Consider the following 144,179-nt stretch of genomic DNA (forward strand, 5'->3'; position numbering starts at 1 on the left):
GTACTGCTGAGTAACTTTTGTAGTCATATTGTTTCATAACTTTCATTCATGGGTGAAAAATTTGTTCAATGATTTGATGTTAGCAGTCCTGTGAGCCCTTTTATTCCACGTGGAAGGGTTGTCATGACCAACAGCCTTTGTGCTGGCGAACCTACACCTAATGTCAGGAGGGAAAGTCCTTTGTGCATGGCGTTCGATAATACACGGTGTTGGATGTGGTCTGCTTTTTCGAGACCCACCTGTGGAGTACCATGTTGGAAACACATCTACCCCACATTGTGCGAATTGTGATAATCAAATATTGGATTGTCTAGCTGATATGTTTGGATGGCTGGGTGAACAAATTAGTGATGCTGTCGCTGCCAAAATAATTTAAAATGGAACAATGACTGCGAGCCGCGAGTCAGCGGAGGGGTAAATTCTGACAGTTTCGCCAAACAAGATGTTTCTCAAGTGACCGTACATGTCACTACCGACAGAGAACCTGTGATTTTCAGAGGTGACGGTAGAGATAAATTTCCGGTACACGAATGGATTGAGATGACCAGGACTCTTCTGTCAAAACAGAAGTGTGCTGTTGAAAATCAAGCAGATGAGATAATGTCGCGATTGATGGGTAAAGCGGGGGATATTGTGAGAATTAGTCTAAGAAGTGACTCGTCTCTTGATGTCAAGAATGACCCTGACATAATCTACTCTATTCTCGTGAAATATTTCAGTGTTGCACCATCGTGCCTTCCGTTGGCAGACTTTTATTCGACTCTGCCTGAGCCCAGTGAAACCGCAGTAGATTACTGGATTAGAATCAATAAGGCAGCAGATCTAGCAGATGAAGGCCTGCGTAGACAAGGGCGGGCCATGGATAATATCAGTGAAGAGGTGGCTCACATGTTTGTAAAATATTGCCCTGATCCTGTTCTGTCTGGTCTCTTTAAGCACAAGCCGATCAGTGAATGGAGAGCGAAAGAAGTTCAAGGGAGGTTGGATTAGTATCAGAGAGAGCAACGCTCTTCTCTGGGCTCTACCAGCTCTCTTGGAGTGAGAAATGTTGATGTTGCACATAGTGATAAGCGTTTGCCGATGTTTCACTTTCAGGAAACTGGTGCTGGCTTTGCAAATTATGTGAATCCTCCTCCTGTGCCCAGTGGTGTACAGGACCGTTTGCGCAGTGCTTGCTGTCCGGATCAAACTGTTCCTAAGTCTCAGGATATGGGAAAATGAGATGAAAATGTCCTGAATCGTATGATGGGTATGTTGGAGCAGGTGATGGACAAAGTACAGCAGGGTAACAATATCCATCCTGAGAGGAATGTGAATTTCAGGTACAGATGCAGAGCAAGAGGCTGTGGAGTTTGCGGTAATACTGCACATTCCACTAAGTCTCACTGCCTCAAAGACAGGTTGTGTTTTGTTTGTTTTTCTCCGGGGCATGCTCATTCAGCCTGTCCACAGCCTCAGTTGGGAAACTAACCGACCTATATATGGTGGGAGGCTGTACAGATTTGGATGGCAACTCCCAAAATGATGTCAATATTGCAAATGCTGAAAACATGTTCATGTCTGCTAAACAATCTTGTTGTGGTGAGAATGTTGTGTTTCAGAACGCGAATGTCGTCTGCAGAAATGACAGTCTGTTCTATGCTCCTGTCATGGTGGCTGATAAAGTGGTCCTCGATGGAATGCCCGACAGTGGATCCATGGCATGTACCATGAGTGAGAGTGCAGAACAAAAATTGTTAGATGCTGGAATAATCAGCAATCAATGTAGAGGCAGCCTAGATGTTACACTAATTGGCTGCGGGGGCAGCTGGGTAAAACCAAAATGTACTGTCACACTTGAGCTGGAGATTTATGGATGCAAAATGTTGGTATCTACCTTGATTGTCAGTGGGCAGCATGATGAATTCATTGTTGCTACAAATGTTATCAAAGAAATCATAAGATGTTCTAAGCAATGTGATTTGTTTTGGAAGACAGTTTCGACTCCTCATTTGTGTAATGATCCTATGAGGCCTTCCTGTCTATACTTGCAGGCTTGAATCGCTGGAGGGGTGATGGGGTGCCTGACAAAATTGGCATGGTGAGATGTAATTCTGCAATCTGTCTGGAGCCTGGTTGTGAGTACCTTATGTGGGGTAGGTTGCCTAAACACACGAAAGTGTCTCCTGGTAGTGCTGTGCTGACAGAGCCTACAAGTTCACGGTCAGCACCTAGAGGTGTTCTTGTGGCCCGGCTTGTCACACACCTATGGGGGGACAGGTGGATTCCATTGAAGTTAATTAATACTTGGGATTACTTACTTATGCTGAGACGTAATGCCAAGATAGCCGATTTGTTTCCAGGTATTGCTCTTGAAGACATGGATGATGGGAACCTGCTTTCTCAGACACAACAGACTCAGCCAGAGGATAGTAACTCCATTGATCTGAGGTCTGTTGCTGAGAAGCTAAGGTCAGTTGGTCTAGAAGGGCTTGATTTGGATTCCTGTGATGTGTCTGAGCATTGTAGACAGAAATTGGCCAATACAATCATGCAGTACAATCACGTCATTATTTGGATTGTGGTAATGCTACTGGATTTGTCCATAGGATCCATCTTTCAGACACAAAACTTTTCCGACTTCCGTACCGGCGTGTGGCGCCTAGTCAGTATCAGGTATTGCGTCGTGTTTTGAGTGAAATGGAGGAAAAGGAGATTATTCGCAAATCGACTAGCAAGTTTGCGTCTCCTTTAGTCCTTGTTTGGAAATAGAACAGTGTGTGTACGGATTTTCGGTGGTTAAACAAAAGAACATTGAAAGATGCGCATCCGTTACCTCACCAGGCTGACTGTTTGGCTGTGTTAGGCGGGAATTCACTATTCAGCACAATGTACTTGACGTCCGGCTTTTACAATATGCCTTTACATGAGGATGACCGAAAGTATTCAGCCTTTACAACACCTATGGGCTTATATGAGTACAATCGGCTTCCTCAAGGGCTTTGTAATAGTCCGGGGAGTTTTATGCGCATGATGACAAGTATTTTTGGGGACCAAAACTTCCTAAGTTTGTTGTGCTATTTAGATGATTTGACTGTTTTTGGACCCGACTAAACGACTGCATTGAGACGTCTTGAGATGGTATTCGGTCGGTTGAGAACGCACAATCTGAAACTTGCCCCCAAGAAATGTCATTTCCTTAGGAAATCTGTGCAATTTCTTGGACATGTGATTGATGAGTCTGGTGTATCCACAGATCCAAGTAAGGTTGAGAGTATATCCAAAATTACTAGCTTGGATCTGATGGAGGCTGATGGAGTTACGCCGTCTCAGAAGCGCATAAGATCCTTCCTTGGGATGTTAACTATTATCAGCATTTTGTACCCAACTATTCAACTGTGGCCAAACCCCTTTTTGATATATTGAAAGGTCAGATAAAAAGAGCAAAACGGGGTCGTGCAAATAAAATGAACAGTGCGTTAAGGAAATTGACTGTAGCTGATTGGACACCTGAGACGCAGCTGGCATTTGAGAATCTTAAGACAGCCATGGTAAAAGCAGTTGTCTTAGCCCATCCGGACTTTAGCCGCCCTTTTGTCCTTTCGACCGATGCTTCTTTAGACGGCATTGGAGCTTTGCTGTCTCAAGTTCAGGCAGGTGACACTAGAGCTAGACCTAAAGCGTTTGCCAGTAAGTCGCTTTCTCCATCTCAGCGAAATTACCCGGCACATCGCTTAGAGTTTTTAGCGTTAAAATGGGCAGTTTGTGAAAAGTTCAGCCATTGGCTGAAAGGTCACATATTTATGATATGGACCGATATCAACCCGCTCACCCACATTTTGTCCAAACCTAAGCTTGATTGTTGTGAGCAGCGGTGGGTGGCCAAACTTGCAGTGTACAATTTTGACATCAAGTATGTACCAGGTGCGCAGAATGTTGTGGCTGATGCTTTGAGTAGGATTCCATTTGTGAAAACTAGCATTGGCTCTACCCAGCAAACACAGAACGTTGGCGCAACGTACCCAACCTTCTAACAACGTTTTAACAACATGACCAAAAGGTTGCTATAACTACGTTGTGTGGTGAAGGTTGTTACAGCGTTGTCACAATGTTGACATTAAACCACCGTTCAGGGCCATTGCTTAAGGTTGTGCCTAGGGTGTCTGGACAACCACTGGACTACATAATGTACTCGTCACTGCCCTGAAGCGGGAAAATCAGCCTTTTAAATTCCAACCACCTGTTGTTGGGCTCATTGTGTTCTCATTCATCATCGAGCAAGGATACGTGAGTATTGCGTTTAGCCTACCTCAGCTATCAAACACAACCTACAACTTTAATTTCTAATGTGATTAATGTAGCATCGCTCGCACTGTTTAGTTTTTCGTTAGATTTTTCCGCTATTTAGTCTCATTCGTTTCTTTGCTCCTCTGGATTTGTGGATGTTTCCCCGGTGACACCTGCTTTCGGCTAGGCCTACTGTCTGCCATACAGACCCGGTTTTATTCATTAAATGTTCTGATCTGCCTTTACTTTTTATGTTTTATTTATTATACTTAAAATAAATTTGTATATTCGTTTATTTCTTTTTTCACAAATGTATGACTTTTGGAAGTGCAATTTGATTATATGTAGTTTTAATAAAGTTGAATTAACGAAACCTTCTGTCATTTTTACTCTTCAAAGTGTAGGCTACACTTGCAGGTGTTGATAGCCCCATTAAATAATAATATAGATAAACAATAAACGATAAAAAGTATATAATTATCTTACAAAATGCACCATATGAAAATATTGTCAGAACGTCGTCTCTCAGTTGCTGAATGTTGCGCAACAACGTTGCTACAGCCCTGTCACATCTTACAATTCTACGATTTCTAGCAGCGTTCCTTTGCACAGTAATTCGGTGAGTGTTGCACAAACTTCCTTGGAGAAGGAGGATGTAATGGCCTTCCTTGACTCACAACTGGCATGGGAAGACGGTGCAGGACTTCGTGCTTTGTCTGTTTTGAATCATCTTCCTCAGATGGTTTCTGAATCAGAGATGCAACTTACATATTCCGAAAGTGACCTGCGTGAAAATCAGCTCTCTGATAGTATGCTGTCGAGGGTTATTCATTATGTGGCGAGACATCGCAGACCAAACAGGCATGAAAGAGCTAAGGAATCTGTTGGGGTCCTTAGATACATTAAGCATTGGGAGAAATTTGCTGTGAGAAATGGGATTCTCTACCGGATCTCCAGCGATTATTTGTCTAAGGGTAAGCGTTTCCAGTACGTTGTTCCCGAGTCGCTTCAGTCGGAGGTGTTGAGGGGAATTCACGATCATGCGGGTCATCAGGGGCAGTCCAGAAGTTTGGGACTGGCGAGACGTCGTTTCTTTTGGCTGAGCATTGACAGAGATGTTAGGGAGTATGTACGATGCTGTCAGATGTGTGTTGTCAGTAAAACTGCTGAGCCTGAGGGTCGAGCACCCCTAGAGAATATTGTGACTAGTAGACCATTGCAGTTGGTATGCATTGATTTTTGGTCAAGTCAGTCGATGTCTTAGTGATCACTGATCACTTTACCAGGTTGGCGCAAGCGTTTCAATGCAAAGATCAGTCTGCTAATGCCTAGTTCACATTACACAACTTTAAATGTCGGCAGATCGCTGTGCTGTTTAGACTACATGACTTGCTCTGGAGTCTTGAATTCGTTGTGGTGTTCACACTATGTAACACTATGTAAATGTTCTGCAACAGGGGGTTACACACTACACGAGCTGACAACAACTCTGTCACCCAACGACTCTATCCGGTCCCAAAACCACATTTTGTCACGAAAACATGGCGCATTGTCTATTTGAAAATGGACGGCGGGACAAAATTGGCGGTAAAAAAAAAAATAGAAGAAGAATACAAAAATAATTATATATATATATATATATATATATATACACACACACACATATATATTGTTTGCGCAATGATCTGTTTAGAACCCTGAAAAAAAAAAAAAAAGAATATGGGTGAAAGGATGGATAAGCACACGCGGGCAGCAGGGATTATCTGTCAGAGAGAGTTGGAGGTGAGTAAAACATTATAATGAAAAAGCAGCTGCCTGTTGTGGTTTGGCAATGGCAACGATGGTTACAAATACCAAAAGGCTTTTGTAATGTCATAACAAGCTGATCATTGGCTGTTGCTCGTCGCGACACGTGAGACCACAGGCTATCGAGTCGGCCGACAGCTCCAGATATTTGGCATGCTAGATATTTGTCTGGCGTCGGCGATGTGTCAGCGAACGTTTTTGATGCGTCGTTAAGTATTTCACACTTAATTGGCAAGCGCGGATCACCCGCAGATTTGCACGCGATTACAGCCCGACCTGTCGGCGAGCTCGTTAACTTGCAAATCGGGCTTAAATCGGGCTTAAAATCCTGTAGTGTGAACTAGCCATAAACAGGTGGCACGTGTCTTGTGGGACAAATACTTTTGTGTGTTTGGGTTTCCTGAAGGGGGCGAGTTTCGAGGCTCAGCTGATTTGTGAGCTTCTTCGGGTGTCTGGAGTATCACACGACTCCCTACCATCCTATGGGGAATGGTAGTGTGGAGCGATTTAATAGGACCTTGGGGAACATGATCCGCTCATTGGCGCTCGATGCAAAGCATAATTGGCCAAGACAACTGCAATCTTTGACTTTCTTGTACAACTGTACTGTTCATGAGACGACAGGCCATGCTCCATTTTATCTCATGTTCGGTAGAGGTCCTCACCTTCCAGAAGACATAATTTTCCGCTCTGTTCTGTGTGATCACACTGTGACTTGCTACGACAAGTATGTGGCTTCTCTTTTGAAAGATTTGGAGGTGGTCTTGTCGATAGCTCAGGCGCATGCTTCAGAGGAACAGTCCAGGCATGCAGTGCTCTACAACAGGAGAGTCAAAGGTCAGGACATTAATGTTGGTGACCGTGTTCTTTTAGCAAATAAGGCTGGTAGGGATAAGCGGAAGTTAGCTGACAGGTGGATGTCTGCTGTCTTTGTTGTGGTGGATAGAAATGTCGACACTCACATTTTCAAGATAAGAGATGCATGCACTGGTCAGGAAAAGGTTGTGCATCGCAACCTTTTGCTACCTGTGAACTTTTTGCCATTACACAAAGCAGAGTTTGCAGTATCCGACACAGTTTCATCTTCGTCTGTGCCTGATTCATGTGACAAAAACAATGTTTCAGAGTCTTTGGCAGGTATGGGTGTTGACAGTTTGAAATCTGGGCAGAGTGTCAGAGATGGTGGGTTGGCAAAGACGCACGAGGATCCAGAGTCTGTTAGACCTGATGATGGTTTGTCTCTTGATGCTAATGTCTCATGTGCTACAACTGACAGTTGTGCCAAAACATCTGACTGGGTTTCTGGGTTGCCTGATAAATGTTCACAGCTGGGAGTGCACAAATCGAACAGTCTGATAGTTCAAGTGTTACTGGGAATTTGGATTCTGAGGTAGAATCTGTGAGTCTTGCACATTCTGTGATTTCAAATTCTTCAGCAGATCTCGTTTTGGACGTTTCCTCAAGCCTGTGAATAGACTGTTGTACACTATGTCTAGGCAAGATGTTGTGTCAATGCCTGGTTGCAGAATTCAGACTGTTTGAATTTTTGTTTTTGTTTTGTTTTAGTACTGAGTTGTTCAACATGTTTTTAAACAAATAAGATTTAAGATGAGAAGACACAAGATACAATTTTTATTTTGTTTTTATTCACTGTATTTTCTTTTCATGACATACCTTGATATAAGTGATATTTGCTTACTATATGCCCTGGTATAGAGTGTTGTGAGATGTATATGGGCATCTTACTGCCAGACATTGGTATGAGAGATTGGCGCTTCTCTCTTTCCACTTCATCTTTTGAGATAGCCTTGTGTTTGGCTTACCTGTTGTAGGCATCTCTATGTAAGTACTGGTATGCAAATACACTGAAGGGGTGTTTTGTTTTGGAGTACTAACCGCTGCCTTAATTCAGCAGAATTCAGTCGGGGTGAGTGTAACAGAGTTAGTATTTTTTTTCTGTTTTTATTGTTAATTCCTCCTGAATTCAGCAGCAGTTGTTAATTTCATATTGTTGTGGTGCCCTCATGTGGTTTGTTTGGGGACTGCAGGCAAAATGTTCGGTAAGACGGGAGATGACGCAACACAGCAGTTGCAATGTGTAGACTACTGCACGCTGTGCTGTGGGTGGGTATATTTATGCTCCGTCTCAGTTCAGTAATATTAATTTGATTATAATGTAAAATAAGCAGATTTTTCGAGTGTTTTATGTTTGTGATTTGTTTTGGCTAATATTTTGACCATTGAATTAGAGTATTAACATATTTTGTTACTTATATGGCCTTTTGTGAACTCTTGTTGTACCACACTCTCATTAGCAAGGCCATAAGGTTAATTTTATTTTACATTTTATTTAGGTCAGTTATGCCTGCAGCGAAATACCACTAAAAATGGTGTTTTATTTCATTCAACAGCTGCAGTAAACAGATTTACACCAGTCAGCATCTGTGTTCGTGCATTCATTGGGGGGTTCGTCCAGAGATTGAGCCCGTCATACCAATAGTGTCTATCGGATCTCGGGAATGTTTGTGTAAACATCACAGAGTGAAGGAGAAAGATCAGATCCGTCACATCTGCCCCACCTCCTGGGTATATAAGGAAGTATGCCGGCAAAATGCAGTTATGTTTTCCATAGACAGTAAAATAAATGTACACAGCGTACATTGGATTCAACGGAGAAAAGTGAAGTCAATTAGAAGCACTCACTTCCTGATGGCTGAGCGTACTGCGCAGACTCAAACTGAGCTTGACGACGTAGATGTGACATGAGCAACCTGTCTGTCTTCTAGTAGCTGTGCCAAGAGAAATCTGAATCATTCCCTTCCGAAACTTGCAGAGACGGAGAGTGTGAGTAGGAGGTGTCCATGAGCTAGGAGCAGGAGAAACTTTTGCTAAGTATTCTGATTAATTATTTTGTCATTTTGCCTCCACGTCCCCCCCGATTGCCTGCGAGCTTCTCCTGTCCATACGGTAATTTCTCTACTGTGCGACAGAGAGTCGCGTGGTTATGACGCAATCGTTAGCCTATTTTTACAAAAACTGCTTCTACGGGGCCATAACGTAAGATACAAGGTAATTGGAGCCTTTTATACATTTTCGTGTTTCTTTAGAAATAAATTATGGAAAAATTGAGTCTTTAAACGCCTCAATGGAAGTCAATGGAATGCTAACAGCAGGTGATGGTCTGCTAATCAATGGCAGCGCCCGGGGAAGGTTCAATTTTTTTCGAATGATTGCCCCCCTGATGTTTTCTCGCTGTGGAGACGAGACTGAACTCAGGCGTTTCCAGCGGTACAGTGGAAGTGGCAGGGAGACGTAACGTTACATACGTAACCGAGACGTTCCCTTTTGTTCATAACCTTTCACTTCTCAGGATACAGTTCTCCAGATATTTTTGAAATTCCAGTACCTGTAAATATGTTTCGCCTACTTGTCAATACTTTTTCTTCTGTTTAGCTAGGGAGTTAGCTTATCTTGCTGTACTTTTGTATACTTTTATTTTAGTTTTGGTAGTTTGGTTGAGGAGTTAGTTTGGTTATGTTGGTTGTTTTGCTTGATTTTGTAAAGAAAGACTATTTTCTATTGTGAAACATGATGTGGTTATTTGGGTTATTTTTATGAAACAATTCTGGTGCTTGAGTCAGGGTGGTTTCATGCTCTTGCACTCTCATTCACCACCATCTATTTTTGCTTTTGCGTTCCTCCTTCAGACCAATCAGGAAATTGTAACAATGTTAATTTCAACATTTAGGCTACTAATGTTTTATTCAAATCAAATGTTGCATCTGTTCATATTTAATGGACCTGAGCTAACATGAACAGTTGCAATTTAAAAAAAAAAAAAAAATTATGTTAACAAAGAATAACTACAGTACAAACAAATAATTGCTCATTGTTAATGTTAGTAAATAATGTTAATGTTAATTAATGTATCCCAAATATTGGATTCAATCTTTTTGTCAACTTGTTTTCTTTCAATTATTACAGGTTTTGTATTTCTTATTTTAAAATTGAACGATCATAGGCCACGCTGATCTGAGCATATGCACCTCAGTTTTTGAGTAAAAAAAAAGCATTTGTGGATAATTTTGTCAATATTCAACAAAATTGCACTGTTTATCACAATAGCATGCTTTTAATGTCTAACCTGGAAGTTTGTTTTGAAATGCTTTTATTTTGTACAAAATGGCACAAAATCACATGCGGTGTTCCTGGCCTACAAAAAAAAAAAATTAGAAGAAGCTTAGGCTATAAATCTCGTTAGGCTATATTATCACCAAAAATGGAATTCATTCATTTTGCCAACTTGTTTTTCTTGTTAATCTTTCAATTATTATTATTTAATTTTTAATCCGACTGATCGTAGGCCTCATTGATCTGATGATAATGTTAATCTCTGTGAAAAAGAAAGCCTGTAATACTCAAAATAGTTTGTTTGTATGCGTTAGCGTGAGTGTGCATGTATCCACACATGCACAGGTCCGAGGCCTTAATCTTTGCAAGCACACATATAAATATGTGAACATGAAGATGAATATGCCGCTGAACACTAAATGTTTATCTTATTTTCAATCATCTCCCCCATTCATTTTCAATGGATGTCATTTTTGACCAATATAAGCTCGGATCAATGAGGCCTATCAATCAGTTTCAAAAATAAATACAAAACCTGTAGCCTGACTACGTCAGACTTCGTACTTCCGCTCAATTTCATTTAGCTTTTGTACTCAGTCTGAGATAGCGCCCTATCTCTCAGTTTTCCTCTGGCCTCAAAGCAGCCGGGGCAATCAACGAACAGAGGGCGGGCTGAGAGCCGTGACGTAGACGCTGATTGTACCGTGGATGCGTAGATTTACTTCACATAATCTACAAAAGTCGTTCACAGCCATGTTCACTCCGGTATTTCGCTTGATGGTTTTGTTTTCGCATCATACATGTGTTTACAGTGGAAGTTAGATGCGGCTGAGCATGTGCATAACACACGCCATAACCAAACGTTATGTGATTGGCTTACGGGTAACCAATGATTTTAAACTTCAGACAAGCGCCCCCCGCGAGAAAGAAAACACTTTTCAATAGAGCATCACAGTCCCGCCCACAGCCGGTGCCGGAAGTAAAAATTCAATACAATTTCTCCATTGACAGTTGGGATATAAGCCATAAAAACGTAACCATACATGGTAGACTTAAAACCAGCTACGGCTGTACTAAGCGTTTGTAGGCTATATGCTCATATAACCGCCAAAAGTTCATGGGGCACTAACCTTGTTTTGGGATAAATGCCTTTTATTCGCGATGTCTTGGAGAAGTACTTCATTACCCACAATCCTGAACAATCCCACAATCCCACAGTGATGCATCTGATTGGTGGAGCTCGTGTAACTGTCTGGTTAAACCCCGCGAAACTCCGTGAAGACTGAAGATCATTAAAAAAAAAAATGGACATGTGTTGACCACTGAGCGGTGATTGCAGTCAGGTACAAAGCACTGCACCATGTTGCTAACGTTATCGTTAACCGCTTTTCACACACGCACACAATATAAAATACACGATAAAATACACGATGATAAATATAAAATTCAATACACAATACCTATAAAAAACACTATTATTTACACGATTACTACTGAAAGAACTGCTATAAACTGCACAAGAAAAAGTTCGCGTGGCTGTCGTCAGATTTGAAAGTCGCTCTAAAGGCTCTTTCGCGGTTGTGGCTTCAGTCGACTTCAGTGAGGCGCGGTGGTTTATGGGATGAGTAGCCTAGTTCCTTCGCTCGGAAATGAAAATATGTACACAGTCTTGTAGGCCCTACCTTTGACTTTTTTGGGATTTTCTCGTCGTTTTTTCATGTTGTATGCCTATGAGTTCAGCCGTAGCTGGTTATCCTCAGACATGCTCTAAAACTCTTTAGATACGGATTTTCCAAAACGTCAATGGGAGAAATGAATGGGAAATTTACTTCCGGCACCTAAGCGCTATCGGGCTGTGGGCGGGACTGTGATGCTCTATTACGCCCTTCCAGACTCTGTCTACGAAGCAAAGCGAAGTAGAAGAGTTTGGTATTACCAGGCTACAAAACCTGACCTAATTTAAAGAAATCAAATTGCTAAAAAGATTGAATACAATATTTGGTGATAATATAGCACAACAAGAGATGTATAAGCTATTTATGTAGTATTTTTACCCTATGTGAGCAAAGTCTGTAAGCTTTAATCTAATGAGAAACTAACATTTTCAGGAAAAAGAAAATCATCTCTGGGTCAGAACGACCCGAACACAACATAAGGATTAATCAGCATAAGACAAAAACTCATTTTGAAAAAAAGTTTTATGATGTATTGACTGTATTTGAACAAAAAAAAAAAAAAAGTTAAAGTGTACCTTAAATGCATCATAATGTAATTAAAAAGAAAACATTCAGGTAGTGCTGAATTCATTTATTTGACTTGAACAGCTTTTGACATTAGTATATCACTCCATGAAATTGCATTGATGAACACATGAAATAATTACAGCTACAGGGACTACAAACTCTCTGGTCCTTCAGTAAGAGACATTCCCCCCAAAAAACCTCAATCTGCCAACAAGTTGAAGGAGAAGCAAACATATGATATGAGATGTTGAACTGATCTGCATTACTACAGCAACTATTAATGTCTGTATAAGCTGTCTTTATACAAGCATGAGAGCAGGCTGATCATGACACTACACTGAGCGACTGTTGTCATGTGAATGTTTTTTTTTTTTTTTTTTTTTTTTTTTTTTACAAACCATTTAGAACTCAGAGCTGAGGAAAGACTGAAGCAGGGCTGTTGGATCAGTGTGACAAGATTTTTTAAGATGTGCAATTTAATGTTTTAAGAGAAATTCATTTGAAAATTAATATTATGGGTTTATACTTCACAAATTTAAATAAAGCAAATGAATAGAATATGAAACTTGACAGAGAAACAACGTTTACATTGACATGTCGTCCACTCAGAGGTAAGGCTTCATCTAAAATATGACAGTAAATAGAACCATGAACAAACACGTCAACATTCAATGATTTTTTACATTTTCATTTGTTTGTGTTCCAGTACAATTTGATAATTTTCCATTTGAAGTGATATGCATTTTTATTAAATTGCATTTGTAAATCTTCCACATTTTTATTTGTGTTCCATAAGAACTGAACAAATAACAATAATAAAAAAAAAGCTCAAAAAGGTCACACACACAATGGTCCCATGATCATAAAACTCCTGAATGATTCTGTGCACTGATGCTGAATGCTGAACTTGATACAATGCAAAAACAAAAACAAAAAAAGCAGTACAAAAAAATCTCACTGGAAAATAAAATAAAAATACTTGTTTACGGAAATGAGCTTTGCATTGTAATGTATGCACGCACGCACGCACGCACGCACACACGCACGCACGCACGCACGCACACACGCACACACACACACACACACAAGCTTTGCTTGATACAGGAAGGACTGTAACTACAGTAAGGCATGGCATGATAAAATCCCAGCGCACTACAGTGAAATGACATCAGATTCTCTTTTTAGGTCAAAAGCTGTGTGTTAATGGCCAATAACACACTGGAACTAGTGTGGAAGATTTCAAAGCTGAAACCCATGCAGTACAGAGCAGAAACAAAGTTATCAACATGCATCCTTTTCTGACCCCAAAACACTGAAATAATGTAATGTAATATAATAGTGTGTGTGTGTGTGGGTGGGTGATGGAAAGCAAAGCATGGCTGTACTAAAGTGTACTACACTTCAATTTCAGGAGTTACAGATCAAAACAAACAGCTTTTCAATAAAAGCTGCCTGACACATTCAAGATAATACTGATATCCTGTCAGACATGAACACAAAGGACAAAAAAAAAAAAAAAAAAAACATGTGTCCATAATATATATTAACTCATCCAACAGCACATGCCAGAAAAACAACAGCTGTTTCTAACTTTTAAAAACGCATAATACTGAAATAAATAACAGCAGGTTTTTGATAAACATCTTCATGTCTTGAGAGTCAGTAGTTTGGGGTTTCTTTAGTTCTGTAAACGATATCCAGTGTGTTTTTGGGCCTTTGTGAATCTCATGAAAAATATCATGACGTGTTCTTATTTGTCTTATTTCACACCCCCCCCCCCCCCCCCAAATTTTTTTTGAATATTACTGTATATATACACACATTTAAGCCTATTTAAGCTTATTTATCCAACACATTCTCATAAAATAACATAAATATTATTTATATTGTAAAGTACACAAGTGTAGATCATGATCATGTACTGAATTTATATTATTTTTTAATAAAATACACTTGTTGGTGAGATAGGATGATATTTTATTACATTGCTACAATGTATGCAAGTTTATATATATATATATATATATATATATATATATATATATATATATATATAAAATGAACTTGCATAAATTCTATACAGTATATATAGTGGGACTATTTGGGGGAAATATACTTTTCATTAAAAAAAAAAGCAATCATACTGTTCCTAAAATTGGCTCCTAAAATTATTTGTGCAAATCTGTTTGGTTATTTTTTATATTTGATATTTCATCGTGACATTTCTTCATGAGATTCACCCATGTATATAACGGTGGAGGGCCCAAACCATCTGAAACCTTATTAAACCTCATTCAGGAGTCTAGATCCCACCTGAACTAACTCTAGCTCTGATAAAAAAACCTGTAAAACAAAGACCTTAGGCTCTTGATATGTACGATGCTGACAGAGCAGGTCAGTATGATGCAAACCCAAACAATCCCATCATGCACTGGGTCTGGACTGTACCATCTCTTTGGAAATGATTCCTGAAGATCAGAGATGTAAACTTGAGGAAGCTCTTGAGTAAGAGATCAGCTCGAGGACTGTGTATGGATTCTAAGTTTTCTTTTCACCAGTTTTCACCAGACATGACTACCTATTAGCTAATCACCACACGCTACTAACCAATAATAATCTACGCTAATGAAGTCAGCTGAGCTCCAAGGTCTAGGTTATTTATCTGATATGGATGAGAGCAGAGGACTACAGTATGTTACACAACTGGATATCCAGATTAGCTAGCATCTGAGAAAAAAAAAAAAAAAAAAAAAAATTTGATAGGTTAAAGCAATAAATAAAATATCCTAGCATCATACACTTTCATAGATATTTATATATGTATAAGATTATACAGCCCCGGGAAACATATTCTGGTTGTGACAGTGGTCTGAAAAGGCATTAGTGTTAGAATGAGTTATTTTGACCTTCATTCTTACTTTCAATAAGCGAAACATCTCTGAAATATTCCAGGTGAATCTCACAAAAAAATATATATCCAGGTTCCACAATCAAAAGAATGAAGTAAATGAAGCCCACTTTTTAAAAACATTGTTTTGTATTAAATATAAACAATGTTAAAAAAACATTGTTTTTTGTCGTTGTATTGTGACTGTTGTCATGGATATTTCTGCCCATATTCTCAATGTAATGTTTGTGGACATTTCAGTTTTGAGCATTTCTGTTATTCACACTATCCTCAATGTTACTCATTAATTATATATATATATATATTTTTTTTTTACTGCATTCCAGTGAGTTCCAATTATTTAATTGATTCAGCATATGCCAGCAAATACTGTACAATGTGAATAATATTATTTGTTTTCACAATAATAAGAGATTTTTTTTGCAATAAAGCAATGAGAATTTGTGGAGGGAAAGTGCTTAATTATCATTAAAATAGCATCACAATGTCCAAAAACTTAATGGTATAAAGATGGGCTGAATTTTCTTTAAGTAAAACAGGTTTTTGCAAGATTCACCCTTTTAAGGAATAAACAAAAGTATAAAGAAGAGCAAAAAGAGGGATTGGTGACATGGTCTAAATTGCATTCTCTTTAATTATGTGGCTTATTTACCTATAACAATTAATTAATTATTTATTTATTTATATATATATTTTGGCTCCCTGTTCCTGCCGTGTGATTGGCTGAGGTGAGGTGAGTGACAGGTCTACACGCGAGTGAGGAAGGCCAGATTGAGGCTGCCGGGGATCTGAATGGTTTCCAGGGCCAGAGAGGAGGGGTTAAAAGGGAAAGTCACGGGGTAGATGACTTTGGTGTCCATCAGCAGCTGAGGCGACTCCTTTCGATCCCGTAAACGCGTCTGTCAGAGGAAACACACAAGTAGAAGCATTCAAAATCAATAGAATTATATAATGACTTAAAGAGCACAAGATCTAGTATGAGGTTGAATTTTTTTAACATACCTGTATTGTTCTTATGAACAATACTGACACACGCTCTTCAAATGCATTGACAGGCGTATACAAGTTCAGCACCTTCACGATCTGGATAGAAAATAAGAAATGATGAGGGTGTGTGTGTGTGTGTCAGGTTGTGGTAAGTAAAAAACACGAGAGAAAAAAAATTATGAGCAGTTGCATGACCAAACAAATCCAAAAGTAGGCTTCCAAAAAAGAACAAAAGATATTTTCAGTCAGTCAACCATGTACAACCAAAAAATGTTAAAACTACAGAACCCCTAAAGGGACATGGTGACGGAAAAAAATATGAGATAGGAAGAAATATTCAGTATAATATGTGTTATTCTGACACACGGTAAATCGGTAAAACATTACCACAGTAAAGAAGGCAAAAATAAATAAATACAAATTAGGCAATACAAGCATAAATATTACACTGCAAAAAATGCTTTTCTTACACAATATTTTTGTCTCGTTTCCAGTCGAAATATAAAAAAAATTCTTAAAAATCAAGAAGTATTACTAGATAAGTAAAAATGACAAATTATATCTTGTTTTCTGAAAAAAAATAAAAAAAATAATAATAATAAAGCAAAATGAAGTTTTTGCTTAAAACAAGCAAAATTATCTACCAGTGGGATAAGAAAAAAAAAAAAGAATTTTTTTTTTTATAATTTTGCTTGTTTTAAGCAAAACTCAATTAATTTTGATTATTTTAAATCAGAAAACAAGATAGAATTTCTTATGTCATTTTACTTATCTAGTAAATGCTTCTTGATTTAAGAATTTTTAGATATTTCGCCTGGAAACAAGACTAAGTAAGAAAAGCATTTTTTGCATTGTAGTCCATTTCATTTTGATTCATCACACTGAATTTAAATAATAAACAAACAAACAAAAACAAACAAACAAATAAATAAATACTGTTTTATCTATTTTTGAAAAAAATATATTGCCTCAAGGAATATTACAATGTTTTGCACATTGGGAACTGCTGCTATAAAAAGGTGATCCTTGAATTTATTGTAATGTGTATTCTTTTTAATGATTAGTGGGTCGTTTTGTTTTGTTTGCCTGAAAAATCTATGCTATAAATGGACTTTTTCAAATAACTAATATAGGCTTCATCAGGATGATATGAAATGTACTTGCGCACAAGAAATGGCATAAATCTCTAAAACGATCAGGGAAATGAATCATAATGTATAGAAAGAGACAGTCTGGAGTGTGTGTTACCTGTGCTGTAGAGAGGGCGTTACACATGGAGCAGATTGCCTCGGCATCCTCATCGGTTTTCTTCTTCACCTGCAGTAGTTGTGCGGCCTGAATCAGCGGCTCCAGCGTCTCTTTTGCGCCGCATGTCATGAGATTCTTATCTCTCAGCCACTCCTCCAGCTGACTCACGTTATACCTGAACACATACACACATTAACCCTTGTACCAGAGACTATATTACTGGAAATAAATTCAAACATGGCCAACAACTGAATTTCTGAGCTAATCTTGCCTACGCTACTTATATTTAAAATAACTTTTTTTATTATTTGAATATGTTTTAAAATGTATTCCTCTGTTGTCAGCAGCCATTACTCCAGGTTTCACTGTTAAAATCATTCCAATATGTTGATTTGGTGCTCTACACACATTTCTTCTTCTTCTTATTATCATCATCATCATCATCATCATCATCATCATCATCATCACTACTGAGAACAGCTGAGTTGCTTAATATTTTTGAGAAAACTATGTTGTTGTTTTTTCCAGGGTTCTTCGCTGAATAGAAAGTTTAAAAGAACAGCATTTTTTTTTTTTTTTTTTTTAAGTCTTTACTGTCACTTTTGATCTATACATCCTTGCTGAATAAAAGTATTAATTTCTTTAAAAAAAAATCGTACTGAATCCAAACTTATGAATGGTATTGTAAATCTCATGTGTATACTGATCGATAATAATATTGATATACTATAATATTTATACATATATATTATATTTATACATTTAAAATATTTATAAAAATATATTATAGAAGTCAATGGTGTCCATCAACTGTTTGGTTGCCAACATTCTTTAAAATAAGATAGAAATTCATACAGGTTTGGATCAACTTGAGGGCGAGTAAATGACAGAAATTTCATTTTTGGATGTACTATCCCTTTAACTTTTATTTTGTGATTTAAATTGAATGATTATTATAATATTTTTAAATAAAGCAGCATGTTTTAAGGCCTTATTTTTTACTATGGTTTCAAGAATTATGAAGAATTATTGGTATTGATTAATTACTAATAATTCCAACACTATTTGGCAGCCACTGTATGTTAATCTGGTCTGCATATATATATTTGCACTGTTCTGCAAACATCTAGAAGTTATTTGCCCGCACCTGATCTGCATGCCCTTGCTCCAGGAGCACATGTCTTTACGCAGCAGCAGGTTGTTGAGAGTAACGGCTCCGATGATGTAGAACTGCTGCTTGACCACCTGTTTGATGAGCTCCGGGTCGGTCCCGTGCTGACACATGATGGAGTGGAAGGAATTGAGCTGGCGGATGATGGAGTCCAACGTGTACGTGCCCTCGTCGGCGATACTCGATGTCCTCTTACGGAGGCCCGTGGGCTTCACCCCGGAAACGCCCTGGATGGTTTCATGTTCCAGCATGCCAGAGACTGGCGAGAGCAACAACAGACAGAGGGATAAATACAGAGGGAGAGGGAAAGAGAAAGAGCGATACAGATCGAAAGAAAGACACCCAGAGGTCACATGCTCACCGATCATGGGCTGCAGGATGTTCTCCATAGACTTGATGAGCTGTTGGTAGATCTGAATGGCCAGATCGCTCAAAACCTGCCGGTACTCGGCCAGGTCAAAGTTGGAGAGACAGTGATCGTTCTGTTTAGGGGAGTTATGCTTCATGAATTGCTGGAGAGAGAAGGAGAAGAAAGTGTTGATTCTGTTTAAGAAACTGTGTCCACAAATACACTGCAGAGACAATATACACTATTCACACACACCTTTAGAACAATGGATTTACATTATTTTTCCAAGACATGCCAAGCAGTTTGTGATTAAACACCATTATGATTTTTTTTTCTTCTCATTACCGTAATGCATACTGTTCATTCAGACTTTATGCAGGTAAATTTAAGATTTTTAAAGTCCTTTTTAAGACCAAGTAAAGAGAATTGATGTTCTTTAAATGTAAATGTCTAGGGAGAAACACAATGAGCTGTATTAGCAACTTCAGAGTTTGACAATACAACTTCCAACATATATATCCATTACTTTTTAATTCTTTGTACAAAAAAAGTAGCTTGAATCGCTCTGATTCTAATCACTAGATTACGAACATAACTTTTACTGTATCTTCTGAATCATTTTACTGTATCGCACTGCAAAAAAAAGTGATGTTCTTCCTCAGTATGTTTGGCTTGTTTTCCAGTGAAAATTTTATAAATGATTCTTAAATCAAGATGCAATTACTGGAGATACAAAATTACATAAAATATGAAGTCCTGTTTTCTGTAAAAAATTATCAAAATGAAGTGAGTTTATGATTAAAACAATAAGAAATATCAGCCAATGGGCTGAGAAAAAAACAACTTATTTCAAAGGGAAGTGTTGATAACTCACTGACAGATATTTGTTCTTGTTCTTCGCATAAAATCACTTAATTTTGTTTAATTTTTCAAGACTTAATTTTACAATTGCATCTAAAGTCAATGTATCTTTATTTTATAGATGTTTAAATAGTTGTATTGAAAAACAGCATAAAAAGACTGATGAAGATAGGCTTCAACATTTAATGCCATGACTTTATGAATTTAAGATTTTCTGCTTGGATTTAAGATTTTTTTTAGACTTTTTTAATACTTGCAGAAACCCTGTTATTATGTACTTATCTTTCATCATTATCATTAGTAGTGATTCTCATTAGATGCTTATGTAATACATGAATTGTTCCTTTATTATTAATATGTTTTAAATCAGAATATATATTAAAGGCAGTGCAACAAATACTACCACAATATATAATAGTTTATATTTGTTTACATTACGGAAATGAGAATGACATATTTTGCATTACATTTACAAGAATTTGGGAGGAGTGTCATGAAAATCTTCATGTTATTTTTGAAATGTAATTTCTTATTTATTTCGTTTGATTTTGGAGTGAAATGTGACATGAACATGTTCTTGATATGCAGAATTGTTCGAAAGTGAATTTGTCAAAAGCGTTGTAAATAACCACATCTTGCTTAAACAAACTGAGATTCAGGGTTCCCAGAAAAGGGCTTCAAGGGCAAAAACACATGAATAAATCCACATTTCTGTACATATATATATTTTTTAAAGCTCTAAATTTTAACAGCTGGATATGTCTTCAGTTACGTTAGTTTGGTAAAAAATAGCTAACAAGAGATGGGATAAATTCTTGGTGTTTCTTGTTTACAGACAGATTTGCTAAACTATTTATATGGTTCACTGTCAACCTTCTAGAGTTTGAGAGTGACAATAAGTATGATATCTATTTACTTGTGCAAATAACTCCAAAACATTTGCAGTGTGAGCAGGCCAGAGCGAGACCGGAAGTTCATGTGTGTCTGAGTGTGATCTCACCTCATCGCCACTGTACTGTTTCAAGCAGTGCAGGAAACGACACGTGTTGGACAACCAGAAGGAAACAGTCTCAAAGTCGTCACCTCTTTTCTGTAGAAAAAGCAAAACAGTTCTAGTTTGCAGTGATAAAGGAAAACAGAGTTATTCTGCCTTTTAATACTATTGTAAAAAGAAGTGTCCGTTTTAGCATTATAAATGTGAATGGTGTGTGTCGAGACCTTGAGGATCTTCTTGATGCTGTTGATGACAGAGGTGAGAAGAGATCGGACTTTCTGGTCATCATTAACGTAGTCGGCATGGCGCAGACACATGAAGAGGATGTATGCCGGCAGACCTGGTATCAGATTCACTGCCACACCACGAGGCTTCAGCTCTGACAAAAATCACACATGCACAGATCAGAGTTTAATGGAGCACTTTTATTTTATTATTATTTTTATTTCATTTCATTAAGGCTATTTTTTATTAAGGCCCTTTACCAGTTTTCTTAAAAAGAGTGTAGCGTGGAATGGAAATCATGTAAGCTGGAATCGAACTTGAACTTGAACTTTAAGTTTAGATATGAATACTAATAGAGGACAAAAACGAAAGAAAAAATAAAATAATAATAATATTATTATTAATAATAAAATAGATCAAATAAAATGTATTAATTAATCGAAAGATCTAATGGGGAAACTGTATTTTACTTTTCATTTAATTTGTTTATAAATGTATTTTATTAAAATAGTAATAAAAATAATTTAATGATAACTTTATTTTGATGGTCCACTATGGACATTCTACTAACTATAAGTAACTTTGCATGTTAACTAACTCTCAGGGCCCTATCTTGCACCCAGCGCAATTGACTTTGTACACCGACGCATGTTTCATTCCTATTTTGCACCCGCGCAAAGCGCGCTTTTCCCTCCACAGAAGCACGTCGCTAAACTAGGGAATGAACTTGCGCTCTCTGGGCGGTTCAGCGCAAAAAAGGAGGCGTGTTTTGGCGCAAACGTTCCCTGGTGCTATTTTACTGTTCCATAAAACAATTGCGCCACTGGCCAGAAAAAACCTAGTCTAAAGTCAGTGGCGCGTTGCGCGTTGTTCATTATGCTATTTTAAGGGCGCATGCTTGACCATAATGTATAGAGTGCACAAACGCTCATACACTGTGATTCTCTAATCTACACAGAAGCAGCAGTTTTCATTTTTGCAAATCATATTATTACAAACGATAGATAGATAGATAGATAGATAGATAGATAGATAGATAGATAGATAGATAGATAGATAGATAGATAATTTATTATAAATATAATAATTTATTATAAAAGCATACATCTAGCTTACACATTTACCCACATTATTATATGCCTGTTTAGCCGAAGCTAATTTGGGTGTGTTTCTCCCATCCCCAATGTCAATTCTCTCTCTTTTACGGCCGTGAAGAGAGCGTTGCTCTCCTCGGCTGTGAACCGCTCTTGACGCGCGCCTGGCAAATCCGCCGTTATAATAGCAATACGCCAAGGAAAAAGTGCGTCTGCTCTTAAAGGGAATGTGAGATGATGCTCTGATTGGTTTATTTCACGTTACGCCCAAACCACACCTATGAATAATGAAGCTACTTCAGACCAACCCCTTTTAGATTTGCGCCCGGCGCAAGAGTCATTTATCCCGCCGGGAAAATAGCAACAGCGCCAAGACCCGCCCACAAAGTTACTTGCGCTTTGCGCTTTGACACTTGCGTTTCAGATCGTTAAAATAGGGCCCTCAGAGTATTAGTAGACTCTGCTTGAATAAATGTATATGTGAAATAAATTTATTTGTGAATAAAAGCCTAAATTTAATGTTCATTCATATGGATTAGATTTACGATCTCTTTATGAACTTTTTGAAGCGTCAAAGTGGTAGTTGTGTACTGTAGCTGTCAATGGAGAGTTCAGATCAGGTGATGTCAGAATTTTAATTTTTGGGGGACTATCCCTTTAATATCTGCTAACGAGTTATTTTCATGGTCCCGCAACAGACATTCTACTGACTATAAGTAACTTTCCAACTACATTTCAACATTCTACAAACCTGAAACTTAATATCTAAAAGTCTACTACTACTGTAATGAGAGTTAATTGACATGTAGTTGCAAAGTTACTTAGTTAGTAGAATGTCTAAAGTGGACCATCGAAATAGAGCATTATATTTGCAGTTGTGGGTTTATGTGCTAGATTTACTAACGCCAGCGCAAAACCTCTTTCAGCATTAAAAAACTACTTTCAAAATTGACCAAAGACGTGCAGTGAAAGAATCCAACCCTTATTGCATATGCTTTTGTAGGAGTTTCCCATTCAGAAGAAAAATGTATGGGAGGAGAGTATTTAAAAAAAAAAAACCGTGCAGTGTGATTTACTAAGGTTAGTGGTAGTCAATTTACTGGTATTTGTGAGATTATTTAATGCCCCAAATCCATTTTGCACTTTATATGGCTGCAATAGTTGCTTCTAGGAGGAGGCACTGTAGAGAACAGAGAGCTGGTAGAAGGGAGAGAATATTCTCCACTCGTGTTCATTTATTTGGATTGCCAGAGGCGCTACGTTATCCCAACATATGGTTTGCGAAACCACGTTATTTCTGCGTTTGTTTGCGACCGAATGCTAATTTGCGCTGATTTTGGTAGATTGTGTTGGTCATAATGGAATTGATCTGGCTTCGTCTGTGTTCTAAAATTTGTGCACTGTCAATATATCACCAGCATTACTTTCCACTCACATCTGCCCTTTTATGGTATTTTGCGGTCTTATGTTAATTTACCCTGTTTAGTAAATCTGGCCCTAAGTGTCTTACCAAGTATGAGATTTTTGACCAGTTTGAGTTCATCCTCTTTCTTGTATTCCAGCATTCCCTGGAAATCTTTCTCCCTGCGTGGAATGTTCACTGGATGAACAGGCTCATCGGTCGTCTGTCCTGGAGACACATCCATCTGCCCGCCTACAAAACACAGACAAACATCCACACACAAACATTAAGGCTGATATCATGTAGATTTAACCCTTAGGGGTCGGGCATCGCGCCTGCTTTTTTTCTTATCAGTGCGAAAGAGACTCAAATAACATAAGTGTCATAAATGATTCAAAACTGTTAAATGTCTACACTCATAATAAAAACAAAATGTTGTGATTTTCATAAAAGGTGTGAGTTTACCTTGGAATTACCTCAGAAGAAGAACGCGATTTGAAGATAAGAAAGATTTTTAAGGTAAGAAATGTATTCTCACTTATATTAGTTAGCGTGTTATTGTTGCATAATCTTCACATTGTACTAGTTGAACTGGTGCCAGACTAAAATGTATGAAATCGACAGAAACATGTTGAACTATAGACAGGTAGGCAACATTTCAATGCTAAATAAATATGACGCTATACTATTAATGAACTTACTTACTATTAATATAGTATAAATAACGACACGAGATCTGACAGATGATTTCTGAACAGGGTCTCTAAACACAGCCTGTGACACATACCTTCCAGGTCATTGATCTTCTTTGCAAAGACTTTGAGCTGTTTCTTCAGCTTGCGGACGGTCTTATCCTGTTTCTCCAGCTGCTCCATGAGATCCTGTCACCAGAGAGACGAGACATCATCATCAACATCACCATCATCATCATCATCAGACTACTGTAGCAGCTTATGGCAACTCTTTGGCAGCAGAGTGAAAAATAGGGTTTATTTTAGTGAATCGGGACAAAGCAGGTCAAACGAGCATCTTTCAGTTCTGCAACAATCTGAAGATATCAGCTCTGTCTTTCATCTGTCCATGCAACTCATTAAACAGAGAGAAAAATAGAAACAAAGATGGGTGAATCTCACAAATTAATGTCACTTTTCACCCCATCCAAAAAAAGGGAAAAATAAAAAAGAAATATTTTGCTTAAAGGCAGTGTTTAAGGTCTAAAAAACTTTTTCCCAAATTTGTTTAAACTGTCTTTATATACCAATACATAATTCAAATGTAAGTACTCTGAAAAAGAGAGTATAAAAATCGAGTGTCTGTAGTCCTCTCAGGGCTGCAATAAACACAGCTACTTATTCCATTCAGTCCCACCCCCTCCCTTCTGGGCTCCATCCAAAGCCACGCCCCCAAAACACATGAACGCGAGATGCCGACCGCTCAGCTGGAGGATGTAGTGACATCATGTCAGAATCACATGTAATAAAATACCTAACTTTATCATTATGACCCCTTGAGGTCCCTCAGTTGTCGCCACCGCTGGAAAGCCACGCCGATATTGACTCTCGTCTGCCTTCTTGCTTTATCCAAAGACTTTTTGGTCATAGCCTTTTCGAATACTGTCTTCCTTTTTTTGCCTTCGCTGACTGTATATGCAGGTACTGGGAATTTTGACTGCTCTTTCTCTGCCATAATTGTGATTCTTCCTAGCTTCCGTGCCTCTTCCCCTCCTCGAGTCAAACGGGTGCGTGCATGTGGGCAGCTCCTGTAGCAGCAGGGGTGGTAGCCATGGTAGCGAGGGAGAGTGACAGTCGCCCGTTCCGAATGGAAATAAGTAGCTGTGTTTATTGCAGCCCTGAGAAGACTACAGACACTCGATTTTTATACTCTCCTTTTCAGAGTACTTACATTTTAATTATGTATTGGTATATAAAGACAATTTAAACAAATTTGGGGAAAAGTTTTTTAGAAAAAACCTGCCTACCCTGCCTTTAATGAAAAAAAGAACATTTTGAAAAAATATAATTCACTAGCAAGGACCACGCCACAACTGCACGGAATTAGCTATTAGCTTTGTGGATGAATAAGGGTCGAAGGAAATGGGGAAAGATGTAAACGACGGATCTCCGTCTGGCTGATCAGGGAGTCTGACCCGGGAGACTCAGAGTGGGGGCTTCGTCTCGGTAGGCAGTAAGCTGAGTTACTTGAAGACCCCCCTGGATGCAGCCTGTGGAATTAAAATTGAGATGTTAGAGATTGGAGGAGAGAGGATTGGGGTCGGGGGGAAGTGGGATGAATGGATGAGTTGGAAGGGGTCGAGTTAGAGGTTGAGGGGGGGGGGGGCTGGGGTCGGGGGGAAGAGGGATGGATGGATGAGTTGGAAGGGGAAGGGTGGGTGGGGTCGAGCGCTAGAGGTGAAAGGGTAGGGGTGGGTGGGGTTCGAAAAAACTGAGACGAACGGTGTGGTGAAGGTGGGTTCCGTGTATATATACAGACGGGGAGAGAGAGCTGATTAGTTGAGGCGTGGTCCTGCTCCCGAACTTCAATTAACTTGTTAACTACATTTCACTAGCAAGGACCACGCCACAACTGCACGGAATTAGCTATTAGCTTTGTGGATGAATAAGGGTCGAAGGAAATGGGGAAAGATGTAAACGACGGATCTCCGTCTGGCTGATCAGGGAGTCTGACCCGGGAGACTCAGAGTGGGGGCTTCGTCTCGGTAGGCAGTAAGCTGAGTTACTTGAAGACCCCCAAAGGTTTGGATGAGACGATGCGGGCTTGAGCTTGACGGAGATCGTTTAGATTATTGCGGATGTACAAGCGGTACGCTTCGGATGACCATCGACCTAAGACTCTGATTGTCTCGTCCGAGATGCCCATGCTGGCGGCCGTGGTGGCTGCTCCGATCCGGAATGAATGTATAGAGTAATGTTCGGGAGATATGCCGGAGGTCCTGAGAATACTTTGAATAAAGTGTTTGCTAAACCAGAATCTCGTGGCCATTTTCCTGTTTTCCGTGAGGAAGAGTGGTTCTTGAGGAGATGAATGGTTGGTGTATCTGGAAGAAACGTATTCCGAAAGTGGCTCATAAGGACTGAGGAAGGAGTGGAGGCGAAAGATGTATATTGGAAACGACTCTCCGAATTGGTCGGTCTTACTTCTCTTTAGGTTATATATCAGAGAATCTGGTGTATGAGCGGTGATGTCTGAGAGGCTGGGATGAATGGCTGGATTGAAGGCTGAAGTCGACGGGGCGAATTCGGAGCATCTCAGGAAGCCGAAGAATGCGAGAAGAAACATGCATTCTAATGTTTGGTCGATCGATGGGCTCAGGTAGCCGGAACGTAATGTGTGGATGCATTGGCTCAGGAGGTCAGAAGTTAAGGGTAAGCGTTTGATGTTGAGGACTGGTTCTTGTTTTCTTAGACCTCTGACAAGCATAGATACGTGGGAGTGAGAAATGGTTTGGCATTGGTCGCCGGTGGCGAGTTTGTAGATAAAGTTAATTCCGGATAGGTAAGTCTGAATGGAGGATGCCCTGATATTTTGGTAGGAATGGGCATGAGTGACGAAGTTACAGATGGACCAAACGTTCATTAGAGGAAATGAGAGTTGGTAAAAGGAGTGGTAAGCCTTAAAACAGTTCCAACCGGTCAAGTAAGCAGAGAGGGTACTCTGGGCGAGGCCGTTGAGAATAGCTTCTCGCGAAGCACGTGATAGTTCTTCCAGCTGTGAATTTAGTTGAAGATGGTGGCTGAAAACGGTGGAACTGGCGTGGGATGGATGTCTGATTCTGGAGCTAAGATTCTGAACTTCTGAAAAGAGAAACGAGACAATGAGTCGGCTATGCTATTGTGGTATCCTGGAACGTGTGCTGCTCGGATGATGAACTGACGTTGCGCCGATATAAGTGTCAGTCTGCGGACTAATTGCATGATCGCCAGGGAACTGGATCTGCCTTTATTTATGATTTCAACTACCGCTGAGTTGTCTGAGTGGATGAGTATGGAATGTCGGGACCATTCGTGCCCCCAAAGGAGGGCTGCTATAATGACGGGATACATCTCGTAAAGTGCGGATGAGGGAAAGTCTGGCTGCTGAATTAGATGGCTGAACTCTGGTGGCCACTCGGAAGCGAACCAGCGGCCGCTGTAGTAGCCCCCGAATCCTATGGAAGGCGCTGCATCTGTGTACAGCTGAATGTCTTCTGGCTGTGTGACATAGTCGTTATAAAAGAAGGATATGCCGTTCCATGAAGACAGGAATTTCTGCCAGAGCCGCATTTCCATTTTGCATGCTTCATCCAAGGTGACTTTGTCGTGTAGAGAGGGTATTGATGCTGCTTTTGATAGTAGGTTGGAAAGGAAAGATTTTCCCTGGGGAATTATTCTGATGGCGTAGTTAAGGTGGCCGAGGAGGGCTAGCAGCTGTTGCTTTGTGCACCTGTCTGCTAGAAGATAGTTCGATAGGAGCAATGAAATGCGTTGCGTTTTCTCAGGAGGTAGAGATGCTTGGAAGGAGATGGAGTCTAGGGTGATGCCTAGAAACTCGATGGAGGTGCAGGGCCCTAAGGTCTTTTCTTTTGAAAGGGGTACGCCTAGTTCGGAAAACACTTTAACGAGGGTGGAAAGTCCTGAGTGTGGAGGTGCGGATGTAGGTGTGATGATGAGGAAGTCGTCAAGGAGGTGCAGGACGTAGGGAAGCCTGTGGTTGTTGATGAGAATCCAACATAAAGCCTCCGAGAGGGAGTCAAATATCTTGGGGCTGCTTCTGCAGCCGAAAGTGAGGCGTACTGAAAAATAATAAGCTCCTTTCCAGAATATTCCGAAGAAACGCCAGTATTCTGGGTGAATGGGCAAGACTTTGAAAGCACTGGTGATGTCTGCTTTTGAAAGCCATGCTCCGTGGCCTGCCTTGCGGATGAGAGTGATGGCTTGGTCGATGGAAGCGTATTTCATGGAGAAGTCTGGAGCTGGAATGATGCTATTAATGCTGGGAATGTGTGAGCCGTGTGGGGAGGACAGGTCGATGATTAATCTCTTCTTCCCGGAATATTTCCTGGTGGCGATTCCAATAGGGCTGATGCGAAAAAGAGAGAAAGGAGGTTCTTTAAACGGGCCTATCATAAATCCCTCTTGAACTTCTTTAGCTATTAAGGTGTCAACAGTGTTTGGTTCGGAGAGGGCAGACTGGAGGTTATGGGAAAGATGAGAAGTGTCTGGGATTATTTCTATGCCTGGAAGAAAGCCGTTTTTAAATCCGTTGATAAGGAAATCTACGAACTCTCTGTCGGGGTGGTCTAGTAAGGCAGTAGCTAATGCTTCTACCTTGACTGGTGTGCCGAGATACTGTAATAGTCAGTCGGGTAGAGCAGTTGGGTTGTGGGGGCAAGAGGCTCTTGAGTGGGCGCCTCCACAAAAGGAGCAGGTGTGTAGGAATCTACAGTTGGAAAGAGAGCAGCCAAGATGATTGAAGTTGTTGCATACCATTCTGCCTCCTTGGTAGAGGATCGGTCGTCCTCTTTTGTCAATGCCTTTGGGAAGTGGAACGTTGGCTGTGGGCTGTATGTTTAGAGGTTTCGGAATTAGAGGAGGAGGTGGGGCTGCTGTGGATAATCTATTGAATACAGATGTTTTGCGTGAGGAGGGTTGAGATTGAGAGGGTGTGATAGTGCAAGCTGAGGCTGGATGTGATGGTGCTCCGCATAGTTCACAGGACATAGAAGTGCGTGCTGCGAAGATCCGACAATAGAGTTCTGCATCAAGAGTGCCCCAGTATGTCCCCTGATTGAACTGCTGTAACCGACCTGCTACTTGTGTGGCGAAAAGAACGTGGTAGTTGTAGAAGCCTGTTCCTCCAAAACGCACGGCCATGTCTAAAATGATTGATAGGTAATCGTCTAGCTCGGTTCTTCGATCGGGATAAACAGAGCAAATTATATCTCTGTAGATCGAGAAAGCTAAAGCAAATTCGGTGGGAGTGAGGTCCTTTGAACGAGAGTTTAAAGGATGGCTGAACTGCATTAGGCCTTGAATGGTTTGCAGCTCTCTGGGCTGGCTGATATTTATGAGGGATGGATGGAGGAGCTGGGCTAAATCTGTATAGTTACCTGATAATATCTGAAGACGTAAGGCTGAAGAGACTGGGGAGGGTCGGTGGATTGATGAAGCTGGACGAGGAGGCGGTGCAGCTGTGGCCAGGGTATATGGGCTAGTATTTATTGGCAGGATGTGAGGGTGTTGGGAAAGGGAGGGGTAGGGGTGGGGGAGGGAGGGGAAAAGGGGTAGATTAGTTGCGTAAAGGGAAGAAAGAGGAGGGGGTTGAAAAGGTCCACTGAGAGGTAGAAGTCCTGGGTTTGCTGCATGAGGGACTTGAATTGGGTGAATTTGTACGGAAGAATCAGAAATAACAGGGGCCGTGTGGCTGTTAATGCCAGAAGGAAGAGTAGAAGAATGGATGCTGGGATGGAGGGATGAATGTCCGTGAGGATTTGTAGCTGTTTGTGAGCTTAAGTAAGCAAAGAAAGATGTCATGAATTGGGATAAGTCTGAGGTAGAAGGTGCAGATGTTGGAGGTAGTATTGCTTGGTCTCCACTAGGTGGTGCGGACACTGCTGGCTGAGGCCGTTGTGGAGGCAGTGTGGTGACGTCATGAGTGACGATGGGAGGATCGCGTGTCAATGCCGGAAGCGTTGGAGGCTCGGAATTTAGATTTGAAGTGTGTGTAGATGCTGTGTAAAGCTGAAATAGTCTTGATTTATTGTCAGATCGGCTGAAGTGGATACCTTTGTCCTTAAGAGCACGCTGAAGGCGAGCCACAGTCCAATTCTTGATGTTATTCTCTGGTCTGGAAGACGTGGCGTGAGTGCGCTGAGAATTGCTACGGTTTGTTGAATGATGACGTGGTTGACGAGGAGAGCGATCGCGCCGGCTTTCGTGCCTGTGTTGATCGTTGATGGTAGTTCTCGTTTGCAGAGGAGAGTGATCCTGTCGAGTCGGGGTTGGAGAAATCTTCGACGATGAACTGTGACGTGAATGCCCGCGGGACTGAGGGATTTCTACGACAGAACGCAGCCGGTGTGAATTTTGGCTGCCTAGGGATTGTTGTGAAGACCTGGCGCTCTGTGACGGAGGAGAGTTTCTGAATAAATCGTCATCGGAGTCAGAGGGGTTGATCTGCAGCTCGGAATCCATGTCGAAAAAACTGAGACGAACGGTGTGGTGAAGGTGGGTTCCGTGTATATATACAGACGGGGAGAGAGAGCTGATTAGTTGAGGCGTGGTCCTGCTCCCGAACTTCAATTAACTTGTTAACTACATTTAATTTTCTTATGATGTGTCATTTTTGTGAGATTCACTTACAAGAGAGAAACATTAAAATATATGATATATTAAAAAGAAAACATTAAAAAGTGTGTTGATTCACACTGCTGTGGGTTAAACACACAGTTAGAGTTCAACGCAGCTCAGATTCTGTGCAACACACGCTAGTTTCAGTTAGTGTTCAGATACATGCACACACACACACACAATCCTACATACAACCATCCTGCGTAACATGCTGATTCTGTAGGCTTTATACTCCTTTGGATCATCAGAGTGAAGCTCCTGTGAATGAAACATCTCCACATCAGATGAGCCCTTAAACACCTGATGCAGGTGCACAGTACAGCACTGAAACCAAAATCACACTCCACGGTTTCATGAGTGAGTAAATCTGAAATCATTTAGAATCACATGAAACAAAAGATTGAGCAGCAGGATATCTGAACTGTCTTTTCAAAGCAAATACCACTTTTGATACTCATATTCATCTGGACATGACCCAAAAGTGATGTGTTTAGAGTCTATTGTCCAATATATCTGACACATTTTACCCCATAGCTACCATTTGGGAAGAATTATTCTCCTAATAATTCATGGCTAACAATTAGTCAATGTTTTATACATTGGCAATTCACCGACATATATAATACAGTATATCATATTATGTATGCTATATATGTATCTTACCCACAGACACATTCTACTCCACTCTCCCCTAAATGTGCTTTCAGCCAATCAAAAGTTTCAGCCTAAGTTAAATCTGCAGTCCACCCTTGTCAAACTATTAATTAAAGACCCCATAAAATGGTTTAACAAAGGCAGTTTTCTTTCCTGTGTTGATGTTCTTTCTATTGAAACAGGACAACACAGTCAACAAACACTACTGCTATCTGGTGGCGATTAGGGGAGGGAAATTCTTATTCAATAATAACAATAATAAAAATAAAAAAAGGATTCTGAGATCTTGCGATTGCAATAATAAATGCAAATTCAATCGTTTGCTGAATTATTAGCAACAGCTTGCATTTTTGTCTAATTTCTGCTATTTTTTCCCGCAAACATGTCAACCTGACGGGGGATGCAATATTTGCGATAACACTTTATTTCGATGGTCCACTTTAGACATTCTAATAACTATAAGTAACTCTGCAACTACATGTCAACTAACTCTCATTAGAGTATTAGTAGACTCTCTGCTTTTAATATCTGCTTACTTTATTTTGATGGTCTTTCAACAGACATTCTACTGACTATAAGTTACTTTGCAACTACATGTTGTTAAGTCTCAGTATGTAATATTGTAAATGTTATGTGTACATGTTTGTTTGTCTGTTCTACTTTCACTCTAATAGGATTAGTAGAATAAGCAATGTCAACTTATTCTACTAACCTGAACCCTAACCTAACAGTCTACTAATACTCAAACAAGAGTGAGTTGACGTAGTTGCAAAGTTACTTAGAATGTCTCGAACGTCAGTTTTCAACTCGTGCATGCAAGTGTTTTAGTTAGCATGAACTTGTGGGCAGCACAGTAAATCTGGCAGAGAATTGTTATGAGAGCATTTTGACTGGAATCATATTCATCATTTAAAAATGAGTTGCCAATGGTAAAATGTTGTATTGACAGTGTGCCATACAGCCTATCCATAACATACTGTATATGTATAATAAAGTATTCTCTTATATTAATGTAAGAGTGAAACATTAATAATCATTTAATTAATTAGGGGTAATATTTCTTGGAAACCATCAGTCAGTTAAATATTCAAACCTCAGCTGGTGTTCGATTCAACACGGTTGATCGCAGAAGTGATCTCGCTCCAAACTGCATTTTATGACTTAATTTTATTCCGCTTTTCAAGCTGCCAAATAACCCAAGCTAGTTCGATTCAACTTGTGAGGTCAAAGTTTCAATCTCCAGGTCAGAGAAGGTCCTCTTCTTGGTTGGGTTACATTTCTCCATGTCATACACTCGAAGGGTAAGGCTTCTAAACCGTGAATTTATAGGGGCGAGATATTTAAATGAAGACTGTTTTCAGATGCCACATTTATCAATGTCCAATTTGTACTAATGCTAATTACTTAAAGGGATAGTTCACTTTGAAATTAATTTTTGATATGTTTTAGCTTACCTCAAGGGCATCCAAGATGTAGGTGTCTTTGTTTCCGCAGTAGTTTCAATTTTGATATTTTTAGGTCAAACCGTTCTTGTCTGTCAGTCATATAATGCAGGTCTATGGTCACTGGCTCAAAACACAAGCACAGAGTCCAAATTAAAACAATTCCCCATCGTCCAAATGAAACAATTCCCCATCATAAGTACACATTGATGGCCTAAGACACGAAACGAGCGGTTTGTGTGAGAAAACGAACAGTATTTATATCGTTGTTATCTCTTGAAAACAGCACACGTCCAAATGATCTGACGGCGCGGGCGGGTATAGATATATACATAGATATCACCTTGGCTACGGTTTCGTTCCAATGAACTGCAGTAGCGAAGGCGACATCTAGTGTATACATCTATACCCGCCAGCGGGCGGGTATAGATATATACACTAGATGTCGCTTGGCTACGGTTTCGTTCCAATGAACTGCAGTAGCCAAGGCGACATCTATGTATATATCTATACCCGCCCGCGCCGTCAGATCATTTGGACGTGTGCTGTTTTCAAGAGATAACAACGATATAAATACTGTTCGTTTTCTCACACAAACCGCTCGTTTCGTGTCTTAGGCCATCAATGTGTACTTATGATGGGGAATTGTTTCATTTGGACGATGGGGAATTGTTTTAATTTGGACTCTGTGCTTGTGTTTTGAGCCAGTGACCATAGACCTGCATTATATGACTGACAGACAAGAACGGTTTGACCTAAAAATATCAAAATTGAAACTACTGCGGAAACAAAGACACCTACATCTTGGATGCCCTTGAGGTAAGCTAAAACATATCAAAAATTAATTTCAAAGTGAACTATCCCTTTAAAATGAAAACAATGAAATGCCAAAAATGGGAGAAAAAAAAAGGTCTCATCATTTGCTCATCCTCATGCCTTCCCAGATGCATATGAGTTTTATTCTTCAGATGAAAACAGAGATTAAAAAAAAAAAAAACAGTTTAAAATGTATATAGTTATATTATTTTTCTCACACACATGACCCGTTTAATTTCAGAAGACACTGATGCATCAACTGGGGTTGCATGGATTACCGTCATATTCACTTTGCATGGTTTTTGAAGCATCAACTTTGAGGGATCTATCCACGTGCATTCTCACAGAAATGGATTCTTTTTCTAAAAGCCTGCATTTGTGTTCATCTGAAGAAAGAATTTCATATACATGGGCGGCATGAGGGGTTAGTAAATTATGAGAGAATTAAAAATTTTGGGTGGATTATCACTAAAAACATTATGATTATTGGTGGTTTTCACAGGACAACATTTTTTTGAGAACAACTGCAGCAATTTCAGTCATTTTGGGCCACAAAAAACAGAAAAAAAGTTATCCTGATGGCAGGGGAAAAACATCTATACCCTTGAATAAACTTTGCATATCTTTGCAAACCGTGCATATCTCCTAAAGGTTAATTTTTTCAACTTACAGGAGAATGTATCGGTTACATTTGTAACCCTCGTTCCTTGAGGAGGGAACGGAGACGTTACGTCAGTGAATGACGAAATGGGGGTTTCGCTTAGAAGGCTATCACCTTTGAGTTCTAGAAAACGAGCCAATGGCAAAACAATGCCATGGGTCTGCGGAATTTGCATAGCGCAACTATGCAGTGTGGCAATCTTGCATCATGTTATGCTGAGGAGCCGAAACTAAACTCCCAGCTGTTCCAGCGGTACAGCGGTTGTGGCAGGGGGACGCAACTCTTCGCTCGGAAGCAAAAACATGATGCGAGATTGCCGCGCTGCTCCTTTTATACCCACGCGGTGGTTCTAAAAGAAAAGTTCTCTAAGTTATAGAGTTGCGCTATGCAAATTCCACAGACCCATGGCATTGTTTTGCCATTGGCTCGTTTTCTAGAACTCGAAGGTGATAGCCTTCTAAGCGAAACCCCCATTTCGTCATTCACTGATGTAACTCGTAGTGACTGAACGAAAGAGAACACTAGCATACAGATGAGCTGAAATCTAATATGCATGGACTAAATACCACAAAACTACATTTATGATCTCATGGGGTCTTTAACTTTTACCCGAAATTAAGAAAATAAACTTAGATTTAAAATGCTTTCTGCTGAGGGCTAACATTTATAAACTTCAAACAACCTTTTTATATACTGAGATGGATTAAGGGCCAAGAACAAATCTTACAGGCTGCATATCTTGAATGTGACATCATTAATAAAACCAACTGGGATTAATATTAGGCTATTATTATACACCAGTTTAATATTATGAAAAATAGGTGATAACACTTAAACTAACTGTCTACTACTATACTCCTTTCAACTAATCAACTTACATTTATGGGGCTGTCGGGAGATGACTAAGTTAAGTTATTATTTGTTCAATAGTAGGAAAAACAATGTAATTTTTAAGAAGTGGATAGTGAGTCTGGCTGGAGGTGGAGAAGCACTGGTATAGGGAAGTGTCAGGATAGTGTTTGTACTGACCAGGTTCTCGTTGGTGAGGCGCGTGATCTCGTGTTGTAGACTGGCCTCGATTCGAGCCTCTGGAGGAAGCTGTAGATTCTGAGCCAACAGCTGCTGCTGACGGTTATTTTCCTCTTTAACACTCTGCAGCTCTCCACGCAAAACCTCCACCTCATTATCATGAGACCGACGCTGAGCCTGCAACTGAGACTCCAACAACCTATATGGATGGACAGAGAGAGAGAGAGAGAGAGAGAGAGAGAGAGAGAGAGAGAGAGAGAGAGAGAGAGAGAGAGAGAGAGAGAGAGAGAGAGAGAGAGAGAGAGACACTGCCTTTGAGTTGAGGAAATAACCAGAAATACACTTCTTCATTAGAGTAGCATTAGCTTCTGTTTTGAGATCAAAGTGTTTAAGGAATAGTTCATCCAAAGATGAAAATGTTGTCATTATTTAGTTATACTCATTTTAAACCTGCAAGGAGAAATTCTGAAGAACTTTTATGCAGCGCAATGACAGAGCACATACAAGTAGTATATGAAATTTGTACGCTATATTTCCAGGTCATCTGAAGTCATATAATAGATAACTTTGGTTGAGAATCAGATTGAAATTGTCATTATTCACTGCTAATCTTCTTGTTTCAATTTAAAAATATTGTGCTGATCAGTGTTATTTTATATCATTGAGATACTACTATAGTTTTTTTATACTTATATTGTTTTATTTTTATATTTTAATTTTAGTGAAAGTTTTAGTATTTAATTTTTTTTAAATATACTGCATGTCTACATAATTTTTATAAATTTTTATTTCAGCTTTAGTTATTTTAGTACGTCACATTAAACTAAATTAAAAGTAGAAATGTTGCCTTGCCTGAAATAAAGTTCGAGTTTTTATATTTTATTTTATTTCAAATTTAGTTTGAGGGGCCGTTTACACAACACCGTTTTCAATTAAAAATGGAAAACTTTGTATGTGTTTTGGCCGTTCATTTACATGACAATGTTTTGCTGTTTGCTGTTTTGGGGGCCTGAAAAGGCACATTTTTGAAAACGGGTTTGAAAGTGCAAAAATGTAATAACAAAAACATACATTTGTGAAAACATCTATAGGTGTAGTGTTTCTTTACAAAGTGACATCGCCAACTACTGGCCTGGCAACAAATTACAGCATTTTTAGCAATTTTCTAAAAAACTACTTTGAGGGGATCGTTTTGGCAATGTTGTTGTCTGTACGCGAAAAACACAAAGGAAAAACGTTTCTATTTTTAGTACATCACTGTCATGTAAATGCACCCTTGGTTAACAATAAAAACCCTAGTGCTGATGGGATACACCAGGTTTGAAAATACAAAAAGAAAATGTGCTATAACCAAAAGAGAAACACCTATTAGAAAATGCTGAAAGTAGAATGAGATCTGAGAGTGGAGGTGAAGATTTTCAGTGAATAATTATATATCCACCTGGTTCTCACGCAAAGCTATCGTATAACTTTGAATGATATGAAATAAATTTGAAATATTGCGCACAAGCTGTAAAGACTAGTTTTATGGTACTTTTGTGGGTTTTTGTCCTTTTTGGAACTTGACAGACAAGGTCGCTATGAACCGTCATAAAGGTTTGGAAGAACATCCAGAACAAGATGTTATTGCATAATATAAATAATGGCCAACTTTAATGTTTGAGTGAACCATTCCAAACTAAGGCTAAGAAACCTGCCCATTCTTTCTTGCAGTGCAGCAGTCAGCATTCAACTCTAGAAATCAATTTTACTTGTATTTTTATAAAATCTTTTTTATGGCTACATGCTGTTTTAAAATAAGAATTTTGCAACCCAATTTAATTTTGGTTAGTCCTGTATTAACACTACAAAGATTTCTTGCAGGTTTTGATACGATGAAGCACAACTCATACTGTATGTTAAGGAGAACAGTCTGAAAACACTATTGTTTAGGGAAGAATAAACAGCAAAATGTTAGATGATTATGTCTTTAGAAAGCTGAGAAACCAAAATCAGTCTAAAAACGGAGAATGGAAAGATGAGAAAGCTGAGCGCTCAGACATTTCTACATGCTCTCATCTCTCTGCTCTTTAACCTGTTTGTTTCCTTTAACCCTTCATAAACCAACCACAGCTCTCCATCCTCATTCAGTTTATGGTAATCAGGGAATGGGGATCTGATGGGGTGGAACAAAGAAAGAAATGGTAAGAACGAAAAACAAGCGAAAACAAAAAAAAGTGTCAAACTTAGATGTGTGTGGCATGTTGAGGAGTTTTACAGGTTATTTAAGAGAATTGTTCAACCAATATATAATATTTGATATATGTGAGGAATGGAACGTAATATTAGTCCAACTAAGATTTGAGAGCTGCTTTATGGAGGAGGGAAAGATTAATGTAGGAAAAGAATTAAGTAAAACAGCAAAAAGATGTCAGTAAATAAAACAGAATAAATAATGAAGATAAAATGATGATAAAGAAGACTGTAAGTGTAACCATCAATTAATAATAATAATAAAAAAACATAAAGAAATAGTTTGCCATCCATTCATTCACATAAATTAGCTCTTTGCGCACTGAAAATAGGTAATAAATGGCATCCAAGCAGTCAGCCAAAAGCCACATTTACCTTTGGACGGACAGAAATTCTAAACAACACAATGTGATTTTGCTGGCATATTTTGCACAATCGTTCATGAAGATCGCTGCACTGGTATATTATTGTGCTATAATCCATTTCAAATAAACCCTCCTCAAAAGCTACCTGAGGCAAACTTTGGTTGTTTAATATTTTAAAAGCGAACTAGACTTTAGACAATCCCTTCTTATTAGTTAAAGGTCATGCCTAGCAAAGCTTTTCTGTATGTTTTCTCATCTATGTATGGGCTCTGGAATGCTGCTCTGCTCTGAGCTGCACACACATGCAGTGAGAGCGGCCCATCATGCCTGTCCATCTGTTACCTCAACCTGCTCACAAGCTCGTTCACTTCAGTCGGTCTGCGTGTAAACCTGGGTGATCTGTGCAGGACAGAGATGAGCCGTCAACAGACAGACAGACAGACAGACAGATACAGACAGACAGAGGCCTGATCCTAAACACAGAAGCTTGTGAATAAGGTTGTGAGAGTGATAAATCACAATTTCCTCAGTTCGAGATTGATGTTATTCAATGGATGTATGCGAGACACTACAAAGAAGATAACCAGCAGCAAAACATAGATCAGAACAGAGGTTCTCAAACCGAGAGGTTCGAGGGGCATAAATAGAGATGGGTAGTGTGATGGTAGAATAGACCACTTGGGTGTTTGCAAAACACAGAAAATGTGAACTACATGGTGACAGAAAATGACAGTTCTGCAGTAAGCAGTCTATGGAAGCCACGGAATAAAATAATAAAAAAGGTAATTTCAAGTTTATATCTCCACAATTCTGAGTTTTTTCCCCCTCACAATTCAGAGTTTGTATCTTCAGAATAATAAGATTTGGTAAATATAAAATCTTTTTTACCCACAGAATTGTGATATAAACACACAGTTGTGATTAATAGAGTCAGAATTGGGAGATACATTTTTTTAAATGTAATTTCATGCTGTAACTGTAGGGGTAATACATTATGTCCCCAATGAACTGCATATGTGAATATTATATGTAGACCTAATGTTTACATCATATATATATGCTTTAATAGTAGACAAATCACAGGTTTTATCAGCCCAGTCTGTCCATTTAATGGCTTGACACTATAAATATGTGTACAAAGCTGTGTAGAGAGCTTTTTTATTTTAATGGAAATTATTTCGTTTTGACATGCCACGCCAAAGCTGATTTAAGCGCAGTGTGACTGTAGGTTGTTTACGGGTGCCAAAACACATCAGAACTTGCCACATTAACATTTATAATTCAACTGATGTGCTGTTACACCATGATGACTGTGCAAGTGGGCATTTATCATCTATTGCACAATGACTTCAAATGTCATGCATCCAGTCATATTTAAATTCTATTACTCTTTTGAATATCTTGATTTTAACTCAACCTTATGTAATATTACTTTTTGGTTCACATCCAGTTAAAATAAGAAGAAAAATATATTTGTTTTTTTAAGTAATAGTCCATTAGATTATTAGAAGCTTATGTAATATACGCTACCCTTCAAAAGTTTGGGGTCAGATAGTTTTGTTTAGAAAAAAAAAAAACATTACATTGATCCAAAGTTACATTTATAAGGTTACAAAACTTTTTTCATCAGAACTTTCTATTCATCAAATAATCCTAAAAAGTAGTATCACTTACTGCACAAAAAAAGCAACACAACTATTTTTTAACACTGATAATGAGAAGGAATGCTTCTTGAGCACCATATTAAACATATTAAAATGATTTCTGAAGGGTCACGTGACACTGCAAAGCCAAATTTTCAGCAGAAATTACTTCAGTCTTCAATCACAGAATTAAATTCCATTTTTTTTTTTATATTTAAAACAATATGTATTTTTGATTAAATAAATGCAACCTTGGTGAGCATAAGAGACATTTTCCAAACATCGTAAAAAACATCGACCCCAAACTTTGGAATGGTAGTTTACACAGCATTTTGGGGTACAATTTCTGAAAAAGATAACTATATAGTGATATTAGAAGTAGTAGCCCTCTGGGGGATGCAAATCAAAGTTTAAGAACCTCTGATGTAAAACATGAAGACTTCACTATGAGTAGGGCAGACAGGACTTCACACAACATATATACAGTATGAGATGTAATGGATTTGTGATTCAGCACATGACTGCTGATAGTGGAAGAAATGTAAAGAGAAGCACTGCACCTGTTGGTGTCTTTGAGACCCATGTAGGCCTGGGAGATCTCCTTGGCATCGGTCAACTTCTGCACATCCTCAATGTACGGCAAAGGTTCAGTCATAGTTGCCTAAACACACACAGAAGATTCACACTCAAGTAAGTTATAAATCACAGAATCCATCAACTAACTGACTTTTGAGCATCAGACACATCACAAGAACCATTTCTCGTTCACTTGATGTTTGAACTTGTAAACTGTAAAGTTAATATACAACGTTTGCGCTTTTCATATAAATAAATTGCCAAATGGCTTGCAAACTCTTAATGTTCGACAATATCTTCCCAAACTCTGAACGACAGCAAACGTTAGCATTATAGAGACTAAAATGGAGATGGAAGTGATGTAAATGATTGTTCTGCTGTCTGATCAACATACCTTTTCATCCTGTTGTGAGTGCAACACAGGACAAAAGGAGAGATGAAGTTAGAAATTTTAACAAGACTTATGTTAAGTGAAGAATGTTAGTGACAGATATTAATGCACAAAAACTGAAGTAAGAATGAAAGGTTTTGTGTCTGACCTTGTGTTGCATGGCCTCTTTCTGACTGACAAGTTGAGAGCGCAGGATGAGCACCTCTTCCTTCCGCACCTCCAGCTCCTCGTTGGAGGAGTTCAGCTGATCCAGCAGGACAGTGTACGGAGGAGAACCCGGAGCAGCGGATCCGGCATCAGTGCTGCCTCTCAAAGACTGACGCATCTCATTCAAATGATGTTTGAGCTTCTTATTCTCAGACTCCAACTCCTGACGCTGAAGAGAATTCAGAATTATCAACATACAAAAACATTTATACATGTAAAAAAACAAACATAATATTACTATATAACATAATATACTACACTGCTTTATCTTCCTCATTTTAGACATCCATTGTACTGGACAATTTTTGTTCTATTTCCAGCTACGACAGCAGGAAGGTGTTTCACCACAGCTGTAATTTCATAAGTATTGGTCAAGGACCATACTAAAAACATATCTTTTAAAAATGATGCCATAAATTGACCTGAAATAGACATTTAAATATTTACTGGTAGTGTGGGCTACGATCAAATCTCACGTCAGGTCTCAGCTCGTGTACGCAAGTTTTTGAGTTAGTGTGAACTTGCGTGCGTGTAGCATAGTAAATCTGGTGGAGAATTGTAATGAGAGCATTTTGTTCATTTAGATTATTACGTGCGTGTGTGTGTTTACCTTGAGAGATTCATACTCCAGCTCAGCGCCACGAGCTTTCTTATGTTCCTCATCATCCTGGGCAACAAGAAAACACATTTTCAATTACAGTAACAGTGTGTATGTAAAAGTATGTATGTATGTGTGTTTGGGTTTACTTAGCTATACATTGAAAACATTATATCATAATTTTACAGTTAAAAGACGGTAAAAAATGTATGGTAAAAACTTAATTGGTAACTGTAGGTTCCCTTACTATATACGGTGAAAAACTAAATAGATCTAATGGGACATTTGTTAATGAAAGGTTCATTTTACTCTAACATATATATATAAAAAAAAAAGTAAATCCAGAAAAACTAGTTATTGCTAATAATTTTGCAGAGGTATATGAACAAAAAATGTGTTGGTCATCACATTAAAAATAACATTTATGATATTACAGTTTTGAAGTGCTGGAAAAAGATGTGTAAGTTAGTACTTGTAAGCGTTTGACTATTTCTGTCACAATACCATAGTTATGGTTAGAGTTCATTTTCATTTTCCTTTCATTTTTTTTGCATTCGGCAACATTAGGGTTAGGGTGCCTTAACTGCAATTTCTAGTTTCGCATTCTTCTCATGGACATTTAATAATTTTTTACTTTTCAGTCCGAGTTAAATCTCTTTTTTGGCTTATTTTATCTGTAAAAGAAAACGTGACTAATAATTCTGCACACCTGAAAATAAGGCGTTTTTCATTTCCAGCCTTCATGAACAAATATATATATCACTTATAAATGATTAAATACAAAATTAATTGTAGTTATTACGATTAATGTGGTTTGCAATTGGTAAAATGTGCCTGGAAAAAAAATATGATCAGAAAATCAACGTGCCTAATAATTCTGCACGCACTGTATATGTTTGAGTAAAATTAACCTTTCATTAACCTTTCATATAATGTTTACGTTTACAGTACATATATACATGTGTATATATATATATAATTTTAGTATCTGGGTTAGGGAGATTTAGATTATATTTAACTTTAAATAAAAACATTGATGGTATGTTCTCATTTAGAAAGCAGAGTAAAGTGTGTGTGTGTGTGTGTGTGTGTGTGTGTGTGTGTGTGTGTGTGTGTGTGTGTGTGTGTGTACCCTAGCTCTAGCCCGCTGAAACTGCTCTTCCCTCCGATCGAGTTCGTTCTGCAGTGACTGTTTTTCTTGCTCTAGTTCGGATACTCTCTTCTGTAGCTTCAGGAACAGGGACATGTCCAATATCCCCTTGGAAACATCCTGAGGAAAGAATAAAACACATCCCATTTTTATATCCACAATATGTGCCATTTTATGTTCTATTCCTAGGATCTTTATAACGTCAAAAGCCAAAGAAAGTCAGAAATTAGTTGGCCTAAAATGAATTTTAAATCATAAAAAACTGAGTAATATGAATGATCTAAATGACTTCTGCTCTCACCTCCCCTCCGCGGGACCCTTCCTCGGACTCGGCAAATTCGGAGTTGTAGGTACATTCTGATTCGTTGCTGCTGTGTGTGGAGTCTGTGCGCCTGTGACCAGGTTTTGGAACATTCTAGAAGAAAGAAAGGACCCATCATAGACCTGGAGGCTTTTACTAAGAGGAGTGTGCTGGATCTGAGCCTAAACCAGCCTAATCTTTCAGAATACCCATTGATTAGTTGATTTTCAAGATGTGAAGTTAAGTAATCCATAAATGATCGTGTCCTCACCACTGCAAGTGTGATCTCCTCTTTCAAATCGTCGTATTTCTCCTCTAGTCGGAGGTGTTCGGTAAGGAGGTTCTGGTAGCGAGACCGTTCCTCGTTTAAATCGTTTTCTAGCTGCTGGGTTTCCTCCTTCAGAGCCCTCTGCATTTTCTCTATAAAACACATACATGTTAAACATCATTCACACACATTCCCAAAGAACAAAATTGTTTGTTTGAACAATTAATTTGCAACCATGACTCAAAGATGTTCACATTAAGCTCCCATGTGACATTTTACATGCTTAAATTTTTAGGTCGTTTTTAGGGCCTGAAAAAGCAAACTTTTGAAAACAGGTTTCAAAGTGCAAGTTTTTGAAAATGATACCATTATTGTCTCTTTGTATTGTGTTAGTTTAGTAAAGTTTTAGTAAATACATTTTCTGAAGTCTATTGCAGATATAGATATTCAGACATGCGTCTAATCATGGTTGCAAATGCTCTTGAGTGTTGATGGACAGGCTTTGACTGTTCCAATATGGCGGATGGTTTATGTATAGCAGCCCACAGAAACATACGATAATGTAGATGTATACAGTATATACATCTATGACCATGACAACAAATGAACACAAACTAGAAAACATGATAATGGAAGGAAACACAGGAAATAAAGCAACACAAACTAAAAGTCCATGAAAATGAAACCAAATCACCAACATAATGTTACATTTTGTAGTTAAATAGTGATGTTTATTACAATATATTGCTATACTGGTGCATATAAATGATGATTAACATGACTAAATATTCTGTGAAAAATATTAAATAGTTCTACCTTGTGTAAAAACACTGTTTTTAAAGAGTTTGCACATACATCGAACAACATTGACATATTCAAGTTTTTGCTTACCTGTCCACTGCTGGCCTTGTTCCTGGATCATTCGGTTCAGGTCGTTTTTCTCGTTCTTCAGCAAATGGTTTTGCTCCTTTAGTTCTGAGATCATCTGTCACAAATATTACACAAACACAATCAGTCGAATGCATGCCATTTTAGTCTTTGAGATTATATGAAAAAAAAAAACTATTAGCTGTGGTAATCTGCATCGTGTCACAGATGCTTGTATTGAATGGGAACATTCATTTACTCAACACACATTCAATATTGTATTATTGTGGCTTTGTGAATCGTTCTATTCCTCTACTGTACCATCCTAAAACTAGGCTACTTCTAACATTTGTGCTGAGCGCTATCTCTCTCTCACCTGTGTGAATGTACAGGTCTCTTCTCTTCCCAGATTTAAAGCAGTGTTTCTCTAATCCCTGAATATGGATATAAACAGGAGTATATCTGTGTCTTTAGAGGGCTCTACAATCTAGGAGGACTGTCTAAAAGCAGGGTAATGTGGGTAACCTGTGGGTCTAACTTGACTTTTATAAGGATCTATTGTGGAGAATTTGCTAATGCAACTAGAATTTGCTAATGTAATGCCATACCATCAATGAGGTTTACGACACACATCAACACACGTCTGAGAAACAGATCAAACACACACTTATATAAATTATTCATTTATATACGAGTCAAACACTAATAACTTGGACACTCATGCTACATTCACGCCATGTCGTAATTACCATAGTCTCAAGATGACAACATGTGACGTTATATTCGGAGCTGTTCACGTCCTCAGACCGGGAATTATGCATTTCTATGGCACCACTAGCAACGTCTAAATGAATCTGCAGCGGTCAGGTGGTGCAGCAGTCATGTGGTACAAGTAAGAGCTCTCAAACAATTGCCATGGTACAAGCTGTAATTATGAGCTCCATGAGGACATGAATGCTTGTTCCAAGTTGAAATCGTGTAATTGCGGTAATTACGACATGATGTGAATGCACTTTTAGACATTTTAATAATTAATTATTCTATTTAACTAATTTGCAAAGGTTTTGTAAATCACTCAATTGTATGGGAGAACTTTATGACACCGGAATCATGAATGTACGGTGGTACATTTAATTAATCGCTTTTTTGAATCAGTAAATTGACATGAGCCATCCAAATGAACTGACTTCTGGAACACTACTGAGTAATGGATCAAATGAACGCGTTTTCTATGAATCCGTTTACTGAAACGAGCCATTCAAATGAACCCTCTTTAAAGGAACACCACTGGGAGACGACTCATACGCATCAGTGAATTTTGGTGAATTTAAGCTGTCTGAATGAACTGACTTCCAGGGCTGCGTCTAACTCCACTTTTAGACATATAGTACACTTCCCTAAGCACTTCCCCTCAGGGGAATCCCCACCGCCATTTTGATGCGAGTTCAACTTCGTCAAGTGGGCAAAGAAAGTATTATTTGGACAGACCCTCGACCCCTCAATTTTGTCAGAGGGAGCGAGTCTACTCATATGTATACCAGGGAAATCCATAGACCACAATGTGTACATTATAGTTCATTGTATTGTTATAATTTTCGTTGTGTGTCATTTTTTATATTTTGTCCAACAGCCCAAGCATGCATACAGAATGATCCGTAAAATAAATCAATATGGATAAAAAACTGTAAATAATAAATCAGATCCATAGCGGATTCCAAGTGATCAAGGGCTTATTTAAACCCGTTGCAAGGGTTCCGCCAGTAGTGGGCGCTCAATGTTAGCAATGACGCACATCCGAGTGAACGAGACAGATGGAAATTAGCGAGGGAAGGGCATAAAGAAATGGACTTCAACGCAGCCCAGGATTGGGTAATGACTCAATGCATCAATGCATCAGTTCGTTTTCAGTTCATTGAAATGAATGACACAAATTTACGGATTTACTAAGTGAATAACCCTTAGCTTTTTGAAAAGTGCTTTGAACATCGCACTAGTACAGGCACATCACAGCCGCACACAACTACACAAATGAACGTGCAGCACCTGTTCCATCTCGTCCTGGTAGGTTTTCGCCCAATCCTCGATGGCTTTCTTTTCCTTCTGTGTGTTCTTCAGGTCTTTACGCAGTCGCTCCAGCTCCTCCAGAAGAGTTGTAACTTTGTTGGCGTTGTTTTTGGCATCCTCTTCTGCCCCTCGCAGACGGTGGACTTCCACACGCATGCGCTCAGACTCTGCAGCATGGCTGATCTCTAGACCATTCAAACGCTCGCTGAGAGAACGGTTGTCCTTGTTCTAGAGTGAAACCAAAACAGAACATCAGTTAATTCTATTTAATTACATAAGTACTATTTTTGGGGAATTTTAGTTCTTGAATCAGAGTAATTTTACATTAGTGAATTCATCTTAAATATCTTTTTTTACGTCATGGCATTCTTAGTGGCATTCTCAGAACGTCTGTAGTATTAATGGCCAATTCGCCCGGGATAAGAAATCTCACTAAAACTTACAGAAGTGGGAGGGGTAACTCGATTTATGCACCGCCGTAACCTCCCTGTCGTCATGTGTGTATTACTTTGCTTCCTGATATCACGTGCACAAACACATATAATCTATATATAACCTATATATAACAGTTAAAACTCAGTTAGGTCCGATCGAACGATTTATTAATTAAATTAATTCAATTCAGATTGGATTATGTTGGTAATAGGCACTTACCCAAATCTAAAATAAGTTTTGTGCCTCTTATCAAGTGCTTTTGACCTTCTTTTTGATCTGAATGGAATGTGGAAAACACTTGAGTTTTGCCAGTCTTGTCCCACCGCCTAGAACTCAACTGAATGCTTTTTCAAGCGCCTCCATACTTGAAAAAAATGTGGAAAACTACTTTTAAACAGGAAATTACAGAATATGTTTGTACATATTTACAGCGGGTCTTTTCGAACGGGATTAGTATTACCTGAGGTAATTTTCCTGATCTTTTTATAGATGGTAAAAGTCGCCGTACTCTTTACTCTATGTTTACTCTATGTTAAACAATTGTCCGTAATGATTACTGAGATGGTACATTCGGACGGGACTAATATCACTGAGAAGATCGGTAATAATTACTTTACCCCACCTCTCTCTTAAACTAATTCAGTCCGAATAGGGCTTTAGACAAAAATTCTGCACAGGGAAGCCCAGATCTAAATGATGTTATCATACATAGCTAACACACATGACTCCTTCTAAAGGAACTAAAATCAGATAGAAACAAATTAACACTGACATCATAAAGTCAACATGAAAGCATGCTTGTAACCCAGTTTCCTTCCATAACCTGATGTTTTTTTGACTAAATAATGATATTCACAGGACAAAAAGGGGGGTAGAATTTGATTGGGAAAAGTAGAGTCAACGTGACAGCTGATTGGATGGAGGGAAGCTAAAAAAGCAAAAGGGCGAAAGTTGTTTCATGGGGTGAGCAAGCTATTACATTTTATGAAAGATTTATGATGACAAACTTTTTTTATGGAACAAAGTGCTCTGATGCCCAAGAAGAACAGGAACGAGCATTACGATTTCATATTGGCTTAAGAAAATCCTCCTGAGTTTTACGCTGGACATACAAAAGAGTAACTTTTGTTTTGCTACTCAGAAATCATATTAACTGAACTTTTGAATGAGGCACAATAAGCCACATCATCTCAGTGTGAAATGTGGTACCTGTTCGTCTATCCTGCGCTGCAACTGCATGATCTTGTTCTCCATGCCGATGTTGAGTTTCTTGAAGTGTTCGACCGAGCGCGCCTCGATCTTGAGTTTTTTGAGTTCCCTCTTGGCTCGCATGCGACGGATGCAGCACTGCAGGTACACGATGGCTCTGAGCGATCGCTTGAACCACTGCCGCGCCAACCAGCCGCGCACCATCTTCTGAATGATGATGGCCTTGTGCTCACGCAGAAGCTAAACAAACACACAACAACACATGATGAACAGGAGAAAACAACACAAATATACAAAAGAGATAAGAAAGACATAGTGATCACTACAGTGACAGCGCAGTGAAATGCTCTCAAATCGCTTTTCTCTCTCACACCTTCTGCCTTTTTAATTTGCAGATATTACACATCCTGCCTCGATAATCCACTGCTGATCAACAGAGGTCTGACCGAAGGAAAATAGAGGAGTGAGAGAGTAAGTAAGTAATAATACAGCCACAGCTGCTGTGGTCCATCAGTGGGACAGTCCCTACACTGGAACAACCTGTTGCCTGTGAGATCACATGACCAAACACACTGGCTAAGAGACATGAGGTCATCACAACACTGTGCTACTTCATCCTCTTCCAGAGGCTTCAAAAACTTTAACTAGAGAAAACCAGTGACCACCTAGTAAGCCAGCAAAACTCTAGGTTGATAATTCATAGAAAAGACCTCAGGATGAAACAGAATTGCTAATTTCTTAGTTTAATAATTTATTTATTGTTTTGTTACTGGAAGGTGCTTTTTTCAAATAGTCTAGAGTGGAACCAAACACACAAAATTTTACGGTTTTATACTCTTGGCAGCCAATTACTCATTTAAAATAATCTCTCAATATTTCAAAACTCATTGTGGTTTATTCTCGTTTTTCTGCTGTTACAGATTACACCTGGGTGCAAAAAGTCTCTACATATTTTATTTTATTATTGTTTATTATTTATTATAATATTATTGATATTTAACTTTAATTTCATATATTAGTTGTTTACTCTGTTTGCTATTATAAGCTGCAAATGATTTGGAGATAAAAACATACCGTTTCTTTCATAAAAAGAAAGATTTATATCAAATATTTGATATTCAAACTTTTTTGATTTTACATGAAACTTATATTACCGTTCAAAAGTTTGTTTGCTATTTATTAATGTTTTTGAACTAAGTATCTTATGCTCACCAAGGCTGCATTTATTTCAAATTTATTACATTTATTTATCATGCATTTACATAAAAAAGGAAAAACTTCAATATTGTAAAATATTTTTACAATTGAATTCATTCCTATGATGGCTAAGCTGAATTTTCAGCATCATTTCTCCAGTCGTCAGTCACATGATCCTTAAGAAATTATTCTAATATGCTCGTGATATATCGTGATACACTTTTTTCAGAATTATATGATGAATAATAAGTTGAAATTAATGCATCCTTGCAGAGTAAAAGCAAACTTCTTTCTTTATATAAAAAAAAAAAGAACAAACTTTTGAACAGTAGTGTAAATTGATATTAAATTGACTAATTTTAGAATCAGTCACTCCTATGCGTTTAATCCACTGCACTTTTAACCTCATTCAGTTCCCTAGGGGTGTAGTTAGCCACTTTCACAGGTCATATGTCCAATGCCTGAAATAATTCACTGGTTTCTAGTGTGTTAATTATAAACCACCCTGCCAACATCATATGTTACCCTGATGCATGCAAGTATAAAATCCAGCTTGTTTAAATGTTACAGCAAAAACAGAACTAAATAACAAAATGCAAAGGTGCATGTAAATAAAGGTGCAATATTGAGAATAGAAGAGTTAGAAGTGTATTGTTAGCAGTGTGTTTGTGAGGCTTGTATATGTGAGATTGTGTAAAAGTGTATTAGAATGTGTGGCTTCCTCCTCACCGCTTTGTACAGTTGTCTGGCCATGTAGGCCCTGAGGATGCACTGCATGGCCAGAGCAGCAGCCTGCTTGCGTTTGTAACATGTTCTCTGGACATACATGCGCTGGTACTTCTGAATGATGATTGCAGCACGTGTGCGACGCAGGAATTTTGCAAGACTGTGGGTCAGGAAGAACAACGTAGAGGTTAACACATGCAAACCTCCCCAATTAAATACTAAAAAACAGTTTAGAGTGCAATAGTTGGGTTCTCCAAAGTAAGAATTCCATTCATATTTTAACAATGACTTATAAACCCTTAAAGACAGACATACTGTGAGCTCCAATGTTGTTAATTAATGGTATATGCTTTTGTTGAATCCATCAGTTCGCATTATTTGAACCTATTTTCCAAAGAATGGTGTTTAAGAGAGGAATTTCTGGTGAAAAACTACATTACCCTACCCTGGAAATCCAGAGTTCTCGCAAGAGCACAATTTGAATTTGCTCAGCAAGTCACTCTGGCATTGAGTAATAATGCTCATTAACTACGCCCTTGTAGCCGAGCTGCACCAATCACATCGGGTTATCTGATATAGGCGGGCCAGAGGCGAGCTAAACAGATGACGACAGCGCTGTGACGTCGAAGTCATTAGTAAACATTGCAAGATGGCTGTGGATGAACACCAGTTGTTTGAAACAGCTTTGGCTGCTACAATGAACGAGTTAGACTTGGCTTTTTATCTTAAAGAGGAACAGAAGACGCCGCTCAAATCGTTTCTTTGCAAGAAGGACGTTTTTGCTGTTTTGCCGACCGGATACGGCAAGAGTCTAATCTACCAGTTAGCTTCGCTGGTAGCTAAGCGTATGGGGCTCTGGATACGTCACCCCGTGGATTGTTGTGATTGGTCGTAGTGTTATCCAATTGCGTGCAGTGAGATTTTCAAATGCATGCTTGGTGCCGCCCCTCGAGTTGGGCGATTTTCATTACTCAAAGCCAGATCCTTAATCTTTCGGATTTGGCAATCCAGGCTAATATTACCCATGATTCTAAAGAAAATTCCACCAATCAGAGTCATGGTGAGAAAACTGCACAAAAAGATCTCTGCAGCGAACGGCCACTACCATGATACACCGTGAATGTCTCCCTACGCTAATTGTAAATGTATGCATATACAATTTTCATTTTATATTGTTCAAATTTCATTTTTCATTGTATATACTATTTTCAAGTATAAAAATCTGTAGTTTTATACTTCATTTTAATTATGATGAATGTGATTCAACTACAATTATGTGATACGATTTTGCTCTTTCCCTCATTAAAGTACACAGTCTTGTGCCTTTGTCTTTAAAAAAAAAAAAAATGTTTGTCGTCTTCTAATCAGAGTTCGTAATGTTGTAATTTTCCTTAGCTGGGCTGGCTGGTTTGGTACATAGCTTTTAACTCATAGCTTATAATTCCGGAACCATCTCCACAGTCAAAGTGAACGGGCACTGTTACATTCTAGAAGCTCCGGGTCATCTTATTTTGTATGATTCTGCTTTTCATAAATTTAGTCTGGCTCCGCCCACTATGAGATGAGTCCCCTCCCCCTCACCAGCGGGCCTGGTGTCCACGGACGTATCTCTGGATGGTTGTGGCAGCATGTTTCATGCGCAGGTACTTCTTGCGCGCCAGCCAGCAGCGGATGGTCTTCTGGATGCGGATGCAGGCAGCACGCAACTTATCTGCACGGAGTTTCTCCAGGTACGCAACCTGCCCCGCTCGGAAGAAAATCTTGGTCTTGCCAAACTGGTACTTATCTGGATCCTATTGAGAGAACAAAAAAATGGAGAGAGAATTAATAGACTTTTCATTCATGTTAAACTTTACCTTCAACTAAATTTTCTATAGAAAATGTGAGTATTGCCAATTCTGGGTGGTTTTCAGGGCATTGTTGCTATGGTTATACGTGTTTTTTTTTAAATCAGGTCAAAAGAGTCCAAGTCCACACAGAGTATAAATATAGTTTTATAAGCTGAATTGTCCTCTTCTTGTACCTGCACAAGTTTCTCCAAAACGTTCTTACAAGTCATCTTCCTGTCCGTCAAAACATCTTTTTGTACCATCAGGACACGATACCTGCTAAAGAATTCTTGATACGTCCACCTGACAAAAAAAAGTAGTCGTGCAAACACAAATATACAGTCAGGAAGTGTTTGACAAAAGGGAGTTCAGTATGTTAATGTATAGATCTTCACTGTACCGAGATGGGAAACCAGCTGCAGAGATGCGTATTGTTTCCAAAACTCCACATGCACGCAGTTGCTGCACTGCCCTCTTGGGGTCAAACCTGGTAATGACAGAAATCAGATATCAGCCTAGAATCACTATCACTTCTTCTAAATCTACTGATATAAACACAGTTCAAAATGATATTTAGAATGAAATCTCATGAAGAAAAAATATTAGGCCTGCACATTGTCTAAACTAGTGAGCTGCCAACCTAGACAGCTTTTTGGGGCATGATTGGCACACTCCTGACATGTAGTGAAATTATGCTACCTTTTGCAGTTCTGTTTAGCACTGCAGGTAACACATACATTACACGCCGCAGCTTTAATATAGGCAACATTTCTTCATATAAGATGCCGGACAAAGCTTAGGGAAATTTTGTAGGTCTGAGAATCTTTATGCATCTCTCAATTCTGAGAAAAAACAATCTGATTCTAGGTTCTCAACTTTTTTGCATCGTTTTATTTTTATTTTTATTTAACCCTTATTTAACCAGGGAAATCCTTTGAGAACAAGTCTCTTTTACGAAGGAGCCCTGGCCAAGAAGGCCAGTACTAGGCCAGTATCGTTGTACAACAAAATATTCAAAGCCCCCCTCTTCAAATTTGTTAAGATATTTCCGGTACTTGCTGTGATTGTGACAAAGAGGCTTGTTTATTTTTTTTTATTGATGTATTGAATTAAAGGCAGGGTAGGCGATTTATTCCAGAAACATTTTTTGTTATGCTGGTAAAAAGTCTCTTCACATCCTGATAGCAATCACTAAGTTAAGTTGTGTTTTATATATATATATATATATATATATATATATATATATATATATATATATATATATATATACACACACACACACGCCATAACTACTGTATTTAGATGGAAGAAATGAAAACCCATGATGTTTTACTCGGAGCGGTTTGTGACTTGAATTTATGCATTTCAATGGCAACACTATCAACGCAGAAATTAATCTGCAACCGTCAGGTGGTACAAGTAACAGCTCTTTAAGTTGTTTGTTTATTATAATTGTAATGTTTTGTGCTTTGAGACATGAGGTAGTTTAATGCCGTCTCTCGTGATGCTTTTGGGCGTGGCTTTGGAGACGCTTTGAAGGGAGAGTGGAATCTTATGCTTTTAAAGCTAGCTTGCTAATGCTAGCCTCTCTGAAAATCACCTACCCTACCTTTATTATGTTTGCTGTTGGTTCATTTAACATTGATAATTATTTAACCACAATTAATTTTGTGATTTCATTTTGTGATTATGTTCTGTATTAAAACAACAGTTATTGAAGGAAAATTAAAATACAATTTAAAGTTTACATTTTGATTTTGTTAGGTTAGATAGGTTATTTTAATGCATTAATAATACATTATTAATTTAAATATGTATATGTCATCCTGAGTCCCACTTGCAAGTTTGCTGAGGCCCTCTAGTGGGCCCCGCCCCCCCAGGTTGAGAACCACTATTCTAAGCCAATTCTTGATCAACATTTTTTTTTTACCAACTTTAACTATCAAATGTATTTGTGCATTATTATTACATTAGTTATAGGGGTGTAACGATTCATCAACTACATCGATGTATCGATTTATATTCCTACGATCCAACTGGATCGATCTGTGCTCGGCAAGTTGGCCTTCCGGACGACATATATCGATCTAATATCGTTTTAAAAGGTAATGAATCGATTGTATCGATAGTAGGAAATAGCGCATTGGATTTAAGCACGTTAGACTTTATATGATTGTTTTTTCTTTGCACTTTTAATGATAAAGGCGTTAAACGTTACTCGATTCAGTCTGCCTATCTGTGTCGTCGTCGCCATGCGTGACGCGCCAGCAGCAGCTCAAAGACAACCATAGATATAAACACTAGATGTCGCCTTGGGGTTCTAAACATGCGTCAAAACCGCCGCCATCTTTGAACAGGGGTCTTGCCATAGGAAGTAGCTAGGTAACGCTGCTATCTCCGCCTATACTTCAATTTTATGGATGATACCGGACTTTTGTGCTGCGTATGGATGTTCACACGAACGAAATCTAAACCAGACAGCATGGGATTAGATTTACTCTGTGGATGGTAGTAGTCAAGTTGTTTTTTTATAAGTTCAGTGTACATTTCTCTGCTTGGAGGAAGAAAATGAACTGTGATTCTCGCACAGCTAATGAACTGTGAATATTCTTTAGATATTATTTGAAATAACTCTTGTGTTTAAAATGTACAATATGCAGGAGTTGATCCTCAATACCCACTTTTGGCTGTGATGTGCTGTGTTGTTCCTAACTTTTGATTTTTTACCGATTGTACTCAAACCTTTTAATGAAAAAAAAAAAAAAAAAAAAAAACCTGTAAGTACAGTCCTAATAGTATGCTGGTCCTCTCCCTGTCAATCTTCAAACAGTACATCCATGATTATTATACATAGAATTCCGCAAATCTTATGTATGTGTGCGTTTTGCACAAGGACAGTGGGCTCAAGGGCTTGTTTCTTTTCCTTGCAAACTGGGTGTGGAAGGACACTGAAATTTGTGAAAATGTCAACTGTTTAAATCCTTTCTTTAAAGTGAATTTCGTTTTGTATAAATTGTATCTTAATTTTAATAAATTTTATTCATCAACAAATTGCTTGTTGATATAATCATGGAGGCGTCCGCGCGGTCACTTACTTATTGCACGTTAACTGGAGCGCATCTCATCCTAACTTAACGAAACTCAGCCTATGCCTCACACAGACAAGAGAAATACATCAAATACACAAAGCTTAAATAGTCTTTAAACGAAATAATTTAAAACGAAAGAAAAAAGCTAGGCTACTCTCTGATTATGTAATCCATTATGTGCATTTCTCTCTCTAGGCGCGTTCACTACGGAGATGGCGATCGTCAACTTCATCTCTGCAGCCGAGTCGACACTGTCAGAAGTTTATTAATAAAAATCAATGCACGCGTCACCGGATTTACAAATGCACTTCTTGCTTGTTGCACGCACACATATTATGTCGAAATAACGAGATATTATGTTGAAATAACATTATTCTTAATAAAACATCTTTTAGAATATTTGATTGAATGCTGAATGTTGCGCTTGTTCAATTTAATAAAATTAAAAATTTAATTGTGATCATTAAAATAATTGAATATTAAATATTTAGTGGCCAAGTTTTGCTCATTTATATATGTATTATATAGCAATAGTTTATTCTAAGTTTACTCAAGTGGAAGAATGTGACTAATAAACGTAGGCCTACTAGCACTATGCATTATATTTTGAAAAAGAAGTAATTATCTTAATATCAAAACCTTAAATTTCCTCTGGACTCAATGATAAATACATGACTGACCGTTGGAACGAACCATAAAAACTAGAAAATCGCATTCATGACGATTTATGGTGATTTTATTTCCGTTAGACCTTTGCCTACATTGACGCTGATGCATTAAAGAGGAGGGGCTCCCCTGTTCCAAGATGGCGGCTCTATTGACGCATTCGTTCCAATGAACTGCCGTATACAAGGCGACATCTAGTGTTTATATCTATGAAAGACAACAAGCAGCGCAAAGTCTCTCACCTCAGAAAAACGGACTGTCCTGTCCTCTCAGCCGCTATACTGCAATAGCGCGCACTCTTCAATTGCACGCGCAAATGCGGTGGAGCGCGCTGTATCACTTTACTAAAGCGCAAAAGAAATACGAGCATGCAACGTCGTAAATTAGTAAGTTAAGAAATAAAAGTAAAATACCAATAAATTACGTTATTGGTCATGTGTGTTGCTATTTATCAGGAGCAGTTTCCATGTTTCTTTACCAGTTCTTCTAAGTATTGTGTATCACCATGGTAGCCTAATTGTTGTTTGTTTCCATAACAAAATGCCACTTACTGGTTTTGTATATTTTTATATGACTGTGGTGGCTCATACCAAGATTGTATTAACAAAAACTAGTTTGGGACTGCTATTTAATAGCTTAACCTCGCAGTGCCTACTGTCTATCAGTATTTGTCATATTCTTAAAAAAAAATTAAGTAAAGGGGGACAGAACTTGTGTGTCAACAATTTTTGTGTAAACAAATGTATTATAATAGGCTTATATAATTCCTAAAAAGGTGGGTCGCGGCTTGATGACCATGCGGAAATGTGGGTCCCATGGCCAAACTATACAAAACATCATTCTATGTTGTGATAATCGTAATTAATAATCACAATTACAATTTCAAGGGAATAATCAACAATTATCATTTTTGTCATAATCGTTCAGTCCTACTTATTAAAATAAAATGTGAATGCATTTTACATTAATTGTTGTTTACTTGTTTGTTTATATCTATAATTAATTGATACCTGATTCCCTTACAAGAATTTTTGGCTAAAAAGTTACTGAATCGATTTCAAGTCACTGAATCGTTTCGGATCGGATCGTTCTAAATGAACCAATATCGTCCTTGAATCGTATCGACAACCATGAATCGCGAATCGAATCGAATCGTTGTTAAAACGAATCGTTACACCCCTAATTAGTTATAAGAAATCTAAGCTATATGCCAAAGTTAATGACTTCCACCCTTTTTTTGGCTCTCTGTTGTAGTGAACCCCACTTGAATCTACATATTAAAAAGCTGACAATCTATTCCGAAAGATCAGAGAATCTCAACTTATGATCACAGTATGTGTATACACACAGAGAGAGAGAGAGAGAGAGAGAGAGAGAGAAAGACAGAAAGCTGATGAAAAACTGACGTGAAGGCAAATTTGAAATCGTTGGGTTTGATGCAGCGAACGTAATGTGGCGTAGTCGCATTCAGCGTCTCCATCAGCAGATGCAGAGAGTTACGGAACTACAGAGAGAGAGAAGTAAACATTTATTCAAATTCTAACATAAACTTGCAGTATTTTTAATCTCATCCACTGTCACTGCTTATTTACACAGTATAACACAAAAGTACAATTCATGTACGTAGATATTCAATAAAAGTACAAATAAGAGTAGGCTTCTACCTGCAGTCCGACTGTCTTCTTGTGTTCTTTGCTAGCTTGGCCAGCTTTGCTCTTGACTGGTTTGACACTGAGGCGAGTGCGTCCTCCAGTGGTAGGAGCAGCACCGGTTGGACTAGTTACTTTCTCCTCATCATGGAACAGCTCCACCAGCAGGTCAAACTGGGAATTACAGCCAAGACACACTTAACATACAAGCCATGTGGGGAAGAGTGGTCAGATAGTGTACCATCATTAGTCAAAGGGACTTTTGGACATGGAAATTAAGCAAAGATCTTATTAAAAAACTTTAATTAGCTCTTACATTTTTTTTATTAAAGTCCCCCTGTAGTCGATAATTTGTATCCCTTAAAACTCATCTTTGATTACCAAAATTACATATTTAAATGTTTTTCCCTTGAATTTTTTTTATTCATGCCTTAAAATAGCCTGAATGTAACTTTACACCCTTTGCCTCATTTAGTATATGCGGTTCTATGAATATACAAATTAGCTCCGCCTCCACTCACTCGCACCAGCTTAGAGATCCACTCGTTGACGATCACACATTGACGTGATTGGTTACAAGGTAGTTTGTGATGTCAGAAACACCAGTGATTTCAAACCGCGATTTCGAGACTGTCTTTGGTTCACTTCGGTTTTAAGGAGAAAATACTCAGCAATGGTCTTGACTTATGAATTTGCACATGGTTTGTCTTAAAGCATATTAAAAATACGACATAGACATATAAACAACATTAAAAACTTGATTTTCACCACAGGGGGACTTTAAATTAATTTGTATATGAACTCAGCTCCAGATAAAGTCAGTTGTCACTCCTCTTCTGAGTGCTTAATCCTGTTATGTACATAGTTTACTTATTTACAGAAGTGAATCATTCTTTTAAAGGAAGAAGCCACAAAAAGCTGTAGTTTACAGTGATTTCAGAATATCTAAGGGGAGTTGTTAGGAACAACGAAGAGCAGAGTGCCTAAAACCCATGTTTAGCGGTTTTAAAAATCACTGTAAACCATGGCTTCACGAAACTCATTGCTTTTATAAAATGGTTGATACATTTTCCTGGCAAGGTTTCATAAAATAAATGCACAACAGCAGTGATACTGATGTAATGATATCAACAGGAGTATTTTACGACAGTTTCGAATGTGACTCAACCAATCATAATCAAGGATGGGAACTATCCATTTTATAAAAGAGAATTCACTCCTGAAAACTTTAGGGAGTTACAACTGAATTCTTAACTGAACTGTGTTAAATGGTTAGCATTCATGTTTTTGTACAGGCTTGAGACACTTGAGCATTTGTCACTTCCAAAACTTAGCAGTGTGTCGTTGCTTTTGTCAACTGAACTAAATCTGTACACTCAAAGTATTACTTTTAATCCAGTAAAGCATAATAAACAATTATGCATGTCAAGACAAGCAAACCGTTATACAGTGGGATATTAATGAACAGAAGGGGCCATGTACTCAGATAATGTCCCATGTCTCATTTACTTTGATCGCTAAGAGTTTGCATTCTGAGGGACACTAGTGCTGGTACTGAGCAGCATGCAGCCTAAGCAAAATAAAAGTTATTATGGGACCAACAATTTAAACATCAAGTCCCCACACAGCAAACAAACAAACTCCAGCTTTGTGTTCCAATGTTCTGTCTGTTTTTAATTTTTTTTAGTCTATGTATAGTACATATGGATTTCTTTGACTGTTGCATTTTAAAAAGCGTAGTTCACCCAAAAATGAAAATTCCGTCTGTATTATTGTTCTGTATTGTACTATATTATGTATTATTGTTATAAACCTGTATGTTGTTATTTTTTCCCATTAATTACCTTGATCGTGGCGGCCTGCCACAATTTCATGAGGCAAAAATATTTGTGCACTTTTCATAACATAAAATATCTCTAATGTAGTGATTTGAGCCATTGCTTTGGCAAAACATCTGTCAATGAAATTAAAAGGCTATGAATATACTGTATATATTATCATGATTATTATTATTGAAATTGTTTGGCTTCCACTATCACAACTGAAAAAAAGAGGTTTTGAGTCCACTTTAAATGCAGAGTTTTTGGTCACTGGAAAGCTCTTAATTGTGCTCTCAATGTACACCAGATTGAAGAGTTGGAGTTTTCCCCTCTTTTCCACCTCGTTTTTAAATCGCTTATGAATGAACTTTTATTAACAAAACAAATAAGGTGTGTAAATTACAAGTGTTAACTCCAGATGCTGCCACCTTCTTCAGACAAAGTTTACAGATTGCCTCATTAATGTTTGCAGGTTCCCTATTAGCATTGGGTTTAAATCCAAAATATTGCCAAATAGGTGCTTTTACATTTCGTTTTGAAACCAAATCTTCCGCCATTGTCTTGTCTGTCAGCTCGCCTCTCTCTCGTCACGTGATAAATGAAATCTGACTTCTGCTGCGGCTCTGTGCTTCGACTCTCGTTCAGCTCACGCTCAATTGAGCAGACGCGTTCAGTTTTTAATTGTAGTGTCTGTTCTCTAACTGAACTAAATGATTTTATTACAGTAACAGACTAACCGCAACAAGCCTACTTTAAAACGAACAAACATTTATTCTGCGGCGACATGCCCTCAAAGTCTCACTGTTGGAAACACTTTCAGAGAATAACGACTAAAATCTGTTTATCAGATAAAGCTCATATGAAGTTTATGTATTACATCGACCAAATTTTTTTTTGGTCACTATAAACTGAAAGTGAGTGAATAATGACTAAATCTTAATTTCTGGGTGAACTGTCCTTTTAAGAGCATCAAAAATGTACTGAAAAAGACAAACAGTCCAGCTGATGTCACAACATTTCAACTAAACAGATGTTTCTTTCTGTCTGGGCAGTTGAGTTTGTTTGGATGGTGTTCGGAGGCTCTAGAGCTGAAGCGGTTTTATTTTTCTACAGAATCAATGCAGTATTGAGATTGTGCCCTGCACAGCAGAAAGCAGCAGACTGAACATGCTGATACACACACACGCGCGCACGCATCTCTCATACGCACACACATCCAAACTATCCAATCTTAATTTTTGTATCTACTAGACAGCAGTGATATTAGAGAGATAGAGCTAAAGAGACAGCATGTATATGCTAAATTTTACCTTCTGCAGGGGTACAGGTAGTCATGTTCACAAACAACACATAGACAACATGACACGATGAGAAAATAGAAACAGAATTACTAAATGCAGAAAATACAGATACATCAGACAGATGTATATAACAGCAAAACAGCTCAGACACCAGCTCTGAATAATATTATGTTGGCTTGACAACGCAATATCAAATATCATTCTAAATTTCTCTTTTCGTGATCCACGTACAAAAAGAATCAAAGAGGATTGGACTCACTTCAGATAATATATCTATTAGTGCTGTCAATTGATTTAAAAAATGTAACTAATTAATAAAAAAAAATCTGTAATCGCGATTAATCACACCTAACATTAAAATCTGTAATATGTTCATATTGTAATACAGATTTTCACATTGAATATCCAAATTATTGTAGAAACAACATGCAGACAGTATATTTTAAATATTTGTTTAATGGCATCTTCATATTATGAATGAAGGCCAGTAACACTGATACCAATACTGCAACTGATGTCTCTGTTACTGTAAGTAGATTTTTATTTCAGTTTATATAGGGATGAAATGAGTAATTATATTCACATTACAGTATAGCCATAATTGTATACATTTAATAGGCTTAAAAATATAACTTTTAAGTGAACTTAAAACAGTCTTCACATAAATTCAATGCTGCAGTCCGTAACTTTTTTGGGTTAAAAAATATCCAAAAGAAATTTGAGCAATAACCAGCCAGTGTTCAAAACTATCTGCTTGCCTTAGCTCGATTCTAAACGGTAAGCTTGTAATAATGTTTTTAATTCCAGTGGTACTGGTGGTTTTCCGCGGGAAATTACGTCATTACGTCACATCTGTACACATAAAGAAGGTGTCTCGGCTAGTAGGCTATATTGCGTGTGAGGATGTTGGAGGTGGAGATTTATAGCCTTTTCTCACAGCACTTGATTTAATTAAACTTATCAATTTGATGGCGGATCCAGAAAGGTTCTCACCAGTGACAACTGGAGATTCACCCTTTGTAAAATGCAAAAGACTTCGGACTGGCCACAGAAAAAAAGAGACTGCAACCGGGCCCATGCGAAAACAAGAAAAAAAGATCGGAAGGGCATTAAATGTAGTCACGCAATGCTGATGTTGTTAACATGAACAATTTGAGAACAAAGTATAATTTGCATGGTTTGACGTGATATGATAAGCGACCGTTATTTGATCAGCGCGATTTACTGCAATGCTTTTTTCCCCTTGGTCAGAACAAAAGTGGATGTTACTTGTTCAGATGACATTTTCCAGTAAAAATTCGTATGTTGGTCATACTTCCAAAAAGTAGAATCTCTGATTCCGAATGACAGCATCCACACCGGCGTAACCCACGTAAAGTCGATAATTCCGCAAATAACTGCAACTGTAGATTTCGAACAGAGATGGCGACAAAGAGGAAAAACTACGGACTGCAGCTTTAAATATATATAAATATAGTGTTGTATATAGAGTAGTAATACATAGAAGTGATGATTCAGTCTGTCAATATCAGCTCTCTATGTTTGAATGAGTTCAAGTTTATTTTGTGCATTAATTTTCACAATAAGTAAGAAAAATTGTGTACTTTAATCACTGAAACTATTTTTGCCAGCCCTAATATCTCTTTGGGGAAAAAAATAAGCATCAAGCCCATGAACCGATGTCAAATTTCGTCTTGACAAACAAATTCATTCAAATGATGAATGGCACAATGAATGGAGAATGACTGAAAATATTCAGAAGTTTTTAGGACGTTTAGCTGATGTCTGGCTAATTTATAAGAAAATATAAATGTGTGCCTAGATGAAGTAAGCAAACACACACATGATATTATGAACAGATGATCAATGATATGAATGTGAAGCTAAATGAATATGGTAAAAACAGATGACCAGTGTAACGTGAAGTGAAGGATTTGGATTATCCGCAAACAGACTGATCTGGAAAAGCACCAGAGAGCCCGAGCCTATTACTGATATGAATTGTTAATTTTAAATAATACTTGACTTAAAGAATAATTCTGTCAATCAAATTCAGTTTGAGGCATTAATATTTTTTTCCTAGGCAGTTTGGATTAGTACGGCATGTGTTTGCTCTTACCGCACACATTTACTGCCTCACGCTGAGGAGAAAAAGCATTAAAGAGCATTCAGAAACCCCCAGATACAGATGAAAATGATATGATTTTACATAATCAAAGGGCACTTAAAAGTTCACTTAATCAGAATAAAAACTACCGAGACTTGTCCATGATTTTTCAAAACTGTAAAAATGTCCATGACTTTCCTAAGCCTGAAAACATAATTCCTTATTTCTTTGACTGTGGGAAGCCCTACAATTTTTTTAGCAGTTAGGTCAGGTCAATAAAAGCACAGAAGCTTTTGTGGCTAGTTCACTAAAAAACACAGCACAATAAGAATACCATGGTATTCTTTGATATACCTTGGAGTACCACGTAAATGCCATCCCAGCTAACAGGGAACGTTCTCAAAACTTTGGCTAATATTCTGGCAATCCTCTTTATACATTTATGAACCAATGTTCTTCCAGTACCGATAATAGAATATTTTTTTCAAAGTTATCTGGTCTTTAATAATGTTCTCAAAACATTAATACAAAAACGTTATTACTGTATACATAGTTCCAACCTTTTAGTTGGACATTAATTTAACGTTTTCTTTTAAAATGTTACTACTAGTTTCTGAACATTCAGAGAACATTCAAAAGTAATATTCCCTTAATGTCTGCAGGATGATAAAATGCAATGTGTTCATTTAACCAAGAAATAAAAAAAATAAAAAACATTAAAAAACGGGACGTTTTGAACATTCAGAGACCTTTCAGAAATAAAGTGTTTTTGACTTAATGAGAACGCTAGCAAAATGTTCTTAGAACATATTTTTGTTAGCTGAGATGGTAAATAAATACTGAAATAATTCAGTACCATGGTTTATATCAAAGTGCTATGGTATTACAATCTGATCATTTGTTTGGGAAACTCTGATCTCTGAACTCTGATCTATGGAGCTTTTCATTCAGTGTTCCTGTGTCTCTATTACCAAGTATGTTTTAGAAGTATGTACCTTCCTAAAAAAATCCACAGAACACACCCCAGGCCATGAAGGCACAACTGACGGGTGAGGATTGACTTCATAACATGAGCAGGTATGCAGTAGCGTTCTGTCTGAACCGGTGCAGTCAGAGCTGCTGAGTCATGCAAAGGCTCTTTTAGAGCTTAGAAACAGCTCTAATCTTTAGATACTGTGACTCAAGATACCGTAACATGGTGAACTAAGACAGAACAAGGATATGTAAGGATCCAAAGAGCTAAAAATATGAACTTATACTCCCTCAGCTGTGTACATATGTTGGAACAGTGCCAACGGACTGCACTAATGCTCCTTTACCAGCAGATGGCACCGTGTTATTGACCTTCTCACACTTTAAGCTTCATTTAAGGTCAAAAATCTTGGATGAAAATAGCCTGGCTACAGCTAACCTTGGCTTTAAGGCTGGTTTTGTCTCACTATACAGGCATTAACTTAACTAAAACCTCACAGTTTCTGGTAAATGAACTGGTACATTACAGGGATAATTTAACACTTCCTGGCCATTTTCACCTAAACATTACAGCAGTTATTTCTAAGCAAATAGAAGGCCTTCTGATGTAGTCATTTAAAAAGCACTCTTTCAGAGATACAGAGAACAGGTTTTCACTCACCTTACTGGCCTTCAGAACATGTATCTGCTCCTCGTTTACTGTATCTTTATTCTTCTCCAGAAAACCATCACACTGATACTCCACCTGACAGATACAGAGAGACATTAGATGTTATCATAGGAAAGAAAATCCACGAACGAGTCTCTGAATAGTTTCTGTTTTTTTTCCCTTCACAGCTGTATAATTACAAATTGAAAATGTTCGACTTATTGATGTCTTTAGATTGAAAGATTTTTGTAAAGATGTATAATAAACCTTATTATACATCCTCCAGCTACAACCTCACAGCGTTTTTTTATTATAACTGTGATACTATTATATTTATTCTTATTTTGAATTAGTTTTTATTTTATTTATATTTTCTGCTTAAAAAAAAAAAATATGTCTTTGTTTTTTTTAATGTCTATACAGTTTTTATAAATGTTTATTTCAGTTTTAGTTATAGTTATTTTAGCAAACGAAAAGTATCTAACAATCTAATTAATGGACCCCTTTCACAGACTGTGATGGTTTTAATGGTCAGTTTTTTTTTTTGTTTTTTTTTTTCTCTTCAGTATAATTTGTATTATATTACATTTGCATCCAAAAAAAAAAAAAAAACTAGTTAACGCTGCTGTGAGTGTGTTTCTAATACAGCGGCTGTGGGAGTGATGGTCAAATTGACTGCCGTTATCACTCTCTCTCTATTTTTTTCCTCTTTTTGAAAGTTGTGCAAACACTGTTGTGGCATTTTTCTTTTGCTATTTGAGCAAATGGGAACATAACAAATATATATTTAATGTAGTTTCTCATTCACCGCTATAGAAGTTTACTCAACTGTGATGACTTCCGCTTCTGAGAAACCCGGAAATGTGAAAAGGGTCAATTTCTGATTAACATCATGTCCCGCCCTACATTTGTCTCATTCGTGAAGCCATTTCACTTAGTATGTCACAATATGGAAGAAAAGACCATATTAACGTAAAAAAAAAAATCTGTTCAATTTACGCTAAAATACCAGCAGCTGTGGTTGCCAGAAATTTACCGTAAAAAATACTGTAGCAACATTTTAGATTTTACAGACTTTACTTAAATTTACAGTAATAAACCATATTTAATTATCTGATATAATGTTAATTTATTGACCTATTGAAGTATTTATATCTGTTTTGTACCATAGTAATACACTGACAACCACCAATCACAGTGGAGATGAAATCACATGATGAATTAAAGATCATCACAAGCAGCTCTTTCACAAGAAAGTTAATACTAATATTTAGAAGCTGCACGGTGTCATTCATACAAACACTAAACACCATCATGGTAACAGACGTGAAATTTTAAAAATGCAATAAACATTAATTTAACAACATTAAGGCCCGGTTTCACAGACAGGGCTTAGACTAATCAGACAGGGCTTAGATCAATTAGGACATTTAAGTAATTTTTATAAACATGCTTAGAAAAAAACCGATGTGCATCTTAAAACTAAAAAGGCACTGATATATTTTTAAGATCAGTCAGTGCAAGTTTATTTCAGTGGAAACAGCTCAGACTTACATTTTAGTCTAGGACTAGTCTTAAGCCCTGTCTGTGAAACCAGGGGTAAATGTAACATAAAACCCTAATGTCATAACTGATTAGGAAAAAATTGTTATTTCAACAAAAATACATCAAATGTGAAGTGTCACGCAGGGAATTGTGGGAATGTCAATTTACGTTTTTTTACTGTAAATTATACAATGACTTTTTCACTTCCAAAAACTATTTTTAACAGTATTTTACAGTAAAATTTCATTAAATGTACCGTTAGATCTATCACAGTTGTTTACCGTATATAGTAAGGAAAATTTCTCTTAACCAATTAACAGTTTTTCACTGTAGCATTTTTACAGTCTTTGTCACGATAATTTTTTACAGTGTTCTATTTCATGCCAACTGGAATAAATACTATAAATAAATAACTTCATGCTACCTACCTGATTAAGCAATCTTAACCAATTGATTTTTATTGTAAAGTGTTACCAAGATTTTTTACTTTTTTAAACTCTTATTTCAGAAAAAAACATCTGAGATGAAGTATTTACTTAAATAAATGATAACCAGTGCTGGGTAGTAACTGATTACATGTAATCCTGGATTACGCAATCCGATTCCAAAAATATACTTGTCATTAGATTAAATTATGTTTTAAAATACTCATAATCGGACTATAGTTACGTTTCTATTGATTACATGATTGCGTAATTTTCACAAAATGGCAGTAAATATTTCACAATTTATTGATTCTCACTAATTCTTTTTTATCTTTTAAATTGTTTTGTGGAATTACACAAGACAGAAGCTACACAGCATAACAAATAAAAGACTTAATATTTTTTGTGTTTTTTGGGGCCAAGCACCGAAGGTGCGGAGGCACCTATTGTATCTGTTGGCATTCTTATTATTAGGGGCCAAGCACAGAATGTGTATGCGTAGGCACCCATTGAAATCGTTGGCCTTCTCCTTCTTCGGGAGTCATAACTGCACCACCTATTGGTCGAAAGTGATAATCCATTAAATCATATGTTTAGTTACTGTATTTATGAATATTCAGCTATTTTGCCTAAAATCATCTTAAAATGTCTTTAATTGCTCCTTGCTGCAGTTGGTCTGACACTCCCAGCCATGTTGGCATGTCTTATCGTCTTCTTACACTTGGCCCCGATAATTGCTGCTTGCAGCTATATTATTTTGATTGTTTTTGTTTTAAAATTTATTACTTTTTCATAAACTTACAACCCCGCTGCAGTTCCTTCACAACCCCCAGTTTAGAAAACCCTGACATAAGGTAATGTTTAATGCACTACAACACATATTTTCAACATGTTTTTTTTTTCCTTTGTATTTTTAAATCACTACAGTACAAGATTATCCGATTACATTTATGCATTTGGCAGACGCTTTTATCCAAAGGGACTTGCATTGCATTTCAAGGTACACATTTACATTCTTATCAGTTCTTGCTTTCCCTGGGAAGCGAACCCATTACCTTGGCATTGCAAGCGCCAACACTCTACTGTTTGAGTTACAGGAAAGCGATTAAAATCTATGAGATAAACAAATTAAGGTTTAAAGTAAGGTCAAAAGTAATTAAAAAGTAATCAAAAAGTAGTCAGATTACATTACCTAAAATGTGTAATGTATTAGATTACGCTACTAACTACAGTTTTCATTATGTCATTTGTATTCAGTAATGGACTACAATATGTAAACAATCTACCCAGCACTGATTATAACTAAGAGGTCCATTAAACCCGGGTTTATACAGCACGATTTATAATAGTACTTTACGACTGTTGCTTGTCAGACTGTATGAACATCATCCTCACTGTAAGCCATGTCACACTGTATGATCTCAGTTGTCATTAATGTCAGACTATATGGCAGTCAAAACGCTTTAAAAATGGACGCATGCAAGAAGACTCGTCAGGAGTTGTACATCAACAATCTGCGACACGTCAAGTGACGTGAGCTGCATTTACATGAGGGATTTAAATGGTGGCTAGCAAAAAGACAATCTCTAGCGTTCATTTTCATCATGGCTTCTTTTAAAAAGAAAACTGAAAAAAAAAAAAAAGACGATGTGTGTGGAGCAAGTGGTGGTTTTTTGTTTTCCCAATAATTGCATAATCAGGTTTGGCGCTCCGATTGGATTTGACAGTAGTCGTAGGAGAAGTCACACTACAGGACTGTGTGGCAAATCTTCTGACACTGCCAGAAATTTGTCTGAGGTAAAATGTGATCGCAACAGTCATTAATCTGCAGTCGGTGAACATGTCAAACTAATGATCAAAGACTTCAGATTTTGGCCTAGGATCTGAGGAATCTTTTAGGATTCACAAAATGTGTTTCAGACGGCCAAATCGTGGCCAAATCGCACAGTGTGAACCCGTTTTAAGTCTAGGAAATCTACAAAAGAGTAACTTCACAGAACATATTTTTTTACACTGGATATATTACATGTTATATTATGTATTCTATTAAGTTGATATAATTTAGAGTGTCATTTATATTAGTAATACTGATTAGAGAATCCTGATTTAACCCTGAGGATGTTTGAGAAAGCTAATGCTCAAACCCTAATTTGACTGTGTGTATTGAATGTCTATCACACACTCTAAATGTGGCTTATGATATCCACCCTCCTTCTCATTTCCTCACAGATATTATACACCATTTCTAAAAACAGATCCACAGCATGAAGACGTACGAGCACCTTTACGGAAAGCACACAGGAGACTTGACTCAGTTGTTTTGGCATTAGCATGTTTCCAAGCTAACATAATGATACTCTATTAAGATTTGTTTAGAACTATCTATTCATGTATTAGTGTCTATTGTTTAGAACATCCTTTATATCAGACGTGTCTTAAAATGCTAGACCTGTTTCACATACAATTCATCTGTGGCCTGTTTGACAACAGTTTCTACAGAATTATTACAAAAAGTCATCATGAAATCAAAATTGACCATACTTATTTTTTATGGAATATTGAATTGCATTATGCATATATTGCATTATTATAAATGACTTATCCGTGAACATCATTATTTTTTATGTCCTCTCGTAATTTTTAATCAAAATAACTTGCAGCATAATCTCTTCTGGTGTTTACTGGGACGAGGAAAACCTTATTTTTTCTTGTTCGAGAAGCCATTTCACTCCAATATACAGGGAAAAGACTATCTAAACGTCTGTTTCATGTTGACTTTAAACGTGAAATTTATTTTATTTGAGGTGGATTGTATGCACATCCAAATGGTAATTATTAACTAAACCACCTGGATTTATTCCAGAAAATGTTTGTCAGCCTGTTATTGTGTGTGAATCTTGACAAAACATGATAATTTGCTTCATTATTGTATACTGCTTCATATAAGATTGTGTTGATAAATAAATGAATTTTCTGCTGAATTTAGCATGTCACACAACAAAAAAGTGGCTCAACACCAGACAGAACTCAGTCACGTCTAGGACGTTTCTGGAACGCAGTGGCACATGGCTTATGCCAGCAGTGAACGCTTTTAATATGGTGAACATGCACTGTTCAGATGCTGTATGTGTGAGGCAGCTCAGTAGGTTTTTTTGGAACAGAAATACAATGTATCTGTGGTCAGATATTTATATATAAAATGAAACAGTTTATCAGAAATGCTGAACCAGCCTGAGTGTGAAGTGTGCCTGTGTGTGTGTGCGCACCTTATCTGCAAAGTGCTGAATAATGAAAGCTTTATTGGACATCCGTGGCTTTTCAAAAAGTGCACACGTCTTCAAATGAGTGTTATACAGTTTCTGAGCCCAGGAGTCATCTGAACCCTTCGGCATCTAAGAGAAAGAGAGAAAAAAAGAGGCTGTACAGTATATGAAGTAAGAACTGTAGTCTCAAACAGGATTCCAATCACACAACACAGTGTTTTTGTTTGTTTTGTTTTGACAGTGATGTACACTACCGTTTAAAAGTTTAAGGTTAGTATTTTTTTTTTAAAATGGTTTCCACAAAAATCATTAAACAGCACGACTGTTTTGAATATTGATAATAATAAGATATGTTTCTTGAGCACCAAATCAGCAGATTTCTGTGACACTGAAGACTGGAGTAATGGTTGCTGAATATTCAGGTTTGCCATCCCAGGAATAAATTACATTTGAACAGATATTTTAAATTGTAATAATATTTCACAATATTACTGTTTAATTAAAATCAGCCTTGGTGAGTATAAGAGATTGTTTTTGATGGGATGGGAGTGTACTTACAATGGAAGGCAAGGCACTTTGTGAGTTTGAAAGCACAAATGTGAGGTTTGTATGTTTGTTGAAGCACTTCCATAAATTCTTCAGATTTGTAAATCATCATGCATGCAATTAAATACTTGGTTTACTGGCTTACATGGTTACGACAGAAATATTAGGTTTAACCTTGCAAAGGCAAAGTTAAAAAGTGATTTTATGACTCTAGTCTCATATTCAACTTTCAAAACTGAGTGCGTTTTAATGCATATTGCGTTGCCCCATAAACTTCATAGTACAGTAAGTGAATTAGTGTAACTACAATATTTCATAAATGATCATAAATCATAAATGTGTCACACATACGCATCTATTAAAATCGTATAACATTCTACATTAAAAACATGTAGTTAAACAACAATTTTGTTAAATTGAATTATTAATTGTTGAATTTGCAAATATTTGTTTTATGGATATGGATATATTTGCGTATGGATATTTTGAAACTTTTTTCAGATATTTTAATTCACGAAGCCAAACGTTTTTTTTTTTAACACAGCCAAACACAGTAAAAGATGAAGTGCATCAACATCTTAATTTACAATAAAACTGTGAATATGTACCTTGCACTCTTCGTCCAGCAGGTCCAGGACGCCCATCTTGGCCTCGATGAGGTTGATACACGGCTGATTATCATAGAAATCAATGAGAGTCCAGGGGATCTGCTCTTTCATGTACTCCTCCTGCTCCAACTTAAACACATGCTGCACACGAGAAGACAGGAGGACAACAGGAGATACATCACAATAAATTAAGAGAATAATCATCAATCAAGCATGAACTCATGAGATATGGTGTCATGTGAAGTGTGTCAGAGGTCTCACCATGTTGAACTGTTGCTGTAGTTTCTCATTGGCATAATTAATACAGAACTGTTCAAAACTGTTGATTTCAAAAGTCTCAAACCTGGAAGAATAAAACAAAACATCACAATTGACCTCTGTAACTCTAAACTGAACCAGTGTGGTCTGTTCTCAAATGTGTGTGTGGCTGTATGAACACGCACCCGTAAATGTCCAGGACTCCGATGAACGAGTGCTGTTTGACCGTAGAGTGTAGCGATTTGTTCACATGGTCCACGATCCAGTTGAAGAGTTTGGCGTAGATATGTTTAGCGAGGGCATCACGAGCATTTATGGCCTGTAGTTTGGGGACGGGCTTTATGTACGTCTCAGTTGCCGTCTTCAGTTTCTTATGACACAGCCAATGAGACATGTCTTGATACGTCACGCCCATCAATTCACAAAACACACTCAGGTGACCATTATTTGGCTGGATGGAAAAAAGAGAGAAAATTACATCATTACTTCACAATGAAACAAATTTAGGTCACACTTTATATGACGTGTCTTTAACTTTTTTTAAGTACAATGTACTTATGTTCATATTGTATTGCAAAATACTTTTGCTGCTATTAAGGTGGGATGCGGGTTAGGTTAGGGACAGGTTTGGTGGTACGGTTGGGTTTAAAGGTGGTTTAAGGGGTAAGGAAAGGATCAACAGTGTAATTATAGATGTATTTACAGAAATTAATTACAGCTGTAATTACATTTTATAAATATATATTCATGTTTGAGAATGTTACGTACACAATACGTGCATTGCATCCAATGATTAAAGACACATTATATAAAGTGGGACCCAAATTAGTAAAGTAATGAATTTGGTTATAAATGACCCTGTTTGTGTAAAAATGCAATAAATTGTAAAATCTTAAATCGATTCAATCATTTAACCATCTATCTTTGATATTGTTGCAAAAACGTAAACTGTATTATCGCACAGCTCTACAGTATACATATACAGTAGCTGTATATACACACACATACACTGATATATAAAAGGATATAAAATTTCAACTGCCTGACTTTTTTTATTTTGTCGCAAAATGTAACTATGTTATCTTCCGGCTCTAATATGCTAAATGGGAATATAATGCATGAAGATGTTAAGATCTTATAAACATTACCAGCATGATTTTCTGAAAAGCGCTACACAATAAAGTTTCTGTCATAAGATGCATTCCACAGTGTTACACACAGTTATTTGGTTTCCATTTTCACCATATATAGATAGTCCTGCCCACAGTGCAATCACATTGGTCCAAAATGCCACTTAAAAGTCAACATGAAACTCACTGGAATGATACTGCTGTCCGAGTCTCTATCCTTCACTTCCACGTTCCCCAGGTGCAAAATCGAAGCCAGAATCCGAAACAAGCCCATCTGATAGGACTCATTTACACCTGAAGAGAGACATCAACAAATGAACAACAGAAAAACATAAGCACAAAATCAATCAGTCTAATAAGCTATGTAGAAACTGTATAGCTCTGAAACCTACTTGAACTGCCTTCATTTCATGTCTCGATTGAATCCAACAGTGCTTGGAGTTAATGTTGCTAAGCTAACACAACGATGTAATAAGAATTAAAAAAAAATCCTAACAAAATAATTGGCTAGTCAATTTAAAAGAGAACAATTTTATTGATACTTTTGACACTGAATGAAAAACATTTACTTGTTTATAACCCACGTTTCTCTGAGCTTGCACCACAATGCATCCTGGGACTGCCCAGTCCGCTATCAGGGGCATCATGCAACTAGTTTTCAAAGATTCTGAGTCATGATAGTCAAGTGGTATATTATTATACAGGGTGGGCCATTTCGGTATATGGATACACCGTAATAACATGGGAATGCATACAAAAGTTGTATCCAAGATGGCCGACTTCTAAATGGCCACCATGGTCACCACCCATCTTGAGGAGTTTGCCCCCTCACATATACTAATGTGCCACAAACAGGACTTTAATATCACCAACCATTCCCATGTTATTACGGTGTATCCATATTAATGGCCCACCCTGTAGTATGCATAATGGCTGGGTTCATATCCTGATATAATATAAATTTTACTTTGAAACCAGCAAAACTGCAACTGATCACGACTACCAGTGATCACTCTGCAATTTCATGTATGGAAAACAGCGGTTTGACAGAAAAAACCCAACCCCAAGTAAAAATAACTATTACGGTTTATGATAAAACTTTACTTAAGGTTTCACTGAAATATTACGTACTTTTGATATATGAACCGAAGCAATTATTAACTCTTTATTAAAAACTATTCAGTGTTGTGTTATCAAATTAACATTTTGAAAATTTTGGACAGAATCCCCCAACAACCGACACACAAAAACTCCTTGGTTCTATATGAGAATTATGTTCTATTTTGGCTTCAAAGCAGTGAATTTCACAAAAAGGTGACACCTTGGGGGCAATAATAATACTTAAAAAAAAATATATATATATATTTTAGAAATCACAGTCAAAATCCATTGGTTAAAAAAATCTGAGGGAGCACATGCAGATCATAATAAAAAAATTACAATATAGCGCTTTGGTTGTACAGTAGTACATAGTAAAGCTCTATATAAAAGCCTCATTCATTAATTTATTCACTCAATCACTCACTCATAATCTGCCATTTACTTCCTCTATCACATCTCAACAACATGAGAAATGATTGAACTTTCAGTCTGACCTAGCAGTGTGAAGGCGTTCTTTGTGGTCGACATCTCCTTGGCATCATCTATCCCATCTATCACTGGGTTCCTGCCCTGTTTGGTGTAGTGAAAATTATCAGCCTTCCCTGTGGAGAAAGAAACACATGCACAAACTTTTATTATATCACTCAAATAAAAAAAAATATTATACCACCTAAAAAAAAAAAAAAGCAGCAGTAGACATTCTGAAGGATCCAAGGCTGGGTTATCATCAAACCCATATGTTGATGTATAATAATCAATCTTATGAACCAATCATTTCTTATGTTAGATATGTTCAAATCAAAGAGATAATAGAGTTAAAATAAAGAGAAAACTGCAGCATGTATCAAACTAATTTGGCTCAAACATATGTACGGTAAAGTGATTTCTGTGCAGGGGCTCAAATTAATTACTGAATCTATTTTCTAATTTGACAGTTATTTGAAATGTACCATCTGAATGTACTGATTAACCAAAATTAACTGGACATTTCAATTTAACCTGAAGAAGAGGTCAGTGTGATCAGTTTGCTGGGTTCTAACCTAGTATGATTCCCAAATGAGTTGGTTCCTTTTAGTGAATCAAAATCACAACTTACAACTGCATCATGTTGTAAAAAAGACTCATCAAGTGTAGCGTTAGTTCTGGCAGGTCACGTCAGTCAAGCTCACATCAGCTGACTCTCAGCTGATCCAAGTCTACCTATAGGAATGCGATGCTTATCACAGCATCCCTATATAAAAGGTCCATTCAGTATTTTCAGCAGCTTTATTGCGTTGCTCAGGAGCTAATTACCCTCCTCCATCCCCAGCTCCTCCTCTCATCCAGTCAGGACTTGGCCTTCTGATATTCCTCTACGAATCAGACTTATTTTTCTTGAATTGCTGTACATTGAATTATTGAACATTAATGATATCTGCAAAACTGCACTCCCTGCTCATACACATGCTAGGCTGCATGGATGGGCAGGGAGTTCTTGCCCAGAGCAGAACCATACAGCCAACCCAAACTATATGCTACTTGTCAGCCATCTTTGACGATAGTGGTCCTGACAGAACTGAGAGTTAAATCACTGTAGTTACTGACTGGCTGGTTCATATGACAATGTATAACATTACAGAAAACTAAAATGCATTTAGTTAAATGTCAAACATTCATTCGGACACACTGTGCTCATCAAAAGAGCTTTAATTATGCAGGAAACTCCCCAACCATTAATAAATAGAAACTCTGTCATTAGTACTACACAGATTTGCATTAATAAAAACTATTCTCTTATTCACAGACGCTAAAATACAAAACCTTCTTCATAGATTTAACGAACGATACACTGTTGCTTGGCAACAGAGACCTTATTGAGAGATTCACGCACACACACACTCTCACATTAACGGGGCGTCAGCTGAGCAGGAAGTCAGCTGAGTAGGCAAACAGCAGGAGACAGAGCACAGAGCCAGCAGTGTGTGTGTGTGTGTGTGTGTGTGTGTGTGTTTCAGAGCAAGTGGGTGAAGCAAACAGAGATGATAGGGAGAGGTGTGTGGAACCAAATTACAGTAGCTCCAGTATTAATATGCGTCTGTGTGTGTGTGTGTGTGTGTGTGTGTGTGTGTGTGTGTGTGTGTGTGTGTGTGTGTGTGTGTGTGTGTGTGTGTGTGTATTTAGACCTGCACAGCCCGCCTCTCAGTAGGACATCTCTGATAGCCGCTCTCCATGCTGTGTCAACACGAACACACTCTAATCAGACACGTTACCCACAAACGCACATTCGCCTATTTAAATAGGGACATGCCATAGACTTTTTAATTATGCATAATTATTTCCAGAGACTTCAGAATTTATATAAAATTTATTATAAGTACTAAAGACTAACCCTATACACATTTTTAAATTATATATATTTTTTTTTTTAGGATTTAAGCATCCAATTTTTAACATTCACTCTTTTACTCGCCCTCATCTCATTCCAAACCCTTAAGATTTTGGTTCATCTTCAAAACACAAATTCCAATATTTTAATGAATCTTGAGAGGTTTCTGTCCCTCCATTGAAAGTCCAGATAAAACTTAGAAGATCCAAAAAGGTCATAAAACGAATCCATATGAAACAAGCAGTCTTGCTAAAGAGATACGGTCGCTTTATATGATGAACAAATGTAATTTAGGCATCTATTTACATCTAAACAATGATCAACAACACACATCTAGAGCATTACATATGGTAAACATGGAAGCTCAAACGTACGTGCATGATACACAAGAACCGGTGACACGCACAAGTGTCTGTGTTTACTGTTTACCCTACTATGTGATGATCTCTATGTATAAAAGCCTAAAGTAAATCTTCTCATCATATAAAGCGGCCGTATCTTTCCGCAAGTCTTAGATATAACCATATGGATGTATTTAACAACTTCTATGTTTTTTACCTGGACTTTCAATGAAGGGACAGAAACCTCTCATGTTTCATAAAAAGTATCTTAATTTGTGTTTTGAAGATTAACCAAAGTCTTGTTAATGTAAATGAGTAAATGACTACAAAATTAAATTTAAGGCTGCACTATGTAACTTTAGGCCCTCTAGCAGTTAAAATAACAAAACTCTGCGGAACATGGTTTTGGATTTGGTTCGGCTCCACAATTTGGTTGATTGTGGTTTGATGGTTACGGGATACTATATTAGAGCGGATGGACAAATAAATAATGTTTGTAAGTTTATTTTGTTTTTACAACCAGTGAATCCTCTAAGGTTTTCCGATTTAAGTGATCCATGGTCAATTTTTATTTTTCATTGTGACAACAAATTTTCAGCTTCACGCTATAGACAGTCAGAAATGTGTACAGAAACAGCATGGTTAGGAAGATGGCTTTTTTTGCACTCTTTATATATATTAGTCTCTTTTAATATTTAAAAAATATTATCAAAACAAGTTCAACTGTGTAGCTTAAATACTTATAAGGACCCACCTCCCAACAATTCAATTACAGCTAAAATACTCCCATGATTGAGTAATCCTAATCTGAATAAAATTCTCATAAAGACATTCTCCTCTTGAATGAAATATGCTGGGTTATTTTGGCTCACCGAGTTTCAGGGCTTTAAACTCCGGGAGGTGAGCAGATGCACAGAGCTGATAGAAGATATGATAATTCCTCTCTTCATCCGCCTGGAGAACAAGGAACGCAAGAAAAACAAAAATAGCATATAAGATTATTTAAGATTAACAGTTGGTTCCATCTGCAGTATTTTATTGCGTCACAAGAAACCCAAACAGAATTTGTAGGACTAAGAAAAACAGACGTTCAAAACAAATCCATTACTGCTCATGAAGCTGCATGTACTCACTTAAAGTGGCACTATTATGCTTTTTCAAATATAACCTTTCATGCAGTGAGTAATGTAGCCGTTTGTGAATGTGAAAGGTCTGCAAAGTTTCAAAGACCAAAGTGCACGACAAATAAAGTTATTGTCTCCTAAAAGAAAGAATCGATTCTGAACTGCCGAAATGAGTCATCATCAGCAACTCCAGCCTATGGTCTTCATTGGCTGCCCGCGAGCAACGTCTACTTTGACCTGTCCTCAAACACTAGTTGTAGCTGAGGCCTGGAAGAGTTTGGTTTGTGTTGTTGACGTGTCGAGAAGATGCTGTTTTCAGCGAATCCACTTTGCATGCGCTTCAAAAGGATGCGGACTCGTTTTGGAATTGATACAGTAAAACTGACGCCATCGTTGCTGGTCGTATCACTGTGAATATTCAGTGCCCACTGAAATTCAGGTAATGGCTGTTTAGTTTGTCATGCGCGCTGTAAGTGGTAGACCAATCACAACAGACTGGGCCATCTGACCAATCAGAGCAGAGTAGGCTCTCGGAAAGGAGGGGTTTAGAAAGACTGAATATTCGAATGACTGTTTTCAGACATGTATAGTATGAGAAAATCAAAGTGTTTTTTGAACTTTGTAAACCTATAGTAGATGCCTCCAAAACAAAATTAGGAACCTTTTATACAGCATAATAGGGGCACTTTAGTATGTTTGAGAGGCTTTGAAGAACAAAACTTTTCTGGAGTATATGATCATAAAGTATGTTAATTATGAAGTGTGTCGGTGTTGACTGTGGCATTCATGCTTCATCAGAGATAATAAACCTGACTTGTGAGCTTAATGTTCATGCTATCAGATCTATTTATGAATCGATATTCAGAGCTTTCAATTAGCACTAAGTAAACCAAATATCCATGAGCAAAATCACATTTCACTTTGGTTTTGAATTATATCTGTGATATTATGGATAGAATATGGATGGACAGAAACTCATTGTATCATGCTAAATTTGTGATGAATACTGAACCATTATTTGAATGAGCTGCCCCTAAACACGTGGTAGGTCCCAGTAAATGTGAACTCTTCCTGTCTAAGTGGGAAGTACCTGGCCAGAATAAGCTGTGGACAGCTGTGGATTAACTGTACCACAGGGGCCAGTTTGCATAAATATAAACTTAAGACTGTCAAGCAGCTAATTAGGGCTAATCAGACTTACTTTTCGGATTCAAATTAGACAAATCTACGTTTTTATGTAACTGACTTAAAGTTATGAACAGTCTTGAAGAAAAAAAATTTGATGACTAAATTGTAAAACTAGCCTAAGCATTTTATGCAATTGGCCACAGACATCACCATGGTGATGGTGATTCAAAACCGAACATTCTTAAAGGGATAGTTCACCCAAAAATGAAAATTGGCATTAATTACTCACCCTCATGTCGTTCCAAACCCGTAAGACTGTTGTTCATCTTCCAAACATAAATCAAGATCTTTTTGATGAAATCTGAGAACTTTTTGACAGGATACGTTTATAAAGAGATTGTAAAACAAATCTTTATGGATCGAGCAGTTTAGTCAAAATTTTCTGAAGAGACTTGATCGCTTTATATGATGAACAGATTGAATTTATATTAGGCTTTTCACATATTAACATTGACCAGCGAACAAACAGAAGCTCAACCGAACCTGCTTGATGTGCGAGAACAAACCTCTTGTGAAGCTCAAACGTGCTGCGTAACGCACGAGAATGAATCTCATTGGCTCTCGCACACATCAAGCGAACATGCTTGAGCTTCCATTAGCCACAACTGATGTGAGTTTATGAGTGAATAAAAGCCTAAATTCAGTATGTTTATCAAATAAAGCGACTGAGTCTCTTCAGAAATTTTGGACTAAACCACTCAATTCACATGGATTAGTTTTATAATCTCTTCATGAAGTTTTTGAAGCGTCAAAGTGGTAGTTGCGTAGCTGGCAATGGAGGGACAGAAATTGCTCAGGTTTTATTAAAAATATCTTCATTTGTTTTCCGAAGATGAACGAAAGTCTCACAGGTTTGGAGCGACATGAAGGTGAGTAATTAATGAATAATGAATCCCTTAAAGAATAATATTCTTTGTAACTGCTATTTTATAACTCTCCATTAAATGCAATCTGCCTTTTTGTCCCACCAAACTAGACCATCATTATATGAAAACTTATGGGGAAAATAAAATATGCCTTTTTTTCCCCATTAGATTATAATTTGAATTACTGGGGCAATGATCAAAAGAAATCTGTAGACAAATATCCCTTTTTAAATAAAATTCTGTTTACCACCTACTACAGTTGATAATACAACGTTAATTGTGCCAGGCAAAAAGCTCTGACTAATATATACCTATCAATACCTAATTTATCTAGAAATAAGAAGCGTTCATGCTGAAAAGTATTAATTAAATGGTAATTATTTAAATTAAATACACGCATGACACAATACCAGCACAGATTGCAGGTGGTTAGTGAATAACACGTTTTTGTGATGAAATACCACACACAAAAACGGTGCAACCCATTACTGTCACAGTAATGCATGTTAAGCATGAACCAGCTTTGCAAAATACCATTAAATTTACATACTTGCATAGAGTACATTTCTAGTCAAACTCTGCATCTGACAATCACACATACTTAACTCATCTGGAATTCCCCTAAGCACAACAGCAGTCTCTGTGAGTATATTATATAACACTGAACAGACATGTTTAACTCCATTATCCTCATTCCTGTCCAGCTTTAATCATTCTGAGCCTCCCAGAAGAAGAAAAGGCCTCTGAATTCCAAACATGTTTCTCACACCTGGGCCAGATTGAGTCATTTATGTAGGCCTGATCAATTTTGGGGCCAATAATACTGTTGCAACCTTGAATGACAGACTTTATCGAATTTTATCTTTTAGATGTGGGCAAGCGAAAGACTAAAACTATGGCTGTGTCTGAAATCGTTCCCTTTACCCTTACATGGTGCATTATTTGATAATGATGCATCACTTTTAACACAGACACTAAAAAGTAAAATAAATTTGATTCAACATCAATTCATTGATCAAATTTATTTAATAATCAACACACAGAACCGTGTTGTATATAAAAATCTAAAATTGCACATAAGATTTTTTTTTATGATACATTAATTCAATGAAATTTAAATATTTTGATATTTAGTTTATCCATGTTGTGTGCACAATATAGACGCTGACAGTCAAAACTCACTTAAAAGTCTCACTGTATCAGTCTATGATTTCCGGCCAAACCTCAAAAAATATTTTTCTGCCAAATATTATCAGTTGCAGTAATGTTGGTGCATCACTATGGGGACAGCCATTTGTAGTGGTGTCCGAGTGAACTCATTCATCACATAATCTCAAGCACACTCAGTGTCTGAATTCACTCGCTTGTTTTCATTCATTCAGTATACCATATTAGTGGAGTAATGTAGTAAATAATGAATAAGGGGTATAGGGGACGATTTCGGATACAGCCTATATTTGTTCAATGAACAGCTTTCTTTTAAAACCTAGTGAGCTGCCTTGTCTACTGTTTACATAGGCAGATACCTTGCAAGGCAGCATCCATAGGTGACTCTTCATAACCATAAAAAAAAAAACATTCCTCACTTGAAGCTCAACAAAGACTCGACTCACAATTTATTCCAAATAAGTGTGAAATTAGCATCTTAGCTAACAATATTATGTGATACTCTAATAAGCATACAAAGCCCTCAGCACATAAAAATATTAAAACACTCCATCTTAAATTTGATTTAACTATTTATCAATACTTTTTAGCACTGCCTGACATAATATTTTAAATGACATTTTTCTCGCTTTATCCGCGATAATTTTTTAGCTAATCGCAGTACATTCTGGAATTTGGCCAGATAAAGGTATCGAAGAAGGCAGCATAATATTAGCTTATAGCTCACTAGGGCTTGGAGTCCTGAAAGTGCAGAAAGACATAGGAGCCTTCAAGAAACGAAAATCGTACTGTGAATTAAATCCCTGAGGTAACAGAGGAGCTAAAATTAGATCTGCCATAAGCAGGAAGTGCGGTGTGCTTCAGAGGGAGTGGCGGCTGCTCCTGTCTGTGTACACTGTCTTAGGCCATTCTTCAAAGCAGTTTCAATTTAGTTATAGCACAAAATACACATGAATGAACACCAGAAGGAATGTTGAAAGATCCAGTACAGCTTACTGAAATGTATCATGTCTCATGTAATCGCTCAATTAGTGTTTCAACCGTGGAAAGGTGTCGATGAAACAGCATGTAAACAAATATGTCACTTAACATTACATTTACCTCAGAAAAGCCATTCAATGTCTATAGCTGGATAGCTGGTTGGAAAAATGAACTCTAGAAAGGAGTATTTTGCTAAATATGTGCAATATAACAACTTTAATATCGAATGTTTGTTTGAATCCCTTCGTCAAGTTTTTATGACAGCCACCGTTTAAGTATTTATATTTCAAAACACAAAGTGGAGTAGAAACATAAATATGTCGTTAAAAAGTTATATAATAAAGTTGTTATTATGATAAAATCTGCATTATGTGCAATTTAAACATTTGTATACAAATCAGTTCATTTTAACCTTTAATATTATAGTAATGTTGGAAAACAGCATGACTCGTATGTCCCCATCTATTCATGCAAATGTAAAAAATCAAGTTGAGTATCTGATATGTCTGGGATACACACTTCTTTTTTACATCATAAAAACCATTAGAAAGACTCAAAAGCGCACAAACAAAGTTAATCTCTGGATCACTAAGTGTTTGATAACATCTGGTGGTATTTCTGAAATACAGCAGGCTTTTAGTTTAAGACTCCAAAGAAGAAACCACACATTCATTCAGTATTCCAAAGGGGGAAAAAAAATGGCATGGAAAATCACATATGAGGGCAATGAGAGAAATCAACATTTCCATCTGAGAGGCACAGATTTCCATGCTCTTCCCACTACCGTCTAGATTGATTTTTAAACATACATATAATCATACCTATGTTAAACGGATTTGTTTTGCTTCAGTAAAGTTCTGGGATGACCATGGCACTCTTTTAGATTATAAAGCCTTTATTATTTCATGGCTACACACAAAACAAAACTTCCCTGCGCATTTCGGCACATGCAAAAATGACTGATTCAGAAATTGTCATGGTTATGACATCACAGCCATCACTACATCGACATTTGACCACCCAGATTTTTACATACTTTATATACTGTTTAATTCCATATTTTATGCCAAAGGCACTATTACTCTTTTCATCAGCAAGGTTAGCCAATCCTGACATAGGTCAAGTCTTGAAAGTACAGTTGCAAAGAGGCTTTAATTCTAAATGTCAAAGAGAAGCTGGAAAATGGTCTTGATAAATAATATTTTATGCTCAATAAATATTTGATTTAAGATTGTGGACCTTTTGGGCCAAAATAAGATGCTGAGAAGGTTTAAAATATGCATAGTTTAAGATATAAAGACCAAAGTGACAGAATGTTATTCATGTTCGACCCTCACCTGAAATACGACGCGTGATTTCTCCAATAGATATGTCCTCATGTTCGCACCGATGATGTGATACCTCTTATCAAAGCCGATCTCAATGTATTTCCCAAATCGACTGCTATTGTCATTCCTGGTGGTCTTGGCGTTACCGATGGACTAGAGATGAGAACAGAAAAGACATCAGCTTGAGTGGAAGTACTGGACTGACCTGGGGGTTTCTTTGTTGTTTCAGTTAGAAGAGAACAGGATTAAAAGTTTAAGGAGCACACAGAAAGGTTATTGATTAAAAAACAGAGTGACAGGAAGATCATGTGTGTGGGAGACCACAGCAGGTCAGGAGGTTGATACTGCCTCCCCCACAGAGCAGAAATCTGCTGAGGAACTGTCAAAATCAGAATCAGCAAGCAACTGAGCTTCTGGAAGAGCAGCGTGTTTATAAGGTGGTTTTCACACTGGGTGTTTATCAGTTTATATCGTTGTGTTATTTAGCTCTGAACAACGGTATGTATCATCAATGTGAGTACTAGAGTTAATGCCTGTAGCTAGGCTTAACCAATACCATGAGGTTGAGGGTGGGGCTACCTGTCTGTATTGAAACATTACATTGTTTCAAATAGCATTGTTTCTACCTTTGAGACAAACATCATATCTATAATGAAATTGTTAGATTTAAAAATAATGAAACATCATATTTACTGTTATTTACTTTTCTTTCAAAACCATAGGTTTTGAACAAGTATTAACTTAGATCCTACGGAAAAAAAAATTACTTTAGCAATGTAAAAATCCTATTGTGTTTCTTTTTTTTCTTTTTTTTAAGGGAACCAGGGTGATCCTAACCTCCGAGGTTGGGTTACAAAAACGCATCATCACTGCAGCACAGTATCTGTGAATAAATAGAATTTTGAATTTGGCCAAAACAAGACATAATATGCATAATTATAATAATTGTATGTAATTATTCCACGTAACGCTTGGAACAGCCTTCATGTTTGGAGTTCCCATGATGCTTTTACATGCCAAAATGTATATGGAGGTACCTAGTGTCTGAAACATAGTGATTGTGTCTGTTTTACGTATGTTGAAGAAATATGTGAGTTGAGGACAGCAGAAAAGGTCATGTGAGCTTTATGCTAACACTAAATTTACTCCAATACACATGTGAGCACTCAAATACACACACTCTCTCTCTACTGCTGTACTGAGTGAAATGAGCCCTAGGGAGATGAAGACCATGCAGTGAAGAGCAGATATAATGCTCTGAACAAGACTCATATTTAGCCAGTGAACAGCTTTTAGTCTCCCAGCCCAAGGGTTTTGGCTCTCTGAGATATAAATGTCTGTATTATTAAAGACCTTCATGAAAACAAATAGCCAGAGTCTCAGCTCTGATTCCAGAATGACGCACTGATCTAGCGATGCAGGAAAAACTCACCTCCATGATGGGGTTGGATGCCAGAACTTTCTCCTCTACGTTGGCTTCACTGGCAGAGCCGCTGACCGTGGCAAAGTAACGCATGGCGTATTTAGCTGAAACAGTTTTCCCTGCTCCAGATTCTCCACTCACAATGATGGACTGATTCCTCTCATCCCTGAATGATGCAAAAAATACAAATGAAAGAACAAATTCAAAGGGTTTTTTTTTTTTTTTTTTTAGAAAATGTGCCGTTGTGCGTGTCGCTAGGACTTTTAATATTCAACAATAGTATTGATCTGCTTGCACTGACACCATTATATGAGAACTGAACTGAGCTGGACATCACTGTTTTCTCCAGAGCGGCTGAACTAAATAAATAACTTTTTTACAACAAAAATGAACCATTACTGGACTACGACGCTATTTTCTTCTAGATCTGCTGTGCAGCTGAAACAAACGTTATTATTTTCATGTTATCACTGTAGAGCTGCTTTTATACAATCTGTATTGTAAAAAGCGCTATATAAATAAAGGTGACTTGACTTGGCTAGGTACCAGGGTGCTTACGCACTAGAGTTTACACATTAAGAATGCTGAAAATCGATTGATTTGTATTGGTGTATAATGGTGTATTGCAAAGACAAAGAGGAAAAATACAAGGCTCTGAGAAAATGACACTCCATCATGAGAAAACTGTAGCTTTTGCTGCAACACAGGCATCCACTGATCAATGAACCTTTCAGACAGATAGGTTCAGTGGTGCACACCATTGCAGCTGCAGTGAGAAGGAACAAGAGACCCAAGAAAACGAGCGAGAGAAACATAACCTTGGCTGGTCTATTTTTGGCTGGGCTGCAGTGAGCAACATCCTGACCTACAAACCTTCCCTTTAGATTGAGCAGTATAGCAAATACTAACACAGCCAAGTATTACATACTCTATGCAAATATGCATACTTGGCTGATGCAATGTAAGTGCAGATCCCCTGTACCTAAAAGGATAGCTCAAACAATGGCATTGAAAAGACCTAACCTCCTTCCTAACCTCACAGACTTTCTTCGGTGAAAAAAAAAAAAAGAACATATTCTGAAAAAAGTTCATTTAGTCAGTGGGGTATAACGTTGTTTGGACCCCAACATGCTTCAAACCATCACCTTTTTAAGTTTAAGTTTGAAACATGAAGGTGAGTAATATAATGACCAAATAAATTTTTTTGGGGTTAAGTGAAAAATCCCTTTAATGCGTGTGTTTGATTTTCTAAGGCACAAGGCATTCAGTAAGAAGCCACAGTACTCAAGTCAAGTCACCTTCATTTATATAACGCTTTTTACAATACAGATTGTTTCAGAGCAGCTTTACAGAGAGCTTTACATACTCAAGGGAGCAATAGTTATCTTCAAATGTCTGTGCGCTATTTGAAGGTAATGCGTTATTAATGGCCTGACATACTTCAAACCAAATCGAAGAATGAGCAGGTGTGACATCATTCAAACTTAAACTGGCCAAAGTGGTTTTTGTCGTTGGTTCAGAACTGTCCAGATAACTTTGCGTTGGCTAGCACCTTAGATCTGAAATTGGTCCATGACAAACACGTAATAGGTAAGTGTACTCTAGGGCTCTACCTTTTGTGTGCTTGTGTGTGCGTGTGCGTGTGTGTGTGCGCACGTGTGTAAAGCTCCGGTCACATTTGCCGTTGTTCTGCGACTTTTCGCAGGTGAAAGTTATTTCAATAGGAATTCACATTATTGGGAATTTGCATAAGGGTAATAGATTTTCCCATGCAGATTTCACATCAGCTTCAGCTGGTCATGTAAGTTTGCTGTGTTGACCAATAGAAAGCTGCTTGGTTGACTTCTGTTTGAACTTCATAATACATAAGTTTTGTCCATGAAATTCATCTGCAATTTAAAAAACAAAGTTTTGTAACAATAAAGCCATTTAACTTTACTTAACTTGAATGGCATGGTGAATATCAGAAAAATATCCATCTCTCTAATGCTTTCTCAACTGTATTTTTCACATCATTCTTGTTGTGTGTTTGTTGTGTTATTGGCCCTGTTAACACCTGGTATTAAGATGGGTTTTGGTTGATCGGATCACAAACTGACGACTCTAAATACAGGTGTAAACGGAGTCTAAAGCGTTTTGAGCTTGTCCAATTCGAACCACTTCCAGAGGTAGTCGAAAACGCATTAGACCGGATTGCTTTTCTTAATACCAGGTGTAAACAGGGCCATTTAGAAAATAGTGTGCAGCACATATTTACATATTCATCTAAACACTGCTCCCAGTAACATGGGCGGTCATGCATTTCAAAATTGTTATTATCCCTGCCCTGCACAAAGAACAAAACAGAACTTCACCATGAGTATATCAGGGCCTTTATTCAGGTAACTATCAACCAACGACAGTTTAACTAACTTAAACTTGCTCAGCCCCACCTGGCCATCTGTTTGTAAGCCTCTTCTGCCACTGCGAAGATGTGAGGGTCCATGTCGCCCATATTCTGCCCGCTGTACGCATTAATGATGTCGGATCCATAGATGGGAAGCGTCTCATATGGGTTTATAGCAACCAACACAATACCTGGGTCAAACGATAAAAGACAATTGAGCTCAATAATTCTAGGCACATTAAATGTGTGTATGTCTTGTGTATGTGTGTGTTTACCGCAGTAAGTGTAGATGAGTTTGGAATCAGTGAAGCGCACTTTCAGGTTGTGTAACACAGCAGGCTCGTGAAGGTAGCTGAGAGCCGTCAGGTCATTTTCTCCCACCAGGATATCTGGGTTACGCAGATGTGGCAAGTTGTTCGTCTTGGGGTCCAATTTGTACTCCAATTCCTGAACAACACAATTCACAGCACACCAAATTATATGAAGTCGTGTTTTGAAGGGAACCGTCATACATCTTCTGAAGTCAAACAATGGTTTTCTGTGAGGAACAGGGTGAAAAACTGACTCATTCACGTTTCAGGATATTCAAATCTGATTTGTTGCAATTGGTTGCACGCCACAGTAGAATTTGACATCTGACATCACTGAATTCTGAGGCATCAGGATAATACAGGCTAAAATTAATGGATAGATCACCCCAAAATGTTGTCTGTCATGTGTTCACCCTCATGTCCTTCCAAACCTATATGAATTTCTTTCTACTGTGGAGCATCAAAAAAGACATTCTGAAGAATGTTGGTAATAATCATACAGTTTTTGGTTATCATTAACTTCCATTGTATGAAAAAAACTAATATTGAGACTGAGAAAAATAAAGGTTTTGATCGACATGGAGTCAAATTATGACTTTTCATTTTGGGTGAACTATCCCTTCAAGAGCTATCGCTTATGGAAATATTTTTATTAAATGAAGACTCACACAAAGCTATCGTATGACATACTTGTAATAGAGCAAAGTCACATGTTTTTGTCCTTTTTGAAACTGGACAGTTAATATTCACTTGCATTATATGGAAAAGATATGTCTCAACAATCTGCAAAACATATTTTGTGTCCCACTGAAGATTTTTTTTTTTGATTTTGAACAACATCAGGGCTGGAATAGGCAAATGCTAGAGTCGCCACCCATCCGTAGGAGCGACCACACTGAAGGTTGTAGGTGTGTTCAACTTGAAGCTAAATACTGTACCACAAAAGTGTTTCGAAAGCATATTGAACCGTATGCTCTCTAAACACTCTTGTAATACTTTGATGTCATACACTGATCTGTCTGCGCAGAGCCGCTTCAAGTCGAACACACCAACAAACTTCACCTGATTGAGACTGATGGATGAATTTATGACACATGATAAATTAGCATTAATATAAATTAGCATTAATAAAGACAGAGGTAATGTGATGTTTTGAAATGAACATTTTATCTAATCGCATAGTAGTTAGACAATAACGTTGGTTATTTTGAAAAAGCTAGCTATCTAGCTAGAGATAACATCAGTTATTTTACCTTAAAATAGAAATATTTTGTGTAGAATTCACTTTTAAAAAGATCTACATTTCTCAGTTTCATTCATAGTGATAACATGAAAAAAGATTGCTGTCATCTACTAGAAAACAAACACTCTTAAAATTAATTTTGAAAATTAAACCGAATGTTAGAGAAGAGCTCAATGAATACTTGTTTTGTGCATGAATTAGGGATGTCAATTTATACAAATTCCCATGATCAATCATCATTTAAATTAACAATCAATTAATCGTTAGCCCTTATACTGCAATATGCATCTACTGTCACGGTATATTGCCAAAGAGTACTCACAAAGACGAAATAACAAGAGAAGTCTTTAATCCAAATAATACAGAAACACAGGCTGGCAACACATTACCAACATGATGTTCAGACAGGACAAAGAACTCAGGAAACATGGGACTATAAATACTAAACCAAACGAGGACTAATGAACTAATTAACAAGGGACAGGTGAATGAGATGAATCAAAGAAACACATGGGAAAACTGGGTCAACTGAAAATGAGCAAAAAGAAGGTGAACACAAAGACAAAACATAACTCTGACATCTACTGCAGTGGCATATATCCAACAGTCTGTGCAAATGCTGCTCAAAACTCCATGTTCTTCACCAAATGAATGAGAAGGGTTTTTAGTCTAAAGGGCTAGTAGGATTGTAAAATGAGTTGATGTGATTATTAAATAATTAATTTAATTAAATGATCAATAATAATAATAATAATAATAATATGTTATTTTTTATAGCGCCTTTCAAGAACCCAAGGTTGCTTCACAAAATAATACAAATAGTAGACAGACAAAAGAAACAAGCAATCAGCTTATTAGGCTATATCAAGCAAACAAACAGAAAATCAGATGGTGTGACGGTTCAATGAGTGGTTGTGCAGTGAGTGCTTGTGTGTTTGTCCCCGAGTTACAGGCTGATTGCTGGAGGGCGTGGCTTTACACCTGAACTAGATCATGGTACTTTAAAAGACACTGGGTCAAACAGAGAGGTAGATGATGGTATGCCAACCACAAGAAGAAGAAGAAGAAGAAGAAGAAGAAGAAGAAGAAGAAGAAGAAGAAGAAGAAGAAGAAGAAGAAGAAGAAGAAGAAGAAGAAGAAGAAGAAGAAGAAGAAGAAGAAGAAGAAGAAGAAGAAGAAGAAGAAGAAGAAGAAGAAGAAGAAGAAGAAGAAGAGGTAGATGATGGCTCACTGGTGTTGTTGCGGTTCTGGAGGCTTCCGGAGAGCTGACGGGACGTGTGGGCTACAGGAGATCTGATGTGACGTGTGGGCTACAGGAGATCTGATGTGATATACTTTCCCCTGATGACGATACTTTGATTTGGACTTCTCGTTATGTTTGGTTGAACTGATATCACTTGAGCTTGCTACTTACATTTACATGCGGACACGCTGACTAACACTTATACTGATCTCTTGACATTTCATGTTTATTACTTTATTTAAATAAATCGTATTGTTTACGCAGCGATCTTTGAGAAGAAACAAGCAAACACTACCAATAATGAACATAAGTCAAAGATAACAAACATATAAGCCTTTTTAGCAACATATAAATTTCGGCAAAGTATGTAAAATAAAAGAAAGGTGAGAGAGTGGTAGACAGAGAAATAGAATTAAAGGTTATTTGAGCATGGTAAATATATGAGTTTTAAGTTTTGATTTGAAGATCTGGAGGTTGTCGATGGCACGAAGAGCAGTTTATTCCGTAGCTTAGGGCCTACAACATTAAAAGCCCTACCACTCACAGTAGATAGTTTAAACCTGGGGACGACAAGCACATTTCTGTAGCTAGATCTAAGAGTTCGGGCAGGAAGGTATGGTTGCACTAACTCAGCGAGGTATTGAGGTGCGGGACCGTGACAGGCTTTATAAACTAAGACTAATAGTTTAAACTGGATGCGATTGACCACAGGAAGCCAGTGAAGGTGATGAAGGATAGGGGTAATATGTGCAGATTTTTTATTATATGTAAGTGCTCGAGCAGCAGAGTTTTGTACCATTTGAAGGCGATGTATTGCTTTGGTGGGTAGGCCGCTGTATAAGAAGTTACAGTAGTCCAATCTGGAAGTTATGAAAGCATGAATAACAGTTTCAGCATCTCCAAAGTTAAGAGAGGGGCCGTATACGAACAATATTCCGCAATCAAATATAACGACTAATACAGATGCCTGCTATTCAGAATGTGTAACTCCTGTTGTGGACACGCTCTTCCTGGAACAACACGCTAAAACTAAACCCAAAGAATTAACAACGTTTCATTACAATATTGTTCTCTTTATAATGTTTTGTAATATGACAGTCCCAATCATAGTTATTATTAGTCGTGCATTGCTGTTTGAGCTGCGCACGCTGAAGCTGAAGACGATCACCGGCGCGCTTTACTACCGAGTTCATTTTTAACCAAATGCATCCTATTTGAGATGCATCAGATATTTACAGGCCTACACAAAATAAACACAATATTACAACTACATTTGCACAAAACAAAAGGCTAAAGGCGAATGCACACGCAAACTTATAGTCATGAAGGTGTAACTCCTTAACGTAAAATGGTCCCAAACATAACTCCGGCGCGCTCGCTTAATTTTTCCTCGTGTCTGCTTTACGAGTCTTACAGTTGAGCAGCACGCATGTGCATGACCTTGCTTAATCGACGATCGATAAGTTTTAGCGATTAAGTTATGATCGTCGATTAATCATTAGCATCCCTAGCATGAATGCTAGAACTAATTACTCTTGCTATTTGTGTTTAGGCTATAATGTGGCTTAGGTGCTATTTTTGTAGTTTTACAATTATCAGCTTTTTTTTTTTTTTATCATATAATGTAACACCTAATGGTCACATACACTCCAGTATTTATGCAGTTTCTGTGTGAGTGTATGAACAGTGATCAGTGGTGGAATTCATTGGCTGCGATGCAAGGGGCACCAGGTAAAAACTTGCCTAGAGTAGTAAATTGGTCAGGGCCAAACCTGAACAACATGAAGGTAAGTAATAAAATTGACATTTCTTTAACTTCGTACTGTAGTTCTCTGAATCGTCAATTAGAGAAAATTGTAGTAATGAATTGACTAAATGAATCGGTGCAATAAGGTAATAAAGCCATCAATATAATACTCCACATTAATAGAAATTACAAGGACTATTAAAATACTACCACCGCTACTTTAGCTTACCCCCTAACAGAGATCACTTATGTGAGAGTTAAGACTCATGTAGACCCGGAGCCATTGTTTAAACTTTAAAGGAATATTCAGGGTTATTTTGTGTATAAAATGGACCAAAAATGTAACTGACACGGGAAAAGTACAATAAATAAATAAATTGTGGACATGAGAAGCATGCAACACTGTAGAAATTTCAAAACTAAAGAGTGATATTCGGATAACGAAATGGTGTGACCATCATCGGACAATTAAATGCTCATTGGGTCACAGGGTCACAAAAACAGGTTGAGAAGAAAAGATGCAAAGACACATACCTAATAATTATACACATCTAAATATGAGGTCTTCTGTCATCAACAAATAAATCTCCAATAAATTATTACATTCAATCTTAATGGTAATTATTACAATTGATGTGGTTTGGAATTGGTGAAATGTCCTTGAAAATAATTTATGATCAGAATAACTAATAATTATGCATACACTGTAATTCTTTGTTTGTTTGTTTGTTTGTTTTTTGAGCTGTATAGTTACCTACATTTAAGTTTTTTACATGTTTACAAATTTACATTTTCAAAGTGGGGAATTTCTACATTATTACTGACATTTTTCCAGAATTTTTTTCATGTAAACACAGCGCTTTACAGATCATGTAATATCAGGTGTATTCCATGCCCCTTTCTGGTACACACTGAAATAAAACAAAAGTGGTTTTACTTTTTGCATTTGGCAGATTCATTTTTTTTAACATTGTTATTGAGTTAAAAGTTAGTTGAAAGATAACTTTGCTCTGACAGGGTTGATAAGTTATATCATTCTATATCAGTCTCATATTAACAAATGTAATGTTTAAATGTTATCGTTATAATTGATTATGGTTAATTCTGAATGCTTGACTACCTCTACTCTGTTAATGCATTAACTATAAGTGCAATTCCCATTCCCATAACACAAAGGTTGGAGGATCAATCCCTTGGACAAATCCCAAGAAAATTAAAGTACTCCAGTAAATCCAATGTACTGTGAGCAATGTTCATACAAATAATCTGATGAGGCTTATAAACACTCATTACTCAAATATACACACACTGACCTTTCCATCCTCTAGCAGTAGTTGCAGTACTCCGTCTCCTTGTCTGTAGTCCTTGGTGAGCTCTGCTGACCTCCACACCTCCTCTACATCCGGGATCCAGACCCGGGCATACTGTACAGACAAAATTATCAGTTAATATCACTCGCCTACACAATGTTCCTTAAATATTGCTCTTTATTTGGTTGTTTCAACACACATATTTGAAAGCATTGTGATTAATGATTAGAGAAAGTGTGAAAAACAGATTCAAACATTTAATCACATGCAACAGGAACTCAAAAGCAGGCAAAAGAGACCCAGAACCAGCAACATTACATCTTGCAATTATACTATTTTAAAGGGTCCTAATTTTGTTTTAAAGGTCTCCTATAATAAGTTTACATGCATCTAAGGTGCATCTTTATACACTGTACATCACCTCATTTCTCAAAGAGTCTGAAAACGTTAGTTCGAAGATTCAGTCCTCTAAACCCCTCCTTTCCATGAGCCTACTCTGCTCTGATTGGTCTGTTATGATTGGCCTACCGCTTACAGCGCTTGTCGGAAAACAAATACATATTACCATATCTGAATTTCAGCTCCGGAGGCTTCCTCAGCACTTGTACCTACAAGTGTTTGAGGACAGGTCAAAGCAGACATCATTCGTGGGCAGCCAATGGGCTGGCATTAGGCAAACTTGTTACATTGTTAAGTAGGTATGTTACAGAATGTGAGACTGGAACTGCTGACGACTTGTTTCAGCAGTCCAGAATCGATTCTTTCTTTTAGGAGACAATGGGCCCTATTTTAACGATCTAAGCGCATGGTCTAAAGCGCAGGGCGCAAGTGCAGTTAGGGCGTGTCCGAAATACTTTTGCTAGTTTAACGACAGGAAAAATGGTCGGCGCGCGCAACACATGGTCTAAAAGGGTTGTCTATATTCTCTTAATGAGTAATGGGTGTGTTTTGGGCTTTACGTGCAATAAACCAATCAGAGTCTCATCTCCCATTCCTTTTAAAAGCCAGTTGCGCTCGCGCCATGGCGGATTCACTATTTACATGGCGGAATTTGATAGTGGAAAGACCGAACGCGTCTCCAGAGCGCAAACGGATCTGCTCGTGCGCGAGGTTAAAGCCCACCATATATTTACATTTAAAGATAAATCCAAAGCGACTCTTTTATCCAAAGCGACTTACAAATGAGAACAACAGAAGCAATTAAACTAACAGTAGGACAACAATATGCAAGGACAACTTTATGTACACAAAAATAATCTTTTACATTGAAATCCTTTTATTTTTTATATTTGGCATGTTTGTGTGTTTAATAAGCAGAGTGTGTGTGCGTTGTGGACCCGCCTGTAGGCGCACATTACTAACGCGCTCTTTAAATACTTTAGACCAGGTTTCAGTTGGTCAATGGCACAGCCTATTTTTCAGTTGCCTCAAAATAGCAACGCGCCATCAATGCCCCCGAACACACCTCGTTTTCAGACCAGCACGCCCATGGGCGCACAGATGGGTGCAAATGTATGTGCTATTTAAACAACATGGCGCAGGACGTGAAAATGATAACTGCCTCGGGCTAAACCAAGCAAAAAACACTTGCGTCGCGCCTGGCGCTGCATTGCGTCGGCTGTATGATAGGGCCCAATAACTTTATTTGTCGTGCACTTTGACTTTTAAACCTTTCCAGACCTTTTACATTTACAAACAGATATACACTGTCTTGTTTCCAGTTCAAAAAGCTACAAATATCAAGATGCATTTACTAGACAAGTAAAATGACAAGATATTATTATGTCTTGTTTTCTGAGAAAAAAAAATCTAAATTAAGCAAGTTTTTGCTTAAAACAAGCAAAATTATCTGCCAATGTTGGGGTAAGAAAAATTATCTTAATTCAAAGGAAACCAGATTAGTTTTACCCCACTGGCAGACAAGTTTGCTTGTTTTAAGCAAAAACTCACTTCATTTTGATTTCCTCCGAGAAAACAAAACCTAGGCTAATCTTAAGCCATTTTACTTGTCTAGTAAATTTATCTTCATTTAAGAATTGTAAGATATTTGTCCTGGAAACAAGACAAAAATACCAAGTAAGAAAGCTTTTTTTTGCACTGTATTACATGCAGCATGAAAGGTAATATTCGAAAAAACATAAAGGGGCACTTTAATATACATTTTAAATTTTAAAGAACCATGTCATCCCATACAACATTTTTCATGCAGTGCTGAATATTTATTATTTTAAATATAGATAGCCTAAAATTTTAATCAGCTGTCATCCTGCCTGATCTGCCTCATCACTAAATCATAATTGCAACCATAATAATAGAGACAGCATGAATGCAGTCATGACAACAGTAGGCAAACAGCAGTTCATCTGAGAGAACAACCAGAACCAACCAATAATCCTGATTATATATGAATGACTGACCCTATAAACATGAGGAAACAAACAAACAACGAAACTAAAGAAAAGAAAGTAGCTGAAATTAGCACATTTATGACAACTATGCTGCACACTAAGTTCAGGCCTCCAGACCATAGACCAGACTGTGGTCCATTATCCATAATATAAAAAAATAAAAAAAGATACAATATTGATACAAACACTTTAAGAGCTGACACAAAATATAAAGAGAAGTGAGCATGGATGATCTATTTCAAACAATTCTGTCAACTGGCTCCTACATGTTTCTGAGTCAGTGTGTGTTTGTCGTTTCAGAAAGCAGCCTGACCGTGTCAGCAGTGGTAACGTCAGAGTTAGTCACGCGGGCCAGATGGGATATAGTCCAGGTTTCCACACCATCAGTATAACTCAATCGTGTATGAGGCTGGCTCACACAGACACACTGGCTTACACCTCAGAAAACTGCTCATGCATTTTTAACAACATGGAGTGATATTAACTTCAAAAGTACCAATACTAGTGAAATTTCACAATACTAGCCTACAGAAAAAAAGTATAACATTATCTTTTAAATAAATTGTTAACAAATTAAAAAATAAAATAAAATAGAAGTATTTCTCAATTAAGCATTATGCTTCTATTCTGCTTCCAGTTTTTTATGTAATTCAAATAAATTAAAGGGATAGTTCACTCAAAAATGAAAATTCTGTCATTAATTTCTCATCCTCACATTGTTCCAAACCCATAAGACTTTAATTCATCTTCGGAACATAAATGAAGATCTTTTTGATGAAATCTTTCTGTCCCCCAATTGACAGCTACGCAACTACGTCACTTTGACGCTTCAAAAAGTTCATAAAGAGATCGTAAAACTAATCCATATGAATTGAGAGGTTTAGTCCAAATTTTCTGAAGAGACTCGATCGCTTTATATGATAAACAGATTTAATTTAGGCTTTTATTCACATTTAAACATTGATCAGCAAACATAAACAGAAGCTCAACCAAACCTGTTTGATGCGAGAGAACAAACCTCTTGTGGAAGCTCAAACGTGCTGTGCAACATATGAGAATGAACTTCATTGGTTCAAACGTACTGCGTAACACACGAGAATGAACCTCATTAGTTCTTACATGCTTGAGCTTATTGAAGAATGTTTAGCCTAGATGTGAATAAAAGCCTAAATATGTGTGCATCGAGGGTTGCATACATGATAATTAATGGTCGACTCATGTGGATTTTTTGATGGCTGGTGCCAATATCTTACAGAGCAAAGTATTTAAACTTCATATTTAATACGATTAATTTAATGAAAATTAAAATGGCATCACTATGGCCAACTGGATATAGCACAGCACAGCATAGTTTGAAATCAAGAGTTTAAAGTTTGTCAATTGAGTGTGTCCAGTGTCATTTGAACTCTCCTCTCCGCATTCAATCCGCAAAAACTTACAGACAGAATACAAGCATTCATGCAGTCTACAAATGCACACTTCACAAGATTTCACAGATGGATTCAACTTAGTCTGCAAGGTTCGTGAAATCAAATGTTTATTACATATTCAAAGATTTGAATATAAATGTGTATTTGCTAAATGCTGACAGTAGATGAGAAAGTGTTATATTGTTTGCCTTTCTATTACTAATAATATAAAAGCAGACACTATAATAATAATAACGTATTAGACAAAGTTGCTAAACAGAGAAGATGGAGAATGGGGCGCTGTGTGCTCAGTTGCTGGCGTTCTCAGCGATGTCAAAATAAAAGTCCTACTTCCAACACAATTTTACGTAACATACGGTTCAGAAACAATACGCAAGATGCAGGGACTTATGCGTTTGTTTAACCTGAGTCTCTGGAGAAGACCATCCCAGAACTGAGCTCCTAGCAACAGAGAGACAGGAACAAGAGGAGAGAGGGTAAAAATAGCATCTCAACACGATCACACACACACACACACACGCACGGTCACTACACCCAACACAACTTGCTCCTCTCTTCCACTTGGTCACATTCACACTCAATGACGATTACCCATAATGCCAGCAAATTGAGGATTACAAGACAATGTGAAAATCAGTATGTGTGGTTGCAACACATCTGAAAAAAACATGATAATCCTCATGTGACACAACCACATGATTCAGCAGACAGAGACAGACATACGCGCACACACACACACCTGACCCAGCAACTAATGAAAGGGCATCTGTAATGTGACATAATACATGAACTTGTGGCATGTTCAGCACACACACACACTCATATGAAATTATGCATCTAGAAGGTTTTAATGTAGAAATATTCAATGCTCATAGGCCTCATACACACTGCTAGGTTTTGGGATTGAAAACTGCATTTAAATGCAGTGAAAAGTTATCATTTTGTGTTTATACAGACCAGTCGCTCACAAAAAAAATTTCAGATATAGAGTAGTTATAACTACAGTAATGTCTTGACATCTCATGTCTTTAAAGGGGTCACATGATGGTTCTAAAAAGAACATTATTTTGTGTGTTTGGTTTAATGCAATGTGTTTACACGGTTTTAGGTTTAAAAAAAGTCATTATTTCACACATACTGTGCATTATTGTTGCTCCTCTTTACAAAGCTCATCTCATCGTTCCAGTGCATTGTGTTTGGCCCAAAAACCTTAAACGTGTGACGGAAGTGTCACGCCCGTTACCATACTTGGAACATCAGCACCCAAAGCACTAATGACAGGTGATGATGTTGTTCGTTACTACCTTATCAATTCGAGCCCGAATCTGAACCGGAAAATGCAGATGACCAAGCTCATCGATCAACTTTGCCAGCGCGACTGGACCAGATCGTATTAGATTGGTAAGGTTTTATTTCATTGGGGATGTGTCCGTTCAAGTGTACGGAGATGCAAAAGAGGAATCAATTCAGTGTATGCACGCTATCTGAAACACGCCTCTCAGTGTGCGTGCCCTTCGGGTGTGTGTGGCTGTGCGCACAGATAACAAGCACACAAGTACCAATTTGTTGGTAAAACTTAGGGTCATGCATGTAGACAAGTGGTCATGTGCAAAGACTGCAAGTGTGGGTATTTGGATAGGCCCAAAGGTTGCTTCTCAATCCTCAAATTGATGCTTCCTCGTTTCCTCACTTCTACGACCCTCAGCCTGTGACCCGGGAACCAATAGAACTCAGCCGACCCGGAAACCAATAGAACTGCCATCTTTAAGGACATCTCAGTTCTCTAATGGCACCGCGAGGAGGCGAGGAACGAGGAGTGAGAAAGCTTCCAGAGGAGTCATGAGCGAGGATACACCTCCCTCGCATCCTAAGGGGGAATAGCTAAGATGCTAAGGAAAGTAGAGCCCTATGATTTCAGCGATGCGGAAAACACGGACGGCTCGCAGAATCCAGTCATAAAAAAATAAATAAATAAATAAAAATCAAGAAATTACTGTAGAGCGTGAAATTTCACAGAATTTGTCCAATTTTTTATGAATAAATAAAAAGCAGGTCAGTACACTTAAATCAAATCGCGATATAGACTAGTGTATGTGAATATTAAACTGCAAAAGACTATTTAAATATGAATCCTGCATGTTCTGCATGTCTCTGTGTGAATGAATGGCGCAGATGAGCGGTTTAATTTACCACACACACACACACACACACACACACACACACACACTCTGAAGCACGCGTGGCGCTCGCAGTGTTTCCAGCCTCTGCCACCTCACTATATGAGGAAATGAATGCATGAACTTCATCTCCAGAGCCGCTCAGAGAGTCACTTTGTGAGCATTTTACCGTTTCATTTGAGAAAAACTATCGTCATATACTGTATCATAAACACAAAGAAACTCAAAGGTGTTCACGGCAACCCATCAAAATAAAAGTTTGGTTTAACTTGAAATTGTGACAGAAATATATTACTGTTCTACAGTAGAATCTAGCTATGTCTCAATGTAATAATAATACTAACAATAATAATAATAATAATAATAATAATAATAATACATAATACTAGTTTATTTAGTTTCAAACTATTAAAAGATAAATTAATTTAATGTTTTATGCCTTCATTTGATTGGAAAAATGTAAATACACAACATAGAACTAAAAAAAAAAAAACTTTTCTTAGAAATTAAATTGTATTTTTAAATTCATAAATTGTTGTTTTATTAATTCAATTAACTAGACATGCTTTCTGATTATTAAAATTTAATTAAATCATTAAAATGGAATATAGAAAACTTTAAATAGAAAACACATAAATAGTTTGGTAAAAATAAAACATAGGGTCATAGGGCCTTAAACATGTAATTTTTGTTAAACTTTTAATAAATTGTTGTTAAATTGTATGTTTTGTGATTTCATTAATTAGACATTAATTAAGACTTTTTGATTATTAAAATTTAATTTAATTTATTAAAATGGAGTCCAAAAAAACTGAAAAAAAAAAGAATTTAGGGGGGGAAAAAACGGATTTCATAGGGCTCTAGGAAAGGAAGCGAGGAAAGGAACCAAGGATGCACAAATAGGAAATGAGAAGCACTCAAAAATTGGGCTGCACAGGGACAGTGTGCGCGGACGTCTTTGGGACCCTCCTAATGACGTATATTATGTCACAAGTACAGTGTGTGGACCGTCGCAGAACACGGTTTTCCTAAGTATACTTTTGGCTTAAGGTATACGTCGATTTTGACGCGAAAGCTTAGTGTAGGTGTGTACTGCTGAACGCATAGCCTTTAAAAGTATATATGAAGCGCATCGAGTCCAACAGCATGCAAAGGTTAACCCGGGGGAAACCCCAGCATGAAGACTTAACCAGGGTTTAGATGAGACTAATCCCAAACAGGTGAACTACACCTCTAACTAACAGTCATTAACTTAATCTTCACCTGATGTGACATTCCAATCCCATTCAACTGGAGTGTTTCATTGAAACCCACACTGATCTCACAGAGCCACGTGAAAACTCATTTCAGGAACACGTCATTCACTCTGACAACATTACCTAAGTATTATGTTCATGAAGTGAAGATTATGAGGTGATTCAGACATAGGCTACTCATTCTTTCACTGCATGTTTAAGTGCTATCATGAATGCAGTCTTGCACACATGACTATCAATGATCTGTATTAAAACAATAGTTTACCAAAAAATTAAAATGCTTTCATTGTTACCAACCCTCATGTCGTTCCAAACTCGTATGAGATATTCTGAAGTAATGCCAACTATAATGAATGGAGACTGAAGCTTTCAAAAAGAATTCAAAGACGTTGTTGACAGTACTAATATGTCAATATGACCTGAGGTCATATGATAACTTTGTGTGAAGAATGTATGCAAGTCTAGTGATTATTAACTGATAATTTTGACCCCAGACCTACAGTAGTTCTCCTTAGTTCATGAGAGAAGTAGCAATGTCTAATTGGAAACCAATCCTTCTTTTGAGTCTCCAAAAAATCAGTTGATTGGTTAAAAAATGATCTGAACAATTTGCTCAAGAATTGCAGTAATTCACTGGCTTGATGATATTGGCGCAGTGGTTAAACGCTCAGTAGGTTATCAGTTAATAACATATCGATCTGTTCTTTGCAAAGCGCTATTTTATGAAAACTGGAATATAATATAAAAGGGTGAGTAAATACAGAATTTTACATTTTTGATGCACTATTAATAACTTCTTTAGTTGTCTTAAGGGTTACATAGTAATACAAGCAAATAGTTACATAATAACAAAAACAATGGAAATTAAACTTGAAGTTCAACTGACAAAACATTTTTACTGATATATCACCCAACCTAAGTTGCCTCACACAATAGATAAACTAGTGTTGTCTTCGACACGTATCGGCACTGAAATATCTGAAATTGTTCCAATATTAATTTTCCGCAGAAGTGATACACCATATCGAAGCTTGTTTCCACCGCAGAATATAACAAAATAAAAGGTAATTGTGACTTTTTTTATCTCAAAATTCAGTTATCTCAAAACGGACTTTTTTCTCCGAATTGTGAGATATACACTGACACTCACAACTGCGAGTTATAAAGTCGAATTCTAAGAAAAAATGTCAGCTCACAATTCTGACTTTATAACTCGCAATTACAAGTTTATATCTCACAATTCTGACTTCATAACTCGCAAATGTTAGTTTATATCTCACAATTCTGAGGGAAAAAAGGTGATATAAACTCGTCATTGCGAGAAAAAATTCAGAATTGCGAGATAAAAAGCCGAATTACCTTTTTTATTTTTTATTCAGTAGCGGAAACCAGCTTCCATAGATACCAGGGGTCTCATTTATAAAACTGTGCGTAGGAACCTTACTAAAAGTGTACGTGCGCCCGAAAGCCAAAAATGGCGTACGCAAATTAATATTCGGATTTATAAAACCGTTCGTACGCCAGAACCTGCGCAGAATTCACTTTATAAATCCCAGTCAGCGGAAGATTGTGCGCACATGCGTCTCCTCCCCGAAATAACCATATATGGAGCTTACAACGCCTAGTTTTACTATGCAGATCCTCATCTGCATATCATTTGCATATGATTATTCATCCACGTGATAACGTTTAATGGTACAAGACACATTACATTAATAAAAATCAAGTAGTTGCCTATCCTTGCCTTGTTTTTGAATACATAAATCAAATAGTGTAAAATACATTTCAGAGAAAGTTTTTCTCAATCTTTTCCACTGGCCGAATTGTATTTTTAATTGATACTTTTAATGGAAACAGATAGTCCTTGGGCATTATTTGCACGAAACTATTTTCTCAGACAATCTGGTATTATCATGATAAGCAATTATCTCTGTGGTTAAAACATTAAAACAGCATGCCAGAGGAAAAGTGTTCAAAAACATCGCATCCACAACAAATATTTCTATTGACTGAATTTGAATATAAAAATGTTGTAACTTCTCAGTAATGATTTCATGTTTAAGTGCTTAGCTCCATTAGTTTAAATCATTATTTTATTTATTTAAACTGTTATTTGCGTCAGTTTCACTAAACGGCCCAACGCGCTCGCTGGCGCGGACATTTAAGAAGGGATGGATATTTGCTTCAAGTGGCAGGCTTGGTGAGTGAAATTATATTTGTATTATCTTTCTGTATATGTTAAATTTTCTTTAGATTTTCTGTCTAAAAGTGACCAAAAAGACACTTAACTCCAGCTCACCATCGGTGTCGCCAATTCCCTTTGTCTCCAGAATGTGCGTACGCACGGCTCAAAGTTTGCTTAAAGGTGCGCACATTCTCCCGTCAAGTTTGTTTTTTATAGATCACAACCTTTGCGTGGGAACTGGCGTACGTACGTTTCCAGCCCCGTTTTGTGCGTACGCACGCTTTATAAATGAGACCCCAGGTCTATTTCTTGCTCTCTCTTCTGTCCGACAATGAGCTGGCACACACCCAGCTCCTCTAACTCACCCGCGTCATTCACTCTCGTTGAATAGTGTTGGTGTTATAGGGCCTGAATTTCAGCGCGGGATTACATTATTTTACTTATTCCCGCAGGTTTCGCACTCACATCCAAAGCGCGCACACATAAAGCCACCTCTCAAACCGCTTGCAAGTACCAAATTTAGTTATTTTCCGCGGCTTATTGCGCTTAAACGGTCAAATACACACAAAATAATGTAAACATGCCCGTCTTGGCAAGTATTCACATAAACACATTCGGTTAGGTCTAAAGTGAACATTTGGGAAAGAAAACGTATGTGTAACAGTATATTGGATCTGTAGATTAGCTCTTAAAGTGACAGCAGCCTAATAAACCTGCTGCAGTCTGTGTCATTAATGCTAATAAAAACAAAAGAAAAAGAGAAATCACTCACTGCTCTTGACTAAATAACTTTGTAACTTTACTTTTTTTATTATTATTCTGTTTTTAACAATGAAGTCTATCAAGTGTTGTTTTACATTTGATTAATTGGCTCAATGTAGTATTTCTGTACCTGAATGCTACTGTTAAACCTACCTGACAAATTTAAAGCACTGTTTATTTCATTTGTATATTTATTCTACTGTATTTATTTAGTGCTGTTGTTTGTAATTTGTTTCTTGGTTCATATTTTATTACTGACTGTTTACTTGTCTTTTCATTTTTTTTGTAAATTCAATCCAAAGTTTGAAATCAAGCTTCCTTGTCCTTTGTCTAAGCTATTGCAACAAAATTACCCCATTGTAAAAACACATGCATTGAGGGTAAGTTTACATGGCAACGATGTGCTAAAAATTATTTTTCTTTGTACAGATGACAACATTATCAAAACCATTTTTTGTCCGATTTTCATTCTAAGGATGTTAATCTTGATAACACTGTATTATTACTTTGTCTTCTGGGTAAATTTCATCTTCACAAAGCCAGAAATTTTCCAATTTTATAATGTTCTCCTCTGATATAAAGTCCAATTTTACTTCCTTTAAGAAAATTTTAAAACCTTTGAACACAAAGGCATCCTTGAGTCTGTTGTAAGGAACCTTTAATTATTCATGATGACAAAATGTTATATTGTGTTGATTTCCGTAATTTTTATAACCACTTGTGATGATGTCTGTATGCCACCCTTATTTCTTACTGTTAATATCTGTATCATTTGCAAAAACAAAAAAAAGCCTATAGACTAAACACGTAATAGCCTACACATGTCCATGATGTCACCGTTTCCACAGATTCGTGTTTTTGTAGTTCACACGAAGATGATAAGGCTATCATTTTCAAAAACTTTCATTTTAAAACCCGTTTTCAAAAGTTTTCATTTTCAAGTCACCTAAACGCTGTTGTAGTGTAAATAAACGTCCAAAACGCATAAAAAAAGCAGTTTTTCGTTGAAAACGGTGTCGTGTAAACGGCCCCTGAGTGAGCAAACATTTAGGTGAGATAATTGTAATGGTAATTGATTAATGTTTATATGTGAATATAAACCTAAATTTGAAAAAAATCTGTTCATCGTTTAAAGCGATCATGTCTCTTCAGAAGACTTGGATCGATTCATATGGATTACTGTTACGATGCGTCATGAAAATATTGATTGCCTAGAATTTCAATGGATGGACAACAAAATTATGAGATAATATTAAAAATATACATATGGCAGTTTTTCCCCAGTATCGAAAATCAATATTTTTCAAGGTAATGTATCGAATGCATCGTGACAACACTAAGATAAACTCCAATTCTTCAAGCATGTGCAAATGACTTAAAAATAGCTAAATCGTGATGATTAAAATACAAAACCAAATATGACCTTTTTAAAAGAGGAATGTTATTATGTGTGTGTGTTTTAGAGAGAGAAAGAGAGATGGGGGATGGGGAAGGTACTTTACAAAGCATTTGTAAATCGTTTCACGGCCAAACGGAGATTATAGAATTAACCCTCAGCTTTCACTTCAGAAGTCACAACTTGTTTTCCTCTGTACACTTACACTTGCCTCACTCCACTCATCCGCTCGAAGATAAACAGAGATCCATTTTTATCAAACACACTGATCACATTCGAAATCTCAAAGCGACAAAGAGGTCAGATTCAATCAAAGTGAGTCGATTCCTCCGTAAATCTTGATGTTGAACGTCCAAAAGCCCAGTATCACTGGTCTCCGGTACAGCCCTCTGGCAATTCATAAACTCATAAAACAGAGACACACTATAATCCACCCCTCATTCTGGACAGACCACATGGCTTTCTGTGTGAGAGCTTGAAGATTACAGAATCAATTACATGAAATTCCTCATCTGTATGACATTCACATCTCAGCTGACTGCAAACTGTGAGAGAGAAATTTGTATAAAGGGAAAAGTTCACCCATGTGACACCTCAGACAAATGTCCAAGCTGTTCTATTCCATGCAATAAAATGAATGTGATTTACATTTACAAGCTGCATAATATATCCTGTAGCCAACACAATATAATTATTATATAATAACAACTCAATTTAAGTTACTTCTTGAGAATACAAGCATGAATAAGATCTGTTCTTTACGAAAAGGTGTTGTATACTTGGAATATAGTATGGACTACATTTAAGATACTCTTATGATGTTTTTGTGTCCTTTTTGAAACTTGACAGCCCCAGTCCTTTCACTTTCATTGTGCGTAAAAGAGCAGTTTAGACATTCTGCTAAACATCTTCGGGTGAGTTATCCCTTTAAATGTTACATGATGCTCTGTGCTTTGACCTCACAGTCTAAAGGAGAAAACAAGGAAAAATAGAGAGGGAGAATAGAACAGACCATCACATGACAGACGCTCATGTGAAAATCTGCTGCCTGCTGTTTCCCAGAGTCTCCCTTCACCAGCAAACCCTTCACCCACCGCACTGTTACTATTGACCAGCTCTCACATATGCTTGCCAAAAATGCCTGAAATCCCACAAAATCTGTTTGTTGGACAAAAATAACTACATTGCACTTGTTTACAGTTACTCCAAGCATTCCTAAGCCAGGTTATCCAGGATTCTCTGGGGCACAGAACAGTGTTAACACCCATACTGATGAATAAACACAGCCGAGACAGGATCTCATCCAAACGTAATGACGCAAGATTAAATTCAGTCAAATTAAATGGAGATGCGATGTACACACGGACAATAAAATCCCATGATATGAGATCACGGCCCATTTCCTTCAGGCCACTGAGCAGAGCGTCTTCCTTATAAGCATAATTGTTGCATGATTCAATCCTTATCAGTTCCCACTGATTCATGCTTATGGATACTGCATAACCACTACAGAAAATGATTCCTATGAAAAAAATAAGCTTTGTAAATTGAATTAGCCTAGTTCATCTCATATCGCCCCTGAAAGCATAAATATTAAAATGGGATAGGTTTGGAGGTATTATTGGATATATTTATCTTTTTCTGTATCTATAATTGTGTAAGTAATGTAGTAAGTACTTACGGATTTTTTCGTTTTATTTTATTTTTTCAATAAAAAAGCCGTTCTTTAATGTCATTACCATCGTTTTGAGGCTCTCTTTTTTTGTAAAAGTATCGGTTCAGGCACCGGTACCGTTTTAAAAGTATCGATTTGGCACCGGTATCGAAAAAAAAAGAAAAACGATACCCAACCCATTTGAGCTTAAACCTTGCAGATTTTTTTTTTTATGCTCAAACAGCAACATTACACACTAACTAAAGTTGAAAAAGTGAAAAAGCATAATAGGACCCCTTTAAATTCAATGCATTTTTACATTTTACTATTATTATTATTATTAGTAGTATTATTATTATTAGTAGTATCTAGTTAATTAATCTAATCAAATCTGTATCCATAATAGTTTCATACAAAGTATTTACTGAACTGAACCCAAACTGAATCAGTTCGACCCAGAATTGATGTTTACTAAAAATAATTAAATCTTTTATGTGAGTCATACATAATGACTCACATAATGCAACAACAAGAAAATGGTCAGAAAATTTTACATTCATAGGCATATTCCAATAAATGTTTGAAATTTGTTTTAAAAAATAAAAAAAAGGGGGAAAGACCACCAGGGATTTTCAAACCAATTCATATAGTTTCTCCAAAAACCCTGATTACCAACTAAGAAGGAAGTAGCACAGTGAAATTAAATGTGTCAAAAACAAGCAAAAGGATATTAATTCCAGTACTTACTTTAACAAACATAAAATCCAACTCCTGGTTCATGTTTAAGCATAAACTGCTCTATTTCATACTGAACAATAAAAGAATGAAGCCTGCCCTATTTCTGCCAAAGCTGGAAGCAGGTTATGGATCGCTCAATGCATCTGATTGGATCCCTGATCCCAGGCGGATAGGCTCTATATATTGAGGGACTCTGAGAGAGACGGTCTTCCGAGTGGCTGATACTCTAGTCAGCAGAGAGAATTGTTTGTCTGTATCCAACACTCTAGTGTCACATGAGCAAGAACAGAAGCTTTTAAAAAGAAAAAAGAAAAAATGTATCATTCTGCAAAGCACGTACAACAACTGCTGCTTGCAGGAGGGACGGTCAGTGGATAGAATCAACAAGAAAGATACGTTTAAAACTTGTAAGTGAACATGTCAACAGATGCCACATGCAGATAGTACAGGGATCTTGTTTAACGCTCATTCCATTTACCCCTATACAGAGCTCATTTACCTCCTAGTAATGCAACGCACATGTCAAGGGTTTGCCATTTAAAAAAAAAAAGAAAGAACGCAGTCATTCACATAGGCCTATCTGTTTATCACATGAAGGCCCAATAACATTGTTACAACATAGAATGTCCAAGATAATAAAAAGATAAGCATCCATGTTGGTTTAGAAAATTTTAAAGGTCCAGATATTCTGGAAAGTTTGTTTTGGCAGGCTGTTTCAAACTTCACAAACGAACTCCAAACAAACTTCGTTTTGGCCTGATTTTGTTGTAAATGATGTCAGTTCATTCTTCGATTTCAATTGAAATATATCAGGGCCTTTACACCATTTAAAACAATAATGTATTAACATCCTACTCAGTATCTACATGTTATCATTAATTATTAATTCATAAATATCATATAGTTTTTGGAAGGTTGTACCATATAACATTAGTTTTACAACCTGAACTAACCTTGCCTTGTTATTAAAAAAAAAGGTCAAAATATCTAGTTTAAGGTCTTAATGAACTAAACACACAGCATGGTCTTCAGGAGTCCTCTCTGTAATGTAATTGCTTGTTTCTGCATGTTGGCAACAAAAGTTTTACAAATATTTGTAATATTTTAAGAAATAAAAAAAGTTTAGGCCAAACTACTTAAGATTTTCTGTAATAATTTCCTCAACCTCATGTAGTTCCAAACCTGCGCGACTTACTTTCTTCTAAAAGAAGATATTTTGAAGAACGCTGGGGTGCAAACAACACTTTTTCAAATGATCCTTTATGTTTCACAAAAAAAATATTTAGAATGACATGATAATAATGTCTTTAAATAATAATGTATTGCATGTATTTGTAATAGCCTGGCTAACGTCAGACCTCTTCTCATTGAGACGTGGTCTGGGAACCACATGTTCATTTTCTCGTATTTGAGGTGTGGTTTACGAATGCCCAGAGCCGTTTATTGGGCGCTATGAATGTCTATCAAATGCGCCTGTACGTAGCTCATAGCCAGTCGTTTCAATTATACCAGATGACGTATGTAGAGCGACAGAAATTCGACGAGGAAGAAGACGAAATAAACTTGCGTTCTAAACTACTTAGAACACTATCTAAGGCTGCATCGAAAGGTAACTTCGCGTCTGATGCCATGTTGGATCCATAGATATAAACAAACTGCTTCGGTGTGTCGCATAGACGTCGTCATCATCTTGCTGCTCCCTCCCCGTTCTGTGATTGGTTCCCTTTTTGAGGGGAAAATCTGGTCCATGGTGTCCAGGCTGCCTAGCAGCGTGAATAAAATCGTGCTGCGCGCAAGGCAGCATGGGGAAACCCAGGCTATATTTGTAATGGATTTTTGAATAAATTAGGCTAACAGATCTCTGGATGTTCAAACGTTTACAAGCACACATCTACCTAACCCCCACATTAACACATCAAGGATGTCTGTTGACTGTTCAGAGTCATAATGAGGTAATAAGGACAAAGCAGGAGTGATGCCATTAAATTAAAAGTTTGCAAGTCTGTCAAACCTTGCACTGTTCATGGCTTTGTGTAGCACCTGCCACTCTGCAGATCCTATTGAAAAATCCCACCATTAGAAACATATAGCTGAGGTTTATTTTTAAAAAGATCCTTGATCATTTCAACCTGATCTTATTATTTCAGTGTCCAATGTGTACAAACTATATTGGATCTGACAGCAAACCTGCTTGACTAACAACAACTATAATTGACATAACAACTCAACCTCACAGAAATAAATTAAATAATAAAAAGGAAAATACAACCTCATTATATAAATAGCTTTCTCTTTACACAAAGTTCGAGAAGGTCTGTTAATATACAGTCTCGGGTTCATGTCAAGAGTGCAATTTCACTCTCTGTTATAAGGTTCTGGTGATTTTGCAAAAAGTAAGATCTGCAAGCAGCCTGAGGCAGAATTCCATACTAGCAAAAAGAACTGGCCATTCCCTGCATCAATGCGAGTTTTATCCAGAGAACATGAGCGCACACAAATACCTCTGTGTTCTCAGTGTTGCTTACAAACCCAGGGAAATTGTGAATATGACTTCCTGGATTCATTGACCTTTGAGAGAGGATAGGAAAACCTCATGCTGACTGCAAGACTGCCAAATAAAATATTCAGACATGACATCATTGCAGTTAAGATCATTATAACAATGCTTTAATTGTCTACTGATTGTCATAACAGAGACACTACAAGATTACACTGCATTAAAGGAATAGGCTAGTTCATCCAAAAATGAAAATTATGTCAATTTACTCGTCCTCATGTTGTTCCAAACTTATACCGTGGCTTGCTTTCTTCTGCAGAACACGTACGAAGATATTTTGAAGAATGGTTCAGGTGTTTTTGTCCATATAATCAAAGTCAAGTCAGAAACTTTTAAACTAAAAAAAAAAAGAAAATCAATCAATACAACTCGATTGATATATTCCAATGCCATGATGTTTGGGCATGTGATGTGTGAGAACCAATGCGGTTTGATGTTAGTTGAGGTTTGTGTTGAATGTCTTGATCTGATTTGCGGGTGAATAAAGGCTTAAGGTTTTCGAGCTGTTCATCATACAAAGTGATTGTAGCACTTCAGAAGATTCATTTCATGAAAAATGTTGACCCCTTTGACTCTCATAATATGGACAAAATCAGCTGAAACATTCTTCAAACTATGATCTTCTTTGTGTTCTGCAGACGAAAAAAAAAAGTCATATAGCTTTAGAACAACATGAGGGCGAGAGTATGACCAAATTCACTTTTTTCCATTCAGTACTTAAATAGGCTGTAGTCAATTCAAATGTTGAATGCTTTTTAGTGAAAAAATATGATGTTATGGCAAAAAACATGGTTGAATCAAACTAAGTGGTTGACCAAAATGGGTTTTTTCAATAGCTTTATATGAATATCTGGAGCAGGGTGGCCAATGTCTTTTATAATTGCAAAACATACCTTTAACAAATGTAGGATTTAATTATAAATGAGATGCACAACTTGCCAGGACATAAACAAGCAATACTGTATAAGTAGACCACTAAACACAATCGCGCTACCCATTTAAAAATGCACAAGTCTACTAAAAATAACCCTTGTCAAGCTACAAACGCTTGTTGTAGGCTACATATAAGACTTGAATCTAAATAAAATGTGCTGTGCTCTAGCAGCTTTCAAAAGGATCCATCAGTGCATTTACAATAAGACAGCTGCATCATGGGGGATGGGTGGGCCTCCCCCTTCTCTCCCTCTCTTCTCAGTAAGGAAAAAAAAGCCATTCGTCATCTGAGACATCATCATGACTACATATGATGATGTCATGTTTCGACTTCTACGCAACAATATTCCAATGGATTTTTTTTCTCAAGGAGACACGCCTTGATCTGTGCGGACCGGCCTACAGGCCGCAGTAGGGGATTGCAAACAACTACAATGGAAGACGCGTGGATGCAGCTGTTATGTTCGATATGCTTGCATCAGCACCAGAAATGGTTGCATCATCCCATGCAGGCAATGATGCTCGCATCAGCACCGCCTGCATCCCACTGGCTCTCTGCGGTCAGCCATCCACTACAACTGTGACCCATATCAATACATAACAGGCCTTTGAAAACCCCAGCTTGCCTGCCAAATACTCCCAATCTTTGCTGTCCAAGGATGCTGAAGGTGTTTGTCCATCAACAGTCCACCTAATAGGCCTACAGTTCACAACATCTTTCTAAATAAAATTACTAGCAATGCAGGGGAGTCATGCACATTTAACTGTATTCATATTAAATGCTTTGTTTAATGCGATCCCAAATAATTAAGGTTGTTAATTTAAAGGACAAATCGAATAGCAATCTCTGCAGACAATGGAAAAAAACTCTAAAACTCAAGATATGACAGCAATATTTCACACATCTTCGTATTACTATTAAAAAATAGGTTGTTCATCGGACATAAGGCATGATGATGAATTACTTCATTCAAATGATCAGAGGACAAAAATGACAACATATGCCCTAAGCATTACGCGTGAGCAACGAGCATCAACAATAACACCACTTTCAGACATATGCAGGAATTGGCATCGCGTTGACACATTTTCATTGCATTTACAGTCTTTTTTGGCATCAGCATTTGATGTCAACACGATCGCATGATGAGTGTGTGAGTTTACCTTTGTATATAATTCAGACGCAGCCATGATGATGATCGCACAATGTTCCTGCAATCACAGTCAGCTGAACATCCGATCAACGGCGAACATTCAAATCTCTTTTCTAGATCTCACTCAGTGAAAAGCCTTTAGAAGAATGTCATGGAGACAGAGGAATCGGCTCATTCCTCATGAATCCGCCCGTGTTTTTGGCGTGTTCGTTCTTGGTGCGATCTATGCAGGGAATGAGTCAATGAAAACGCGGTTGCCATGACCGAGAGAACTAATGACGCAAGAGTGCGCTCTGGTGGACAACACTGGACCATCACAAACTGGCATCCCACCAGTTTTCTATTATTATTTTTTTTTTTTTATGAGGACACATAATGAAAACAATTAATAATCATACGAATCGCAGTAAATGTAGATAGTACATATTATAGTTATTTAAAAAATAAAAAATAAAAAATATTAAAATTACATGTAACAAAAAAAAGTATATATTCATACACGGGTTTCTTGTATACAAACAATACCGGATGCGCGCGCATCCAGGAGGCAAAAAACCGCTATCTGTTATGCCGAGTACTGTAAAAGAACATTGTAATTAACGTAGATTTCGCATTGTTTGTAATTTCTTGTTGACTCAATAATAAACTGCAATTTCAGAGTTGGATCTGTTTGTTTGTGTTTCATATTAATATAACATTATGTAAAACGTCCAGGTCCAACTGTTTACGAATCAAAATCCGGACATACTGTGATGCATGTATGAATTATCAGACTAAGTTAGTAATGTAATAGCCAATGTTAGCAGTGCAGCATCTATAGAGCCCGAATTTGCTTTTATATAAGTTAACCTTGTTTACGTTACTTTACGACCTGCAACATTTCATGACTGCACACATAACGTTACTTTACTGTAAATCAAAGATTTGACGATGGAGTATGTGGGAAGCCTTAGTACCTCCGACCGTGGCGATTATATTCAAAAACTTACTCTCAGCAATGGTGAGATCTTGCCGGATCCCTACGCAATACATGACGATCTTTGGATTGTGGATGACAAGAAATGGCCAGCAATTGTATGGCCTGATATAATTATCTTATTCAGACACCAAGTGTGTACAAGAGAAATTATTAGAGCGTACAAATCCCTTGATGCATACAACTACGTGCTATGTGGTCATGTGCAGCTCGTCAAATTATGAATAGAAAGAATATAACATACAACTTCCTCCTTCTGTGCCACTCTTCCATTTGCCTAGATTTGGAATTACTTGCAACATGTATAATTTAAATGAGCAGGTAAAACACAACAGATAGGCCTGCATGTAAATAAATTACACAACAACTCAATGGCATTTTGACTTAGCGACAACACCACCACTTTGCTACTAGCCTAAACCCTTTACTCCGGTACGAAGACCGCGGGTCTGTCTGCCTCCAGGTTGCGTGCGCAAGCAGTGATGACGTCGCCGAGAAATCCATGGATACTCTGAAGACTCCCCAGTGAATCTCGGCCATTTCCATATACTTTCCCCTACTTACACGTTTACTCGTTGAAACCACTGTTTACCGTAACGTTTTTTTTTTTTTTTTTTTTTTTTTTTTGTGGTGAAAACATTGTTACTAGTAAAACGTATTGTAAACTACAAACTGTAAGTCGTACGGCTGCGGCGGTTCGTGACATAGTCATAGTCATAGTGACGTCATGTCACGAAATGTAATCTATTGATTCATGGGTATCAATGACGTCACCTTTTTGTTGTGGCCGCCATCTTTAGGACCGTAGCGCTCGCGCTAATATTCCCTTTTTTTTCTTGTCTCTCAGCACGCGACTTTCATCTACGATATATAAGAATTAGCCTATCTTTCGTGCCTGCACCACGTTTTTCTTTCAGCCACTCTCATTTGACCTTTATTTTGTATTATTTTTTTTCTTTAAGCGCTACATTACTCAACATTTAATCAGAGATTTTTTTGTCCTTGTTTTTATTCTGTAGGCTACTCACCACGTAAATCATCGTCAATGATTCCTTCCAGTTAAAATATAGTAGCCTAAAAATATTCTTCCCGTTAATTAACGAGACTGCAGAGTTGTGCCACGGCCATCGCTTCTAAATGTTGCTGTTTCTTCTTTGAGAAATACTGTTTTTCCATCAGTTTGGTGTCAAATCTAACAGTAGGCCTATAATACTACAATACCCATGAGCCTTATCGACCGTTATGACCATCAGTTTAAATTGTTTCTCCTTGAAAATAATATTATTATAGTGAATCTGTCACTATAGGTGTACACTTTTTAAACCTTATATCAACATGCCTATAACATGTTCTGTTCGAACCAAGCTACATTACACCTGATTTTCAAAACCCAAAGGCACTTTTAAGAGCCAACCTCTATCTATCTCTTCATCAATTTCTATCTCTCACAACCTCTCTGTCCATCTATCTTACGATCTGTATTTCAATCCATCTCTCAAATCTATATATGTATCTATCTCACAGTCTTTATCTATTTCTCAATCTTTCCTCTCTGTCTGTCTTACTTGTCTGTCTTATCCGACTTTGTCTGTCTGTCTGTATCTGTCTGCATTGCAATGGCCACCCAACATAACCTTGACTCACAGGATCCCCACTACCAAGAGGGTAGAAGCATGGCTCTTGAACATGAATCTTCCACATTCTAGCTGAAGCCATAGGTTAGAGTTTTTTATACCTTTATATACCTCAATAATTGTATACTTGAACATACAACACTGTAAACCCTAATAAGTTGAGACTACTCATATGATTGAGGAAAGTGGTTGCGAAAGTTTTTTTGAGTAATGGGAAAGTGCAAACTTAATTTAGTTGACCTAATGTGGTCTTCTCACTGAATTAACTTAAATGTTTAAGTAAAGATAACTTAAAAGGCAAATGGACTTACTGTAACTCAAACTTGCCAGTTTATATTTTGTTTACTTATTATTAAATAAATCAATTTTAAATAAATTAAAAATCATTAAACCGTTTTGTTTTTCACATCAACAGATTAGGGTTACATTACATATCTTAACTTCTATAATGCATACTGACTGAACATCGTATATTAACAATTAATCAGTAAAAAATACAATTACAATACTTGCAGTAAATTAAATCTATTTAGAAATTTAGAAATTGACCAGATCAGAACAATTGATCAGAACAATTAAAAGCACACTGTAATGAACAACAACAGACATGTTTATCATCTACTTTAACTTATCTTTCACCCTTTGTAATAGTTGTGTGTGAGTCCCTCAGTTGTCCTCCGTGTGAATAGATAGATCTCAACATCATACAGTCACTTTTAGAATGGGTTCAAATATTCAAAAAATGCCGGAAAACCAAAAATGTACAGGACCTGGATTTTTCTTAAGAACAATCGGCACTTTAACTGCTCAGGACAAACAAATGACACATGAACATTCATCACAAAACAAACAAAAAACAGTCCTCGATCATCCAGGTAATGACAGAATTAAGAATGAAAATATTATTAAAAAAATTAACAGGGTCACTTTTAAATCCTATTTTTTTAAATTCAGCTATAATTTGGACTAAATGTAAACATATGTTAAGTGAAATAGTTTCATCATGGCAGTTATTATTATTATTATTATTATTATTTTTTAATTCTGCAATGTGATGTAAACTTTTGACCACAACTGTATGTGTGTGATAGAGTCAGTACTGCAGGCTAACATCAGTGAGATCTCATCCTGTGGAAACTGCCACTGTTGGTTCAAATGGTTTTCATTGCCGAAGTCCTACAGATGAATGGTTGAGGCCGGGAACGGAGGATCCTGTGCTAAAAAAAAAAAATAAAAAAATAATAATAATTAAGACACATTTTCACTTAATACATTATACAGTTCTTATTGTTTAAGCACAGGTTAGAGTGATATAATAATAAAAATGTAACAATACAAAGCAATTTTGTTAGTTGGACAGCAACAAGAATGGAAATAATCAAAGCAAGTCAAAGTGCTTTCTTGCCATTTCAGTAACTAAATAAAAATACAAGATAACTTGGGAAACTGAATGGTATTCAAACAAAAAGTCTTTCTGTGTGCGTTACTGTAACGGTCACCAGCTGGAGTGCCCTTGAGAGCCACCAGAGGGCACTCCACACCAGACTCTCACGTTCACTCACAGACTACATCTCCCATCATTCTCTGCCTGGACTCATCAGCACTCATTATCACATTCACCTGTATCTCATCTTCTTGTTTAGTTCACCCCACATAAGCCTGGTTCACCCCTTCACTCACTGTGAAGTTTTGTTTAGTGTCACACTGCAACTCTGAGCGTGTTCCTGGTGTTCCTGGTGTTCCTGGTGTTCCTGGTGTTCCTGGTGTTCCTGGTGTTCCTGGTGTTCCTGGTGTTCCTGGTGTTCCTGGTGTTCCTGGTGTTCCTGGTGTTCCTGGTGTTCCTCTCTTGCCTCTGACCCCTGCCTGTCTTGTTTTTGTTTTGTTTTGTTTGTTTGGACTGTCTACCTGTGTTTTGAACCATTGCCTGTTTATTGGATTACATGTCTGGATTGCTCCTTAATAAAGCTGCAATTGGATCTCACCTTCGAGTCTCGGAGCAGTTTCATGACAGAAAACTTCGCCACATCAAGATCCAGCAGCGAGACCAACCATGAATCCAGCAGCACAGATAATGTGTCTCCGTCAAGGAGATTGACCTATCGAGGAGTACGTAAGAGACTTTATCAATCTGGCAAATGTCACTTGTATGGACTCTCTGTGCCTCATGATATTTTTTTTAAGAGGGGGACTATCAGAGCCACTCGGGGTCAGCTATGCCACTGCACAATCCCCAATGGACTTTAGGATTTTATATTTATTTGGCCCTGCAACTGAGTGGTTCTGTCTATGCTGTGGGGATCACAGAGGAGAAACGTGGTACTCCCACATTAGCCCTCATTCCACAACCTCGCCCCGTCACTTCTGTCGAGGCAGAGGCTGTTCACGTCACTTCTGTCAAGCCACTTCTGCCGAGCCAGAGACTGTTCACGTCAGTCCTGCCGAGCCAGAGCCGCTTCACGTCAGTCCTGCCGAGCCAGAGCCGCTTCACGTCAGTCCTGCCGAGCCAGAGCCGCTTCACGTCAGTCCTGCCGAGCCAGAGCCGCTTCACGTCAGTCCTGCCGAGCCAGAGCCGCTTCACGTCAGTCCTGCCGAGCCAGAGCCGCTTCACGTCATGCCTGCCGAATCTGAGTCTCTTCATGTCACATCGCTCCACGTCATGCCTGCCAAGTCTGAGTCTCTCCAAGTCATGCCTGCCAAGTCTGAGTCTCTCCACGTCATGCCTGCCAAGTCTGAGTCTCCTCATGTCACATCTCTCCACGTCATGCCTGCCAAGTCTGAGTCTCTTCACGTCATGCCTGCCAAGTCTGAGTCTCTTCATGTCACATCTCTCCACGTCATGCCTGCCAAGTCTGAGTCTCTCCACGTCATGCCTGCCAAGTCTGAGTCTCTTCATGTCACATCTCTCCACGTCATGCCTGCCAAGTCTGAGTCTCTCCACGTCATGCCTGCCAAGTCTGAGTCTCTTCATGTCACTTCTCTCCACGTCATGCCTGCCAAGTCTGAGTCTCTTCATGTCACATCTCTCCACGTCATGCCTGCCAAGTCTGAGTCTCTCCACGTCATGCCTGCCAAGTCTGAGTCTCTCCACGTCATGCCTGCCAAGTCTGAGTCTCTCCACGTCATGCCTGCCAAGTCTGAGTCTCTCCACGTCATGCCTGCCAAGTCTGAGTCTCTCCACGTTATGCCTGCCAAGTCTGAGTCTCTCCACGTCACATCTCTCCACGTCATGCCTGCCAAGTCTGAGTCTCTCCACGTCATGCCTGCCAAGTATGAGTCTCTCCACATCATGCCTGCCAAGTCTGAGACTCTCCATGTCACATCTCTCCACGTCATGCCTGCCAAGTCTGAGTCTCTTCATGTCACATCTCTCCACGTTATGCCTGCCAAGTCTGAGTCTCTTCACGTCATGCCTGCCAAGTCTGAGTCTCTTCATGTCACATCTCTCCACGTTATGCCTGCCAAGTCTGAGTCTCTCCACGTCATGCCTGCCAAGTCTGAGTCTCTTCATGTCACATCTCTCCACGTTATGCCTGCCAAGTCTGAGTCTCTCCACGTCATGCCTGCCAAGTCTGAGTCTCTTCATGTCACATCTCTCCACGTCATGCCTGCCAAGTCTGAGTCTCTTCACGTCATGCCTGCCAAGTCTGAGTCTCTTCATGTCACATCTCTCCACGTTATGCCTGCCAAGTCTGAGTCTCTCCACGTCACATCTCTCCACGTCATGCCTGCCAAGTCTGAGTCTCTCCACGTCATGCCTGCCAAGTATGAGTCTCTCCACGTCATGCCTGCCAAGTCTGAGACTCTCCATGTCACATCTCTTCACGTCATGCCTGCCAAGTCTGAGTCTCTTCATGTCACATCTCTCCACGTTATGCCTGCCAAGTCTGAGTCTCTCCACGTCACATCTCTCCACGTCATGCCTGCCAAGTCTGAGTCTCTTCACGTCATGCCTGCCAAGTCTGAGTCTCTTCATGTCACATCTCTCCACGTTATGCCTGCCAAGTCTGAGTCTCTCCACGTCACATCTCTCCACGTCATGCCTGCCAAGTCTGAGTCTCTCCACGTCATGCCTGCCAAGTATGAGTCTCTCCACGTCATGCCTGCCAAGTCTGAGACTCTCCATGTCACATCTCTTCACGTCATGCCTGCCAAGTCTGAGTCTCTCCACGTCATGCCTGCCAAGTCTGAGTCTCTTCATGTCACATCTCTCCACGTCATGCCTGCCAAGTCTGAGTCTCTCCACGTCATGCCTGCCAAGTCCGAGTGTCTCCACGTCATGCCTGCCAAGTCTGTGTCTCTCCACGTCATGCCTGCCAAGTCTGAGTCTCTTCATGTCACATCTCTCCACATCATGCCTGCCAAGTCTGAGTGTCTCCACGTCATGCCTGCCAAGTCTGAGTCTCTCCACGTCATGCCTGCCAAGTCTGAGACTCTCCATGTCACAACTCTCCACGTCATGCCTGCCAAGTCTGAGTCTCTCCACGTCATGCCTGCCAAGTCTGAGTCTTTTCACGTCATGCCTGCCAAGTCTGAGTCTCTCCACGTCATGCCTGCCAAGTCTGAGTCTCTTCATGTCACGTCTCTCCACGTCATGCCTGCCAAGTCTGAGTCTCTCCACGTCATGCCTGCCAAGTCTGAGTCTCTTCACGTCATGCCTGCCAAGTCTGAGTCTCTTCATGTCACATCTCTCCACGTCATGCCTGCCAAGTCTGAGTCTCTTCATGTCACATCTCTCCACGTCATGCCTGCCAAGTCTGAGTCTCTCCACGTCATGCCTGCCAAGTCTGAGTCTCTTCATGTCACGTCTCTCCACGTCATGCCTGCCAAGTCTGAGACTCTCCATGTCACATCTCTCCACGTCATGCCTGCCAAGTCTGAGTCTTTTCACGTCATGCCTGCCAAGTCTGAGTCTCTCCACGTCATGCCTGCCAAGTCTGAGTCTCTCCACGTCATGCCTGCCAAGTCTGAGTCTCTTCACGTCATGCCTGCCAAGTCTGAGTCTCTTCATGTCACATCTCTCCACGTCATGCCTGCCAAGTCTGAGTCTCTTCATGTCACATCTCTCCACGTCATGCCTGCCAAGTCTGAGTCTCTCCACGTCATGCCTGCCAAGTCTGAGTCTCTTCATGTCACGTCTCTCCACGTCATGCCTGCCAAGTCTGAGACTCTCCATGTCACATCTCTCCACGTCATGCCTGCCAAGTCTGAGTCTTTTCACGTCATGCCTGCCAAGTCTGAGTCTCTCCACGTCATGCCTGCCAAGTCTGAGTCTCTCCACGTCATGCCTGCCAAGTCTGAGTCTCTCCACGTCATGCCTGCCAAGTCTGAGTCTCTCCACGTCATGCCTGCCAAGTCTGAGTCTCTCCACGTCATGCCTGCCAAGTCTGAGTCTCTCCACGTCATGCCTGCCAAGTCTGAGTCTCTCCACGTCATGCCTGCCAAGTCTGAGTCTCTTCACGTCATGCCTGCCAAGTCTGAGTCTCTTCATGTCACATCTCTCCACGTCATGCCTGCCAAGTCTGAGTCTCTTCACGTCATGCCTGCCAAGTCTGAGTCTCTCCACGTCATGCCTGCCAAGTATGAGTCTCTCCACGTCATGCCTGCCAAGTCTGAGACTCTCCATGTCACATCTCTCCACGTCATGCCTGCCAAGTCTGAGTCTCTCCACGTCATGCCTGCCAAGTCTGAGTCTCTTCACGTCATGCCTGCCAAGTCTGAGTCTCTTCATGTCACATCTCTCCACGTTATGCCTGCCAAGTCTGAGTCTCTCCACGTCACATCTCTCCACGTCATGCCTGCCAAGTCTGAGTCTCTCCACGTCATGCCTGCCAAGTATGAGTCTCTCCACGTCATGCCTGCCAAGTCTGAGACTCTCCATGTCACATCTCTCCACGTCATGCCTGCCAAGTCTGAGTCTCTTCACGTCATGCCTGCCAAGTCTGAGTCTCTCCACGTCATGCCTGCCAAGTATGAGTCTCTCCACGTCATGCCTGCCAAGTCTGAGACTCTCCATGTCACATCTCTCCACGTCATGCCTGCCAAGTCTGAGTCTCTTCACGTCATGCCTGCCAAGTCTGAGTCTCTCCACGTCACATCTCTCCACGTCATGCCTGCCAAGTCTGAGTCTCTCCACGTCATGCCTGCCAAGTATGAGTCTCTCCACGTCATGCCTGCCAAGTCTGAGACTCTCCATGTCACATCTCTCCACGTCATGCCTGCCAAGTCTGAGTCTCTCCACGTCATGCCTGCCAAGTCTGAGTCTCTTCACGTCATGCCTGCCAAGTCTGAGTCTCTTCATGTCACGTCTCTCCACGTCATGCCTGCCAAGTCTGAGTCTCTCCACGTCATGCCTGCCAAGTCTGAGTCTCTTCACGTCATGCCTGCCAAGTCTGAGTCTCTTCATGTCACATCTCTCCACGTCATGCCTGCCAAGTCTGAGTCTCTTCATGTCACATCTCTCCACGTCATGCCTGCCAAGTCTGAGTCTCTCCACGTCATGCCTGCCAAGTCTGAGTCTCTTCATGTCACGTCTCTCCACGTCATGCCTGCCAAGTCTGAGACTCTCCATGTCACATCTCTCCACGTCATGCCTGCCAAGTCTGAGTCTTTTCACGTCATGCCTGCCAAGTCTGAGTCTCTCCACGTCATGCCTGCCAAGTCTGAGTCTCTCCACGTCATGCCTGCCAAGTCTGAGTCTCTCCACGTCATGCCTGCCAAGTCTGAGTCTCTCCACGTCATGCCTGCCAAGTCTGAGTCTCTCCACGTCATGCCTGCCAAGTCTGAGTCTCTCCACGTCATGCCTGCCAAGTCTGAGTCTCTTCACGTCATGCCTGCCAAGTCTGAGTCTCTTCATGTCACATCTCTCCACGTTATGCCTGCCAAGTCTGAGTCTCTCCACGTCACATCTCTCCACGTCATGCCTGCCAAGTATGAGTCTCTCCACGTCATGCCTGCCAAGTCTGAGACTCTCCATGTCACATCTCTCCACGTCATGCCTGCCAAGTCTGAGTCTCTTCACGTCATGCCTGCCAAGTCTGAGTCTCTCCACGTCACATCTCTCCACGTCATGCCTGCCAAGTCTGAGTCTCTCCACGTCATGCCTGCCAAGTATGAGTCTCTCCACGTCATGCCTGCCAAGTCTGAGACTCTCCATGTCACATCTCTCCACGTCATGCCTGCCAAGTCTGAGTCTCTTCACGTCATGCCTGCCAAGTCTGAGTCTCTCCACGTCACATCTCTCCACGTCATGCCTGCCAAGTCTGAGTCTCTCCACGTCATGCCTGCCAAGTATGAGTCTCTCCACGTCATGCCTGCCAAGTCTGAGACTCTCCATGTCACATCTCTCCACGTCATGCCTGCCAAGTCTGAGTCTCTCCACGTCATGCCTGCCAAGTCTGAGTCTCTTCACGTCATGCCTGCCAAGTCTGAGTCTCTTCATGTCACATCTCTCCACGTTATGCCTGCCAAGTCTGAGTCTCTCCACGTCACATCTCTCCACGTCATGCCTGCCAAGTCTGAGTCTCTCCACGTCATGCCTGCCAAGTATGAGTCTCTCCACGTCATGCCTGCCAAGTCTGAGACTCTCCATGTCACATCTCTCCACGTCATGCCTGCCAAGTCTGAGTCTCTCCACGTCATGCCTGCCAAGTCTGAGTCTCTCCACGTCACATCTCTCCACGTCATGCCTGCCAAGTCTGAGTGTCTCCACGTCATGCCTGCCAAGTCTGTGTCTCTCCACGTCATGCCTGCCAAGTCTGAGTCTTTTCACGTCATGCCTGCTAAGTCTGAGTCTCTCCACGTCATGCCTGCCAAGTCTGAGTCTTTTCACGTCATGCCTGCCAAGTCTGAGTCTCTCCACGTCATGCCTGCCAAGTCTGAGTCTCTCCACGTCATGCCTGCCAAGTCTGAGTCTCTCCACGTCATGCCTGCCAAGTCTGAGTCTCTCCACGTCATGCCTGCCAAGTCTGAGTCTCTTCATGTCACGTCTCTCCACGTCATGCCTGCCAAGTCTGAGTCTCTCCACGTCATGCCTGCCAAGTCTGAGTCTCTTCACGTCATGCCTGCCAAGTCTGAGTCTCTTCATGTCACATCTCTCCACGTCATGCCTGCCAAGTCTGAGTCTCTCCACGTCATGCCTGCCAAGTCTGAGACTCTCCATGTCACATCTCTCCACGTCATGCCTGCCAAGTCTGAGTCTCTCCACGTCATGCCTGCCAAGTCTGAGTCTCTCCACGTCACATCTCTCCACGTCATGCCTGCCAAGTCTGAGTGTCTCCACGTCATGCCTGCCAAGTCTGTGTCTCTCCACGTCATGCCTGCCAAGTCTGAGTCTTTTCACGTCATGCCTGCCAAGTCTGAGTCTTTTCACGTCATGCCTGCCAAGTCTGAGTCTCTCCACGTCATGCCTGCCAAGTCTGAGTCTCTCCACGTCATGCCTGCCAAGTCTGAGTCTCTCCACGTCATGCCTGCCAAGTCTGAGTCTCTCCACGTCATGCCTGCCAAGTCTGAGTCTCTCCACGTCATGCCTGCCAAGTCTGAGTCTCTTCATGTCACGTCTCTCCACGTCATGCCTGCCAAGTCTGAGTCTCTCCACGTCATGCCTGCCAAGTCTGAGTCTCTTCACGTCATGCCTGCCAAGTCTGAGTCTCTTCATGTCACATCTCTCCACGTCATGCCTGCCAAGTCTGAGTCTCTTCATGTCACATCTCTCCACGTCATGCCTGCCAAGTCTGAGTCTCTCCACGTCATGCCTGCCAAGTCTGAGTCTCTTCATGTCACGTCTCTCCACGTCATGCCTGCCAAGTCTGAGACTCTCCATGTCACATCTCTCCACGTCATGCCTGCCAAGTCTGAGTATTTTCACGTCATGCCTGCCAAGTCTGAGTCTTTTCACGTCATGCCTGCCAAGTCTGAGTCTCTCCACGTCATGCCTGCCAAGTCTGAGTCTCTCCACGTCACGTCTCTCCACGTCATGCCTGCCAAGTCTGAGTCTCTTCATGTCACGTCTCTCCACGTCATGCCTGCCAAGTCTGAGTCTCTCCACGTCACGTCTCTCCACGTCATGCCTGCCAAGTCTGAGTCTCTTCATGTCACGTCTCTCCACGTCATGCCTGCCAAGTCTGAGTCTCTCCACGTCACGTCTCTCCACGTCATGCCTGCCAAGTCTGAGTCTCTTCATGTCACGTCTCTCCACGTCATGCCTGCCAAGTCTGAGTCTCTTCATGTCACATCTCTCCACGTCATGCCTGCCAAGTCTGAGTCTCTCCACGTCACGTCTCTCCACGTCATGCCTGCCAAGTCTGAGTCTCTTCATGTCACGTCTCTCCACGTCATGCCTGCCAAGTCTGAGTCTCTTCATGTCACGTCTCTCCACGTCATGCCTGCCAAGTCTGAGTCTCTCCACGTCATGCCTGTCAAGTCTGAGTCTCTTCACGTCATGCCTGCCAAGTCTGAGTCTCTTCATGTCACATCTCTCCACGTCATGCCTGCCAAGTCTGAGTCTCTCCACGTCATGCCTGCCAAGTCTGAGTCTCTTCATGTCACGTCTCTCCACGTCATGCCTGCCAAGTCTGAGACTCTCCATGTCACATCTCTCCACGTCATGCCTGCCAAATCTGAGTCTCTCCACGTCATGCCTGCCAAGTCTGAGTCTCTTCATGTCACGTCTCTCCACGTCATGCCTGCCAAGTCTGAGACTCTCCATGTCACATCTCTCCACGTCATGCCTGCCAAGTCTGAGTCTCTCCACGTCATGCCTGCCAAGTCTGAGTCTCTTCATGTCACGTCTCTCCACGTCATGCCTGCCAAGTCTGAGACTCTCCATGTCACGTCTCTCCACGTCATGCCTGCCAAGTCTGAGTCTCTTCATGTCACATCTCTCCACGTCATGCCTGCCAAGTCTGAGTCTCTCCACGTCATGCCTGCCAAGTCTGAGTCTCTCCACGTCATGCCTGCCAAGTCTGAGTCTCTCCACGTCATGCCTGCCAAGTCTGAGTCTCTCCACGTCATGCCTGCCAAGTCTGAGTCTCTTCACGTCACATCTGCCGATCCAGAGACGCTTCATGTCACATCTCTCCACGTCATGCCTGCCAAGTCTGAGTCTCTTCATGTCACGTCTCTCCACGTCATGCCTGCCAAGTCTGAGACTCTCCATGTCACATCTCTCCACGTCATGCCTGCCAAGTCTGAGTCTCTCCACGTCATGCCTGCCAAGTCTGAGTCTCTTCATGTCACGTCTCTCCACGTCATGCCTGCCAAGTCTGAGACTCTCCATGTCACGTCTCTCCACATCATGCCTGCCAAGTCTGAGTCTCTTCATGTCACATCTCTCCACGTCATGCCTGCCAAGTCTGAGTCTCTCCACGTCATGCCTGCCAAGTCTGAGTCTCTTCACGTCACATCTGCCGATCCAGAGACGCTTCATGTCACATCTCTCCACGTCATGCCTGCCAAGTCTGAGTCTCTTCACGTCATGCCTGCCAAGTCTGCGTCTCTTCACGTCATGCCTGCCAAGTCTGCGTCTGACGCCTGAGCCGGTGTCTGTTCCTGTCCCTGAGCCGGTGTCTGCTCCTGCTCCTGTTCCTGAACCGGTGTCTGAGCCAGTGTCTGTTCCTGTGCCATGGTCGCCTGAAGGGTCGTCTCCTCCCTGCCCGCCTGAAGGGTCGCCTGCACTGCCTGATCCGCCCTGGTCGCCTGCCGTCTTGCCGCAGTCTCCAGGTCCTCTTCCACTTCACGGGCCTGGCCCTCCATCCCGCCCCTGGGTCCTTCTCTGCTCCACCACCCTCCTGGACTGTTTTTCTGAGCGTCTGGAATCCGCTCCTTAAAGGGGGGGCTATGAAACGGTCACCAGCTGGAGTGCCCTTGAGAGCCACCAGAGGGCACTCCACACCAGACTCTCACGTTCACTCACAGACTACATCTCCCATCATTCTCTGCCTGGACTCATCAGCACTCATTATCACATTCACCTGTATCTCATCTTGTTTAGTTCACCCCATATAAGCCTGGTTCACCCCTTCACTCACTGCGAAGTTTTGTTTAGTGTCACACTGCAACTCTGAGCGTTTTGCTGGTTTTCTGTTTCTTAGTTTTCAGATTTCTTGCCTGTTCCTTGGATTACTCTCTTGCCTCTGACCCCTGCCTGTCTTGTTTTTGTTTTGTTTGTTTGGACTGTCTACCTGTGTTTTGACCCATTGCCTGTTTATTGGATTATGTGTCTGGATTGCCCCTTAATAAAGCTGCAATTGGATCTCACCTTCAAGTCTCGGAGCAGTTTCATGACAGTTACCTGATTGATGACTCTTGTTCTTTGAAGAGCAGCACTAATCGAGAAGAATGGCAGCATTTACCACCTGGCCTAAAAAACAATCATATATACACAGTAAATTACATAATAATAAAACTAAGTAACGTTACATGGTAGATTTCTACACTTACTAGAACATTGAAACAAACAAAAGGAGTGAAATTTACACTGCACTTTAACAAATATGATATATTTTTAAGTACGTTGCTAAAACACACCTTTTCTGCCTTGTCTACCTCACATGAATCAAAAGTCAGCTGCAGTTCCTCCTTCAGTGCTGTTTTTGAAGCCTCTGAGGACAGTTGAGAAGAAGTGTCTGCTGATTTGTCAAAGGAGAATATGTTAACAACTCAAGCACACTAGCTAGGTTAACATTAATTAACGTGAATATTTAACTAATGACTAGGCTAACTTCTTAGAAATGTATGTACTTAGCAGTTGCTAAGTAATGTACCAGTTAGCAGTTACCAAACTAGCTAAGATAGCTAGACTAATGTTACAACATAAACGCACTCAATTTAAATCAACACTTAATCTTATGTTTTGGTAAATATTCTATTTAAAAAGGTTTTATGAATTTATCTTTGTCTGATATAAATGTATGAAAACACAGGATCAGGATGATGTCAGCACACGCAGTAACGTAACTGAAGGCAGTGGGCTAGAAAATACGGTTCAGATAAAATATGACATTGAAAAACTTTGCCGTTGTTTTATGGTAAACATGTTATTTACAATGATTTTATGAATTCACACTTACCTTCGTCTGATGTAAATCACACAGAAAATACCGGACGTTGTCAGCGCGTAAGATTTGAATGGAGCAGGAGCGGGAATTAACGGCTCGAAAACAACGTCAGGCTAGAAAATACAGTTAAAAAACTGTTAGAACATTACAGATTTTGATGTTATGTTCTGGCAAACATGTTATTTAAAATAGTTTTATGAATTCACACTTACCATATACGTTTTCTCAGCCTCAGAAAATACCGGACGCTCTCTGCACGCGCAAGAACTGCAGTGAGTCAGCGGGGGAGGGGGAAGAACAGGCTCGAGACGAGAGTCGAGAGAGTAGTCGATTTAAAAATATTAAATTTACAGGTGTCAGGAATTGAAAGTCTCGTGTGATTCAGCTCCAAATGCGAGGCCTGAAATGTCCGGACGGGCCGGACATTTCACATCTCAAGAAAAAAAATACTGCCTTGTGTATCGACCAATCAGCGTGTTGTCAAGGCAGAATTTCAGGTACGACCAATCATATTAAACAGAGACATAGAGAATTATTTAAAGGTGCCCTTGCATGGATTATTTTATTATTTTAGAATGTTTCCTGGGGTGCCCTTATAATGTTAGTATGTTTTTTAGATCAAAATTTGTTATAATTTAGAAATAAAAGGCATTTTTCCTAGCCTGATTTTAGCCTCTGATTTGAACACTCTGTTTGAAGGGGCGTGTCTGCTGTGAAACTTCAGTGTGAACGCCCACTGCTGTGATTGGCTGCTGTGAGACTTCAGTGTAAGCCTGTTGATCACGTGAATGAAGATCTTATCATTGCAACGCAGTTTCTGCACTCTCACCAGGGTTCGAATTACAAAGTGGCTTTCGGGGGAGCCCTATTTTCCGATCCTCCCTGACTGATTTTAACGCTTTTGGTGCATGTTCGGGCATTTAAAACAATAGTTTTACAGTAAACAGTACAGAACGTACTTGGTTACTTACGTAACCTCGGTTCCCTTACCTCGGAGATAAGGGAACGAGTACTGCGTTGCCTTGCCGTGCTATTTCTCTCACGTCAGGTGTTTTCGCTTCAGTCGATTAGATCTGTCATATGGCGAGTTTTCTCTGTATTTATACTCTTCTATTTGGCGCGCAGAGTCTGGCAGGTCGCCAAGCGCTCCTATTGGATCGCGTGCTTCTGCTTTCTCGCCATTGGTTTGTGCAGTTGCCTCAGCACAGCCCATCAGCGCGCTCGCGCGAGCTCTGATGCTCTCGCCTGTGCTGCTGCAATACGTTTTAAAATAAAGGCTTCAATATTCTCGAGAAGGAGTTTTCCCTTGTACAGAATGTACAAAAAAATGTACAGAAAATCAAAATCTATATGCGACACAAAAAAATGGACAGTGTTTTAGAGCTCCCCCTAAATGTCTCAAAGTAGGCTTTCAGGGGAGCCCATGTCCTTTTCAGGGGAGCCGAGCTCCCCTTAGCTCCCCCGTAATTCGAACCCTGACTCTCACTAATGATTTCACTAATGCAAACATGATGTACGTACAGTAAGAGCTTCGTTGTGCAGTGTAACAGCGTCATTGATTTCATAATGAGTTTTGGCAAGTGTCCAGATAAACTCGCGCTGTGTGATTGACAGCTTGGGCGACTGGAAAGGGATTGTTCTTTGATCGCTATCTGTATATTAATCACAGTAAGATTATTTTCATCCTACTAAGAGAAACGACGTGAAGTTGATCGTTTAGTCACTGGCTTGATTTACTGATGCATAAACAGTATTGAACGACTTTGAGAGAAAGATTATCTGTCTGAACTTGAACAATTACACATCAGACATTCACATAACCCACTGGTTCTTCAGAGGCTCGGATGAAGGAACTAAAAAAATACTTTTGTGTTCATTTGTACATCCAAACACTGAGCAACTGCCATGCTTCGCTCGTTTGCAAGCCATGATGTCTCTCGAAGAAAAATGATTCGGCCGATGATTCGGCTGCGCAGTTCCGGCTGGCCTTGAACATGGGCTGGCATATGCAAATTTTTGGAGGCGTACATATTAATGATCCCGACTGTTGCGTCATAGTTGGTGTTATGTGGAGATTCGCCTATTTTTCAGGGGTGTTTTTCAAAAACGAGATTTAAATAAGAAGGAGAAAACAATGGTGTTTGAGACTCACTGTATGTCATGTCCATGTACTGAACTCTTGTTATTTAACTATGCCAAGATAAATTCAATTTCAAATTCTAGGGCACCTTTAAATAACTTGAAATTTTGAGTTCATAACACTTAAAATCTTAACCCGAAAGATTTTTGCTGCCAAATGAGTACATTAAACTCAACTGTTTAATTTTTAATGCAAAAACTTGCTATTATAAGTAATGTTAAGTTATGATAACTTGATTTCTTTATTAATGACAACATTGGGGTTTACAGTTGGGGGACAAATTAAAGTAAAAATGTGCTGAATGTGGAAGAAGGATGAGTGCAGAAGATTTCATTCGTGAATGATGCAATTAAGCAATTAACATCCTATCATGCTCTGTGGCATGTGTAAATGAGGGAATATATTTTGGAAGAATGGAGCTCCAGCTCCGGTTAATAAAGGCCTTCTGAAGTAAAGCCATGAGTTTGTTTGTGTAAGAAAAATATCCATATTTAAAACTTTATAAAGTAAAATAATTGGCCTCCGGCCAAGTGTACAGCGCAATTTATCCGAGTAAAGCGACGTACGTCCTGCTGATATTTACGCTACGGCTATGCCATGACGCACTACGCTACTTCCGACGTCATAAGCTGCGCATTAGGCGTAAGTAGACTGCGCATGGCCATTTGGCCTAAAGCTAGAATTTTACTTTGTAACGTTAAATATGAATATTTTTCTTATATGAAAAATTGGGTTGATGGTTGCAACCCACTGCCATTATAAAGCTCAGAAGCATCAGGGTGTTTATTAAAGGTTGTATCAGTGATTTCAACCCCCTGTCGGTGATTGGTTGGAACACTATTTGTTTTGGTTTTGAGTGGTTGGTGAAATTTGTGTGCAGATCTCAGAGCCTAGGCTGCCTACAGAGATGCGTTTTTTTGACGGCATGCTTATGGCAGCTAGCGGATCGTTAGGAAAGATTAGATGAATGTGATAAAAAATTTGGGGGGGGCCTGAAATCACTGATACAACCTTTAATATAACTCCAAATGTATTCGTCTGAAAGAAGAAAGTCATATACACCTATGGCTTGATGGGCTAATTTTCATTTTAAAGTGAACTACTCCTTTAAGCAAAAACATTTTAATTGTGTGCCTCCTAACTTACCTGGTTTGAGTTCAATGAGAAATCACAGAAGAAATCACCAATCGCAAAGCGGACTGGCTCCGTCTCCAGAGCAACGGATGCTGAGGATTATGAATCATGCTGGCATCCACTTATTAATTATATATATATAAAAAAATGTTTACATTTTAATTGAATTAATATCCAAAACTCAGAAAAATCTAAGTTTAAATAGTTTAAATAAAAAAGTTAAAATTTCAGCAATTTTGGCTTTTTTCAAGCCAATTTAATAATAATAAAAAGTTTAAGTAGTAGATCAGTAAGTTGGCTTTCTAAAGCCGACTTAATAATTGCAGCAGCTAACCTTTAAAAGGGGTTTTCCTTTTTGACGGAGGGGAAACTGGCATTTCTTCACCTGTGGTGTCATTAACTTTTTCATTAACTTTAAAAAAATATATATGTGCTGCATCTGTAATATAGACATCGTTTCCATAAAACAATCATTTTTAAATTAAAGAATTGGCAACCAAGCAAACACAACTACTCTTTTATAATAATTGACTTTCCTTGGCAAATATGAGCAAACCAGGGTATGGAAAAATGTGTTTATCCTCTTGGTCTTTTATACAAAATATTCACAAAATATGAAACCATTCATCTTTTTCATTATTATTATTATTCTACACAATTATGTGTTACTCAAATATATTTGTGTGTCTTCCTTTAATACTTTGTGCAATCCCCCCTTTGCCAAAATAACAGCTCTGAATTTTCTGAAGAATGTATCTGAGACTTCCTCCATTCTTCAGATTCAGAGCTCTATGGTAATGGACTCTCTTCATCAGGTCATCCCACAGGTTTTAGGTCATTTTACATCAGAATAACGAAAAGGCATGCCATGATGACCTCTTTAAAGGTTAAAGACTACTAGGCCCCTTTTGCTCATATTTACCAAGGGTGACGATATTTCTGCAGGACGCATATTTTTTGCCCATGAATGCGTTCAAATTTTTTACTTTGCTTGTCTCTAGAATGTTATAGAGAAAAACAAAGTATATAAAATAAATTAAATATAAGTCTTTCCAATATGTACAGATAAAAAACAGAATACCTGATGTTCCTTCCCCTGCACTATGTTCCTCCCCTCCACTCAAATGTTTGACTTGTAGATGAGTAAGCTCATCTACAAATCAGGCAAAGCAGAAGTGAAATCAACTTGCATACGTTTTCAGTCCACACACATGTACAGTGAGGAAAATAAGTATTTGAACACCCTGCTATTTTGCAAGTTCTCCCACTTGGAAATCATGGAGGGGTCTGAAATTGACATAATCTAAAAAAAAAAATCCAGAAATCACAATATATGATTTTTTAACTATTTATTTGTATGATACAGCTGCAAATAAGTATTTGAACACCTGTCTATCAGCTAGAATTCTGACCCTCAAAGACCTGTTAGTCTGCCTTTAAAATGTCCACCTCCACTCCATTTATTATCCTAAATTAGATGCACCTGTTTGAGGTCGTTAGCTGCATAAAGACACCTGTCCACCCCATACAATCAGTAAGAATCCAACTACTAACATGGCCAAGACCAAAGAGCTGTCCAAAGACACTAGAGACAAAATTGTACACCTCCACAAGGCTGGAAAGGGCTACGGGGAAATTGCCAAGCAGCTTGGTGAAAAAAGGTCCACTGTTGGAGCAATCATTAGAAAATGGAAGAAGCTAAACATGACTGTCAATCTCCCTCGGACTGGGGCTCCATGCAAGATCTCACCTCGTGGGGTCTCAATGATCCTAAGAAAGGTGAGAAATCAGCCCAGAACTACACGGGAGGAGCTGGTCAATGACCTGAAAAGAGCTGAGACCACCGTTTCCAAGGTTACTGTTGGTAATACACTAAGACGTCATGGTTTGAAATCATGCATGGCACGGAAGGTTCCCCTGCTTAAACCAGCACATGTCAAGGCACGTCTTAAGTTTGCCAATGACCATTTGGATGATCCAGAGGAGTCATGGGAGAAAGTCATGTGTTCAGATGAGACCAAAATAGAACTTTTTGGTCATAATTCCACTAAACGTGTTTGGAGGAAGAAGAATGATGAGTACCATCCCAAGAACACCATCCCTACTGTGAAGCATGGGGGCATCATGCTTTGGGGGGGGTTTTCTGCACATGGGACAGGGCGACTGCACTGTATTAAGGAGAGGATGACCGGGGCCATGCATTGCGAGATTTTGGGGAACAACCTCCTTCCCTCAGTTAGAGCATTGAAGATGGGTCAAGGCTTGGTCTTCCAACATGACAATGACCCGAAGCACACAGCCAGGATAACCAAGGAGTGGCTCTGTAAGAAGCTTATCAAGGTTCTGGCGTGGCCTAGCCAGTCTCCAGACCTAAACCCAATAGAGAATCTTTGGAGGGAGCTCAAACTCCGTGTTTCTCAGCGACAGCCCAGAAACCTGACTGATCTAGAGAAGATCTGTGTGGAGCAGTGGGCCAAAATGATGAAAACTACAGGAAACGTTTGACCTCTGTAATTGCAAACAAAGGCTACTGTACCAAATATTAACATTGATTTTCTCAGGTATTCAAATACTTATTTGCTGCTGTATCATACAAAAAAAGTTAAAAAATCATACATTGTGATTTCTGGATTTTTATTTTTTTTAGATTATGTCACTCACAGTGGACATGCACCTACGATGACAATTTCAGACCCCTCCATGATTTCTAAGTGGGAGAACTTGCAAAATAGCAGGGTGTTCAAATACTTATTTTCCTCACTGTAATATAATTCCAATATTATTCAATTTCACACCAAAACCCCCAGTACATACCATTAACCAGTTGTTGTCTTAGACTGTCATAAGCCTTCACCTTATCCATATATTTATTGTTCTGAAAGACGCTGTAATACAATATGACGTTAGCATGTGTTACCATATTTGTAAATGATAGCACTTGTTTTTTTGGAATCTAAGAAATGAGAAGATAGTCCAACAGATCTTTCACTTATAAAAAAAAAAAAAAAATAGACTCAAAACCACAGAACGTTTGCAAAACTATTTTATTTACAAGTCAAAATGGCTCAAAAGCGGCCACAGTTTATGCTCATGCAAACCGTGGACAATTTACTGTAGTGCGACGACGTGGTGTGAGGAGCCGACAGGCAACTGTCTCCCTCCTCTGCATAGAAGACAATGTACAGGAGATCTCATGGAGTTTATTACACATCAGAAGGTGAAGTATCCTCACTGCCTGGTGTCTACAACCAGACACAAATGATGCGTGATGTGAACGTGGCGTTCTAGAACTGCTTGCCAATCTGTGTGTTGGCACTACATCATTATAAGGCTTTAAGCTCTATGATACAAGGCAAGATGACAGCAGCCTCAGAGATCTGCATTACATGCTATCAAACATGACTAACCAAGTGTCCTTCACTTAAAGCTGAAGCATGACAAAAAGAAACAAGCATTCTCATGAACGAAACGGGGTGCAGATCAACCACATTATTAGAGATTACTTTCAATTCATTATTGATTCAAGCAATTAACTCCGCAAATAATGGAAAAGTTCACTCTGAAATGAAAATTCTGATTTCATTTACTCACTCTAACCACATGCCTTTCTTTGAAGCCATGTGATAAGTTGTAATAGAAAAAAAGCTGTAACATTTTACAATAAGGTTCCATTGGCTCGCATTAGTTAACTACATTAGTTAAACATGAACTAACGATAAAAAAATAGCATTTCGTAATCTTGAACCAACAATGAACAGTTGTATTTTATTAACTAACTTTAAGATCCATAAATACTAGAACAAACGTGTTAAATGATTAACTAATGTTATCTAATGGGACCTTATGTAAAGTGTTACCCAAAAAACGCTTTCAAATCTCTTTCATGCATATTTAGACTTGGTTTGATGTTTGTTCGATTTTTGTTTTAATTACGGTGCATTCGCAATAGCGCCAAATGCTTACTGTTGCTGCATTTCTCATGAATGATTGCAATACGTCATTTGAATGTTTTGAGTTACTGTATGGTTTCAAGATACAAGTCTCGTGAGGAATATTTCCTGTACTTTTTTTGAAATTCCTAGAGCTCTACAGCCCAGACCTTCTTTGATTGAAAAAGAGCAGCTTGGACATTCCACTAAACATCTTCCTTTTGCATTCGCCAGAGGAAATAAAGTCATACGAGTTGAGTAAATATTGACAGAATTTTCATTTTTTGGTGACCTATAGACCTCTAAGCCAGAGGTCTTCAAACCTAATCAAACACACCTGAACAAGCTAATCAAGCTCTTCAGTATCACTTGAAAAACACACTGGTGTGAAATTCAGTTAGATATACACTTTGCAGGACAGTGGGTCCCCGGGAACAGGGTTGAAGACCTTTGCTGTAAGCAGTGGGTAATACAGGAATGGTTAGAATTAAATGCAGAACATCTTCTAAAATGCTTTTTGCCCTCACTCACTAGCAAATATGTACACTTTCAACTACATACTACGACACATTTAAAATATCAGAGGACCTTTTGAGAACTTTTGAGAACCGCCTTTGGAGCCACGACCCAACTCATCTCACAGTGCTGCATTACAGCCCTGTAACATCTGCAACTCTTGAATATTCAGTGTATTTTCAGATAAGACAGGAAACGAAAGAGGACGAGGGCAGGAATGCAGGATCGGATATAAATGTGGATGAAGAGACAGGAAGAGGGAGTGTGGAGTGAAGGACAGCAGCAGGTATCAGCCTGCCAGTTTGCTGGCCACCAGAGAGGGTTTCCTCTGCGGCAGGTCCTGAGGGGTGGGGATGTGGTCTCCGGTGATCTCGGCCTTCTCTGTCTGTGCCACTGGAAGCTGCTTGTTCTTGGTCTTGGCCTTCGCCATGTTGTAGTCGCCCGAGTCAAAGTATTTTGGCTGGGAGAGAAAGCAGTCGAGGAGAATTTGTTTGCATGAGTGAATTATGGCACAGTAAATGTTTTAAATGTTCACTTTGAAAGATGTTACACTGGAAATATACATAAACATATTCATGCCACTGAATGGGAATGGAACAATGTTTAACAAAAACTAGACTGCCAAATAGAAAATTATCTGAACACATTTTAATGTCATGAGCAACGCGGTAGATGTCATTTTACTCCCAAAATAGGCCTATCAGAGGCGTCTGTCTACAATATCGGTCAAAAGTTCAGAATTAAGATTTTGAAGTTTTTGAAAGATGTTTCTTATGCTCACCAAGGATGCATTTATTTGATATTGTGAAATATTATTACCATTTAAAATAACTGTTTCTATTTGAATATATTAAAAAATATTATAATTTATAACTTTTATTTTTATTTTGCAGCATCATTATTGCAGTCTTCAGTGTTACATGATCCCTCAGAAATCATTCTAATATGCTGATTTGGTGGTCAAAAAACATTTCTTATTATTATCAATGTTGAAAACAAGGTTTTGCTGCTTAATATTTTTGTGGAAACCATGATACACTACCATTTAAAAGTTTTTTTTTCTTTTTTTTTTTTCATAATTGTATTCAGCAAGGACACATTAAAGTGATCAAAAGTGAGTAAAGACAATTATAAAGTTACAAAATAAATCTTGTTCTTTTGAACTTTCTGTTCATCAAAGAAACCTAAAAAGAATTATATCACATTTTCCACCAAAAAAAATATGAACTTTGGTAATAAGAACCACTATTAATAATTGAGCACCAATAATAACTGATAAAAAAAATGGAGCCTCAAATCAGCATATTAGAATGATTGAAGACTGAAATAATGCTGCTGAAAACTTTGCCATCCAAGGAATAAATGATATTCCCATTTTTACTATATTGATCCATTAAATGCAGCCTTGGTGAGATGAGACACTTCTTATAAAAACATTTAAAACTTTTGACTGGCAGAGTATGACCGAGTTTACTTTTCTCCAATCCGTAACACAGTTCCCATGCTATCTGTAGCTCATGACTCAGTCACATGATCCTGTGATGTTCTACTACTGCCAGTGTAAAACCACCAAATACCTGTGATTTGTATCTCTTCTTATAACCCAGTGGTCTAAAACTAAAATACCTAAAAGGGTAAAAGGGTTTCCATCCCACCAACAGGAGTAGAAAGAGAGAGTATGAATGAATCTCACCCCCTTCTGCAGTCTTTTTCTGAGGAGATCGGATCCTCCGGGTTTATTACCCAGGTGAGGGTATTTGGCCTTCAGTTTGGCTTCCTCCATTTTTTCTAGACAGATCTTATTCTCCTCATCCTGAGAGAAAACACACACATCACTCACATATTTAAATGCAATATATTTAGGCCATACTGGAACCATTTAAAAATATATCAAGGACTCACATAAGGACGTTTTTCTAAACAAAATTCTGAAATAATAAATCATAGATGCATCATGCACGAGATCTTATCATTAGGAGATATCAAGCTCAACGAAAGTATAGCCAACGGTCAAAATGAATCGCATTATAGTCGTTTATTGACGTTACAGAATTTTGCAGAGTTGTGCGACAGTCTATAGGTGAGTTCGACTTAAAGCAGCTCCATGCAGACCGATTAGTGCCTGACAAATGCAAAGCATTCTGGTTAGAAAATTTCTCTGGACTTGTTTGTTTCTGTTTGCAATAGCCCTACTGTTCTGTAACATGGTGTGGTATAGCCGTGCTGGGCAACGCTGGTAAAATGGTGCTACCCTCTTGTTCACTGATCCACTCCCTGCTATTTGCTTACATGCTCTGATAATAATAGCTTTGTAGGGCTATACTTTATTTTGATATTTGGTCAAAATCAATCTGTTAAATCTGATTCTGTTGCATAGAACTGAATAAAGAATAATATATTGATACTTAATATTTTATTATAGGCCTATTTTTGTTACTTTAAATAAAAGTGTGGTTATTGTATTGTATTGGCTTGTATTGTAACTTAAACTTGCTAAATTTTGTAACTTAAAATAAGAAATTAATTATTTTTAAAAAGTCATTTTCTGTTTCCTGCCAAGCGCATCCCGAATTTTTGGTTTCGGCCCAGAATATTCATTTCTGTGCATCCCTAACAAAGAATTATTATTGATAAATAAAATGTCTGTGATAAAGCACGCAAACACCTCGCGAACGCCACTATGAGAAGCGGAACGTCTGGTTTTCAGCTCTGAAAATAGCCCACGACTCCTCTTATAAAACAGCATTTTTTCGGTGTAAACTCCAAAACAAATGTTTAATGCCAAACATGTTGAAGATTAGCCGATTAACCGATAAGCTGTCGATTAATTAAAGGAGTAGTTTACTTCAGAATTAAAATTTCCTGATAATTTGCCCCCACCCCCACGTCATCCAAGATATTAATGTCTTTCTTCAGTCAAAAAGAAATTAAGGTTTTTGAGGAAAACATTCCAGGATTTCTCTCCATGTAGTGGACTTCAACGGCAACCAATGGTTTGATGGTACAAATTGCAGTTTCAATGCAGCTTCAAAAATTTACACGATCCCAGCCAAAGAATAAGGGTCTTATCTTATCTTATAGCAATGTTTTCCTCAAAATTCTTAATTTCTTTTTGACTGAAGAAAGAAAGATATGAACATCTTGAATGACACACGGGTGAGTAAATTATCAGGAAATTTTAATACTGAAGTGAACTAGGCCTAATACTTTAAGTGATAAGTTGATAAGTCTTTCTGCAGTACTGGTAGCACAGAGTACCAGGTCAAACCCGAGGTCCGGGCTGCTTTCAAACGCTTCCATGTGTATTAGTGTGAGCGTTATGTGAAGAGTGAGAAAGGTTTCTATTTGCGATATTCATGATGAGTTTTTGCAGTTGTGGCCAATCACAGACCATGTTTGTTGAGCATGTAAACACAACGGCCAATCAGAGGCATTTAAGTTAGCCCCGGATAGTTTGTTCAGCGTGAGCTCTGCACATTTGTAGTAGGGATGGGACTTTTTGTCGACAAAACGACCGACATTCGACACATGCTCCACTCGACAAAAAAAATAGAGTGTCGACATGTCGAGGGGGCGGGGCTTGTGGGATTTCCAAATTGCATTTTTTTTTTTGGGCTTTTAATTTATTACATTTCCTATTCAAATACACATCATAAAGTGGCACTTTTCCCATAATGAAATAAAACATTTTAAATAAAACAATCAATTTTTTCTAAATGGAATCGCCACCTGACCGTTGACCCCACTTCTCCCGGAAAGACGCGCGCGCGCACTCGTAGACCAGAGCAAGATAGCGAAAGCAGTACGCCATCAAAGCGCTGTGTGCTCGGGTTTTGGAAGTCAATGTCACCAAAGAAGTGTGTTTTTGTATGCCAGGGCAAGACAACCCTGCACAGATTCCCAAAGAACCCAGCGTTAAGTGGACCAGTGGATGGAGTTTGTTTTTTCAGAGCATCAACGGAGCTGTGTAAGACTGTTTGTTCCCTGCATTTTGACAATGATTGTTTTATAAACAAAGCCCAGATCGACGGATTTGCAGATCGTCTAATGCGGATCGAGCAGTCACAATGATAAAGGTTCGCGATCGCATTCGGTGAGTAAACTGCTTAAAAAAAATGTCTCTGTGTGTTGTTAGCTCGGTTAGCACAGCTATAGCACACGGCCCGCCTCCAGACGCTCGTTTTTTTGCGGAAAGACTCGGGACAGCCTATCTGTCTTTTATACATATAATAAAATTAAAGACTCTTTGGAGATATGAAGGATGCAATACTACTCTATAGGTACTCAAGATTAACAGGAGATTGAGTGAAAATGAGCATTTCACCCCCCCTTTAAAAAAAAAAGAAAAGAAAGGCCGACAATCCGACAAAAAGTCGACACATGGTCCTCGACAGTCGATTTCCCAAATCCCGTGTCGTTCCCATCCCTAATTTGTAGTATGCCTTCGTTCAATTAGAACATTTAAGTACCTTTTATAAACGTGCCCTAGAAAAAAACATTACTGGTGTGCATCTTGAGACAAAACAATGGCACTGGCATAAGTTACTTTCAGTTAAAACAGCTCAAACATGCATTTTAGTTTGAGACTGAGCCCTGAAACATCCTGAGCACAGGAATTCAAGAAGAAATGAAAATACAGGCATTTGGCAGTGTCTCTCTAGACACAAACACCACCACACACTTCTAGTGGACCGTAAGTAATGACAGAGGCATTCTTTTTGTACGAGTCAATACTTTATTTTTTCGACAATCCTACATAGTGCACCTTTAAAGGGGCCCTATTATGCTTTTTCACTTTAGTTAGCGAAACTTTAGTTAGTGCGTAATGTTGCTGTTTGAGCATAAAAAAGATCTGCAAGGTTACAAAGCTCAAAATCCATTCCAAAGGGAGATCTTTTATTTAACAGAATCCACTTTTTAAGAGCTACAACGAACGACTCGTTTGGACTACAACGCGTTTTTCGGGATCTTATGAAGTCATAATGTTCCTCATTTAAATAATTCCCTCTCATGGAATACGTACAAAAGTTGGCGAGGCCTGGTTGAGCTGCATTATAGAAGATGAAGTGTGTTGTTGCTGTTTTTTCCACCCCGGAAAAAGTTTGTCCTAAGGCTGACGACCTTAGAGTAGTTCAAAATAATTTTTAACACTGTTCCTGAACATTATAACCTCAACGTTTGTCTGTGCGCTGCACATTTTATGGAGACAGAGTAGAATGCAGGCTATACGCATACGCTAAAGCTTCTCCTGAAAGACGTAGCCATTCCCATTTTGTCTATAGAGGATAACATCGTATACAAGCAACAAAAACAAAAAAAAACATAGCACTGAAACATCCTGTGAAATCCGTGCTTGCAAAGTACGTACATCAAGGCCCAATCCCAATTCTATTTTATACCCCTTCGCCTACCCCTAACCCTTGAAACAGAGTGGCAAGGCGTAGGGGTGAAAATATTCCCCTAAGAAATGGGACACCACTACTACACCGTTACACGTCATTATACGTCGTTGCTAGCGCCTACGTCACAGGAGATGAGCCAATGTTTATCACAAACTTCCAAGATGCCGTCGTCAGCTGTAGTCTTCTCAATTGCGTGAGTTACAGCTATTTTTTTTGCATTTTTCTTCTGAAGTTCGCAGAAAACAACGGAGATGACGATATCTTCGACGCCTAAGTATTTTTGGACTTCAGGAAACGTTGCTCGTTGTCAGCGCGAAAACGAATGAGCCTCCGGGTTTCCTCAGGTGTCCCTGTTTGATAAAGAACATACAAGACTGGTTGATCATGTTGCAAAAAGCACGAAATTGTGTAAGCACTGTTCGTTTATATCGTGATCACATCAAGGTTATAATCGTTAACGAAAACGAACGAAAAAACGAAAACTAGGTGGGAAAAAACATTGTCATTAACTGAAATAAAAATAAAAACGAGGCATTACAAAAAAACGATAACTAACTAAAACTGTAATGTGTGTTTGGCAAAACTAACTAAAATAAAATTATAGAGTAAATGTCCTTAGTTTTCGTCTTTGTCAAGGTCTTTCATTTTTTAACGCTATTTAAAACACGCAGCGTATTCATTCAGCTGCATTTCCTTTCCCCATGCGTCTCTCACATGCGCGCACACACACACACACACACACAGCCCCTCCCCTCCATGCACACCGCGTCTCCATGAGAACGAGTGTTCGTTCGACGTTGAAAGCAAGTTCGCGAAAGGTTGGTATCTCTATCTCGTGAACACCTTTACACAATCACACATTAAAAAGTGGTATAAAAATATTTTAAATTCTGAATATAAGTTTGTCAGTGTGTTAATGTCGACCCGAGAAGCGATTGCGCCTTCTTTAGAAAGTTAACTAGTCGCAAGTTTGAGGTAAAATGCACTTTTTGGTTGTGGTTGTCGGTCAAAACACTATATAAGCTGTGATTCAAATATTAAATAATGTCAAGTCAAGTCAAGTCAAGTATATTTGTATAGCGCTTTTCACAATACAGATTGTATCAAAGCAGCTTCACAGTATTAAATTAAAATAATACAACAAGGTTTGTTTCTAGTGGAATTTATTGATAAAATCAAATTAGATATCCCCAGAATATCCCCAACTGAGCAAGCCAAAGGCAACAGTGGCAAGGAACCGAAAAACTCCATCAAGTGACCTAATAGTGTCCTAAAACTCCATCAGGTGACCCAATGGAGAAAAAAAAAACCTTGGGAGAACCCAGGCTCAGTCGGGGGCCAGTTCTCCTCTGGCGTTTATTAACTAGAGGCCGGATTGTAATTTGAACTGTAAGATTAAAAATATTATATGAATGCCTGGCTGAAGAGATGCGACTTTAATCTAGTTTTAAACTGGGAGAGCGAGTCTGAGCAACGAACAGTATCAGGAAGGCTATTCCAGAGTTTTGGAGCTAAATGTGAAAATGCTCTCCCTCCTTTGGTGGTTCTGGATATCCTAGGTATGACCAAAAGCCTTGAATTTAGTGATCTTAAAGAGCGAGATGGATTATAGGGCGATAGAAGATCCGTTAAATAGACTGGAGCTAAGCCGTTTAGGGCTTTATAAGTCAGTAGCAATACCTTGTAATTAATACGGAACTTTATAGGTAACCAATGCAGTGATGATAAAATCGGTGTTATATGATCATATTTTCTTGATCTAGTAAGAACTCTAGCGGCGGCATTTTGGACTAACTGTAGCTTGTTTATTGAGGATGCAGGACAACCGGCTAATAAAGCATTACAGTAATCTAGTCTCGAGGTCATGAATGCATGAACTAACTTTTCTGCATCAGAAACTGATAGCATATTACGTAGCTTAGCAATGTTTCTAAGGTGGAAAAAGGCGGTTTTTGTAACATATGAAATATGATTTTTGAAAGACAGGTTGCAATCGAGTATAACACCCAGGTCTTTTACTGTAGAGGATAAAGTAACAGGACATCCTACTATATTAAAGTTGTATTGCGAGAGGTTTTGTGGGCGGTTTTTTGAACCGATAAGTAGTACCTCTGTTTTGTCTGGATTTAATAAAAGAAAATTACGCGTCATCCAATCTTTTATATCTTTAACACACTCTGTCAATTTGGATAATTTAGCGTTTTCATCTGGCCGTGATGAAATATATATTTGAGTGTCATCAGCATAACAATGGAAACTAATTCCATGTTTCCTTATAATATTTCCAAGTGGCATCATATATACTGAGAATAATAGAGGGCCTAACACAGATCCCTGTGGCACTCCATAGTTTACTGGAGTTATGATCGATTTTTCTCCATTTAAATAGACAAAATGGTAGCGGTCAGATAATAATGTTGTCATTTTTTTACTTTTACACTGAATGTTTGCTGCTTCAATCCAGATGAGTAGGCTATTGGCTGTATAGGGTAAATTTAGTATAGGGTGTGAAAATTGTACAGCTGTGGTATTTGTATAGGGTGTGAATTCTGTATAGAAGATGTGTAGATTTTTGGTATGGCGTGTGGATTTTGTAGCCTGGTAATACCAAACTCTGCTACTTCGCTTTGCTTCGTAGACAGAGTCTGGCATGGCATAATTAAAAAGCGTTTTCTTTCTCGCGGGGGGGCGCTTGTCTGAAGTTTAAAATCATTGGTTCCCGTAAGCCAATCACATAACGTTTGGTTATGGCGCGTGTTATGCACATGCTCAGCTGCATCTAACTTCCACTGTAAACACATGTATGATGCGAAAACAAAACCATCGAGCGAAATACCGGAGTGAACATGGCTGTGAACGACTTTTGCAGATTATGTGAAGTAAATCTACGCATCCACGGTACAATCAGTGTCTACGTCACGGCTCTCAGCTCGCCCTCTGTTCGTTGATTGGCCGGCTGTTTTCAGGCCGGAGGAAAACGGAAAGCTATTACGCTGTCTCAGACTGAATACAGAAGCGAAATGAAATTGAGCGGAAGTAAGAAGTCTGACGTAGTCAGGCTATGGATTTTGTAAGAGGTTAAAGAATTTCAATGGGGTGTGAATTTTTTTCTAAAATTGTATGATGTTTTTGTTGAGTTATTATTACACAATACTTTTTCCGACCTTTTTGAATCTTGCCCCTGACAAATAACCCAAATTACAAAAAAAGACTAAAACTAACACTAAAACTAATAAAAACTAAACTAAAACTAAGCATTTTCCAAAAATAAAAACTAAACTAAACTAGCAAACCCACTTTAAAAACTAATTAAAACTAAACTGAATTTGAAAACAAAAAGTCAAAACGAAATAAAAATAAAAACTAATGAAAAATGCAAAACTATAATAACCCTGGATCACATATAACCACAAGAAAACAATGCGTTCACAGCAGACGTACGGTAAAAGATACGCCAATTCCCTGCAGCAATTACATTCACCAGTTATCAGACATGAAAATATGTTGCAGCAGGACTATCGTTAACGAACTTCAGCGATTTTTTTGCAAACGTTTCTTTGAAGAACATGACCGTAAATATGAACACAAGATTGAATGTGACAAAGAAAATGATTATTGGCAGTCATTTTGCCACTGTAGCTGGTGTATGCAGGTACATTTCTCATAACCCTTCGTTTGACAGGCTATCTGGCCCTTCCCCCTACCCCTTCAACCAAAAGAGAATCGAGACAACCCTACCCCTTCACGGGAACGCGTAAAACGGAGGGGTAGGGCAAGGGGTGAATTGGGATTGAGCCTAAATCCGCTCTGCAAGATCCTCTCGTCCGTTAACATAATCAGAGTCTGAATCGGGATCGAATTGGTTTGAAATTGACACCATCCTTAATATTTACATCCGAGTAGAGCTCATGGTTATGAAGGGGCGGGACATTTCCCGAATACACGCTAAGTGGTGCCAATCACAACACACTGGGCCAGCTAACCAATCACAATACATTTCGTATTTCGGAAGGAGGGACATCAGCGAAAACGACGCGTTTGAGACCAACTTGGGAGAGAGGAGATGTAATAGTGTGAAATAGGGCTGCACGATTAATCGCAATTCCCATGTAATCGCACTTAAATCGAGATCGCTTATCGCGATTTTAAAATTGCAAAGGCTGCGATTATTTTTTATGCGCAGTTTGTCATTGATGTACGGCTCTGTAAACGCTGCTCCATCTGAAAGCACTGTGAGTTTGAGTCACTTATAACGTGCATTTGAAAAAAACAACACGAGTCAAATATCTTTCCAAACACGAGAATCATTTATGAACCTCGTTTTAATAACATGCAACATTTAATAACATGCATTTACTCCAAACTCACTTCATAAGGACAGTTGAGTTCCTCCTTCTGTGAGATGATGAGCTTCTGACACAGAATAAGGCAGTCGTGCATTTATAAGTCATGTTTAATCAAAGCGTTTCAATCTTCTGACTATTCAGCTACAGCGACAGGGATTTCCTGGAATGATGCGCCTTTATTGTACTTCTGCGGCGGGGCATATTTAGCGTGTTTGCGTGAGAGCGCCCTCTGGTGTTCAAATGGGGCAGTGTTTACTACCGATCAGCCGCACTCCACTGACAAGCTGCGCTTAAAATAATCGCAGCCTTTGCCAAATCGCGTGCAGTTTTATTGCGATTAATCGTGCAGCCCTAGTGTGAAATATGTGAAAAATAATGGTGTTTTTTTTAATGTGCCGAGAAAGCTTTTTTATGGGTACACTAAACTGTGCCCAATTAGAAATTATGGAAAATCAGGTTTTGTTTTTTTTAATCCTGGCATAAACCATTTTTTGTCCAGATGGTCCAAAACCATCTTTTACATTATGTATCCCATTATATTGCTTAAACTAAGAATTGTTAAATTAAACATTTCCCTTTCTTTGTGCTTTCAGTTGACCTTTGATTAACTACTTAACCTACTAGCTTGGCATAGCACTACATGATTAAGAAAAAAAAACCTTTTTTGATTAGCTAGCTAGAATAAGATATCCATATAATATGGTACGTTTTTAAACAGGCATAGAGAAGGAGGATTCTGGGGGTGATACGATCTTGCATAATCTTGGAAACCACATCTTTTGATTGGTCGAGCAGCATTCGAAGAGTGCTTATTTTTAGTCAAACTCTGACTGGTACTTTCATTGTTTATATAAGTCTGCTTGATTGTACTAATGCGGTTTGAGACTGTGTGCAGCACTGAGTTAAAAGCAGAGCTAGGCCTATATCTTTTCTTGCAAATAGAAGAGGTGGTGTGTGTGATTTTGCCTGAAGCTTGTAGTGTTTTTTTGTTGTTGTTTTTTTTACTCAGTGAACAGTGCAGTTTCTCTCAAAATGTTAATGCTATGGCTTCTTTTAGAACTGTTTTCATAGGCAGCGAATAATTATGAACTGGCTAATTTGTCAAATTATTCAATATTAACTTATGTTTATGTAATTGTTAGTGTCGAGCAGCTGTCATTACCTAAGGCCTCATGTCTCCAGCCAATTTATGGACATATTGATATTCAGAACAACAGCTTGTGCGAAATTGCTTAAGTGTCAAATTTTTAAATAAATTAAGGTCTACAAAGAAAATCATATCATATGCTCAAATGTTGAGACAAATTTTCAATTTCATTTTAGGTTTAGGGCAGCATAAACTGAAATATTATTAGGAACTTTCTAGAATGTTTTCATTTTACAATGAAATGATGGTGCTGCTTTATTCATTGTTTGGTGGTTCAGAATTTCATCATTCTAAGGTCTTTATGTAAATCCATACGGATCTCCCTGATGTATACATCCACAGACTGTGACAAGATGCAGGTTATAAAACACATTTAAAGTCAATATATTGAATAGCCTACTGTTCAACA

At 38.6% G+C, this 144,179-nt stretch overlaps 2 protein-coding genes across 4 annotated transcripts in view; both read right to left on the bottom strand.

Annotated features, from left to right (window-relative positions):
• Positions 1 to 12,070: 12,070 nt before the first annotated feature.
• myo5aa (myosin VAa) lies at positions 12,071 to 110,745 on the bottom strand. 3 transcript variants are annotated; one of them, XM_084408693.1, is made up of 42 exons: positions 110,504 to 110,745; positions 91,847 to 91,957; positions 86,265 to 86,436; positions 86,036 to 86,180; positions 83,613 to 83,769; positions 82,190 to 82,333; positions 76,399 to 76,480; positions 73,315 to 73,422; positions 71,907 to 72,013; positions 70,775 to 71,040; positions 70,593 to 70,674; positions 70,332 to 70,472; positions 69,181 to 69,306; positions 63,957 to 64,040; positions 57,111 to 57,269; positions 56,853 to 56,950; positions 52,092 to 52,178; positions 51,886 to 51,994; positions 51,444 to 51,655; positions 49,866 to 50,022; positions 47,940 to 48,179; positions 46,275 to 46,523; positions 44,256 to 44,349; positions 43,368 to 43,516; positions 43,097 to 43,210; positions 42,778 to 42,915; positions 41,658 to 41,714; positions 40,989 to 41,216; positions 40,434 to 40,534; positions 38,573 to 38,629; positions 37,708 to 37,788; positions 35,634 to 35,832; positions 31,224 to 31,289; positions 24,473 to 24,566; positions 23,794 to 23,937; positions 21,189 to 21,343; positions 20,971 to 21,060; positions 19,122 to 19,272; positions 18,737 to 19,019; positions 17,590 to 17,764; positions 16,357 to 16,437; positions 12,071 to 16,253 (listed from the first exon to the last, which is right to left on the bottom strand). In XM_084408693.1, the coding sequence occupies exons 1-42, from the start codon at positions 110,528 to 110,530 to the stop codon at positions 16,101 to 16,103; spliced, it is 5,673 nt and encodes a 1,890-aa protein (XP_084264819.1). In that variant the 5' UTR covers positions 110,531 to 110,745; the 3' UTR covers positions 12,071 to 16,100. The 3 variants fall into 3 exon arrangements, with proteins under 3 accessions (XP_084264819.1, XP_084264818.1, XP_084264817.1); XM_084408692.1 differs by lacking the exon at positions 31,224 to 31,289 and having other exon boundaries at positions 12,072 to 16,253; XM_084408691.1 differs by lacking the exons at positions 31,224 to 31,289; positions 37,708 to 37,788; positions 38,573 to 38,629 and having other exon boundaries at positions 12,072 to 16,253.
• Positions 110,746 to 131,459: 20,714 nt separating this feature from the next.
• The window catches only part of arpp19a (cAMP-regulated phosphoprotein 19a), a 13,336-nt gene continuing 616 nt past the window's right edge, over positions 131,460 to 144,179 (bottom strand). Inside the window, exons 2-3 of the mRNA XM_084408544.1 lie at positions 134,569 to 134,688; positions 131,460 to 133,335 (exon numbers count right to left, since the gene is read on the bottom strand). Coding sequence (XP_084264670.1) covers positions 133,165 to 133,335; positions 134,569 to 134,688 — 291 coding nt within the window. The 3' untranslated portion in view covers positions 131,460 to 133,164. The remainder of the gene's footprint in view (positions 133,336 to 134,568; positions 134,689 to 144,179) is intronic.

The sequence above is a fragment of the Rutilus rutilus genome (genome assembly GCF_951802725.1).
Source record: "Rutilus rutilus genome assembly, chromosome: 5".
In the NCBI taxonomy this organism is placed as follows: Eukaryota; Metazoa; Chordata; class Actinopteri; order Cypriniformes; family Leuciscidae; genus Rutilus; species Rutilus rutilus.

What these genes read in the sequence shown, in the direction of transcription:
- myo5aa (XM_084408693.1), bottom strand. Translation starts at nt 110,530, where the DNA reads ATGGCTGCGTCTGAATTATATACAAAG. An exon ending in GAACGCCTTCACACTGCTAG is followed by an intron (nt 72,014 to 73,314) that starts GTCAGACTGAAA and finishes GTCTCTCTTCAG; the next exon opens with GTGTAAATGAGTCCTATCAG. An exon ending in ATGTTCTGAAGGCCAGTAAG is followed by an intron (nt 57,270 to 63,956) that starts GTGAGTGAAAAC and finishes TGTAATTCCCAG; the next exon opens with TTTGACCTGCTGGTGGAGCT.